The sequence below is a fragment of the Eurosta solidaginis genome, chromosome 2, assembly GCF_040869045.1.
Source record: "Eurosta solidaginis isolate ZX-2024a chromosome 2, ASM4086904v1, whole genome shotgun sequence".
Lineage (NCBI taxonomy): Eukaryota > Metazoa > Arthropoda > Insecta > Diptera > Tephritidae > Eurosta > Eurosta solidaginis.
The window spans coordinates 301,206,468-301,350,646 of NC_090320.1; the positions used below are offsets into that span (position 1 = coordinate 301,206,468).

At 36.0% G+C, this 144,179-nt stretch overlaps 1 protein-coding gene across 1 annotated transcript; it reads right to left on the reverse strand.

The window, feature by feature from the left end:
• Positions 1 to 42,463: 42,463 nt before the first annotated feature.
• Positions 42,464 to 100,571, reverse strand: salr (spalt-related). The gene is made up of 7 exons (XM_067770139.1): positions 100,520 to 100,571; positions 57,347 to 60,569; positions 55,413 to 55,663; positions 44,998 to 45,490; positions 44,471 to 44,841; positions 43,950 to 44,126; positions 42,464 to 43,745 (listed from the first exon to the last, which is right to left on the reverse strand). Exons 2-7 carry the CDS (start codon positions 60,435 to 60,437, stop codon positions 43,368 to 43,370), a joined length of 4,761 nt encoding a protein of 1,586 aa, XP_067626240.1. The 5' UTR covers positions 60,438 to 60,569; positions 100,520 to 100,571; the 3' UTR covers positions 42,464 to 43,367.
• Between the last annotated feature and the right edge of the window lie 43,608 nt (positions 100,572 to 144,179).

Sequence of the window (144,179 nt, forward strand, 5' to 3'; positions counted from 1 at the left end):
ATAAAAAACTAAAAATAAAATATTTTTCCGCCAACTAATTTGCAACTTAGAAAAACGGAACTACGATCGAAATGCAGAATAAGCAAAATCGAACGATTCGAAGTTGGATCGAAAGAGATTGGAACACAGAATACCAAAATTGCCAAATCGAAAAAATTCCAATCCAAGTCGAAATGCAGAATAGGGCTGATGATATCTATATATGGGTCTGATCAAATATACCGACCAATAAAATATAAATGGCAGATTTATTTCTTTTAAATTTTATTCTAAAACAAAAAATTTTGAACCAAAATTCGAGGTATTCGTGTGCTACAGGCAGGAGTGTGTTGGACTTGGAGCAAATTTGTAGATGTAATACGATTCCTTCTCCTACCTTTCTTATCAGGAAAATATACATACATACATCCGTTGTGAGTGCAAAAGCACGACCCCGCTCAGTAAGGCTTTTTATAAGTTTTTGATGTTACTTTTTCCAGACTTGAACATGGACCTACAGTATGGTAGACGGAGCCACCGCAGAATAAATAGATAGATTACTTAAGTCTTAACACATTACATAGTTCAACTACATAAATGCATAATTATATTGCTGCACATGTCGGAATGGACGGGAGTTCAAACATCATAGTAGAAGTTTGTTAATAGGTTAGTGTGCAATCTCGTTGCAATGAAAATTTAGGGTTCTTAATATTTGTTTGGTTGACTCTTTAACTTTATTGGTTAACCATTTATTTTACAAACTCATTATGCAAATCGCTACAAGTTCATTTAGTAGCTCAAACATCTTCCTAGTGCTGGCAGTAATTTTCAATACTTTTTCTTTATTTTTCGTAGTGCTGGTAGTTAGTTTGTTAGTTCGATGCTTCTTCACTTATGGTGTGTTCTCATGCCGGATTGATAAGTTGGGATTATACAGTTAGAAATGATTATGTTTCAATCTATCATCCCTTTCTCGCCGTTAAGAACGCTCTGCATGCAGTCAAAAACATATCATTTTTATTTCAATTATATAAACGTTTTGAATAAAGTCAGAGGAGATTAAGGTTGCAAGCCATGGCAGTTGATACCGCTATACGCGATGAGTCAGATTAGACATTGATACGAACGAAATCAATAAGCTCGCTGAGGAAGCAGCAGACATGTACAATAAGAATGGAGAAGGGTACGATACAGAGAGAGTAAAATAGTCTTCTCAAAGTACAGGAAAGCATTGAGATTTATAAAAATGGAAATTCTGAAGTGCTTCCATCTTTTGCTTCAACTGAACCCATTGCAATTTGCAGGGCATTTTTTAAGAATTTTTCACTAGGTGGCCAAAAGAAAAATATCTCCTCGAACACCCACTACTCTAACGACATACATGCGCGAGTCTGAAAACATTATATGTTGACTCAGAACCTAGTGTAGTGTAAGAGAAACGCGTAGAACGGGAACCAGTTGAAACGAAGGACGAAAAGAGAAAGTCTTCCGGGTCTTTTTATAGGAGATTTTATGAAATTTATACACGTGAACGAGGAAGATTGGTTTGGAGCAAATTAAAGCTCTTATTCTACATATAGTGTTAGTGTAGCAATTTTATGCATTTAATGCAAAAGAATTTTTTTTTTCGTAACGTCGATTTTGAAAAGACGCGTATTTTATTTGATATCTGAATCAATGCGCCTTTTCAACATATGACATGTGCTGCCAACTACTGTACCCTGCTAGACATGACGACCATACCGGTCAGCTTTTGAATATTGCCATTAAGAAAATGATGGTAAATCATGATGTAAATAGCAGCCATGCCAGTCAGTTGATTAATCAATTGACTAGCAGGTGTCTAGCAGGGTATTGTATCGTAATGCTGTGGCAACCGTGGTTGCGACTCACTCATACCAAAACATTTGCAATAAAACAAGTAATCCCAGGAATAGTTATTTTTCATACACAACTTATTATATACTTGCCCAAAAATTTTTTATTATATGCTGACAAAAATCCTCGAGCACGTGCAGAATTTATATATGTCACGGAAGTCGTGAGTACCTATGTTCTTTTCCATATAAATCCTCATTGACAGTATATTTGATGAACTATCATTCATTCGTTGATAAATTTCTTCGATTAGCACCAAAAAACTTCTTTAGAATTAGCAAGTTACATATTTTTTGACATTTTGGGGAAATCTTGTATGTTCAGAAAATTTCTGACATTATTTCAGTTAGGTGTTGTTCACGCATTTTCGAAATTTAGTTGTGGCAAGATTATGATTACTACGTGGCCACAGCGGACTACTACGTGGCCATTTGGCCACGTTCGTATTACTTAAAAAATGCCCTGGCAATTTGTGGGATATCACAATGTTAAAAGTGTCAGTTAAAAGTACTGTGGAGGCGGTGGGGCTGCATAGCAGCGGCCTTAGATCGATTTATATATATAGCTTAAACCTCAGCGCTGTTAGTATAAGTGTGGCTAACAATTGTCTCGCCCTGAATCCGATTAGCAACAGTTCGCTTGGCGTGATTGCCTTCCAGTTTTTCTGTAGGGAAAACTACCTAAGGAATAGATATATAAAAAAATTTACCAAGACACAAAACCCATATTTAAAACAACACCTGTAACGGCCTCTGGTTTTCGATTGGCATTCATTAATATCGCTCGAGCATTAGGCAGGGTGAATAAGTAATCATCTATTGCTGAAGTTTCAGAGTGAACACAATTTTTGTAACGTAATTTAGCCAACATTTCAACGGTTGAGGGGAACATCAGTTCTCCTCATACGCCGGCTCAACAAATTTCAGCAAACTTTTCAAAACCTTCCTATCTCATCATTAATTCCAAATATTTATAAATTTTTCAAAATATTTCAATGTCTGGAATAAAGCTTAATAATCTGATAGAGTTTTGCACCAAAATCAAAAAGATAAAGCCATAGAGTCCTGTAAGAACGCCAATCACGGACGACTTATGGGAGAAATTATTTTAATCTTAAAACGTCAAACTTGCACATGGTCATAAGCTATTTTTCCGAAATGGTCATGAAGTAAAACGGAAATTTCTCAAATGATCTTTATGTAAACATTTAAAATGGCACCAAAGTCAAGTGACCATGTGACTATTTGTAGTGGTCATAACATCAATTGACTTGTCGCCGTTGACCTTATGTCACCCCAACGCAAAAAAATGTGTAATAACTAGCTATAAGTTCTAATTTTCTTCGCTGCCAATTGAAATGATCGTGGATAGCAGTTTACCGCATCCAAGAAAGCCAACAGCTGGTGGATAAAGCCGAGTTCTTCAGTAACCAGGTCGGCTTTTGTTTCCACTCTATGAGCCACCTGCAAATCTTAGTTACGTATTACATATAGGTATGTACATATATCTAAAAAAGAGTTGTCATTTAACGAAGCTTATTAATGAGCTTTATGCAGTCAGTACATTACATTTCTTAACGTTTCATCAGTGATGCACATATGGGTCTCTGCAAGCAACTCGTTTTCTTAAAAAGCACAAATTATTTATGTGCGCTGGGGAACTCTTAACTTTTGTAGCGCAGGTATGATAGCACACAAAAATAAATAAGCTTTCTTTGATACCACCATCGAAGCAGTGCATCACTGATCTATGAATGAGCACACTACTCTATTTATTCCCTGCAAAAATCGTTGGATGATGTGGTCCACTTGTTTCATACTGGAGTACTCCATGGATTACTCTGATGTAATGCTGAGCTGGAGTATATGGCCCAGTCCTAGGACATCACAATGTTAATTGGACCATATTTTGTGTATGAATTGTGGTTAATTTTGGAGCACTCGCTTGGTCCATAGTGAGTACTCCATACATGCATGCATGGCGTACTCGCGATTTTTGCAGGGTTGCTACTAGCGTTTGCAAAATGTCACACAGAGTGCAGTGTAGAGAGTTTGATAAGCGGATGAGCATGTCGCTGGCGTGTGTCATCCTCAACAATAAGCGGACTATGCAGATATGCTTAGGATGCTCGTAAATTGTACAGCAAACCGGCCACCAACGATTAGTCCGCAAGATCAATTTAGTATCTTAAGCTTTATTTTACAATAGCAACAAAACTTTGCGTATATCAGCAACTAATATGGATTGTTAATGCAATTGTAGCAATTGTTGCTAGAGTTAATCAATATGCAAAGTTACTTTCATTTTATCGCACTCGGCAATCCACTGCAGATCAGTCCATGCGTTCATTGAAATAAATAATGCGACCGGCGCGGGCAAACAAATGAATGAATGAATGACAATCAATGATGACATCTCGATAATGATGTTGCCGATGTGATCTGCTATTGTTGCAAACGATGATTGGAAGCAACTTGTTCGCTTCAACATATTCAGTTTAATATTTCTGATTTTGAGGATGAGACACGAAATTTAGTTGAGTTGAATTGATCCAAGAGTCTCAGTAGTTGGTGTTATTGTTTTGCTGTGACAGGTGAAGATCTGGTTATATCTACATAAGTAAATATTTTATGTTTTCAATTCTTATGTATGTACTTTGCATATTATGTGCAGTTTATGAATATAGGAGGCCATTGCAGCTATCTGTATGGATCCTCAAAAATTATGTAAATGTCTCATGGGACTATAATTCGAAGATATTTAATAGGAACGTCGGTTTCCTTAAGGGGGCAAAACCACTGCACAAGAAATTATACGAAATTGGTTCCGAAATGATATCGATATAATTCCAAAATAGTCCTGAAGTGATCCTCAAATGATGCTGCTGATAAATCTTAAAAGATTTCAAAATGTTCCAAAAGTTCGTTTCAAAGGGATAACTAAAATAATCATGAAATGATTATAAAAACACTTTCCAAATTGATTGCCTGATTCGTTGGCGTTTTCATGAACGCAAAGTCTGGAATTACGCTTCACAGTTGCCAAGTAATTACGTTCATTTATTCTTATTCTTAGTACGAACATAAAGTGATGGTGAAATAACCTTTAATAGTTCTAAATGGTTTCGAAATAGTCTCGAAATGGGCCAGAAGCTGTCCCGAAACGATCCCTAAAATTATTCAGAAGTGATCCTGAAATTGTTCGCAATTGATTCCGAGATAGCTCGAAAAATAATCCCAAAGCGATTTTGAAGTGATCCTGTTAGTATCACGTAATCAGTCTGAAGTAGTATAGAAATGATCCAGAAGTTGTTTTGAAAAAATATCTGCAGTGGTCCTGAATTGATCTCGAAATTGTTCTGAATTTATTATGAAATAATTTCGAAATTATTCCAAAAATACTGCCGAAATAGTCTCGCAATGGTTTCGAAAATAATCCAGAAGTGATCCTAAGTTAAGTAAGGTTGAACTTGCCGGTCCACGAACACCTCACATAGACTGAATGCGTCCGTAGTGTTACCAAAAGTTTATTTAACGACCAAACAGAAAAACTCCTTCAAAAACCAGGACCTATCTTATAAAATAAATCCGCCCTCTGGGAAAATACTAGAAGCTTTCTAGGACTTATGACAATTGCTGCTTTTAGACCTGACAGCTGTATCACTCCTAATAGCTGTAATCTTAGCCTGGCAAGCGAAGTGCTCCTAAAATTGTTCCACATTTGTGCCGAAGGAGCCTCGAAGTAATTCCGAAAATAATCTGGAAGTTATATTATTGGCACAAAATTGCATCGAAATAGTTTGGAAAATATCCCCAAAGTAATCTTGAAGTGCTCCTAAAGTCATCCCGATATGCCCATAGAACAGTGCCGAAGTAGTCCCAAAGTGGTTCATGGGGGGAATACAATGTAATTCCATCCCCTTCAAAATTTGACCATAGTCCGTCAAACAGTTGAGCATGGTATTTTACGGTATTATTCACTTTAAACATAAATCCCGTTTTTATTGCTGACCTTTCAAATTTGAAACTGACAAAGGACTTTGTCCACTTCGGAACTCGCTTTGATATCGAAGATATAGTCAGTCCAAAATTTTAACAAAGCATCACTCTAGCTACTATGGACTGAAAGGACAGAGAATGAGTCTGACGACAGTAAGATTTGCCTCTTTAGGTCTCGTATCATTACTGTTGTTGTTCTCACATCACTAAAGCACTCTTCGAAGGTTGAGAATAGTGGTGCGGTTGCCCTTTTTCTGTTCAGAAGCTAATACTAGCATTTTCTGTAACCAGCCAAACTGCCGGGTGAACGATTTTTTAACCCTCCAACTATCTAGTCCGTGAATCAGCCTTAACCCGATGGGACAGTATCATTCCGTCTTGCTATACGCAGAGATATCTTCAAGCCACTATCTTTATTTATTTTCAGAATTCTACCGGGTATTTTAAGGTTTTTGTTTTATTATACCTGCAAGATGATGAAACACAATGCAAATTGTTGATACATATTTATGTAAAGTATAACATAGCATATACGAAGTATCATACATATTTGCGAATATATATCTTAACATACTTACAAAAAAGAGTTAGGCTTTCTTATGTTTTTGCATTGCTACCAAGTTGAAAAAAACTATTTTTAGCCATTTATGGCGGGAGTTGTGTTATACACATTTGCTGTGTCCTGTCTTCCCACCATACTGTTGAAGCTCCCCTCCCTAACAAATCAACTCACTCGCTTAACTACCTGCCACCGAACCTGCCAATATCCGGCGTAATTTATTGGCTTAATTTAATTTGAATTGAATTGAGCTGTGCAGGTTGACTTCGAGACACACGAGTATGATAGAAACTGAGTTCGCATGCGCAGCCGGCCGGCTGGTTGGTTGGTTGGTTAGTTGCTGGGTTGGCTTGTTAGCCATGCGATTGTCTGCATGCGCATGCTCAACAGCCACCACAAATGCGATGACTATGGCGGCAGCGTGTTGCTTATCGGCATATCGATCAGCTCCACATATGTACACATGAACATTTGTGACTTAGTGGCAGTGACGACGATTCCTGCTGTGGTGGACCTGCTCGATACTAGCTGTTGGAATGACCTTGCCAAAACTATAGAAATGAAACAATATAATAGGCATTCAACTATTTGAATATTGATTAGTTAATAACTCAGTGTAGGAAAATATTTGGCTTAACGGTGAGAGGATTGTGCTTATGTTAAAGAAGTGAATGTTTGTATGAGGGAGCAAATGAAATGCCTGTAATTCTTTGATTGTATCAACCGTTCTCACAAGCAAACAAATTACCTTTGTGAGAATTTCTTTTATGGTGCGGAGAAACTGGATAATTTTTAAGCCAATTGCCTGAAATGAAGGTAAGTCTTTCTTCTGCTGGTTTCCATAGCCGTGGGTGCTTTCCTGTACTGTCACTGTCGAATATAGCGATGAGTACTTTATTTTCTGGAGCGTTTTCCACCATTCGTAATATATGGCTTACTTTTTTGAGTGTGTGTTTTGCAAATCATTAAATCTTTTTTGATTATTTATAGTATTCTATATCCATCCTCCACGTCAATATCTACCCTCGCACTTATTTCGATCTTATTTATTTATTTATTTATTTATTGAAGTCTATGAAATACAGGTTTCTTACAGACTAAAAGCTATGTGTATCAAACAACGTAAAAACTTAACAATATATTGCAAAACTGTTTTAAATATTTTAATAAGTTCATACTTAGATATTGAGAAATCAAACGAAACAGAGTTGGAGATTTATTTTTACCCAGACAAGACAGTGCCACAACCTCTCCCCTGAGCTGTGGTGGCCACCTCTGTGGCACTCTCCAGAGACGTATTTATGAACCTTTTCGACCTTAATCAATATAATTTGGTACACTGGGCATATTTCTACCTCAGCACCGAAAATATTTTTGATCATCGGGCCATCGTCTTTCACTGGGAAGATGGAGCCCTTTCTTAGGGCATTAAGATTAATTTGGGTCTACTTTGGTTCAAATTCGGAATTGCTCAAATAATGTGAACTATTTCTACACCTTTTCCAGTTTAAGTTCAGAAATTTACAATTCAAGTTCAGAAAATTGCAATTCAAGTTAAAAAAATAACAATTCAAGTTCAGAATTTCCAATTTAAATTCAGAAATTTCCAATTCAAGTTCAGAAATTTACAATTCAAGTTCAGATTTTCCAATTCAAGTTTAGAAAATTACAGATCAAGTTCAGAAATTCCAATTGAAATTCAGAAAACTACAATTTAAGTTCAGAAAATTACAACTCAAATTCAGAATTTTCATTTCAAGTTCATTCAATTCAAAATCAGAAAATTACAGTTCGAATTCAGAAATTTACAAGTAGGGTGTTAATTTTCAAAAGCTATTTTAATTAATTAATTTTATACTTATATGTTACTTGCGGAAATGTTGATGCTTCGTTGACCATGTTGCCAAAATGGTGGCTTGGGTATAGTGTACCGTAAGCTTTCTTCAAGGTGTGTACATCCCGAACCTTGAAATCAAATGGAGGATAATTATCTCCAACAAGCGCATGATGACGCCACGGCCAAGAAAGTACTTCAGTCGAAACAGCAGTTTGTAAGCAGTGGAAGGGGAGACCTCAACAGAGTTGCGAAGGTGGAGGAAGACTTGACCTCGCATGGTGCTCCCAATCGCCGTCAGTTACCGCGAAACAGGGAAAGCCGGCATGATTTGTTATGAAACTGCCAAAACCGCGATTAAGTGCCAATTCATGATGAATGAAGATGATGGCGGGTAAGTTGAGATATTTTGACATATGGCGCCAAGATCTGCGCATACAGTACCTATACGTTACTTCCGGGAGTGTGGACGCTCCTTTGACTGTTTAAGTGGTCATATCATCGTCATCACTGTTGTCATACTCAGTGCAAATCAATGGTTGTGACGCTAAAAATATAGCTGGATGGCATTGCAATTGCTTCTTATGAGAGAGAGATTTTTTCTTCGCTATCTCGCAAAATTGATTTAAACGAGTTAAGACCAATGCTTCCTTAACACATAGATACCATCTTACATACATTTATTTCCATTGGATGAAAAAAAAAATACTCGAAAATTTTCTGAACTTGAATTGAAAATTCTGAACTTGAGTTGTAATTTTCTGAACTTGAATAGCAATGTTCTGAATTTAAATTGTAATTTTCTTAATTTGAATTGTAAATTTCAGATTTTAAATTGGAATTTCTGAACTTGAATTGTAACTTTCTGAACTTGAATTTAAAATTCTGAACTTGAATTGTAAATTTCTGAATTTAATTGTAAATTTCTGATTTTAAATTGAAATTTCTGAACTTGAATTGTAATTTTCTGAACTTGAATTATAATTTTTTGAACTTAAACTGGAAAAGGTGTAGACCATTTCGAGATTGTGTCTCATTAATTTCGTTGTTGTTTTCAAGATCATTTCATGACAATTTTAGAATAGTAGCGGAAAAATTTCGAAATGGTTTCGAGAAAGCTTTCGGGTACGTTTTATGGTTTAGGCACTGATTTGGACGGTGCTGCGAATCATAAATATTTCAGGGCTGTTTTCGGCATTATGTTGGAACGTTGAACCAATTCGGTACTTTGTTGGGACGCTGAGCCGTTTCGCTATCACTTCTGGACTCGCGATTGTTTATAGAATATTTTAGAGTAAATTTTATATCATTTCGCTTTTGCTTTTAGCATGAAACTAGGAGTGTTTCGAGATCATTTAGTTATTGTTTTCGAGATCAATTCGGGATGTTTTTATAATATTCAGTATAATTTCTGGAATATTTCAGTATATTTCATGATCATTTCGTATTCCTCTCTGGGAGCAATTTTTGCAAATCGTTGTAACTCTGAGTCGACCGAGACCTAAGATTGGGCAACGCATAACCTATAAATACAGTTTAGACTTAATTGGTCCATTGCGACTAAATTTGGCAGAAGCCGTTGCTGAGTTGGAATAAAACATACAGGTCCGCCACAAAATGTATAGTAGTTGGTGGAATAGAAAATTTAATGCACTGTGCCCACCTACGAACTTAGATTTTACAGTTCAACGAAATTTTTTGATGCGGATCTCAAACTACAGTACTTCACCCCCATTGTCTTTCTCCAAATACTTTCCCATACAGGCCAATTTTGTACGCATTGCTGTGATAATAATCCGGTACGTCGCGACATCCTCTGGTACTTTCCCGATTGTCCCGAGAGTGGTTTGTTTGCCCACTCGATCTTTCGCATCATCATATTTCACTTGCGAGTTGAAAGCCCTTAAATTTAACGACGAGATCTTTTAAGAGTCCAAGCTTTCGGTTGCAATCTGTCTAAATAATCGTCAATATCTATCAAAAGGATTAACCCATACCCTAAGATGCCAAGATCAGGCCTGGAAGCTGTCAGCTCATACTGGGAAGACACTGCAAAATAAAACTGGTTTGTGTCTATCAGTGTGCGAAATACATTAGTTTGACATTAAGCAATTACCAACTGTATGCCAAGAAGACGTTTCCCGGCTATTATTCTCCTTGAAGCATAGTCGAACATTGCTTTCGTGGGGATGAAACACATGGTATGTTAAATTTTATTATAGCTAAATAAATAACGCATAAAATCAGTTTCATTATAATATTGATGATGTGAGCGCGTTGGTATTAAAATTATTGCATTTACATTATACCCAGATGTAACTGAAATATGTGTCTATGTTTCACCCTCTACACTAATTCTATGTATTCTATGCGTGTTCACTATTCATCGCAACTGATTCAGCTATATGTTATACATTATGGCCACCAGCGGTTTGTGTCTCCGAGTTTAGGTACACCCTGTTCTGTAGCTAGTTATTTAATCACTGCCGATAGATGGGTCTCCTAAGCATTATCTAAGCGAGGATAAGCGTTATTTTATGCGCAAAGGTAAACGTATAGGTACGCGTGTGAAAAAACACGGCTATTGAAAAGTTTTATGTTTATATGTATGTATGTTGCTTGGTATTTTGGTACCTCCATTCCCTTACCTTGCGATGCTTCATTGGACTTTACCTCATCGGCGTCTTGGCTCCATAAGCTTTACCCTCTTACATACTTCTGTAGTTTATAAGCACTCATATATATTCAGTGGGGCGGTCGTTCGTTGGACCAACGTTCGCTGATTGGAGCATGACAGGAGCAACAACAACAACAACAACAACAAAAATAAATAAAACAACGGTGAAAGCAACAAATGGTGCAACAGAATAAAATAAAATAAAAAGAAACATGAAAAGGCAACATTCAAAATGAGATCATAAAAAAGCGTACATTTTACAAAGAAGCAAACTTACAAACAAACATAAATGCAAAATATTTTACTGCGAAAGAAGCCCCAATATGAACGGAGAAGGAGATGCTGGCCAAGTTAAATATTATTCATCTGCCTTTATGTTTTGTATTTTATTTCATTTAAAATCTTCTTAAATCCAGCTGGTGGAGTGAGTCTGTGTTTGAAGCTCACAAAGATTTTCATAACATTTGTGATTTGCGCAATTTTATTTCAGTTCTGTTTTACGTACCAAACAAAACATGCTTTACTATAAACAGATGTAACTCGAAATTACGATTTTTATAGATTTGATGACCCTGGATACGTTTTCAAAGTAGGCAATATGCACTTGCCAATCACAAAGTCAGGGTGAAAAGCTGTTTTTCATTCTACTGTCGGAAAATATTTCTCCCAGAATTTATCACCTTCCACCGGTAGGAAACTGGTCATCGTCACATTGACCCATGCTTAGTTTTAGTGAAGTAGATTTTTCTCAGGGTCAGAGGTACAAATATCAACTCGGCCCAGTAGATTGTAGCAGCGCATATACGCGTACGAAGACTTTGCGTTCAGAACCGCAAATAAAGTTTGGTTTGTGTAGGACCCTTCGTCGATGGTTTGGGTGGAACTCCGCCAATGTAACTTCCTGTAGGGCGTACTTCCTAACACGATAATTTGATGGCGTTTGGGTCATCAGAAGAACTAATCAAAAATTTGTTAACAATGCCCGAGCTCCCAGTAGAATCGGATAAGAGCGAGGAGAGCGAGAGAGAATGGCGTCTCTAGCCCGGAAAGAAGAAAGCGCAAGAGACGATGATTTGAAAGCAAGATAAACATGGATTCTAAGTGCTAAGCAATGGAGAAAGTTTTGGATGCACTGAGTAGAAAAGAAAAGGTAGGAGAATCTCTCACAATTTCCGACAGCATTTAGAATAGTCCAAAGCTTGGCAGGCGTAGTTAACTCAACTAACAGCGAAAGCGAGCGCGTACCCGTGGTGCTGTGAAAGTACGTCAAAGAGAGTTTTGCTAACAAGGCAGTTGATGCGAGCTGCAAAAAATATAGAGGAGAAAAATAGTTGTAGTATGTCAAGAAGAAATGACGTAGTTGATAAGCTAAGAGGGATAACGAGGAGACTCAAGCTTACCTAGAGATTTTAAAGAAATATAACGCTGCGATTCCGGCTATGCGCCCGAAGATAAGTGTAATGCCGAAACAGTGCGTAAATTTGGCGCTAATAGATCGCAAAACTTCCTATTATTTTTAGAAATGTAGTGACTATGTGTCATAACCAGAATGATGCGAGACATCGCTACCAGCCATTGATTCAAAAGGATTATACAGTGAGAGAGGAGAGTTTGGCTACGCTTCTTAGCTCTTTTCCCAAACTGACGAGCGGAACTCTGTTTCAAATTGAATAAAAACTTTTCTACGGATTCTGATGTTGCTTCACATTGAATTTTATTACACTCATAATAGCCGGACTTCTGTGTAGATATTGGCTATTACAATATACAACCAACCTTGGCGAGTTGAGTGGCCTAACCAAAATCTCTTTCATTTTATATGGTGATATCAGCTTGCACGGCAACTCCCTCTAGTTCCGTAGCCTGCCTCAATGATACTTTTAAATTTTTTGGCGTGTCTCAATCTAACTCTTTGGCACAATGCAATCAGATCAATATGCGATTTCCCAACCCACCTTCTCTCCAACAATTATTTCTTAGGCGAACACTCCGAAAGGAAAATATTATTGTTATTTTATAGATCGAAACCAAAAGTAAACTCTCCTCGCATATGAGGTAACCACAGATATCGCGGAACTCCCTAAAAAGACCGTTCCTACGAACAGGAGAGTGAAACCTGTATAAAGGTTACTCTTGAGCTCCTGCTCGCCGCGACACTAGCTTTCATCGACCATGGGGGCCTTGCAAAACGCTCAGGCGTCACAGCTTGTTGCCTTTTGAGTAATGCACCTTACTCTGTATTGGGTACCACGGAGTTTTAGGACGCATCCGGGGATGTATTATAAGGCCCTAACTCGTTGGGGGAACTAAATCTACAGCTGAATTGCGACTTTCAGTCAATGTTGCCAAAGACATACCCTAACGGTTCTTCGCCTGCCTAGCTATAAGTGCAACATTCATCATTCAAATTGAAAATTTCATTTATCCAGATATTTAAGTTAATTTTCTCGAAGAAGATATATTACAACGCCTATATTTGAAATATTTCGGCGCTTAATTAAGCTGTTGAAATACAAATTTCATATTTACAACAATGTTTAGTTTAAATTTAAAGAAAAACAACAACAACTACATTTAGCACAAGAAAGCATGAATACATTTGAATTGGCTGAAACTATCAACGACCTGCCACTTAATATTATTAATTGAGATCATAACATAAATAGACTCGTCGTCTGCTTACATTGCGAGACGATCAGCGGTGCACATCGCTTTTTAGTGGCATTCAACATGCACAATACACTTGCAGTCAATCCACATACACATGCAAGAGTTCATCATAACACAAACTAAACATTTGGTGGCAACAACCAACAAAGAAACCAGGCCCCTCTAACACAATCATGCCACCTTTGCGTGTGGCATCCAGCACTTGAGTCCAAGTATCACACTCTAATAGACAAACTAAAGTAAGGCTGATATTCCCAACTCTTCACCTCACTGCACCGCACAGAGTTATGACAGACAAATAGTAAAATTTGTTGTATTTAAATGATAAGTTGTCAAAATGGTCTGGAGAGATTAGGTTATGCGCCGTGATGATGAATGCTACGCGATGTAGACAATCGCTCAACAAAACTTTCAACAACAACAACAATAGCAACAAAATCAGTTCTATCCTTTACACGTTAATATGACTTTACCCATTCGCCAACTTCTTGGTGGATCCAATGGATATCTGTAGCACTCACTGACAAAGTGTTGATGGTTGTTTTTGTTGTAGTACTCGGCACTTCAACTACTTTATTTGGCGCTTTGGCTGGTGGTTTTTGGCTGGTGTTGGTTGGATGAGTTGGTATTTGGTATCTGTTTGCCACAAATAATTACCACAAAGATATTTCATGCTTATGCTTGGGAAACATTTAATGAGCTGCTCAGAGCGGCAAGGACTGACAGCGTTGACGTTGCTTGTCATAAATGATGGGCTTGAAGTTTACTAATGGTGGTTTTACACACTATCGGGCTACGTATTTATGTACATACCGTTACACGTGAAAAGAAATTTGTTTTGGATAGTTGTTAGAGTTGAATATATTTATTGGCAAACATTTGCCTCCAACAAGATTGAGAAGACGGACCTTACGCAAAATGGGTTCCTGGACATAGAGAAGAAGAATATTCGACTGTTTACTTGTCGTAGGGTTTATAATGAAGTAGAAAAGGGGCGGAACTGAGTACCAGAAACTAAAGCGGATATTTGGCACATACGTGGAAAGGGAGTCAACATATCTGCGTCTTGTCACTCTTTTCCAGCTATTTGCCAGTTATGATGCCAAATTCTTGAGTATGAAGTTTGGGTGGTAGCATAAACAAATGAGGTAGTAGTGAAAACTTGCGGTAGCCACTTCAAGGAAGTCAACGAAATCCTGCAATGAGCACCGAAGAGACTGAATGAATGTGCTGACCCTTCTGTTCTAAGCGTTAGTCTTACAAAATCAACAACTTGTAGTTACATTTTTTAACGAAAGGAAAAACATAAGAGCCTGTTAATGCCCAAGCTGATCATGGGTAGTGTGGTCGAAAGGCAATATGATTAAACGAGATACAAGTTACCCAAGATACATTTGTTACCGCAACTGGTACTATAAGAGGTATCCAAGGAACTTCCAACCTGCGAATATTTGAGAGAAAAATCAAGGCATTATATCTTCGAAACTATATCGGTCCTTTTCACATTTCCTGACGTTGGTCTTCAACCCAATAGTCACCCTCACCAAGCTAGTCGAATCCTGCCAAATATGAATGTTAGTTCTAGTTGAATTATTGTTTCGGGAGGGTGACGATATAAATCACCTATTTTTAAATCTCAACCACTCGTCGTGAAGGTAATACGACTATTATTAAGGCTTCCAAACATTCAGCGAATAAATGCGTGCAATTACAAATTACGTATAGGGCTGACAGCTATTTTGGACATTTTCTTCGGACGATCGCTTAGGTTCCACCTCTCCTTGACTGAGTGAATATAATAATAAGTTCCTAATGTCCCTGAAGTGATATGAGTGGTGATGACAGCAACTATCGGTAGAAGCCGGTACAGGGTAGGATATCCTGTTAGTGACGAAGTCGATATCGGTTAGAATGCTAGAGTGCCTATGACGCACAAGGTTATTTACCACCTCTCGAAGCTTTATTGTCACACTCCCTGTCCCGTTCATTCGAACGAGTGCCAGTCGCTGCACCACTTCCGTTATCCAGACCGTGGCTGAAATGTCTAGAGCAACACACCAAACAAAGACTCCCTAGAAAAGAATGAGACTGGCCACCATATAGTACATCATTTGGCTGCAGTACAAAGCGACTGAAGCTTTCCAAGTCTGGTCTTTCACATTTATATTCGGTGACAGTTTTCTGCTTTTAATAGAATGGATAGCTTATCCGCATTATTCAGTCATGACAATTCTTTGAGAATTGAGTCGCTGGAACAAACTCTTGGTAACACTGTCAGTCTATGTGAGGTTCACAGAGACCATCCAGTTCAACCTAACCGAACCATATTTATAAATTTCTACCTGAAAAGGATATCGAAGACATCTACATAGGCCATCACTCCTCGCAGCTCCTACCGTCTAAGTCCTGACGCAGGTCGTTTACAATGGTAACTGAAAGCACCCTTCCCTTACCCTTGTCTAAGCCGACACTCTATTCCAATTTGCTGTTGTAATTTAACCACATCAGAACCACCTATACCACCAGTGCCAGCAGTGTAAGTCGAGCCCCTTCAATGGAACATGGTGGAATATTGTTGAAAGTTCCTTCGATATCAAGAAAGCGCAGATAAGAAATATTTTGCTCCCGACTGACATCCTCTTCATTATGACAAGTCAGTGGCGTTTCCAGGGGGGATAGATCCCCCCTTCGTCGCTCAACTTCTTATTTTACTTCGTAATTTATATTAAAATTACCAATTTTCCTTCTGATTTAGCAAAAAAATACAAGAGAAAATCAAAATCTCTATATAAGTACGTAGATGGGAAGGTAATATTAATGTTTAATTTTGTCATGAAGTATAGAGTACTCATGAAATTCCATATCGTTGGTCCCAACGAAGACTGTCTCAGTTCGTTATTTGCGTCGAAGACTGCCTAAGTTCGCTTATTTGCGTCGAAGACTAACTCAGTTCGTTTTGATTTATGATAAACTAACACCTTTCGCTTGTTTTCTAATTGATGTACTGATGTTAATGCCTGGAACTTAAACTAGGTCAGTTTTATAAGCCGTACATTGAAAGTAAAAATATTGTAGCAGAAACCAATGTATAGAGGGCGTTTTTAAAGCGACAAGATCTTTCACCACAAACTGCGCTGGATGCACTTCAAAGCTGCGACAAAACGCCATTTAATAATTTATTTCAATTGCTTAAAATTTTTGCAACACTCCCCGTTTCCACTTCCACATCAGAGCGTACATTTTCAACCATTTAATGATTAAAGACTTAAGGGCCCATTACTGATACTTAAGCATATATGACACTAATTTATTTTGTCTTGGATTCCAAGCTAAAAAACTGATGAAACTTTATCGGAACTTCAAAACACAAAAACAATTTCTATCATGAAAAAGCGAGACCACTATTCCCCCAAAATTAGTGAGCTTGGCATGTTTTTGTTTATGTTTTACAGTGTATTTTTAAACTAACTCTTTTAGCAATGTAAACAATGCAAATAACATGCGAAAATTATTTTGGTCTCTAATGGTTCCCTTTTTCACAAGAAAGTTGATTTTAATTGTGTTTTTATGCGCCCAATTCTCAAACTAAAAACAAAATTTTCATGTGTCAGAAAAAAATAAAGAAAAAACGGCCGAATGTCAAAAAAACCTATCGAAATACAAACAGGGCTCGTTTGTTTTTAATGAACTAGATTGTATTTTCCTTGTATTTCGTTAGTTTTTTGAAATATAGTTTACACACTTACACCAGTACTGAAGCCGTATTAGGAGGGAGTGCGACAAAAAATTGAAGATAAAATACAAGAAAAAATACACGAAAATAAAGTAGTGTCATATAGGTATTAGCATAGACTTGACTTGGCTTGAGAACTGTCACTTACAGTTCTGTTAAATGAACATTGTATGTTACTGATTACTCAAAACTTAGCAACACTTAACTTGACTTAGAGGTCTGTTGAATTTTGATTTTCTATGTAAGTTCTAAGTGACGTTTACATTTTGAGATGCCATTTGTTTGTTTCCATTTCATTTTGACATTTTGTCGTACAAATTGACATTTATATAAAAATAAATTTCAGCGCTGATTATGATACCAGATTGTATGCGCCAAGTGGAGTATAATCGTGGCTAAGTTGCCAAGTTTACGCCAAGTCAAGTCAAGTCTATGCTAAGTATCAGTAATGGGGGCTTTATCTTCGCAATTCTACGGGACAGAATATAGATTAATATCTTAGCTTTTCTTTCATTTCCATGTAAGGAGCGGCTGAATGGTTTGACAATGTTGGCGATTCATCGCAATGTACCAATAACACCGGAAGTAATTATTGAGAGATTGAGTGTTAAGGAGCGAAGACTAAATTTCGCTTTATAACAAACAAAATTAAAGTTTTAAATAAAGCTTCTCAATAAATAAATTAAATAAAGGTTTTCAATTGAAATAAATGAATAATAACGCAATTTAATTGAAACAAAGCAAGTATTTCCCTTGAAGTAAACGATTTGGCATAAGTATATGGAAGTATATATGTATATGATGGTAAGTATTGCTTATTTATAAAGAAATATATACAGATGGTAAACCTAGTTACTGTGTGTCTTAATTTCTATTTAACTTAAAATAAATTATTGCTCACCCTCCCCCCCCCTTGGCAAAATCCTGGATACGCCACTGTGACAAGTGAATGGAGAACCGTTTCTGCTAACTTTCCCTTATAACAAAAGTTTTGAGATACCCCAAACTGCGTTCGAGGAGTTCGGCTTCTCACGGAAAGATAAAAACACGTTCCTTCGTTTTTAAAAGCAGCAAAGACTCGCTGATTGAGTTAAATTTGCCAAAGACGTGAACGCTTTCTCCGCCTGTGAATGAAGGCGAATGCAAGCAAATGCCAAGACTATGAGACATAGCTCCACGTCACGTTATGGGTGTAAGTGAGAGTCAGCCAACTACTGTAGACCGCTAAAGATCTCTTAATTTTTCTTCGAAATTCTGACATCTAGTCCAGAAGACTTGTACGGTTTAAAATAGTTAATGACTCATGTAAGTTGCCTTTTTTTAAGTTGAATGGATGACATTCCTAAGCATTATGGTAACTCTACGTGGAATATATAAAGGTCCAGTCAAGCATTAGATCTACCATCCTTTGAATTACTATCAAACCTCCGTATTGAGTTCTCTAATCAGAGGATCTATTGAGCTGGAGTTTCGTAGTCTTACGTGCTAATTAGTTTGTAGTTATATAGCCAGATGTTTAAACTTTAAATTTGTTGTTTCTGTTATAGTTGTAGTAACGGATAAATACTCCTCGAAGGTTTAGAGGATTGCTACTTACGCGGTCAGCCTTTGACGGACATGGATTCGATACATTTCGTTATTAAAAGCTTCCGGAACTAGTACAACTGCTAAGCAAAGGATTCCTTTGACTTCTTTCTCCTTTGAAGAAAATGTCTTTCTTGCGCAGTAAACGCTCATCCTCCTTTCTCGTTATTTGTATCTATCTAATTTCTATTCTATTCTATCAATTTTCTGAATTGTTTGACGCCTATAAAAATATCCCTTTCGCAAATTACTTGCTTGTCTATTTTTTGATTTTTATTATTAACTTGGGAACAGCTCTGCATGAAATTCAAAGTCCCTTTCATAAAGTTTTATGCATATTCGATTTTCGCCGCGTAATGAAGATGTCAGTACAAGAGATAAAAGTGAAATTATGGGCAGTTACATAAGTGTGAAGATAAGAATATTACATTCACACAGAAGTGAACGGGTATATTTGCCACCCTTTATCGATATGCAAAGCTCAACTTTTCTGCCGGCAAGGATAATTGTTGATTTACCAGCCACAAATGGTCAGCATATTCCACTCAAACATATTTCTACACAACATACGAACAAACACACAATTATACTGCTTGAAAATGTGCAAGCAAAAGGGAAAACTGTCACAGAAAACCGCTACTGCAATTGTTTTCCTTGGCCCAACTTTTATGTGCCCTCTCCTTTTGTATTGCTCTCCTCGTTGTTTTGCTGAATATTGCTAGTCTCTTAATATGAAACAAAAGAATTCAATACAAATTTCGCACACTTTACTAAAAGCACAAAAAATATGATTATTGACCTTTTTCGCACGAACTGAGCATATGAAAGAATATCAATCGTGCAAGTGCCTCCCAAGGGTGCTCCGCTTGCGTAAGAATTTCGGTAGTCGCATACAACCCCAACATATCGCTGCCTGCGAGTACTTCATAGTTGGCTACGTTTTTATGCTGATAAAAATATCAATAGTTATAAAAGTTATGCGGCACATTTCACCTTCCTATAACCAGTGCCGTGCTAGTATTACTTGGTGTACTGGGGTATCTTTTCGTGCTTTTTGGAAAATTGACGAATTGAAGAAGCAGACGAATTGACAGATGTAATAAAAGTCATCAACATAAGCAAAAATGAGGCGAGCTTCGTCTGAGCCTGAGCTATATAATAGTACTAGTAATAAGATCAGATTTAGATAACACTACAATGGGTAACTTAGTAAATATGCTACTCCCTGCTCACGAAATAAAGGCAGACGAAGAAGAGGTAGAGTAGTCTTCAGACTTGTATGTCTGAATAGCCGCTATTTACCACAAAAGAGCTACAACTTAAAACTTGAATGGGTATGACAATAAGGCAGATTACCAGACTGCTTCCCAACAGAAGCAATTAAGGAAATCGTAAAAATGCAATGCATTTACGATTCAGACGTTCTTACTAGCGTAGAAGGAGAATAGAAAGTTAAACCAAAATCAGGCAACCTTCATTGTAAGAAACTCAATCAATTACGCGAGATGGGCGGACATGCGATCGGCCTTATTTAATCTCCTCCACGCTTTCATAAACTATCTTAGAGATAGCACCCTCATACATCAAACCTCAGACGGCTCGCGAACTATACAAGTGATCTGCGTTTCTAAGCAAGTATCATTTCTTGGTCTTGATGGTTGGGACGCCTGCTGCGCTAACTTTTTCAATCTTGACTTGCCCGACGATACATTTTTAGTCGACATCACCGCAGGCTTTACCACCGAAGCGGAGAAGATTTCCTCAGCAAGCTCAATCAGGCCCAGAAACGCACAAAAAAGTGGCTTGACTCTAGTTTGCAGGAGCAAACAATAAAGCTGGTACTAACAAAAGCAAGTGAGGAAAGCTAAGTTCGGGTGCAACGAACATTACATACTCAGCTGAAAGCTTTGGAGACAAAATAAGGGAAAAACACCATGTAGGAAAATGCACCTAGGGTAACCCTGGAATGTGTTTGTATGACATGGGTATCAAATGGAAGGTATTAAAGAGTATTTTAAAAGGGAGGGAGTCTATAGGTGGACGCCATTTCGGGATGTCGCCATAAAGGTGGACCAGGGGTGACTCTTGAATGTATTTGTACGATATGGGTATCAAATGAAAGGGGGTAATGAGTGCTTTAAAAGGGAGTGGGCCTCAGTTCTATAGGTGGACGCCTTTTCCAGATATCGCAATAAAGGTGGACCAGGGGTGACGGTATAATGTGTTTGTACGATATGGGTATCAAATTAAAGGTAACAATGACGGTTTTAAAAGGGAGTAGTGGTAGTTATATATGTGAAGGCGTTTTCGAGATATCGACCAAAATGTGGACCAGGGTGACCCAGAACATCATCTGTCGGATATCGCTAATTTATTTATATATGTAATACCACGATACTGTTCCTGCCAAGATTCCAAGAGCTTTTGATTTCGCCATGCAGAACTTTTTCATTTTCTTCTACTTAATATTGTAGGTGTGAAACCCATTTTACAAAGTTTCTTCCAAAGTTATGTTTTGCGTAAATAAACCAATCCAATTACCATGTTTCATCGCTTTTTCCATATTTGGTATAGAATTATGGCATTTTTTTAATTTTTCGTAATTTTCGATATCGAAAAGGGGGCGTGGTCATAGTCAGATTTCGGTCGTTTCTTATATCAAGTTTGTTCACATAAGTATGTGAACTGAGTTTAGTAGAGATATATCGATTTTTGCGCAAGTTATCGTGTTAAAGGCCGAGCGGAAGGACAGACGGTCGTCTGTGTATAAAAAATGGCGTGGCTGCAACAGATTTCGCCCATTTTCGCAGAAAACAGTTATCGTCATAGAAGCTATGCACCTACCAAATTTCGCATGGATTGGTAAATTTTTGTTCGACTTAAAAGTATTCTGAATAAATTAAATGAAAAAGGGCTGAGCCACGCCCATTTTGAAATTTTCTTTCATTTTTATATTTTGTTGCACCACATCATTACTGGAGTTGAATGGTGACATAATTTACTTATATACTGTAAAGATATTAAATTTTTTGTTAAAATTTGACTTTTAAAAAAAATTTTTTTTTAAGTGGGCGTGTTCGTCATGCGATTTTCTAATTTTTATTTAGCAGACATATAGTAATAGGTGTAACGTTCCTGCCAAATTTCATCATGATATCTTCAACGACTGCTCGCAAAATTTTAAATTACCTTTTTTTAAAAGTGGGTGGTGCCACGCCCATTGTCCAAAATTTTACTAATTTTCTATTTTGCGTCATAACGTCAACCCACCTACCAAGTTTCATCGCTTTGGCCGTCTTTGGTAATGAATTATCGCACTTTCTCGGTTTTTCGAAATTTTCGATATCGAAAAAGTGGGCGTGATTATGGTCCGATTTCGTTCATTTTAAATAGCGATCAAAGAAAATAGTAAACTAATATAACGTTTAAGGTTTTAGATTATACTCCCGGCAAATGTGAAGGCGGCGAGTCGCACGCGCGTCTGAGAAGGCATCTAAACAAATTTAGTCCCTAAGCATTTGTTGGCAGGGGAAAAAAGCAAAAGGAAGCTACTGATGAACAACATCCTTACAACGCGTCTATACTGCTCCAAACTGAGTCAAAAACACCTTAGATGAGGAAACGCTGTAAGCTCCCACCTTCTGTAAAGCGAAGAGCATCTTAGAGACTAGACTCTGCCTATCGCACAGTATCAGGTGCAGACTTACAAGTGAACACCGGAACAAACCCCACTCACCTATTATTGATGGAAAGAAGGTTAAGGCAAAGTAAAAATCAGATCGATCCACTGGGGACTATAAAGGCTGACACCGTTTTTTCAACGCAATTGACAACCTCATTTAAGCGAGATGAATCCTATTTCAAATATGAACGTAACATTCAAAAATGTAGTAACGAGACTCTGGCGACCCCAAGCCTCTGTTGGTTTCAAGTTCCAATGGTGCTACTTTCACAAACGATCACACACGTCAAAACCTTCTATCGCTACAAGAAGTAGAAGAAGAAAACAAGAACACGGATTAGGAACGATTGAAAGTCTTTTAGTCTTTCCGTCACGAAAACGAGAGGAAATATTGTGAAGGGGCGATTGCCCCTTCAGTTTCTATAATAAACGCGGCACTGATATTCGCTACGGCATTTGTACTTACAAAAGTGAAATTGTTTCTTATATTTTTATATTATTTGTTTTTGTACATATTTCGTGCTCACAAATATTGAATATATTGCATATTGCAGCAACAATTTGCTCCCAGCTCTTCATTCCATTTGCTGACCAGCTGGTTTTATGAGCCTTGCTGATTGGAATATGATATGAAATTGGGATTTATGTGAAAGTTTATTGTTTGCTTATTTATAAGTGCAAAAACAAAAAATGAGCAGAAAAAAGAGCCTCTTTGGTATGAATGGCCTTCTAGATTAAACGCTCTCATACAAACACACACATACATGTACGAGTGCATTATTGATCCTTTGGTAAGAAAGTTATGCCCATGCAATAAGTTATTATCCTTTGAGACTTTGAGGCTTAAGGTTATGAATGAAGTTATTTACTGTTATGTTCTTACAGCTTTTGCTGCTCTGAGGTAGCGTTAAGTTGATTGGAAAGTAATTGACCAAAGTTGAGTGGTAGGATAAACGCATGCATACATACACACATACATACATATATATATATATATATATATATATATATATATATATATACATACATTCATATGACCCTTCATACTTATGCATAGGTATTGAAAATTTACTAATTGCATAAGCTTTTGAGTAATCTTATTTTACTTCATTGTGTTTATCAGTTTTTTCTTTATTCATCCTTATTTCACTTTTTAAATCGGTTTCATTAAATTTCTTGTCGGCATTTGATTGCTAAATTAAGCCATTTAAAGAATTTGTTAGTATCCTTATCAGTTCCAGCGCCTATACGCACGTTTTATAGCAAGTGCACTTAGATACAAAATCCTACATTCTAAAATAAAATATACTAAGCTATTGCATCTCTTTTCTGGAAAACTTATTCCTTTTCGTCTTTGTCTTCTAGCCGACCTTCGTGTTGTGGAAATTGTGTTAAAAAAGTAAGCCAGCCACACTTGAACTCAATTTCATATGAACTGAGGTATTTATGTATATTGAACCCATACACTGGTGAAAAATATAATGGCAGTGATGAAATATATAAAATATTTCCACGCAGACGTAGGAGGTGCCTAAAATCCACAGATTTTGCGGCTTGTATTTCAATCGAGCTAATTTACGAAATGTACAATACAAACATCCGGAGCTGTATGATCATCAACTTCGGCGAGTGTCTTTATCGCTACAATAAGAAGAAGCAGAAGCACCCATTCTTATTCTTATTATTTTTATTTTAAAATAAATAACTACAAGTTTGTAAATAAATAAAAATTTGTGACCCAAGCAATTTAAATTGTTGTCAGTTCGCTTTATTAGACTGTCAATCAAAAAAAGCTCGAGTCCTGTTTACTAAATAAATAATTTTATATAAACTTTCAGTTTAAAGTAACTTCACAATGAGTACTCTTACAAAGTTTCATTGTTTGTACGCCGCCTTTTATAGTCTGGTGTCATTCGATGATCGAAATCTTGAAAGTTTGATCTCGGTATCGTCATATCTTTTTTTCAGGTATTTGTTGAGAAAATCTATGCTTAGTAATAAAAAAAAGTTGAGATCTACACCGATGACCTTAGGTTCAATCCCCGGAAACAACAAAGTCAAAATAATGTGAAAAAGTTTTTCATGTGTTAATATCGACGGTTTATCGGTTTGTTATTAGCATTTTATCGACGAGATAAATTATCGATTTTAAACGAGATCGTAAAACCGATTGTTTATAGAAAATTTATCAATATTTTCTAAAAAAAATTTTCCGATTTTACTCAAAAATTTCTCGATGTGTTAAAAGTTATAGATATATTGTCATAAAGTTATTGATTGTTTATAGAAAAGCTATGTTGGAAAAAATTCATCGATTTATTATCCGAGTGTTACCAATTCTATATTAAAAACGACTTGATATCGAAAAGGTATATATTTCTTATCGGAGTGCTACCAATTTGTGATCGGCGTGCTATCTTTCTTATCGACAACAGATTGGTTTTTTATAAAACAGATTCCCATAAAACCATTGGCACATCTCTAACCCTTCAATATCAAACCGACGACTCGACGATAACAAATCGCTATCTATCCGCTTACTGAATATAGAACAATAGGGAGACTCATGTAACCGTATAAATGCCTTACAAAGTGCGTAAACGGGCTGTCAAATTTTGTATGAAAAATCATTTACACAATTTGTATACATTTACGCGCACATTTCATTGTGTAAACGCGGTAAACTCAAAGGAATGCAACCTTTGCAGACATTACAGCAGGCATGTTCATCAGAAATCTCCAACATCAGCAAGTAAAGGCGTTTTAGTTTTGATTTTTAACTTAATCTTGGCATTTTTTAATTTGTATAACAATCAAAAAAAATTTTGTTTGGCAATAATACAGCTGATAAACAATCAAGTTTATCAAGAGTATTACTAGGTGCGTTCATATAACCGCGTGTGTAAATTGATATAATTTTACACCTTATAAGTTTATATGCTTTCATGAGTCCCCCTAATACTTTGTCAGTGGTTCTTTATTTTGGATCGCCACTATGCATGTGCTTTTTTTTGAGTATTTGGATGCATACGGGTTTGTATGAGTGCTAAATGTAAGCTTCTTCTGCGTTGTTTTTGCATTTTGCGTCGGTTTCTGTTCGAAAAACCAAATCTTTAACTTCTGCGAGTTTATCTATTTCCGTGGCCTTGTTGCAGGTTGCAAGTGGCAGCTGAACTTGCGACGTGATGCTCCTAAGAATTCTTGCATTTATGTCGACACTGCTGGCAATTGAGGCAAGGGCTAAAAGAAAATATGCAGTTGAGGTGTTGAACTGAATACTAATAAATATTAAAAAGAGTTTAAGAGCACAATCTTTAAATTATTTCCGATTGCTGAAATATTTTTAGATCTTTCCTATTGGGCAGAGCACTTGAGTAATTTGGAAATAAATACAGACTCAGATGCCGACTTGGAAAACGACAAGCTCTATTTTGAAGTCAGAGTTAGCTTCCCATAAAAAAATGAAGTCATACATTTTGGACAAACTTTAAAATTAACTCTTTTATCAATCTAGTATAAACCCCTTGAAAATTTTTAAGTTTAATTGTATCATGGTTAAAATCGGCTAAAGCAGATTCTTCGAAGAATTTCAAGGCCTACTTATCATAATTTCCCCATCACCCACTTTAAATGCATCTTCCTCACCCGAATCGTAACTTCGATTTCCTGATTATTTGCATAATTTGCAAAATCCTTTCGTTATAAATGTGAATTACTCACAAATTCCATCATCCATTTTTTTCGTCTTCGGCATCAATCTGATATGTTCGTCATTTGCTACAACAGATATAAACAACAAATAATATACGTGCACATTTAACGGTTAACACGAATATTCCATTTTCAGTGCGAAGACGTGTACCGTAGAGATATGCAACTACAAGGAGTAATCTCTTGAAATACAAAAAATATCTACTTGTAAAAGTAATAATACTAAAAAGTAAACAACAAACCTATGTTCATACTAAATGGTAGTGTGTGTAGGTGCTGTTGCTGCAAATAGGTATATCCCAATAAACCACAGTGCGGGGACAACTTCGGAATGAGGTGTACATATGGTTTCCCTTAAAAACAATTTTTATGTGATACCATTAATTTATTTTTTACTATTAAAAATTATTTATATTACTGGAGGATTAATTTTAGTTCAAGCAAAGAATACACTCTGAAATTGACGGTGTCTTCAACACACGGGCACTTCTACGGCAGACTCTATAGCTGAATGGATCGATTCTAATCTCAGTAGTAAGGACGTCCGCGCAACTTTGAGCTAGCTTATTATGTGAAATGGCTGTCAGAGCGTGCCTCAGGGCGACGTTCTATCGCCTATTCTATGGGTACCGGTAGTTAATGGAGTTCTAGTAATCTTATTAATGATTGGCGAGCTCACGGAAACGACAGTTTGTGGTATTTCGCAATGAGCAGGAAAAAACGGGCTGAGGGTAGGTGCAGCGAAAACGGAACGTGTCGCGTTCACAAGAAAAACACAAATTGCGTCTTTTAACTTACTGAGGGTAAAAGGCACGACGATAAACCGCTATTCTGTAACCAAATATCAAGGCATTATTATCGACTCAAAATTAAGCTGGAAAAGAAGCGTTGAGGTGACATATTGCACGGGAGTTTTCGGGAGATACAGGCACTGTCACCGCATATCATCCTAAAATATGGAGATCTTGTCTGATGGAAGGCTCTGGAAAAAAATGGGGAAATGCATAGGTTGGCATGCCTGGAGCTGCCATGCGTAGTGAGCAGCCCACCTCAGGAATGGGCCGACCACGAAAGGTACTCTACGACTAAGAGAATCCATGTGGAAATCAAGCAAATACGGTGACGCGACTATTTTAGATGATATGACAAGGGGACGATGTAACGGGATCAAACTGCCATAACATCTGACTCCATTCATATCACGGCGGTTGTAGACTTCCAGGTCCAGAACATTAGATATCCTTCATGTCAGGGATGAGACGAATGCCTGGGGTGTGGTAGGGGTATCACAATATACATAGACGGGTAGAAAATGGAAAGGGGATATGGGGCTAGGATGAACATAAAGCATATGCAGGTAAATAAATCGTATAATTCATAGAGAGAGCAGTAAGACTGCTGCAGACAATATGGCCCCACACACCATTGTAACGATCCTTGTCGACAGCCAGGTTGCCCTAAAGCTATTACAATCCAACGTGACAAAGTTGGAAATCGTGGTAAGTTGTCGAGCCTCGTTAGCGTCCTTTGGGCATCTCAATATCTCCCTTTGCTGAGTCCCTTCGCACAGACAAGTTGCACAAAAATGAGCAGATGAGATGGCCACGAAAGGATCGGAAATGGACACAAGCAAGGTGCACAGCACCGTCGGACCACAGCTGGGTTATCGCCTGAGAAAAATCGAGGAATATGATATTTGTTGTGGACCAACCGGTATGATTGCGCGGCCCCAAGATCCTTATGATTGCGAAGCCTCAAGATTGGAAAGGAATTAGCTTCCTCCTCAAACTATGTAAACCTGCAGTGAGAGTACTTACGCGTGCTGTCAAAGCTCATTGCGCTATTGCTCCGACGGTGGCTTATACTACCTTCCTCTGCAGAGTCTCTCAGTATGAGGAGAAAGGGGGATCGATTAAATTGCTTTCTCTGCCGATGTCCAAGACTGCAAACAAGACGACTGAGGGCCCCTCTTATCAAAACCTATCCGTTAACTTAAAAAATCGGCTCACTATATACGATGTTTTGCTCGAAGGGAGTTAGGGCTTTTGATGTCATATAAAGTAGAGATAAAAATAAAGATTGGACATTTTCATACAAATGTAGATAGTGTGTTGTTCAATTGAGTTTTGATATAACGTGCTTTTGAACATTAACAAGCGATCTTATACCCAACTTTCAAAATTCAGCGCCACTATTCGTCAATGTATTTACTTAAATTTATTCAACAATCAGGAAATCGTAAAAGGAATTAGCTATTACCTCGATACGAGTTTGTTTGGCGAGTTGGGTTATGCGTATGTGATCATGGCCATAAGACGAGTGAAAAGTGGCAAGTAGCGCCCAACAGGCGTAGACAACACGTGATGTCTAGGACAAAAAAGTAGCACATGTAAACACCTCGTCCTCCATGCAAGTCTACTTGACTTGACCAACTACATAACTGGCTGGCCAAGCGTTTTGAGCGCTAATGTTGTCTGTTGCAAGCTGATTGAAGATTCCAATTGTGAAACAAACGAGCAGAGTAATTGAGGCAAAAATTGAAACGACATGCGGCCGAAGGTGTAGCGCATATAAAAAGATGCTATACAAACACATTTAAGTGCATACATACACGTACATATGTACATACATATAAAAATATACTTTACAAGTAGGTGTGGCTGCAAAGGACCAAAACGGAGTGTGTCGACTCTGCAAAATTGATCGTGGTGATATACAGGTTGCAAGTAGCCACTAGCCGAGAGATGTTGCAATGTTGCATGTAGCATAATATTTTGTTTTTTGTACACTATTTTTCAGCAACATCAGATAGTTGGCACTATAAAGGAGCAACAAAAAAGTACGCCACATGCTACCACTTGCAACTTGCAACAATTAGTGTAAAATTTGTGATATCAATAAAATTTCATTTGTTGCACACTTTTTTTATTTTCTCAAATAGAAAATTTGCAACAGCCCACAACGTGCGTTCACGTGCAACACGTAAAGTGTTTTGGTATTTCCTACATTTGGCGCACAATTATCGGCAAATGTTGCACGCTGCATGCCACAAATGACTTCATTTACTACACATTTTTTTCTATTTATTATGTTCTCTACTTTTTTTCTTTTTTTCTCTCAAAATTTCAAATTGATGCCAAATTAATTGCGTCCAATTACAGACAACTAGGCGCCACCATTCAGCCAATTATGCCACAAACAACAACATCAAAGCACAGCGCATACATCAAATGTGCCAAACGTGGCAGACAGCAGCAGCTTGCAACATTTACCGCGCCATACAAACATCCATATTTTTCATAAGCGCAACGTTTTTTTTTTACAAATGTCTCATAATTTTTCTCAGTCGCCTTCACCCCCCACAGTCGCTGCACTTCTTGCGTCATTTGCTAGTCAACGCATAAATTTGTTAGATTTTTTAATATTTTGTTTTTATTAGGTAACTGCTATGCCTCTTTCTACCATTGCCACCGACCGCCAGCCGCCAGACTGTTAATTAGTCATAAAGATCAAACAAATTGCATGCCACATGTATTAAATGCAACAAATGGTTGCACGCTGCAGCATATTAGAAACTTATATGCACATGGAAAATATGTATGTACGTCAGAAAATATGCCAACAACAAAAAATTATGCATAAATTTCTGCCACCTCAATGTTCCAATCAACAGCGCTGTCTGTCCCGTCTGGTGATCCTCCATACCCTCACTGCTTTTTGCCTGGCTAGGTAATCCAGGGTCGCTTTGTTGCGGCTGTGTAATGTCTGGTGTCACTACGCACCAGGAGGTAGCCCCTAAATACAACGTCTCTCTTCTGATCTACGTCCCTCCCGTTGCTCTTTCAATATCGTAATCGTTTATGTCAACGGCAAGTAGCAATTATGATTGCGTATCACGTCTATGTCTGGGTTGCTTGCAACTTACCACGCCGTTGCCAGGGATTTTGTTTTTTGCATTTACTCGAAATGTTGCGCCTCTTTGCCGTTCTCCATGCTTATGAAATATGACGATGAAATAAATTATTTTTCTCGGGAAAAACGCAACTTGGTGGAAAATCGAAAATTATCATGAGACAGATGTGCCACAACAGCGGCAGCGGCAGCGGTGGGAGACACATGTAATGTGCACATTTGCCACCTTCACTTCTTATAATTTTGAATTTTTATATATTTTTGTGTATGGTTATTTTTGTTGTTGGCGTGAATTTGCAGTAAAACATGTTAAATTTTGCATCGCATTTTGGCTTGTAAATTGTGTTTGGTGTGAACAAACGGGATAATGGCTCTCCTATGAAGTGACTTTAAATTATCGTACCATTTGTATGAAGTGTTTTACTCTGTTTAATTAATAATTTCAGTTACGTTGGATTTTATGAAGTTTTATGCCAAGCTTCTTTGCTAGAATCGTAGCATTATACTCTTGAAGGCATTAACCTCAAAAATGCTGTCGATAGAAATGGGGACAAAAAAGGTCTCAAATGCAGGAGCATCACCTGTAACCAGCGCTCAAAAAGAGAGTTAACCTTGCTCTCACAGCTCTCAATGTGAGAAAACTTTACTTTCAATAAATAAAAATCTGAGAGAAACCCTTTTTTTTAAATAATAAAAAATTTTTTACTGCGGAAATCTTTATTTTGGGAAAATAAAGGTTCCTTCCCGAGATTTATTGAGCAGATTAATTTATTTGTCTCACTCAATGATGTAATCAAGCGGAAAAAAAGATTTTACACCTAGCGAAACAGAAAAAACGGATACATTTATTTGCGGACCGAAATGTATATTTCCATCAGCTATTGTGAGACCTCTTAAGTTGGTAGAGAGTTATCTCGTAGCTCTGGCTACAGCCAAGTGAAGTCTACTTCTCTTGGAAGATAAAATTACTGCTTCTCAATTTGACGGATAGGATTGTGGAGACACCCAATTCCATTAACCGTCAGCCAAACAAAAAAGATACAAAAAAATACTTTGCGTAATGTACATCCGAGGGGATTCAGGCCCCCATTTGATTCCAATTTATGTCGTGCTCCTTTATAATTTTTGCATAATGCATTTTCCCTGGGAAGATATTCATGGCGGAAATACACTCGCAGTTTTTGCCAAAAAAATTTTCTTATCGAAACAACTTTTTTCCAAATTTTAAAATTTCCTTCCTCGGGATTTGAACACAGAATCTTCGGCACGCTGCCACCATACCGGCTTCTCAAGTTATGCCGAGGCTGTCGCGCATAGCATCATGCACTATGATCTTTCGAGCCTAAACATAGACCGCTGTGACAGTGACTTCTTCGTTAAAGAACCTCAGGATTATTGCAGTTAGAGTGTTGGCATTTCGTCCGCACCTTACTGCAGCCTTATCCACAGAACGTTATCAACTACTACAGTGTTAGGTTTCTCAAGGAATGGCCGATTTGTGTGTTCCACTATGTAGCTGAAGAAACATAGCTGAGAAGGTGATTCATAGTTTGAAAGCAAAGATAGGATTCGGCAATGTAACAGCACAGAGAGAGTGGTATTTTACGTCCAGTAAGGCCGCTGGTAAACCAAACTATAATTGGTAGCGGGCGGGTTTTTTATAGTCCAGTTACAATTAGAGCGAAAATACACAACACATTCAAGGCAACTGTCATTCTGAATTGGTTTTCTACGGACACAGTAAAGGTGTTGCTGCCATATCAACAACAGCGAAAGCATCCCTTCTCTCCTTTTCCGCTACAAGGCGCTTCAGCAAAGACATTAAAACTTTACACCAACGGATTGCCGTTTTCATATCCGAAAGCTTTGATATCTAGCTTCCTTATCATAGCCCCTTTTTCTAATTTCTACATTGCTAATTTTCAATTAGTTTATTATAATTAAAAGTAAATTTCAATTAAATATTTTATTTTCTTGTGTATCTAAATATTTATCAAATGCATTTTCACACTTGCATTAAAATTAAATTTCCGACTATGCCATCAGAAACTCAACTCGTAATTCAAATATTTGCCAGCTTTTGTAAAGATTCCAATAACAAAAAACTGCTACATAGTATATGTATACATTGAATATGCATGAACATTAGGGTGGCATAATTTTTGTCTTTGCCACGGTCAGAAATTGTACGAATATTTCACTATTTCGAGTCTGTGTAGCATCGTGGAGCTGTAGGTGCGGAAAAGGAATAGTGTCATCAAATTTAGGTCCAGCTAAGTTTATATACCCTAATTGAGCAAACACGACTGCATTTAACTTCAGATCGTTTCATGTGTTGTTAGTTTTCTGAAAGGGTGGATAAATAAAATACATTTATTGGAACGATTTTTCATCGTTCTTTTCATATTTGGTTTGAAGACAAACCGATTTGGCGTTGTGCCCTCTTCAGTGAAATTTTTCGTTCTTTAAACCAAAGGATGACGGAAAATCGTTTTTAATATACATTAACTTCAGATCGCTTTATCTGGTACAAAGATATGAAAATGGTCAGAGCAGTTGGTAGACAGCATTCGTACTAGGTGAAGTAGAAAGCTGTTTCATCAATCACCAATTTAGATTGATGACTTCAAACAAAGCTTCCTTACGCCCACAAGTCATCAATTACTATACGCTGAGTTCTCTACGAAACGAGTGAATTTTCTATTTTGAGAAGCATTTATGCGCCCAGAGCAACTGGGATAAACAAGATTGAAGAAGAAACCCAAATTAAACTCATCTATATATAACAATCAAATTCTGTGTGTGTGTTACCTGTGGAAACGTATTTCCCACACTTCAATCATCACCAAATTTTGGGTATGGGCTTCTTCGATCAACATGAAGGTTTTGAGGCTAAAAATAATTTCGATATATAAAAGGGGCGTGGCACATCCCACACATATGGAATCTTTGGTACTCCATATCTCTGAAGGTATACATGCCAGAACATTGATATTCAGTAAGGAGTTATATGAGGTCAATCCCTAACACCACCAAGAAAATGTGGGGTGAGGGAGAAGGGAGCGTGGCACCTCCCATACAAATGGAATATATCATACCTTATATATCTAGATGTAGTAATGGTAGGACAATAAAAATTGGTAAGGAGCTATATGACGTTAAGTCCTAACACCTCCAGTAAAATGTGGAATTGGGAAAAAAGGGGCGTGGCACCTCCTCTACAAATGGGATTTTTCAGAACTATGGCTGCCGTACAAACTTAGGTTATTTTAACACCTAAAGTTCGACTGCATTGTTGAGTTTGGCTGTTATTCCTTTTGGACACATCTGCCGCCGTTAAAAAAAATTTGTTCGCTTCAGTCTATCTACATCTCCATATATAAAATCAAATTCTGTGTGTGCGTTCCCTATGGAGACGTTAAACTAAATTATCAACAAACAAATCAGAAGAAATAACGCAACATTCACTCGATCTCGGGCGTTACAACGTACGCCGGGTAAAGCTAGTATTATATAAATCTTAATAAATTGTTTTTAATTTCAAACATGTTTGGTTGAAATTTTTTAAAAGAAACTCCAGTTCAGGGCTAACCCATTAAGTTTAAAACTAAACCTGAACTCAACGTTTTTTTCTTAGAATTTTGTGAAAATTGAGTTTTAAACCAACTTCGTCATACACATACATATGCAGTACAAAAAAAGTTTTAAATTTAGGTTAAAAATTTGATTTTAACAAGCTAAAAGTGAAGCCCGCGAGTTATTTAATTGTGAAGTACTACTACAGTAGGGTTTTAATAAACAACATTTTGCTATACTGAATATTTGAGGTATTTATTCGACAGTTCATCTTCGATAACAGAAGGTGGAAAATAATAAGGGAATTTCTTAAAATTCGTTACAATATTATATATGTATTAAAATATATCTGAGATGAATAGCAACAAAAACGCAAAAATTAGAAACAAATTACAAAGCTTGCAGCGGAACATTCAAATGGCTGAGTGGGTTAAAGGCATCTGTCTTAAAATCAGTATGAAAGCAGGTGTACTCGAGAATCAAAGCTCAGCACTCGAGAAGCTATGTGATAAAGAAGTGAAATTCAGAAACATCTCCGACTAACAATAAATTCCCCCGGGTGCTATCACCTCTGCTGTAGACGCTGGTCATCAACCAACTGCTCAGGCGATTTTGATGAGGGACCCGTAAAACTTACGGCTTACGCGGATGACGTTGCAATTGTCCATAAGTGGAAAGTGCCTTCCAACGATTAGCTCTTTGATGGATAGGGCGCTTCGGGATATTCATACCTGTGCATCAAATGTCGGGTTGAAAGTCAACGCGGATAAGACGGATATGGTCTTGTTTACAAAGAGGTACAAGGTCCCAAATTGGATGAGGTCTAGGTAAGGAGGGGTCCCTACAGGAGAAACCTTGCACAAAGTATCTAGGAATCATCCTAGACAGTAAGCTGTAATGGAAGCTCAACGTGGAGGAGCGGGTGAAGAAGGCTTCAACGGCACTTTATGCATTTAAAATAATGCTGGGGTGTACGTGTGGCTTATCGCCCTCTCTTTCTCATTGGGTTTTTACAGCGATTGTAATCCCTATCCTATACTATGGAGTTCTTGTTTGGTGAAAAGTCTCAAAAAATTAGGGGGGGGGGGGGGGGGGGGGGGGGGGGGTATGCATACTATCGATGCTTAGCATTATGGGAGCCCTGAAAACAACCCCGACAGCTGCACTGTATGTCATTCTGCACATTCCACCTGTAGACCTGGTAGCAAAGAACATAGCGTTAATAACTGCAACCAGGCTCGGTGCCTCGGGGCAACTTGAGCGCCAACCATACGGCCATAGTAGTATAGCGTCATCAATCACAAGACGAACAGACAACCTGATTCCCTATCTGCGCTTCGAGGGCGATCTTAAGGCCACAATAGAAGTGGGCGGTTGGCGCAAGGATGCTCAAATGGCGGACGAGGCGATACATGTGTACACAGATGGTTCCATAGTAGTGGAAGGAGTAGGGTCTGCGGTATACTGTGCTGATCCGGAAATAAACAGATCCTACATGCTTCCGAATTACTGTAGCGTTTTCCAAGCGGAAATAGTAGCCGTAACCAAAGAAGTAGAAACTCTGGAAGAAAATAGCCCAGCTGCAATCGTGTTAACTTTTATATTGACAGTCAAGCAGCAATTAAGGCATTAATCTCGCTTATCACAGCATCTAAATGCGTGTTAGAGGGTAAGCAGTCTCTGGAGAGAATCGGGACAGGGAGAAGCATACATCTATATTGGGTCCCAGGGCATATGGGAATAGTTGGGAATGAACAAGCGGATGAATTAGCTAAAAAGGGCGCTTCCCTTGAAGCTTGTCCGTAGACGTCCCAATTAGACTGGGCGAAATTAAGCGAAGGCGAGAGGTGCACATGATAGACCAAGCAGGAAAGGCGTGGGTTTAAGCGCGGGGCTGTAAAGTGTCGAAGTTTATGTGCAGGTCTTGCAACCTTAGACTAATAAAGTTGGTTATATCATTAAAAAGAGAGGACTGTAGACTCATGACGGGAATTCTGACTGGACACTGCCTTCTGGCGTCACATGCCTTTAAGCTGGGCTTGGTCAGTGATAGCAGATGGAGGAAATGCGGGCTGGAGGAGGAAACGATCGAGCACGTTCTATGCTCTTGCTCTGCGCTTACCAGGCTAAGATTCCAGCTATTAGGAGTGATACGGCTGTCAGATCTAGACGCAGCAAGTAGCTTAAATCCTAGGAAACTTCTAGTATATGCCAAGAGGACTGAGTTATTTTATAACGTAGGTCTTAGTTTTTGATAGGGTTTTTCAATTTGGTCGTTAAAACAAACTTCTGGTAACACTACGGACTTATTCAGTCTATGTGAGGTCCTCATGGACCGGCCAGTTCAACCTAACCTAACAATCAATTATCATTATATTTTTTTTTACAACGTGGAATGCTCAATTCAATCAAGAAACGACATAAAAATCTTCCAAAAAAAATTTCGTCCAAATACTTTGACCCAGTCTATTTCGCATATTCACATATGTAAAAATATACTTAAAATCAAAAACAATAAAAATTAATTTTTTTCATTTTTAATTTGCGCAGACATGAAGATGTCTCGGTCTAGAAATTATAATTTATTCAGTGCGCTCACCCAAAGATCAGCCAGCAGTCAGCGACAGCAGCATTTCTGAACACAAGACAAGAAGCAAGATACCAGCGCCAGGGAAGCCAAAAATAAAATCGTACACACAATTTATTTGCAGAATTTAAAATCAGCAAAAACAAAAAATAAAGTAAAATTGAACAAAATAAGAATTCCGTGGCACTTTGCACATCTGCTATGACGGAGCAGGACACTGCACTGCGGCATAAATCGCGTTTTATGATAAAGTGCCGCCGTACCGCGAGAGCCTTTTATCCAAAGGGAAACCGTTCGACCGGCTGGTACAGTTGAGTGTTGGCGTAAATTTTGGGTGGCAAATGCGTAAAATATTTAACAAATATGCTGAGTGTTACAGCAAAAACATAAAGCATAAACATATGTACTAAGGAAAAGCAAAGCTAAGGAGGGAATACGAACGAGGGGGGAAAGGCATTGTCTTGAGCGAGTGATACTTGTCATTATGAAGTGCATGGAATGCCGCACTCTTAATAGTTGTTGAAGATGATGTATGTGCTGTGATATGCTCATATGCAATATTGTTTATAAAACATTTGTTTGTATGTATGTTTGGCGTTTATGCGACAAATGCAACCAACTGTGGCAACTTGCTACTGAAGAAGTCTTGCATTTTATAGGAAAAAGGGGCGTTTGGGGCGCGTGCTAAAGTGCAGACGAAATTTTTGGAATATTCATTACATTATAAATGGGGCGCAATTGTAATTACATATCTACATATTTATGTGTTTATGTAGATATGCAACTTATAATTGTGTCACAAATGCATATATGTATGTTGTTGTACCATGTGCCTTATACCGCGTATGGCATGCGACACCCAGTGGTATATCGCACATCTCTATAATGTTACATACATACATATACAAGCCTAAATGTACTTACCCATTTTGTGTGTGACACTCATAAATCCATTGAACTGCGTTCGATTGTCAGCTACAAGATTTACGCCTTCAGTTTGTGGCAATTCAAATTACCCCAAACTTTTTTTATTGCATTGTTTTGATTTAATAAATTATAATTTCGTATTTATTCACATTCTTTTCTTTAGCTCTATGCTTTACTATAATTACTCCAGTATCATTGATTTTTTCGGAACTCGAACGGCTAGATTTAAATAAGTATGTATGTCTCTTCCCATTATAGGGAGGTGATATCTGGGTAAGTTTCGTCTTGACTTCGGATAGGCATCCTGCAATACTAAGATATTTATTCACCGAACTCTCACTCTGACCCTGAAAAGACCAAAAGAACCCTGCAATTTGCTTAGCGCCCTACTGTTCAACTTGTCAAAGAATAAACTGTAAATGGACAGCAGAACTCAGTTCGTTTGTTTGAATCGGTTTTAACTCAGCCATAAGCAGGCTTATCATGAGTTTCGTATGATTAAATCAAGAAACGATCTCGATATCGAAAAAGAACAGAAAATTAAAGATATGATATTGAATTTCGTCATTCTTCTTAACCGTAAGATATCAGCTGAGCTAGGTAGGGATAAATCGTCAGTAGATATGACAGACACACCAAAAGAGATGATGCTCGCACTTCGGGATTCAAAGGGTTGTGTAGCTTAATCTTTTCAAGAGGTTGCCAACTCAATCCAATTTTCAGCCCTACATGTAGAGAGGGAGACTTTGGCGACCCCAACTGAACATTCCCGCTTTGATCGGACTAGTTGCGTAATGGTGTTATTTTCCGAAACGTACTGAATATCACTGGTTTACAGCCAAATGCACCAGAGACGCCATTATGAAATTCCTATGTAAAATCACCCCCTGATTTCGAAAATCAAGGTTATTTTTAATTCTATGGTAACGTTTTTGAGATATTTACGAATAACCGTTTTTTTCAAAAAAAAAAAAAAAAAAAAAAAATTGGATCCACTTAATCATATACATATATATATCTCAAGAACGAATTGAGCAATTCCAAAACGGTTTGATGCTTTTTTTTGTAAAAATATAAACAAAATTTGTACTTTGCGAGGAAGAATCTCCTTCCCCTCTAAGCTCTGTTTTATTACAAAAAAAATAAGCTTTAATTTAACAAAATCGATGAACTAATACAAAAGTTATAAGCATTCATGTAAATATTCCCATTTAATACTTAAGTACCCTACTGGTACATATGTGTTAGTATTCATATATCAGTTAGCGAATATTAACACTTATGTACCAGTAAGGAACTTAAGTATTAAATGGATATATTTACTTGAATGCTTATAACTTTTGCATTAGTTCATCGATTTTGTTGAATGAAAGCTTATTTTTTTTGTAATAAATTAGAGCTTAGAGAAAAAAACAAATCTGCAAAAAAATAAAAAGTTTTCGAGATCCTTCCTCGAAAAATACAAATTTTTTTATATTTTCACACAAAAAATGGAAAAAATCCATAATTATTGTTCGTTATCTTTGAATCTGCATGGCCTAGCAAAAAGTGTTGTATGCGCAGTTTATAGGAGATTTCATTACCTTTTAAAGGCTTCAAACCGTTTTGAAATTGCTCAATTCATTCTTCAGATATATATGATTAAATGGACCCAATTTTTATTTTTTTTTTTTGGAAAACCCGTTATTCGTAAATATCTCAAAAACGTTACCATAAAATTATAAATAACCTTGGTTTTCGAAATCAGGGGGTGATTTTACATAGGAGTTTCATAATGGCGTCTCTGGTGCAGACAAAAAATGGAATTCGTGATCCAGTGTATTCGGAGATTGATAAAACTTCCTAAACTCTTCGGGGAGTCTTCTTATCGTTACATTCTTTGGCTCAGAAATAGTATCCAGAAAGGCGTTTCGCATGAGGTGGGCTTCGATTCTGGCATACATTGACTATGTGACGATATTTATTTCTTGAACCTCTCTTTCCGTGATTGAAACTTCTTGTAGGCCTATAGCAAAGTTACCAGTGTAGACTGCTATAGGTTAATGTATTTCACTGTAAGATCTACTTAGAAGCCTTTTTGTATTTCCTGTGTCGTAGCGTAGTCAAATGGTTTTTGACATTGCAAAAGTAGTGGGTCGAGTTTCGGTGCGGTTTGGACTAACGCAAAGAATAAATGCAATTAACGTACACAGTGTACTAAACTTTCTGTTGCTTGATGATATTGTAGCACTTTCAAAGAGCATATCACAACCGTTTAGAACCAAGTCCACCAATGGTTACACCACCGCCTTGTGCATCCATAGTACGTTTTCCGCGTTGACAACTGATTTTCCAAGCAACGGTTTATAATGTTTGTAATATTTCTTGATCTTTCGAATTTTTTTTCGTGTTTGCTGCTATATATAAAAAAGTGTTTAATATGGAAATGTTTACCTGTTTTCGATATTTATCGTCATTCCATGACTCCGCTCATTCCATGTCCACTTTTAAATAATGCTCAAATATAGACTGACAAAGGCTATAGATAATAGTCATTTAAGCTGATTAATAAATTTATTTTATTTTTTTTTTTTATTGGTGTTGTATTTTACGAGCTTTAGTTTTATTAAATATATTACAATTCTTTTATTTTATATAGTAAATTTCATTGCACGCGTTTTTAATTAATATATAATATATTTATGTATGAGTATTAGGGTGGCTTAAAACAATAATGGAATTTCAATGCATGCATGCTTTAGAACTGTTTACTATACTTAAATAAAATAGCGTTGGTTTAACAATATCTGGTACTATTTTTTAAAGTGTCCTGAAGACTTAAAGATTTCCAGTAGAAAAGTAATAATTTTTGGGAACTTTAGACGCTTTTCTGTGTTATATTTATTTGTTTGTGAAAAACTGTCCTCAAGCACATTGAGACTCCAATTTTTTTTAGACCACCCTAATTCGCAAACATACTATATACTTACAGTTACATACAGTTCAGCTTTGCCACAAATCGTAGCCATCAATTGCCATTTTTTGCTTGACTAAATTCATAAATTTTATTCATTTTTTTTATATAATCTAAGTGTTTAATTAAGTTCTATCAATTTCTAACTGTACACTATTTTAATACCACTTAAATGCATTTATGCGCTAAATGTGTATAATTTTATATTTATTTTTATTAATTACATTTTATTTTATTTCAGTGAACTGAATGACTGTGACTTTTACCAAAAACAAAATATGTAATTGTTAATTTGTATTATCAATAGTTTTTTGATCGAATAAATAAGAATCACGTATACGATTAACTTTCAACAAATACACCGTAAGAAATGCAGCTACGAAGTATGTAAAATCAAAAAAATCTGATTTGTTGTTCTTGAATAAACAGTTATTCATTAAAATTGAGAGCACTATGGTTGAGTTAGTTAACAATTTTCTGTAAAAATTACAGATTCTCATTCAATCTACTTGAATATTCTGTTAAAAGAACTGTTTTCATCACTGTTGATGTAAATGCATTAGCTTGTTATATCCACAGCCGCTGTTATATTTTAACAGTTTTCATTGGTACGTGCTGCTCCTACCACACTGTATGCCCTGGGTTTACACCCCGGACAAAGCAGCATCAAAATTTTAGAAATAAGGTTTTTCAATTAGAAGACAAGTTTTTTAAGCGGAGTCGCCCCTCGGCAGTGTTTGGCAAGCGCTCCGGGTGTATTCCTGCCATGAAAAGCTCTCAGTGAAAACTCATCTGCCTTGCAGATGCCGTTCGGAGTCGGCATAAAACATGTAGGTCCCGTCCGGCCAATTTGTAGGGAAAAATCAAGAGGAGCACGACGCAAATTGGAAGAGAAACTCGGCCTTAGATCTCTTCGGAGTTTATCGCGCCTTACATTTATTTTTTATTTTTAGTTAACATATCAGTGCTATGCGGCCACCGTGGTGTGATGGTAGCGTGCTATGCCCACCGCACCGACAATACTACATATAACAAGTTTCTTATTTGTATTTTTTTAATTATTATTGCGATTGATAAAATTGACTGTTGGTATCGGTTGTATTAGCCCGTAATTGGGTTGATTTACCAGCTTTTTCTTCAGTGTAATACGGCAGGTCATGAAAGCTCGCATGCACATCGGGAAGCTTTCAAACTTCAAAAACATATATGAAAAATCGTTTCAGCAACCGCGAAAACACAAAAAAATAAATCAAATTATAAAAATAATAACAATATAATATAAATATTAAATAAAATTAAAGAAAGAATAAGTGAATATGATTTATTTGCAATGAACTCATAAATTCTTAAATATGTGGAGCACATGAGGTATGGATAAGACAAATATAATAAAAAAATATTATATAAATATTTATTTATATAATTAAAAAAAAAAACACACACAAAAACATTAAAATTATAAAATAAAATGAAATTAAATTAAAAAAATAAAATAAAATTGAATAAAATGAAAAAATAATTACAAAAAAAGAAAAAAAAATTGTAATTAAAATTATAAACAAAAATTCGACAAACTGAAAAAAAAAATGAAAAAGAAAGAAAGAAAAATTAATTACTGAATATTAAGCAAATAAAAAAAAATATTTAGTTACAATAAAAACACAATAAATTTGAAATATAAAAAAAATTTCACGAAAACAAAATTTTTTAAATAAAATTTTCATTTACAATATAAAATGAAAAAATAAAATAGATTAAATAACAGATATATATATATATATCTTAGAAAAAATATAATTAAAAAAAATGTATTTCTCAAATTAAAAAAAAAAAAACAGAAACATACATAATATAAAATAAAATGAAAAAATTTTTAAATTTAAATAAGTTCAAACAATATTTAAAAAAATTGACAAAAGATACAAAAAATTAGTAAATATTGGATAAATAAAAAAATATCGAGCTAAAAAAACCCAAAAATATAAAACAAAATTAAACATAAAAAATTACATGGAAAAAAATTTAAAAGAAAAAATTAATTCTTAAAAATTTAAAATATAAATAAATATTAATGCATCAAACCAAATAAAAAAAGGAATACCAAATTAAGTTAAATTAAAAAGTGACAAAATTATTCATGAATGTACACTGTTAAAAGTTTGAGCGTTTTGTTTAGATAACAAGATAAAGCGCGCAAGAATTGAAGTTATAGAAAATAAATAAAATCATAAAAAAACGATTATTTTATAGAGTTAAAGCTAAATTTCTGAAAAAATGTACTGTGAAATGTTCCAAGAAGGTTGGCTTTTTTTCTTGTTGTAATTATAAAATCATAATCATCTTCAGTTCCTCTTTTACTTGTTTTTTTTTTTTTTTTTTTTTTGTTTGTGCCCTAATGCTAACTGAATTCTATTCAATTTTTCTTACTGAAAACACTGATAATTTGAGTTTTATTTGTTGTTAATTACAAATTGCATATGTTGTTGTAGTTTTTATTAATATTTTTTGTTTGTTTTGTAATTTAATATAATTACAACATTCACGTTTGGTCATAATTGACAATACTAATAATTTTAATTATTAAGCATTTACGATTTTACGATATGTACTCCACAAAAACCTTGTTTTCTGTTTAGCTACCCTTAAAAACTATTTCACATTCACAATTTTCTTATTTAACCTAAAATACGAGGGCTGGCGAGAGATTTCGTGGAACTGGTTCCAAAATAATTCTTACTCCTGCACTGTCAGAATAATCAACAACAAAAGAAACGTTTGTTAATAATCACCTACTTTATCATCATTTAACCTCATCGAGCTTTTCTGGCTAAGAAACATAAGCGTATTCAATTTACGCGAACATATGTTGAAAGGCCGTTGGGGCATTCCCAGAACATGTTTCCAGCCTAGTTATTTTTTATTGAAATAAATATACTGACAACAAATTTCTTCGTATTAAAAATTAGTGAACCTTGATTTCCAAGATTTTAAAAATGTAATTTTTCTTTTAATAAAATGAATATTTCGCTTTTCCGAAAATTTCAAGACAGCCCTCGTATTTTTAATTTTTTTTATACCACCTACAATTTTTTTTTCAGCCATTATTATTCTACTAAGCGTTGTGTCTCGTTTCGCATTTCATCCAATTGACTACTAAAATTCGTCGGCGTCGTTGACGTTTCTTCAATTTGATTGTTCTCCGTTTTAATTTTATCTAACATATGCCAAGGCGCTTCAACGGCTGTACTATGCGTTGGACTCTCCAAACGCTTATTTTCGTCTCGCGTTGGTTCTGGCGATTTACTATCTCTTTCTAGGACGCGCTCGCCATGTGAATATGGTGGCATCCCTGCGAAGCTATAAGGCGGTGCAAGAAAAGGCGGTAAGCCCAAGAGTCCAGGGGGATATTTGCCAGCGTTCGCGCCATTTGGGAAATGTGGTGGTGTTAGATTGGGAAAGGCACCTGTGCTTAGATCGCCGGGCTATATAAAAGATATTAAGGAAAATGAAAACAAAGAAAATAGTTAAACAAAACAGACGCAAGGGATTTTTATAGCAAAGCAGACAGTTTTACAACTCAACTTGCAGTTTGAACTGTATGACAAGAAAGGCCCACTTGCACAATGGCAAGTCATTTAATTAGCTCGGTTTAATTAATCTTACACCTTTTTTAAAGAATAACTTACCTTAGGCTGCAATCCGTTAAAAAATGGCGGCAAATACGGGAAAAATAATTCTGGGCGTCTCTGCATAAAATCAGGCTCTGCTGGCATACTGCCGGGTCGATGTAGAGGTAGCTCCAATGACATACGTCTACCACGTCGCGAAGTGGGATTCGTCCACATATGCGTACCCATGTGAACCTGTGAAAGAAAATCGATTTAAAGGTCGAAAAATATCTTTTTCTCAAAATAAGAGTTATGATATCTTTTCGAACAAAATCGAGCATTTCGTGACCTGAAAAACCGAGAGCTCGGTTGCTCGCGAGATTCTCGAAATTTTCGCAAGATTCTCGAAATGTTCGCAAGAGCTTTACGAGTATTTCGATGCGAGAAATTTCTTCTCGAACAATTTCGCAAGCTCTTCTCAAGGGATGTTTATAATTGAGCTAATTTTGCACTACAAAACAAACGACATAATGGTCCCGTCATAGGCCCCACATATTTTCTAACATCAAACACTCTATACTAAATACATGTTCACTTACCTTCAAGTTTCCTTTGGTTGTGAAGGCCTTCTGGCACACATTACACTGGAAAGGCTTATCTCCGGTATGAGTGCGCATATGAATCTGCAGCGCCGAACTCGAACTAAAATTACGCCGACAAACATGACAAAAATGTTTTTGATTTGCTCCGTTGGCAGCGTCCGCATTCAAATTCGGCGGACCGACAGACATCAAAGCCTGTTGAAAGTCCAATGGGTTTGCCGGAAAACGATGTGCGTCTGCGGGCAGCAAAGGTTTATGTAACAGTTGTTGTTGAGTATGAGATGGCAAATGTTGTTGGTTTTGGAGATGTGTTTGGTATTGGGTGTGTCCGTAGTGCAATGGCATTGTGTCATGCGGAAGTGAGGATACTAAACGCGTTAGAACCACCAAGAAGCAATGGAATACGAGTACAATAAAGAAAAATGAATTGTGCATGGAAGCACATTGTTAAGGCTTAAGAGTTGGAAAAGGAGTAATGGAAGGACAACGGAAAAGGTGGGTATGTTTCGAAGATAGATACTTACGTAATTGCATTTGCATAAGCGATTGTTCGGCGTTACTTTGCAGCGGCATTGTTAAATACGCATGAGCAGACAGTTCAAAAGGCGAATGCGTTGTTGTAGGTGCGGATTGTTCTGAGTTAGACGGTTTTGTTAACGTTTGATAGCTTGGTCTTAATGCGGATAACGTTGGTGTTTCTCGTAAGGGCGACGTTGTAGTTGTTGGTGTTGGTGTGCGCGCTGTTATAGAAGCATGAGACGAACGCGAAAGGTCTCCTTTTGAATGTTGCAAATCATGCTCGTGTTCTGTTTCGGGTTCTTGTTTTATTTGCTGTCGCAGTGTCGGAGACACGCTTGCTTGAGGCCTAACTGGACTACTGACTCTAGAAGATTTGCCAGAGTAAATATCTTTTACATTGTTCTGATTATTAGTTTTTGGAGTGCTGTTAGATTTGGTTAGCTCTTCACTCGTATCACCGCTGGTTTGTTTCGGGAACAGATTTGAGCTCACAGTAAGCTGAAAGAGCCGAAATGTATTTAGTTTTATAATTTTTTTTTTTGATTATTCTCAAAAGTTACTTTAAGCATAAACAAATTAGAAAACCGCAAACTCTCTCTTCACAGTCATTTCAAATTCCCTATGGCCTTACCACCAACATGAAAGTTGATATTAAAAAAATTAACAAACTACATACTGCGAATATTGGTAGTTGTTCAGAATCATCAACACTTCATCAGATAGTTATTCCTGTACTGGGATGCGCCGTTACCCAAACAGTTCGATAGAATGCGCCTAAAGGTATTCACTTTGTGTTTCACGTATTCACGTATAAAGTATTTGAGCCAAAGGAGTGATAAAATAGAAAAGTAGCATAGGGCAGCTAGAGCAGAATTATACAATAAAAAACGGGAGAGTAAAATATGATATGAAATTGAATGAAACTTTGCAACCCAGCACTTGAAAAGCTGGCTGATGAAGGATTGCTAACTCAGAAACATGTCCTTGTCTACTTGTTCCTGCGAAAGTATTTTTCCCCAGGTAAATGTTCATTATTACACAGTTAGCCTATATTTTAAAACATTTATCGGTTTAATAAAATTTTTAAACATTTTTGTACTAAAGCAGACACTTTTCAATACACTACTGCGATTTTTTGAATTGTATTCCGCTTAAATTTTGAGCTTAACGAAACAATAAGTCCAAAATCTTGTTTTAAAACATAACTAAAAAGTTTAAGGAATATAAAAGTGGAAACATATGTATAGACAGCTGTGGGCTTAAAACTAAACCCGAAAATTTAAAAATAAAATTTTGTAGGCCCTTCTAGTTTTAAAGCGAAACCAAAAGTTTAAAACTAACTTCGTGGCCTTTGAAGAAAAAAGTTTCAATTTTAGACTCAACCTTTTTACCGAGTATATTTTGAATAAATTTAAATGTATGTAATTTTTAAAATTACTTAAATTTTTTATTAAAATTTTCGTTATTTGGTGTGATATATTTATAGCTATATATTTTTTTATATTTCTCTCAGTATTGCTGGGTCGAGGTCAAAATTTTAGTTCTGCAAAAAACAATAAAACGCTAACGCATAGTTTTAACACATAATTGCATACCAAGTATGCAATATGTAAAATATTAAAATATGCAAAAAGAAGGCATTTGGGAAAAACTTTACAACAACTAAGGCATGACGTAGCTGAATGCGTTTATAGCCATTTCAACTATCGTAGGAGTGCGGGTTCGACTCCTACTCCCGGGAGAAAAGGCTTTGATGAGATTTACAAGGTATAATCGAAACAGCTGTCGCCTTGTCCGTCCTGATGTCACGTTGTTTAAATTTTTCCCAAATTATTAAATAAACTAATGTTTTAGTTTTGCCAAAATATTTCAATTACTTAAGCTCCTAAAATTTTGACCTCGAGCCAGCAATACTGAGAGGTATTTTTTGTTATTTTATATTTTTTTTTATATTATATTCGGGAGCTGATTATGGAACTCGAAATCTCCAATATTCATAGTTATACTAGTGTAAAGATGCCTTTATCCACTCAGAAATATGAATGTTCCGCTGCTCGCTTTGCAATTGGCCTCTAAGTGTAGCCTTTTTTGTTGCTATTCCTTTATACACTATTTAGGTACATACTAATTCTATTTGCTTTTTAATCCTAATTTTGTGGAAGAATTCTTTTTCTTTAATATTTTTTCCCCCAAAATGATCCCGGAATGACCCCTAATTAACCCCGGGAGGACCCCGAGGGAGTCCCCAAACCCATCCCGGAAGGACCCCCAAATGACCCCGAGCGAGGTACCAAAAAGATCACAGAACGACCCCCAAGTGACCCCGGCAGGACCCGAGAGCACACCGAAACCATCCCAGAATGACCCCCAAATGAACCCGAGGGTGTCTCCAAAAACATCCCGGAATGACACCTAAATGACCTCAAGGGAGTCTCCGAAAAATATCTAGGAACGAACCCCAAATGACCCCGAGGGAGGTTACAACAAACATCCCGGAACGGAATCCAAATGACCCCGTGGGAGGTCCCAAAAAGATCACAGAACGACCTCCAAAACACCCCGGGATGACCCCGAGAGAGTCTCAAAAACCATCATGAAATGATCTCCAAAAACCCAGGAGGTTCGCGAGGAAGCCCCTGGAATGACCCCCAAAAGACCCCGGGAGGCCCCTGAGAGAGTCCCCGAAATGACCCAAAAATTTACGCCAAAAGACTCCGGGAGGATCCCCAGGGTGTCCCAGAAATTACCCTCAAATTACCCCCAAAAACACCGCGAATACTCCCCAAAATTATCTCAATATTACCCTCAGAAGCTTCTTAACTACATGAGAACTGGTTACGCATGTGTATATATTTTGAGGGCATCTCGAGGGCTTGTTTTTTTATTTTTGAATAACTGATTACAAATTTAAATTTTATTGTTATTCCATATTTTTTAAATAATGAATAATAACTCAACTCTTTACTCAAAATTTACAAAAATAAGATTGAGCGGTTATCATCAATCAGAATATTTTGAATAACGATAAATTGTTCTTCATTATTCAAGAAATGCTTGAATAAAAAATACCTTGTGATGAATACTCAAGTTTTCTTAAATAATTAATAAAAATTTATTTTTTCGTCAATCGTTATTCAAATTAGTTAATAACACCCATTCCTGATCCTATTTAATATTATACATTATAACTTATAATATATATATATATATTTTTTTTTAAATTTTTAAAATATTTTTGTAATAAAATTTTTTAATAATTGTTTTTGTTGTATCGGCGTATTGATAAAGGATTCAAGATTTGCTTCGAGTTCGGGGCCAGAATAATAACTTTTATAAATAAAAACTAATTTTTTAATTATAGAAAATTTAAAAAAAGCAATAATTATTATAAAAAGTATTGTTTAGGCCTTGAGCTCGAATCTAACCTTGAATAATTTTTTTAATAATTTATTTTGATTTTGATTTTTATTTTTTTGATTTTTCAGTAGTTCTATCTCTGACTATAAAAGCACATACGTGTCTGTTCGTTCCTCTCCCCTCATTTGCTTCATATATGTACTTCTATCATCTGTTGTGAAATTGTCATTTTTATTTTAAGAATTTATGAGTTAATGGCAAATAAATCACTTTCACTCGTTCCTGCCACATTATACAATTTTCGTGTTCTGCTGCTGCCGCTACCCTGTTGTTGTTGCTGTTGTCTCCAAATTGTATCCATCTACTTTGGTGTAAGAAATTGCTCAAATGTACTTCTTACAAGTGTTGTTGCATTAATGTGGCGTCTCGCCATTAAAATACGCATTGTTTTCCATTTAGAATGCAATTAAAACTTTTCATTTTTGCAACAAGTTTTACACGCTTTTGTATGTAAGATATAAATGGTGTTGTTACATTAAATGATTATAAATATGTAATTTTTCTTAGGCAGATATTAAAATAAGACTTCTGTTAAGAAGCGGAAGAGCCTTGGACGTTATGCCACCCCACCATATATATGCGCAGTTTTTATACTCAGTTGAGCAGAGCTCACAGAATATATTAACTTTGATTGGATAACGGTTGGTTGTACAGGTATAAAGGAATCGAGATAGATATAGACTTCCATATATCAAAATCATCAGTATCGAAAAAAAATTTGATTGAGCCATGTCCGTCCGTCCGTCGGTCCGTTTGTCCGTTAAAACGATAACTTGAGTAAATTTTGAGATATCTTGATGAAATTTGGTATGTAGGTTCCTGGGCACTCATCTCAGATCGCTATTTAAACTGAACGATATCGGACTATAACCACGCCCAGTTTTTCGATATCGAAAATTTCGAAAAACCGAAAAAGTGCGATAATTCAATACCAAAGACGGAGAAAGCGATGAAACTTGGTACGTGACTTGAAATTATGACGCAGAATAGAAAATTAGTAAAATTTCGGACAATGGGCGTGGCACCGCCCACTTTTAAAAGAATGTAATTTAAAAGTTTTGCAAGCTGTAATTTGGCAGTCCTTGAAGATATCATGACGAAATTTTGGGATAAACGTTACGCCTATTACTATATGTATGCCTAATAAAAATTAGCAAAATCGGAGAATGACCACGCCAACTTAAAAAAAAATGTTTTAAAGTCAAATTTTAATAAAAAATTTAATTTCTTTACAGTATATAAGTAAATTATGTCAACATTCAACTCCAGTAATGATATGGAGCAAAAAAATGCAAAAATAAAAGAAAATTTCAAAATGGGCGTGGCTCCGCAATGTTTCATTTAATTTGTCTAGAATACTTTGAATGCCATAAGTGGAACAAAAATTTACCAATTCTTGTGAAATTTAGTAACGGCATAGCTTCTATGGCGATAACTGTTTTCTGTGAAAATGGGGAAATCGGTTGAAGCGACGCCCAGTTTTTATACAAAGTCGACCGTCTGTTCTGCCGCTCGGCAGTTAACACGATAACTTGAGCAAAAATTGATATATCTTTCCTAAGCTCAGTTCACGTACTTATCTGAACTCACTTGGTATTGGTGTAAAAAATGGCCGAAATCCGACTATGACCACGCCCACTTTTTCGATATCTAAAATTACGAAAACTGAAAAAAATGCCATAATTCTATACCAAATATGAAAAAAGGGATGAAACATGGTAATTGGATTGCTTTATTGAAGCAAAATATAACTTTAGAAAAAACTTTGTAAAATGGGTGTGACACCTACCATATTAAGTAGAAGAAAATGAAAAAGTTCTGCAGGGCGAAATCAAAAAAATTTGGAATCTTGGCAAGAATACTGTTCGTGGTATTACATATATAAACAAATTAGCGGTACGCGACAGATGATGTTCTGGGTCACACTGGTCCACATTTTGGTCGATATCTCGAAAACGCCTTCACATATACAACTACCATCACCCCTGGTCCACCTTTTTGGCGATATCTTGAAAAGGCGTCCACCTATAGAACTAAGGCCACTCCCTTTTAAAATACTCATTAACACCTTTCGTTTGATACCCATACTGTACAATCGCATTCTAGAGTCAACCCTGTAGTGGAATTCACTATCTTATAACGATGCGATTTGGTGAGATTTTAATTAACGATTTTGTCGCTTGCCTTGTCGATTGTACTATTCACTAACTTAGTTTTAACGACTCGAAATATATGACATTTAAATTTCGTTTTAATAGTAGAAATGTGGTAGCACAGCTTAACGAAACCTAAAAAATGCGAAAAGCACAAAAGTAGTGCTAAAAATAAATAAATTCCGCATACTGACTGCTTTTAAAAGTTTTTACATATTTTAACAAAAGGTAAGTAAATGCGGTATTAATTTTTTTTTTCTCTGTTGATATCGCAGTTATTCTTGTACCCCTTAATTGACCATCAAGTTGAGAAATAATATCATGAACCAAGTCCAGGGTTAGTCGGTAAAGCTTTAGAAACTCCGTTGCATTCAAGTGGAATGGGTCATCTACTTCTCTATGGACCACTGGCGATGGACTTAGTAATTCTTCATTTTGTGATAAAACGTACGCCAAGTACTCAAATGCCATTTGATTTATAAATAAAGCAGCTTTTCGTGTTTGAAAGTATTTAATTAAAGTTCCGATTTTCTTTCTTAACTAAAATTGCCAGAAATATAATATCGTGATTTTTAACGCACCCAATTTACTTGCCGTTTATTTAACGACACAGCTGATCGTCGATAAACGAATATCGATACGAAATAGTTACTGAATAACGAAATCGTTATAGTTATCGATTCGCAAATAAAGCGATTGCAAATGTCGTTAAAAAAGTTAGTGAATTCCACTACTGATCTTCCTTTATAACGATATCTCGAAAAAGCGTCTACCTATAAAACTAAGGCCCACTCCCTTTTAAAATACTCATTACCACCTTTCATTTGATACCCATATCGTACAAACACATTCTAGAGTCACCCCTGGTCCATCTTTATGGCGATATCTCGAAAAAGCGTCCACCTATGGAACTAAGGCCCCTCCCTATTAAAACACTCATTAACACCTTTCATTTGATACCCATATCGTACAAACACATTCTAGAGTCAGCCCTGGTCCTCCTTTAGAACTATGGCCCACTCCCTTTTAAAATACTCTTTAATACCTTCCATTTGATACACATGTCATACAAACACATTCAAGGGTTACCCTAGGTTCATTTTCCTACATGGTGATATTCCCTTATTTTGTCTGCATAGCCCTCAGCTGAGTATTTAATGTTCGGTTACACCCGAACTTAGCTTTCCTTACTACAGAAAACAGTTATCGTCATAGAATCTATGCCCCTACCAAATTTCACAAGGATTGGTAAATTTTTGTTCGACTTATGGCATTAAAAGTATCCTAAACAAATTAAATGAAAAAGGGCGGAGCCACGCCCATTTTGAAATTTTCTTTTATTTTTATATTTTGTTGCACCATATCATTAATGGAGCCGAATGTTGACATAATTTACTTTTATACTGTAAAGATATTAATTTTTTTGTTAAAATTTGACTTAAAAAAATTAGCACACATATAGTAATAGGAGTAACGTGGCTACCAATTTTCATCATGATATCTTCAACGACTGCCTAATTACAGCTTGCAAAACTTTTAAATTACTTTCTTTTAAAAGTGGGCGGTCTCACGCCCGTTGTCCAAAATTTTTCTAATTTTCTATTTTGCGTCATAAGGTCAACGCACCCACAAAATTGCATCGCTTTATCCGTCTTTGGTAATGAATTGTCGCACTTTTTCGGTTTTTCGAAATTTTGGATATCGAAAAAGTGGGCGTGGTTGTAGTCCGATTTCGTTCATTTTAAATACCGATCTGATCAATTTCATCACGATACCTCAAAACTGACTCAAGTTATCGTGTTTTCAGACGGACGGACGGACATGGCTAAATGAATTTCTTTTTTTACCCAGATCATTTTGATATATAGAAGTCTATATATATCTCGATTAGTTTATGCCGTTACGGATTACCGTTATGCGAACAAAGTTAATATACTCTGTGAGCTCTGCTCAGCTGAGTATAAAAAGCAATTTCGTGACATTACCTGGCCTGGGAATAGAATACCAGGTAGGTAAGGCATGGGTATGTATGTAGGCTTTGAAGTATACTTTTTTCTTGATCCTACAAGCATTCAAGCAACAGATTGCTTTACCTGAATTTAATTCAATTTTTGCTCTGAATAGTTTTATGAAAGAGGTACATTTCAAAGGCATGGCGTCCCAGGAGCGTCCCAGCTTAATAATATTTTGGTGTTCCAACTCAGGACCGAATTACATGCTTAAACTTATTTGAATAAAAAAACATTTCCACAAAGTTACACCCCCTAATGAAAATTTGTTTCTTAATGTAGTTGCTCTAACATTTATTCTTTATAACAATCTAGTAGAACAATTTAATTAATAATGCTTTTAGAAGTTTATTAAATGGCAAAATAACTACAAAAACACAATTTTGTTTCAGGTAGTATATCGTATTCACATGAGTGACAACAACGTTAAAATATCATTAACGAAAGGAATCACATTTGCTGGGCGAATAATGACGTTAGGCCGGCTTGATGTCAGCTGTCATTTGTTAATATTCACATGAAATATATACGAATACAATTGAACTGAAATGAGCATTAGCTTACGTAGACTAATAGATTACTAGATGCTTTCATATAAGTTTATATGGAGTATTAAGTTGTGCATATGTAGAGTATGAGAGTGGGTCATATTTTGTTATATTTTATGTTAACTTCTTAAGCGGCGACGGAAATTATGATTCGGAATGGAATACTCCAAGAAAATATTTTGCCAAAGAGAACTGCACCAGTCGCAATTTACAGCGCCATCTAGTGTTACAAATATATATATATATATATATATATATATATATATTTTCACGGTTTACTTATTATATATTTTCAGATAACACGCTTCCGAACTGATACGATTTCACTGTATTACAAATTTACGATAATACACTGATACGTGTTCCCAAAGTAATGGCTATTATGTTAGTTGCTCCTACGCGAATACGCGAGTACGCTTTACCGCTATCACGCTTGTATGCTTATATGTATGCTTGTATGTTACAACGCTGATACGCTTTCACATTTGTACGCTGTTACGATTATGCTAAAGGCAGCCCCTCTTATATAAATTTACCCTTAAGTCTTCGATCACGACAATTATATATAATTTAAGTTGATTTTAAACATTTATGACTAAGGTCATAGACAACTGGAGCAGATAAAACGTGTTTCTTTTGAAAACTGTCACAATTGTCGTTAATTTGAAAATAAAAAATAATGAAGAAAGCACAAAAAATACAGCTGAAAGCGGTAGTCGAAGGAACATACTTGAAAACAATTTACATATTGCTCCCACCCCTGCTCCCCACATATGTATCTCTAATACCTATTTTAAATACAACAAATATAAAACTTAAGTAAAAACAAGTAAGGAGACTTCATACCTTTCATGTATGGGGCTGAACAATAATCCTATACCGTCCGTAATCTCCAAATAATCGGTTGTATAAGATAAGAAATATATAGTGAACAGATGTACATACCTAAACGATTTTTAAGATAAATATAAAATAAAAAATGGCTAAAACCCCCTTATCTGAACGATCGGTTGTATGGGATATATATTATATTTAGCTCCGATCGAAATGATTTTTTCATGAAATCTTCTATGATATATTAGAATAAATATCACCAAGTTTAACGTTTTTATATTGGAAATTAAGGGAGAAATTGCCAAAAATCTTTCTATCTGAACGATCGGTTGTATGGGATATATACTATATATAGCTCCGATCAAAGTGATATTTTCAGAAAAGCGTCTATGATATATTAAAATATATATCATGTTTATACTTTCTAAATTAGGGGAGAAATGGCCAAAAATCTTTCTATCTGAACGATCGGTTGTATAGGATATAACTATATATAGCTCCGATCAAAGTGATTTTTTCAGGATATCTTCTATGATATATTAGAATATATATAACCGAGTTTCACGTTTATGCTTTCTAAATTGCGGCAGGAATGACCAAAATCGTCTTATCTGAACGATCGGTTGTATGGGAGATATATGTTATAGTGGTCCGATCCTACCGGATCCGACAAATGTCTAATATAATACAAAATACATCCTTGTGCCAAATTTCATTGAGACATCTCAAAATTTGAGGGACTAGTTTGCGTTCAAACAGACAGACGAACGGACAGACGGACATGGCTATATCAACTCAGTTCGTCGCCCTGATCAATTCGGTATACTTTATGGTGAGTCTATCTTCTATATTTCTCAACGTTATAAACATCGGACCAAAGTTAATATATCATTTCATGTTCATGAAAGGTATAATAAGAGTACCAAATGTTATTCAATTCAGTTTAGCCGTTCTCTAGACAAAAATGGGTATATAAAGGAATAGTTATATTAAGGTCAGGTGGTAACCCAGTGCAAAGTGAAACAGCTCTTGTTTAATATCCACATTGGAAAGTGTCGAATATTTATTTAAAAAAATTTTAATAAGTCGTAAAGGCACCTTTCATATCACTGTGTCATTTTTCAATCTCCCAGAAATAAGTGCATAAAATTAAATAATAACAAACTTAGGTGAGAAATAAGATTATAATTTACAAGGCGCGGACATTACACAACATCGGTCAACAAAAACGTGTTAAAAAAGTGTGAACATCCTAATGTATATATATTTAAATGTTAATACAGTAATTAGTTTGAAATATTGCGCAATTTATGAGTTACATTAGTTGGAGCGCACTTGCACGCGCACAGCACTTAATAATCCTCTTCATATACATACACATACACACACACACACACACTTTTTTATTCTTTTCCATATCCAAGTCGTATTCACATCTCCATCTCACCAAAATACTCACCTTTGCATTCAATGGTGATGTCCTATCCGCCCTGCCCGTACCAGAATTACTTGTTGTTGTTGCGTTGTTGCTACTGCTTGTAGTTGTTGTTGTGGTTGTTGATGTCATTATAGCTGTTATTGTTGTCTTTGTTGTTGTTAAATTATTAGCAACATCTTTGGTATGTTCAGTTTGTATGTGATGCTCCAATGTTATCGGATTTGGAAATATCTTGAAACACAAATTACACAAATTCGTTTGGGGATGTAAACCTAAAGGGAAGAGTTGGAGAAAAAAAGGAGTATAGAGCGGCATAAGTGATGTTTTACATAGACATGAGCAAGCAAAAGTTGTTTTGTTATTTAGAGCAACTATTTTTGCTGTGGCACTAAGAATCCTGTAATTCCCTGGATATGAATATTTGAAAGCTTTTGGTGGAAAAAGTCCTAAAAATTACTAAGTACAGGTATTTTTTCCTTTAGAAAATGATTTGTGTGCAAGAGCTGCATGAAAAGTTTGTCGTCGATGACCAACTCAACAAACTGACAGCTGATGATTACCCCACTCGGCTTTCGTACCTGCTTACTGAAGGCAATCTTGGACCTGACGATGTAGCTGAACAGTGGGAACATATTTATGGCTCATACCGAGAAGATTCTGTAAACAATATAGGCCTCGAGAGAGCCCGGAAAAACACCTGCTACAATTACGAATAACGCTCCGCCTCGGAAAAGGTGATCGCTGCCTATATGGGCACGCTGTGTACAGGAAAACAAATTTGCCGTGCGAGAGAGCGCGCTATCGCGAAGAGAAGAGGGAAAAAATGTCTAGTTGGAATTCAGAACCAAGAGCTCGAATGGCATGAGAGCAAGAAGCTTTAGATTCTGGCTGATAACAAAAATTCTATCAGGAAGCCGTGGGTGCAATACAGAATGGTCCTTTGAAAACCTGTGGGTCGCAAAGCTTTGACAATAGTGAATACCGAAATTATTTTGAGGTAATTACGACCAAAAATGTGGAGCCTCTTCTGAAAGCTTTTAGGAATGTAATATTCAACGGAATCTGACAAGAGTTTTACTTAGCTGATTCGTCGCCTAACAAATCCCTGCCTTTCAACGGCTTTGGAAAAAAGTGCAAATCTGGCGTCACATGGATGCATACCTCGGACGGCGGATATTTCGGGTATAATCATTTTCATTAAAAATTATTTATATTTAGTCAGGCTCAAACTACATTGATATGACTAAATCGGAAAACAGTTTGTTCTAATTCTAAAGAATGAACTGAAGCGTTTCTATGGATTTTGCCACAAACGTAGGTATGAAAGTATAAAATCAATGTGAGTGAATCACAAACCCCCCTTAACTACAACATCACTTTTTGTATTTGTATTTTCAAAATATAATAAAGCGATCACCCATTCACCCATCAAAGGCATTTACGCGCCTATAAATTGAATAATAAAACAAAGCCAACCAAAACTCTGCGCTAGCGCGGTCAAAGGGCACAGACGGAAAGTCTTTGTCATTTTCGCGCATTTGTGACATGAGCTAAGATGACAAAATGACAAGATATACGAGCTACCAACATAAACTGACAGCGCCAGCCAAACGGAAAACTGCGAAGACAAAAAAATGCGTTCGAAAAATATTCACCATATGAAGGCGCCAAAGAGAAGCTAAGGACGCATGAAGAATTAAGTGCGTGCGATTTAATTAACAACGCTGCTTTTATGTTTACCACGACAGCTGGAGTTCAGCGCGCAGTGACCTGCCGATTTTGCGATGGAGTGGCACAAAAATGGCCATGGCAATCACATTAATGGAACGGATTAAATATTGCTCCCGATTTCCGCTTAAGAAACTGCGCATTTCGCGTGGCGTGATTCTTAATGTTTTCTCACAACCTTTTTTGCGAATATTCCATTTTTTATAGCAAATTAATTATGTACTCACCCATAAATCCCAACGGTCCAAACGGCAGTACCGGAAACTTTCCTTGCGCCCCCAACATTTGCATTTCTTCGCGCGCAGCCGCCATCAGCAGAAAATTCGGTGACATGCCCAACATGGGCAGATGCTCGAAAGCTTTTTGCGAAATGCCATTAGCGGGAAAACCACGCGCTGTTAAATCCATAGCAGCTGCTGCAACCATTGCTGTCATCGGCTGCGTTAGCTCATCACTTTCAGCACGTTCTGTCGCTTCGCCGGCTCTCTCTTCGTTATAGTCATCGTGCAGACGACGATCGAAAGGTGTTAACGAGCTCGTATTCTCGCGTGAATCATCGGTACTATCCATTGTCATAAAATCATCGAAATCACCTTGCGACGACTCCGAACGCTGACCTGAGTAATCAGATGTTGTTGAAAAGTCAAAATTATCTGAAGCACCCATCGACTTATTCGAGTTCTGATCCTCAATAGCGGCATCCATATGCGCCTTCATGCGTGCATTATGTTCCGCCACCGCCTCGGCAGCGGCTGGTGTACCGGGCAGCGTGCCCAAAGGTAGCGAAAAAGCGCCAAATACGCCACCATTTAACGCAACACCGGGAAACCCATTCACCGCGCCACTGCCATCGTCTATTGTATGTATACGTATGTGTTGCTGCAGTATTATGCCATTCGAGAACTTCTGATGACAAACGGGACATTTGAATTGGCTACGCATTGGCGGCTTGATCTTGTGTATGCTCATGTGCGCTTTCAAATTACCCTTCGTAGCAAAGGCACGCCCACATATTTTGCAGCGAAACGGTCGCTCTCCCGTATGCGTACGTATGTGCATCTGTAGTGAGCTGCGGCAGGACATAACTTTGTGACAGAAAATGCATTGATTTGGATCCGTTAGCTTGTTCTCTATATTATCGACAAGCTGTTGTAATTTCGACGTCTCCGAAGTTGTGTCGATCTCGATTAAGTCTTCCCACGATTTATCAATAATACGCTCCATTTGTGCAAGCGAATATTCAGAAGAAATATGTGGCTCGAGACCGCTATTGCTGGAGTTACGACTAATCGAACAACGACGTTGCGATGCCGTCGACTTCGGTGGAAAATCACAGACGTCGCCTAAGCGCTCACGATCTCGCTCAACTTCGCGCTCCTCGTGCGCATGCGACTTGCGTGACTCGCTCGTTGCCGAGTGTGGTGTGTTAGCGCGAGAGCTACGTTTACGCGCACTACTACTTCGTTTCGACTGATGATGCGCATGTGGTGGGTGTTGGTGATGGTGGGTACTTGCAGTTTCTGGTTTTTCAAGTTTAGTTTGCAGATTCGTTACAGGTTTCATCATTGGTGACTTAGGTGCTTCTACTGTGGCTTCGCTTTCCTCGTGTAACACAGGTGAAAGATGTGGCTTTCTCAGGTCTTGAGGAATTTCACTGAGCGTTTGCGCCTCATCAACCTGTGTTGGTACAGGGCGAGGCTGCTGCGATAGTTCTTCGTGTTTTTCCTTTGGCGGAGCATCTAAAATCGGTTCATCCATATCCATTGCTTTCGCCTCACTTGACACTGGAAATCTGATAGGCACATCATTTGGCATCAGCGCTGCGCCACCCACGGGCGCGCCGTATGGCGGAAATGGCTCAACCACGCTGCTACCCGGCCCATGCGCCATCAACATTGGCGGAAAGATTTGTGTATGCCGCTGGTAATGAACTTTCAGATTACCTTTTGTGGTAAATTTACTGCCACAAACATTACAGTGAAATGGACGCTCGCCAGTGTGCGAACGCAGGTGTATCTGCAGTGCCGAAAACGATCCGAAAATCTTGCCACAATACTTACAGCGATGTTTAAATATTTCGCCGCGGCCTTGTGCATCCTTCTGTGTATACTCATACTCATCCTGCAGGTGTGAGGCGTGCAAACTTTGAGAAGCGGAGTCTAGAACTTCTTCGGTGCGACGTTGCAGCATTTCCAAGCAGTTGGGTTCGTTGGGCGCAGGCGGTGGATCATGATTCGTGATTATGCTGGAGGCAAGCGTAGAGCTAATGTCACACAGCAAAGGTTGGTAGTTATTGTTGTTATTGTTATTGATCGCTGGTAGCGGCGTTGAAGTGGTTGCGCTCAAGTTTGTGCTCTTCATTTTCAATTTCTCGATGTGATCCACATTTTCACACACATCCAAGTCTATACTTGCGATTACTTTTTTTGATTCTTCAGTCTTTGTATTCTCTTCATTTCTCGCTGATGGCTTCAAGGATTCAATGCCTTCTGTTTCCTGCTTTGAACTTGCACTGGCCGTGCGCTCTACTTTAATCGCAAACTCAGCCGGTTTATCTTCAACATCTTGCTCTACGGGCTGCAGTAGTCGCTTCTTTGGCTCAGAGTGTGACTCGTCGCTCAACTCACCCGTTTGCTGTTCATCCAAATGTTCTTCATCTGTTGTAGCATCACCGGCGCGCTTCAGTTGACTTTGTAGATGTTGTATGAGTTGCAGTTGCATAAGATGTTGCCGCTGCACATTCAGTATCGTCGATTGCACCATCGCTAACTCACTCATGGCTTCGCCGTAATTTTGCGCGCCGCCTAATGCTGACGCGGCGAACTGCGCCACTGCCACTTTAGTGTGCTGCAAAGCCTCCAATGCCACATGGCCGCTTGCTGGCATTTGATTACCCGGCAACACGGATAAATCCAATGCTTCATTGCTATCGCTCACCGCCAGCTCTGATTCCTCTTCAACTTCACCATCCTCCTCGCACACTTCACTAACGCGTTCTATCAATTCGCCGCTAGATGCACCCATTTCACATTGCCTATCGTTGTCCTTGTCAGCAGCACATTCTGGTGTCGAAGCTTTACTCTTCACCGGTAATTCCTTTTCAGCTTTGCAGTCATCCTGACATTTTGTTTCTTCATCTTCTACTTCTTGTACGACGTCCCGTTCATTATTGCTCAAAGCACCGCCGCTATTGTTATTGCCATCGGCGTCGAAATCTTTGGTTAAGCCATTATTAAGGCTGGCGCTACTATTACTGCTGCCATTCGAGTTGCTACGCAAGCCACGATAGTTTATGCGATTATGAAATATTGAACACATTCTCCGGTGCGGTTGAGAATTCGCAAGTAGCTTCGTTTAGCGAACTACTCTCGTCGGCATTGAAGGCGCAAAAGCGCTCAATATCTAAGCTATAATATCGGCAATCTCGAATACCGATTGTGATTTTTTTGTCTGCAAGTAAATTGTAATATAAACAAAGAATATTAAAACAAATCAATTCATTTATTAGGCTAAACATATACGAGAATATTTGTCAACAATCCACAAATTTATTGAATTTATTTTAACATTTCAGCATTTATGCACATCAATAATATGCCAATTTTTTGAATGTTTTAGCTCAAATGATTTTTTATATACGTGTATGAGTTTATTCGATTATACCCCCAATCCACCACTGTAACACTAGGGTGGTCTTTATTTAATATCTGTCATCATAACATAACATCTGTCATTTATATATATATATATATATATATATATATATATGTAGGCGCGATAACCTCCGAAGAGATCTAAGGCCAAGCTTCTCTTCCAATTTGCGTCGTGCTCCTCTTGATTTTCCCTACAAATTGGCCGGACGGGACCTACATGTTTTATGCCGACTCCGAACGGCATCTGCAAGGCAGATGAGTTTTCACTGACAGCTTTCCATGGCAGAAATACACCCGGAGCGCTTGCCAAACACTGCCGAGGGGCGACCCCGCTTAGAAAAATTTTCTTCTAATTGAAAAACCTTATTTCTAAAATTTTGATGTTGCTTTGCCCGGCGTGCGAACCCAGGGCATACGGTGTAATAGGCGGAGCACGCTACCATCACACCACGGTGGCCGACGTTTTATCAGCTTGTTACCGAGATATCATCGATAAAAACTATAAGCGAAGAGTATCGATTTAATATCGGCAAACTATCAATTTGACGAATTTTTATCGAAAAAACATCGATTTGCTCGAAATGTATTCAAAAATGTATCAACATTTTTTTTTTTTGAGAGTTATCGGTATGTTATCAGAAAACATCGGCTGGGTCTGAAAATCAAAAATATTTTTTTGAAAGGCTATCAATTTGTAATCGAAAAATTGCCAATCTCCTATCGAAAAAGTATCATTTCATAATGATGCCCTCAATCTCCACAACTGTAACATTAGTGTGGTCTTTATTTAATAGTTGCCATTTATGAATACGAAAATTTATCGGGCTGTTATTATTATCCTCTTGTTAGTGGCACACCATTAGTCGGTTTTTTATCGACGTTTTATCAGCTTGTTATCGACATATCATCGATAAAAACTATAAGCGAAGAGTATCGGTATAATATCGGCGAACTATCAATTTGACGAATTTTTATCGAAAAAACATCGATTTGCTCGAAATGTATTCAAAATTGTATCAACAATTTTTTTTTTTTTTTTTTGAGAGTTATCGGTATGTTATCAGAAATCATCGGCTGGGTCTGAAAATCAAAAATATTTTTTTGAAAGGCTTTCAATTTGTAATCGAAAAATTGTCAATTTCCTATCGAAAAAGTACCATTTCATCATGATGCCCTCAATCCACCACTGTAACATTAGTGTGGTCTTTATTTAATAGCTGTCATTTATGAAAACTAAAATTTATCGGGCTGTTATTTTATTATCGCCCTGTTAGTGGCATGTTAATGGGTTGTTATCCACGTTTTATCAGCTTTTTATCGGCATATCATTGATAAAAACTATAAGCGAAGAGTTACGGGTTTAATATAGGCCACAACTATCGACTTGCTTTCGAAAATTCTTTCTCGAAAAAACATCGATCTGCTGGAAATGTAATCAAAAATGTATCAACTATTTCTTTGTCGAAGACTTATCGATATGTTATCAAAAAGCATCGGTTGTGGTCTGTAAATTATCGATATGTTTTTGAAAAGCTATCAATTTGTTATTGAAAAATTTTCAGTCGCCTTTCTAAAAAGTATCCACAATTTTTAAAAAACCTATCGATATTTTTTTGAAAACAAATCGATGACTACGATAACACTTCAAAAGTTTCGATTCTACGTAAAATTACTAAAAATAAATAGTTTTCGGTACATTTTCTCAGAGTTTTTATTCAGCTGTATGGCTATTCTTTGACATTTAAAAGTGTTGGTTATGAATACGATTTTTCCTATTAATATTATAACATAATATGAAAAATAATTTAAGAAGCCCCTTTGCTTATTATTTCATTTTGAAGTTGGCCCAAGACATCGTTCATAAAACAAAATTTCTTTTGGGCGGAAGGTGTCCAGCTTTACCAGCTGATTTAAATGTATTTACAAACTTTAAGTTCACATTTACTTGCCAATTTGTAAAAATTTTAATTCACAGTAAACAATTGTGAGATGGGATCAAAATACATAAGAAGCCAATATAAATTCGAGTTAGCGATTTGAACGATTGTTTTATCGAGCCTTACCTTTGCTCGGCACAAGTTTTAGTTTTCTTCCAATCAACTTCATCTGTTTGATATTCTTGCTAAGACTGGCTACTGACGCGTTTTTCTAAGTGTTGGCAACATGTTACCAATGCCAAGGTCGGTGTTAGCTCAGTGAATAGGCGCAATTGCAAAAAGCGGATCTGCAAAAAATGGTGTGGTGACATAAGGTCAACTGCCAAGAGGCCAATTGAAGTTATGATTACTTCAAATGGCCATCAGGTGGTTTATGACCACTTCGTAGATCAATTGACTTTATAACATTTCTTGATTTGACTTTTGGCCTTTTAGGAAATTTCTGTTTGATCTTATCATCATTACGGGAAAAGGGTCATAACAATTTCTGAACTATAGCAAATTATGACAGTTACAAAAACTAAAAATGTTCTCATATCGAAGCAGTCCCAGCCGGCCCATCTTTTAAACCGGTTTCTCACTGTAATTAAATGAAAAGAAATGGAAAAGAGCCATAACCAAAATGTTTAAATTGAAAACAAAAATTTCTCTTCATTCGCCTGAACAAAAATTTTACTAAAATAATAAAACATACATGTAGTTTGACAGTTATTAAAATTTCAATACGTGGAGGTGCAAAACATTATAATTGAGACCTATGGTCACTTGAAGAAAAAACAGTTGACTTTATGACCATTTCGGAAAAGCTGGTTGGACTTAATTTTAGTATAGTTTGACGTTGTGATCATTTCATATGGTCACATCTTCATTTGACTTTGTGGCCATTTGAAGTGGTCATAAGGTCAACTCAGACTATGGCCGATGACTTTATGTCACCCTTCCCACAAAACACACATACAATTTTGACGACTACAGCAAAAAACAAGAAAAGGTAACTATAGGGACACCCTATTGTATATACTTCGAGCTTCCAAAATTCACTCCGCCTATTGACGTAACTGAGACATGGAATTAATTCGAAATAATACGTTGATACGCAATAAATCGATGGCAAAATAACAGTGGACTTTATGATAAGTTTTTATTCCATTTAAACTGAATATATGAATAGTGTGCGTATGAATTGAATAAATGGACATATTGCATATTATAAGGCGACCACAAGTTTAAGTTATTATTCTCTCCCGTCATAGCTTTTCTGATATTTTTGATGTAAACTTTTTGATAAGGAGGAGAGGAAGAAGCGAAAGAAGAGGGAGAAGGAGAGGAGGAGTTAGAGTGAGATTAATTGTGAGAATTAGAGGAAGAAGGAAAGATAGAGGTAAAGGGAAGTAAAGTTTACGAGTTTCCTTCTTGCATCAACCTTTGCAACTTTTCCTTCGCTTGTTAATATAATGATCTCCCGGTTTTTATTGCCGTTCTAAGTATTTTAGTTATATCGCCTATAAACATTCGTACTCTTCCGGGTGCAATAGATGGACGTTTTATAATTCTCGTTTAAATATCAATTTGATAAGCATTTTAATGTTTCTTATAAAGTTTTTTGTTTTTCGTATATACATATTTCTTGCTTACAATCTCGACAGCAATTGCTGTAAATGTTGATGGCGGTAATTTATTGATATATTACGGGGAATAACTCAGCGATATCTATGCTGTTACCACCGGTAACTTCGAATAATTGTCGTGGATTTTCGTCGCTGCCATATCAGTGAATATATAATGAGAGGCATTTATTTTTACACACATACACATATGTATGTACTCGCGTACAATAGGTGTTCTTACATATGTGTGAGGTAATTTAGGCGGCAGATGTATTGGAATGGAACAGCAATCGATACACCAAAAGTGCATACCAACAAACATACGTGCATATGTATGTGTTATGTGTATTTGTAACACTCTCACATTATTCGTGTTATTGTGCATTGTGGCGATTGTTTTGCTGCCACCCACACTACAGCATTGCATTTTTGTAGTTGTAAACCATTGGTGGCAGTCATAAATTGCCAGGACAAAACCAGACTTTCGACGGTTGCACCATTGACGGCAGCAGCGGAGTTGGCAGCTTATAAAGCTCTACTTGTGCTATTTCATATTAGAATAAATGCATAAATGTTTAATGCATATTTGAGGGTAATACAAAAGTTGTGCTTATTTTCTGCGTTTTTATACTCAGTTGAGCAGAGCTCACAGAGTATATTAAGTTTGATTGGATAACGGTTGGTTGTACATATATAAAGGAATCGAGATAGATATAGACTTCCATATATCAAAATAATCAGGATCGAAAAAAAATTTGATTGAGCCATGTCCGTCCGTCCGTCCGTCCGTCCGTCCGTCCACCCGTCCGTCCGCCCGTTAACACGATAACTTGAGTAAATTTTGAGTTATCTTGATGAAATTTGGTATGTAGGTTCCTGAGCACTCATCTCAGATCGCTATTTAAAATGAACGATATCGGACTATAACCACGCCCACTTTTTCGATATCGAAAATTTCGAAAAACCGAAAAAGTGCGATAATTCATTACAAAAGACCGATAAAGCGACGACACTTGATAGATGAGTTGAACTTATGACGCAAAATAGAAAATTAGTAAAATTTTGGACAATGGGCGTGGCACCGCCCACTTTTAAAAGAATGTAATTTAAAACTTTTGCAAGCTGTAATTTGGCAGTCGTTGAAGATATCATGATGAAATTTAGCAGGAACGTTACTCCTATTACTATATGTACGCTTAATTAAAATTAGCAAAATCGGAGAACGACCACGCCCACTTTTAAAAAAAAAATTTTTTTTAAGTAAAATTTTAACAAAAAAGTTAATATCTTTACAGTATATAAGTAAATTATGTCAAGATTCAACTCCAGTAATGATATGGTGCAACAAAATACAAAAATAAAAGAAAATTTAAAAATGGGCGTGGCTCCGCCCTTTTTCATTTAATTTGTCTATGATACTTTTAACGCCATAAGTCGAACAAAAATTAACCAATCCTTTTGAAATTTGGTAGGGGCATAGATTTTATGGCGTTAACTGTTTTCTGTGAAAATGGGCGAAATCGGTTGATGCCACGCCCAGTTTTTATACACAGTCGTCCGTCTGTCCTTCCGGATGGCCGTTAACACGATAACTTGAGCAAAAATCGATATATCTTTACTAAACTCAGTTCACGTACTTACCTGAACCCACTTTATCTTGGTATGAAAAATGAACGAAATCCGACTATAACCACGCCCACTTTTTCGATATCGAAAATTGCGAAAAATGAAAAAAATGCCATAATTCTATACCAAATACGAAAAAAGGGATGAAACATGGTAAGGTAAGGATTGTTTTATTGACGCGAAATATAACTTTAGAAAAAACTTTATAAAATGGTTGTGACACCTACCATATTAAGTAGAAGAAAATGAAAAAGTTCTGCAGTGCGAAATAAAAAACCCTTAAAATCTTGGCAGGTATTACATATATAAATAAATTAGCGGTATCCAACAGATGATGTTCTGGGTCACCCTGATCCACATTTTGGTCGATATCTGGAAAACGCCTTCACATATACAACTACCACCACTCCCTTTTAAAACTCTCATTAATACCTTTAATTTGATACCCATATCGTACAAACTCATTCTAGAGTCACCCGTGGTCCACCTTTATGGCGATATTTCGAAAAGGCGAACACCTATAGAACGAAGGCCCACTCCCTTTTAAAAATACTCATTAACACCTTTCATTTGATACCCATATCGTACAAACAAAGTCTAGAGTCACCCCTGGTCCAGAAAGGCCCACTCCCTCTTACAATGCTCATTAACTCCTTTCATTTGATACCCATATTGCACAAACGAATTCTAGAGTCACCCCTGGCCCACCTTTATGGCGATATCTCGAAACGGCGTCCACCTATGGAACTAAGGATTACTCCCTTTTAAAATACTCATTAACACCTTTCATTTGATACCCATATCGTACAAACGCATTCTAGAGTCACACCTGGTCCATCTTTATGGCGATATCTCGAAAAGGCGTCCACCTATAGAACTTAGTCCCACTCCCTCTTAAAATACTCATTAACTCCTTTCGTTTGATGCCCATATTGCACAAACGAATTCTAGAGTCACCCCTGGTCCACCTTTATGGCGATATCTCGAAAAGGGGTCCACCTATAGAACTAAGCCCCACGCCCTTTTAAAATAATCATTAACACCTTTCATTTGATATCCATATCATACAAACAAATTCTAAAGTCACCCCTGGTCCACCTTTATGGCGATATCTCGAAAAGGCGAACACCTATAAAACGAAGGCCCACTCCCTTTTAAAAATACTCATTAACACCTTTCATTTGATACCCATATCGTACAAACAAAGTCTAGAGTCACCCCTGGTCCACCTTTATTGCGATACCTCGAAAATGCGTCCACCTATAGAACTAAGGCCCACTCCCTCTTAAAATTCTCATTAACTCCTTTCGTTTGATGCCCATATTGTGCAAACAAATTCTAGGGTCACCCCTGGGCCACCTTTATGGCGATATCTCGAAACGGCGTCCACCTATCGAACTAAGGATTACTCCCTTTTAAAATGCTCATTAACACCTTTCATTTGATACCCATATCGTACAAACGCATTCTAGAGTCAACCCTGATCCACCTTTATGGCTATATCCCTAAATGGCGTCCACCTATAGAACTATGGCCCACTCCCTCATAAAATACTCTTTAATGCCTTTCATTTGATACACATGTCATACAAACACATTCCAGGGTTTCCCTCGGTTCATTTTCCTACATGGTTATTTTCCCTTGTGTTGTCACCTTAGCTCTCAACTGAGTATGTAATGTTCGGTTACACCCGAACTTAACCTTCCTTACTTGTTGGTTTCTAGTTTTTGTTTAAATTACAAAATTTATTGCGACTAATAGAGTGTAGTAAATATTATGTGATCGAATACTTTGATTATATGTGGAACATTACTGTTTTAATTCCAATATAATCGAGCTTATAAAGTTCAAAAGGACAAAAGAGTTTAGTGACTCTGCAGGCATTGAGTTTGTATTTGACATACAATTTTTTTGTTATTTATGTTATTTTATCGTCGAAGCGTCTAAGCATTGCTGCAATACCAAAAAGTTATGAGCTGACACCCTTCAGCTCTCTCACTAAAGATTTGTTTAGTTTGCGAAAGAATCCGCTTCTATTCAAACATGGTCAGTTGATCCATTTTATGTTAGTTTCGCTAACAACATTGTGAAGCCCTACCCTTCTCTGGGTTTTCGTATCTTATTAACTTATATCAGAATGCTTTTTGGGCAACTCAATGGCAATAAAGATCGATGTTGGCACTAGAACTGTTGTATTTTAAATCACCTTAAGTGCGCATCTGTAGCTACAGTTTAGGGGCGACAATCTCGGAATCCCCAGATCCTAATATTTTTTTAAGGATAATTGGCCTTTAATTCCGGGGTTGTTGCAAGCAACATTTTAATATCCATTTAATTAATTTCAGACTTGATCCACAAATATCACCCTTTTAAGTGCAAAACAAGATTTTCACTGGAGAGTAAAAAAAATAAAAATTAAAAATAAAAAGATGATAAAAAATTTTAAGGACTACCTTTATATAAATGGACTAAAAAACAGGAGACAATTTTTCCTTTAATACAAACATAGCCTTGTTGAATTTTGACTAAAAAACTTTAGCAATAGCTCATGTAAAAGAATTTTGGGATTTAAGACTATAACGGTGGAGCGCAATCTTTCAATTTGATGCAAACCATCTACTTGGGATTAACTAATTAATTATTTAAAATTTAAAGACGCGCTCTACCTTTATAATTTTAAATCCCAAAATTCTTTTACAAGAGCTATTGCTAAAGTTTTTTAGTCAAAATTCAACAAGACTATATCTGTATTAAAGGAAAAATAGCCTTCTATTTTTTGGTCCATTTATATAAAGGTAGTCCTTAAAATTTTTTTATCATCTTTTTATTTTCAATTTTTAGTACTGCCTACAAAAAGGCAATTGCAACTTTGATTAGCAATTTAAGTAATTCCTAAGTGAAAATTCTTATCTTTATTTATTTGTTGAAAATAGCAAGATTTAAGAGAATTAGTGGAATTTTCGGTGACAAGACTGGCGACAACCTCGCATCATAACAAGAGAATTCCATCTCGTTTTTCAGCTACTTAATTTGCACAGCTGAAAATCGTGGTGAAATGAAAGTCAAAAAGAATCGTGGTGAAAGTCGCGTACGCCTAAAAATATGCAAGGACGTGCATTGTGTTGGGCCTTCAACGAGGTGGAATTCTACAACGCCTGTAACACTCAGGAGGCTAGCCATGAAGGTATGGCCTAATCTTCTAAATAGTTCGACTTGTGCGGTACCTAGCTCAAATTTTTTGATCAAACATTGCTCTGTCACCGAGTTTTAAACTATATTTCAGGTTTCAAGTCTCTAGATATCCAGGAAGTTAGTAAAAAATCGATCGAAAGATTCCTAATTTAAAACTAGTTTTCTCAATAACTCGATCCATGCGCCACCTAGCGGAATTTTTTTGATAAAATATTTCATTTTCACTCGGGGCCTAACCTAAGCTAACCCCCCGTTTTTAAAGGATTTGCAATTATCTTGACTAGCGTGCCACCTAGCGGAACTTTGTTTTCTATAAGTTGTATAGTCAGCAGGCCTCTAATTAAGTGCCAAGTTTCAAATCTCTAGGTAACCGGGAAGTTAGTTAAAAATGGATTGAAAGATCCCCAAATTAAAATTTGCTTTTTTACTGACTCGATCCGCGTGCCACCTAGCGACGTTTTTTTGATAAAATTTTGCATTGTCAACGGGTTCTGACCCATGGCCCAAGTTTCAAGTCTCCAGCTCAGCACGAAGCTACTTAAAAATCGATCGCAGGTTCCCTGCGTTTTTTTCAGGGATTTGTAGTTAACTTAATTAGCGCGCCACCCAGAGGAATTTTGTTTTCTGTAAAGTATTGTCACCGGGTCTCGAACTATGTGCTAAGTTACGAGTCTCTAGGTAACCGAGATATTAGTTAAAAATGGATTGAATTCCAATCCGTTTAAAGATTCCCAAATTAAAATTAATTTTCTTAATATCTCGATCCATGCGCCACCTAGCGAAATTTTTTTGATCAAATATTGCATTGTCACCGGGTTCTGACTCACGGCCCAAGTTTCAAGTCTCCAGCTCAGCGGGAAGATACTTAAAAATCGATCGCAGATTCCCTGCGTTTTTTCAGGGATCTTCGTTTATCTCGATTCGTCTTCCACCTGGCGGCATTTTGTTTTCCACGGATTGTAGTGCCATCGACTCGCAACCTATGTGCTAAGTTTCAAGTCTCTGGATCACCGAGAAGTTAGTTAAAAGTCAATGGCAAAATTTCCATTTTAAAATTAATTTTCTGTATATCTCGAACCGTGCGCTCCCTAGCGGATTTTTTTTTCATTTGAGTTGTAGTGTCTCCCAGGTCTGAACTATATTCCAAGTATCAAGTGTCTAGTTCAAAGGGAAGTTACCAAAAACGACTTTTCCGTGGGTCAAAAATTCGTATGGAAATGAGGGACAAACATGAAAGGGACTTAATATAAAGGTAATAAAATAAAAACTGTCGTTTACTCAAAGTGTATTCAACAAAGTGTGATTGACAGTTGCATAAGAATCTTATATAAGGGAATGCGTATCAAAAATTGTAAACAAACAGAATAAACCCATTGTGGTGCAAATAATACTCATGTATAAGATCTAACTTTCATGAAAATTATATGGTGAATAAAGTTGTCATGGATATCAAAATTGTAGATCCTTAAAGGAGAGTTCTCGATAGTGCCAAAGACCTCTTGAAGGGCACTTTCAAGCGATTTTGTTTCCTGGCTCTTAAGCGTGTGTTAAAAAACCTCTCCAGTGTTTTTAGATAGAGAAAGAGAGATTTATTGGTCTGTAGTGTTTGGGTTCTGAGTGGTTCAATTTGCCTGATTAAGGAAAGCTTCTATATTATTTTGGTACGTACCTATCTCCTAGTCATCTTCAAATTATGCTTGGTGTATCGGTTGTCAAACTGTCAACAGGTGTTTCCATTATGGCACGTTTAACTTCATGCGATTCTATCGTTTACATAGGCTGGACTGATTTGATAACGCATAATATCTTACTCTGTATCAGCGGAAGTGACAGGTGGTGATCAGATGGGGCCCCAACGGGTTTTGAAGGGGTTGCCAGCGCAATATATAGCTTCTCCAACCCAATTATCAACCTCACCTACCCGTTGTGAATCTTGTTTCATCAACAACCGAGGCTCTGGCGACCCCGAACTCCTGATGAATCTAGGTGGTGGGAGGGCGGTATGGCCTAGAACAGGGATGGGCCTATTTTCGGCTCCTAAATCAGTTTCAGTGCCAGCGAGTGCTTGGTGTGACGTTTGTGTGTTTTGGGGTGTTAGGGGAGTGAAAAAATACATTGGAAATATCGTACGCTCTGTCTCAAACGATATTCATTGCAAGAAGCATAGATGAATGGATTTGCAACTCTTTGCTTCAAGAGAGCGCTGTCAATATGCACATTTTTGTCAATGATGCCACATCAAACAAAAATGAATAGATTTGGATATGGGGATTTTTGACATACATTTCGGCGATTATAATTTCAATCATTAAATAAAATGAAAGTCTAAAATATTCATTTCTTTAAACTTATTTTAAAATAATACGACTAGCTAGAGTCAAATATAAACAAATCTAAGTAAAATTTACATTTTGATTAAATTAAATAGTCAAATATTGTAACGCATTTAACTCACAGTTAAAACCATATATTCATTTGAAATTTCAGTAAATCCGACCTATGATATAATAGTTAACATCATTTAATGGATAGGGATTATCCTACATGTCTGACGTTCCAGGTTCTGGGATCAAAATGGACTGGTTGCATCGGGACTTCATATTTACAAAGCCTATTTTTAGTGATAACTTTAGAATGGGAAACAATATTTACCCTCCGCCTTCGAACTAATAATATTTACACTAAAACAAGTATTTTTATCTTTTTTCCAATAATTTTTGAACGCATTTCTACAGTTGTTATTCAAATTAAAGTTTACCGAAATTTTTGGCCCGTTTTTGGTTTTAGCTGGCATATTTTTTGTTCTGGTACCCGCTTCAGCTGGCGCGGGGGATTAATCTGTGATTGTTGCCAGCTCAAATTTGAGATAAATCCCTTGTGAGAGAGCGCAAAAAATGAGAGAGTTTCGTATCAAGTCATCTTTGGCAAGAAGGTTGCGGAAACACTAAAAAACTGAAATGAAAATATTCTCTCTCAATCTCGAAAACCAATTCCCAAACTGTGTTGCAATAGTACGAAAACAAAAACATAAATTTTTTGCCAAGAAATACGAAAAACGGAATAACCGTATACTGGAGTCGACTTTATGTTAAGCAGCGTATTATTGACACTCATTTCGCCTTCACATATATTTAATTATATGCAAGACGATTCATTTTGCAATATATACATAAAAGTATTTAAACAAGTATTTTTAAAGTAATCGCATTAGAGGAAGTAGTAGTAGAAAACCGTACTAATGCACGTTTCGTATACTATCGTGGGAAAACGAAACCCTTTTCTGACTTGTTGGCAGTGTTGCCGTGAGCCTAGAAAGAAATGTATCAGTTTACAAATAAAAGGCCTTCGGGGAGTGTTCTTATCGCTACAACAACAACAACAGATGGTGGTACGTGAGGAATATGCTTCTAACCAAAACGGAAGGCAATTGCAAGCTTTGATTTGTGTTGCACCACAAAAAAAAATTATCTGCTAATCGGAGAACCTATATCTGATTTTCGGCATACCAATATACATAGACGGCGGCCACCGTGGTGTGATGGAGCGTGCTCCGCCTACTACACCGTATGCAGATGCTGTTCGGAGTCGGCATAAAACATGTAGGTCCCGTCCGGCCAATTTGTAGGGAAAATAAAGAGGAGCACGACGCAAATTGGAAGAGAAGCTCGGCCTTAGATCTCTTCGGAGGTTATCGCGCCTTACATTTATTTTTTATTTTAATATACACAGACGATAATGCTCACTTCATTCCATACAAACAAAGACGCTTGTCCTATTAACACCAAAATACGATAATGCAAAAGTATTTTCCCAATAGAAATTTCTTGCCACCAGGTGGTCTTCCTTCTTATCAACTCGCACGCCAATTCACTTTTCCCCTGAAGGAAACATTAACAATTTTTAACCATAAATACTTCTAGAGGCACTTAAGCTTACTCGAAACCTAATTATCTTCAATACTTTCCATTTATCAGATAATATTTTTAACACACATTTCGTGGACTGTGACGGCACAATTAAGTTCCGTTGGGCATTTCTTACACACTCGTGAATATTTGTAAAAAACCAAAACATAAATCAATCATATGTACGACTGATAAATTTTGGATATTTTATGGCGCATCCTAGAACTAAAATAAAATTGAAAATGACTTTAATCACCACCGCGAGCGCTAAGTGTGCCAATAACTGATGCTTTAGCCCTACTTAAGAGCCAAAGGCGTCAAAAGCTGTGTATGTATGTGTGTAGATTGATCGAAATACTTCTACACATATGTATAGTACGTACTAGAGGTTTACGCCGATCACTTTATCGGCGGCGGCGTATGCCGGTGTTCTTAATTTAAAAAGCTTGATTTTTCTATTTAAAAAAATAATATTAAGGAAAGGTTTTGTTTGTATATATTTAAGGAAATCAACGTCTTGGCCATTTCGGAAAGATCCGGGGTTTTGCCTCAAAATCTCGCAGATCGTTCAAAAATGTTCAGGAGTAACTCCTTGCGGATGGATTGTCCCTAGTTCACTTACTCCAGAAAGGCTTCGAACCTAACCCCGGTCTTTGGAATTGGTACTAGTGTGTCTGCTGAAAACAGACTGAGATACATAAAATGGTCATACTTTTGTCTGTATATCTCGTGCAAAACGTAGTTTCACCTGTGGTTAACTCCTAATAATCGTCGCGCACGCACAATTTCTTTAAATCATTTATGGCTTCTTGGCGGTCAAGTGCGACTTACGGTTGCTATTAATGGTCTTTAATATTCATGACTCTCGTGGCACAGGGCGCATCCAGTTTTTTCGAGCTACAGTTCCCGATGTGCGAACAGTAGCAATCCCGACCACCAGTCGTTAACACGCCTCCTGATCCTCACACCATATGCCAGGACAGAAGCTATAGGACTGCGACTTCGAACTCATACCTCCGTCGACGTCACTGTCTTAGAAGCTCTAGGTGTAGCTCCGAAGACTTTCTAACGGATGTTTTTGTCGCGCCGAGCTAGAGAGTGACTATTCAGCCAAGGATGGCGCCCTCGAAATCATAAGCAGTCTAAGTGGATATCATTGCGTAACTCATGGGTGAAAATCGTATAATCCTCGGCGCATCTACATGATTAAAATTTTACAAGGACCCTGGATAAAATTTTTAAAATGTAGACCAAAGTTTGCAGACGTTTGTGTTTACAACATTGATTTCAATAGTCTTCCTTAAATCAAAACGATATTTTAGAATGAAAGTAGACCGATTTTAAGTTGAAAGATGTTAACTGCTGTTTTCCGGTTTTATGATATAAGGCTTCATTTTTCAGACTAGTTCGACTGTCCACTACGTTAGGGTAGTAGCACACACGGTCATTAGTTAGACTGTCTTAGGAAAGCTTTTGCTTCACCACTTTGAGTGTTCTTGCGAAAAACAAAGCCTCACCTGGTAAATGTATGATCCTACGTATTCACATTTGTAAAAGGAGCCGTAACGTGTAGGTGATATTTAAACTTGGTTAATAGGCTATAATCAATGTGATTCACTCCAAGGGACTAGTTTTGGATAGGGCCGCCAACTTTAGGAAATGTCAAACCGGGAGACTTGGGTGTTGAAGGATGAAGTGTGAAAATCAAAATTGACAATACAGTCGCTATTGTATAGCTTCGCAAATAAACAGCAGATGTTTGAATGTAAGACCAAGTTATTTTTCAAACCCTTCTCATACGTACATATATCCTCAATTTAAGTATGAGGTAAGACACATTCCAAAGCAGTGGCTATGCGCCTAGATCCTACTAAAGGATTTTGCATCACTGATTTCGCAAATTCTTTCAGCCAATCGCAATATAAAAGCCTTTAAAAAGTCGGCAGCTTTTTGTGTTATTTGCTTTTTTTAACAACTTGAGAACAATTTGAAAACATGTTCGCTTGTGTCATTTTATTTGAATTCATTGTTCATTATTAATTTTTTGGAAGAAATATGCAAAGTGAGCATATAAATTTATTATATAACTTTTCTTTAAGTGTTTCGTTTTAATAACTTGGTGAATTGGGTGATGCAAAGTCCGTGTTAAACTGACATCGAAAGCGCCTGTTTTTATACTCAGTTGAGCAGAGCTCACAGAGTATATTAAGTTTGATTGGATAACGGTTGGTTGTACATATATAAAGGAATCGAGATAGATATAGACTTCCATATATCAAAATAATCAGGATCCAAAAAAAATTTGATTGAGCCATGTCCGTCCGTCCGTTAACACGATAACTTGAGTAAATTTTGAGGTATCTTGATGAAAATTGGTATGTAGGTTCCTGAGCACTCATCTCAGATCGCTATTTAAAATGAACGATATCGGACTATAACCACGCCCACTTTTTCGATATCGAAAATTTCGAAAAACCGAAAAAATGCGATAATTCATTGCCAAAGACGGCTAAAGCGATGAAACTTGGTAGATGGGTTGACGTTATGACGCCAAATAGAAAATTAGTAAGATTTTGGACAATGGGCGTGGCACCGCCCACTTTTACAAGAAGGTAATTTAAAAGTTTTGCAAGCTGTAATTTGGCAGTCGTTGAAGATATCATGATGAAATTTGGCAGGAACGTTACTACTATTACTATATATGTGCTAAATAAAAATTAGCAAAATTGGATGAAGAACACGCCCACTTTTTAAAAAAAATTTTTTTTAAATTCAAATTTTAACAAAAAATTTAATATCTTTACTGTATATAAGTAAATTAAGTCAAAATTCAACTCCAGTAATGATATGATGCAACAAAATACAAAAATAAAAGAAAATTTCAAAATGGGCGTGGCTCCGCCCATTTTCATTTAGTTTGTCTAGAATACTTTTAATGCCATAAGTCGAACAAAAATTTACCAATCCTTTTGACATTTGGTAGCAGCATAGACTCTATGACGGTAACTGTTCTCTGTGAAAATGGGCAAAATCGGTGGAAGCCACGCCCAGTTTTTATACACAGTCCACCGTCTGTCCTTCCGCTCGGCCGTTAACACAATAACTTGAGCAAAAACCGATATATCTTTACTAAACTTAGCCCACGTACTTATCTGAACTCACTTTATCTTGGTATAAAAAATGGCCGAAATCCGACCATAACCACGCCCACTTTATCGATATCGAAAATTACGCAAAATGAAAAAAATGCCATAATTCTATACCAAATACGAAAAAAGGGATGAAACATGGTAACTGGATTGGTTTATTGACGCAAAATAAAAATTTGGAAAAAACTTTGTAAAATGGGTGTGACACCTACCATATTAAGTAGAAGAAAATGAAAAAGTCCTACAAGGCGTAATCAACAGCCCTTGGAATCTTGGCAGGAATACTGTTAGTGGTATTGAATATATAAATAAATTAGCAGTACCCGACAGATGAGTTTCTGGATCACCTGGTCCACATTTGGTCGATATCGCGAGAACGCCTTCACATATACATCTAAGGGCCACTCGCTTTTAAAACCCTCATTAATGCCTTTAATTTGATATCCATATCGTACAAACACATTCTAGAGTCACCCCTGGCCCACACTAATGGCGATATCTCGAAAAGGCGTGCACCTATAGACATAATGCCTACTCCCTCTTAAAATGCTCAGTAACACCTTTCGTTTGATACCCATATCGTACAAACATTCTAGAGTCACCCCTGGCCCCCCTAATGGCGATATCTCGAAAAGGCGTCCACCTATAGACCTAATGCCCACTCCCTCTTAAAATGCTCAGTAACACCTTTCGTTTGCTACCCATATCGTACAAACATTCTAGAGTCACCCCTGGCCCACCCTAATGGCGATATCCCGAAAAGGCGTCCACCTATAGACCTAATGCCCACTCCCTCTTAAAATGCTCAGTAACACCTTTCGTTTGATACCCATATCGTACAAACATTCTAGAGTAACCCCTGGCCCACCCTAATGGCGATATCTCGAAAAGGCGTCCACCTATAGACCTAATGCCCACTCCCTCTTAAAATGCTCAGTAACACCTTTCGTTTGATACCCATATCGTAAAAACATTCTAGAGTCACCCCTGGCTCACCCTAATGGCGATATCTCGAAAAGGCGTCCACCTATAGACCTAATGTCCACTCCCTCTTAAAATGCTCAGTAACACCTTTCGTTTGATACCCATATCGTACAAACATTCTAGAGTCACCCCTGGCCCACCCTAATGGCGATATCTCGAAAAGGCGTCCACCTATAGACCTAATGCCCACTCCCTCTTAAAATGCTCAGTAACACCTTTCGTTTCCTACCCATATCGTACAAACATTCTAGAGTCACCCCTGGCCCACCCTAATGGCGATATCTCGAAAAGGCGTCCACCTATAGACCTAATGCCCACTCCCTCTTAAAATGCTCAGTAACACCTTTCGTTTGATACCCATATCGTACAAACACATTCTAGAGTCACCCCTGGCCCACCCTAATGACGATATCTCGAAAAGGCGTCCACCTATAGACCTAATGCCCACTCCCTCTTAAAATGCTCAGTAACACCATTCGTTTGATACCCATATCGTACAACCATTCTAGAGTCACCCTTGGTCCACCTTTATGGCGATATCTCGAAAAGGCGTCCACCTATAGAACTAAGGATTACTCCCTTTTAAAATACTCATTACCATCTTTCTTTTGATACCCATATCATACAAACACATTCTAGAGTCACCCCTGGCCCACCCTAATGGCGACATTTCGAAAAGGCGTCCACCTATAGACCTAATTCCCACTCCCTCCTAAAATGCTCAGTAACACATTTCATTTGATTCCCATATCGTACAACTAGAGACACCCCTGGTCCACCTTTATGGCGATATCTCGAAACGGCGTCCACCTAGGGAACTAAGGATCACTCCTTTTCAAAATACTCATTAACAGCTTTCATTTGATACCCATATCGTACAAACATATTCTAGAGTCACCCCTGGTCCACCTTTATGGGGATTTCTCGAAAAGGCGTTCACCTATAGAACTAAAGACCATTCCCTTTTAAAATACTCATTATCACCTTTCATTTGATACCCATATCGTACAAACACATTCTAGAGTCAGCCCTGGTCCACCTTTATGGCGATATCCCTAAATGGCGTCCATCCATAGAACTATGGCCTACTCTCTCTTAAAATACTCTTTAATACCTTTCATTTGATACACATGTCATACAACCACATTCCAGGGTTACCCTAGGTTCATTTTCCTACATGGTGATTTTCCTTATTTTGTCTCCATAGCTCTCAACTGAGTATGTAGTGTTCGGTTACACCCGAACTTAGCCTTCCTTACTTGTTTTAAATATCCTTTGAACAGTTAGAAAGAGTTAAATTCCCAACTAGATTCTTATAACTGACAGTGATGCGCATCCGTTGATATCACTTTCGACCATATGCGACCAATTTTCGACATGAACAATAAATGGCCTAAACTAAAGACCATTCCCTTTTAAAATACTCATTATCACCTTTCATTTGATACCCATATCGTACAAACACATTCTAGAGTCAGCCCTGGTCCACCTTTATGGCGATATCCCTAAATGGCGTCCATCCATAGAACTATGGCCTACTCTCTCTTAAAATACTCTTTAATACCTTCCATTTGATACACATGTCATACAACCACATTCCAGGGTTACCCTAGGTTCATTTTCCTACATGGTGATTTTCCTTATTTTGTCTCCATAGCTCTCAACTGAGTATGTAGTGTTCGGTTACACCCGAACTTAGCCTTCCTTACTTGTTTTAAATATCCTTTGAACAGTTAGAAAGAGCTAAATTCCCAACTAGATTCTTATAACTGACAGTGATGCACATCCGTTGATATCACTTTCGACCATATGCGACCAATTTTCGACATGAACAATAAATGGCCTAAACAGTCTTAAACGATTATAAAATATAGTAACGCGCCGGACGCCGCCGCCGCCGCGCCGATATTTTTTTATTCGGCGGCGGCGTGCGAAAAACGACAAAAACCGGCGGCGGCGTCGTTTATCGGCGGCGTATATCTCTAGTACGTACATATGTACGTTGAATCAGCAGAATAATCGAAATAATTGATTGCTGATTTATTGAAATGCGGATACACAAATATTCCTTATATTTCTCATATATGTAAGTATGTTTACACATATATAGATTTGTATTAAAAAATGAAAATAAATTGGCAAACAAATATCAAAGTAACGCCATATCTACCAATACAACCACTAACCTAGTAGGAAATATTTCGTAGTAAAACAATTTACTTCCTACCTTCCTCTCATTATCCTTCTCTCTATACCTTCTACTCCCTAATCCAATTCATATGCCTGCTATTCATCCTCTCCTCCACACATTTGCCTTCTTCATTTTCTCCTCTCTCTTTTCCATACCACTCGTATTTCCACTCTCTCACTACCACTATCACTATCACCTCCACTACCACTATCACTGTCACGTTCACCCCCACTACCACTCGCATTTCCACTCTCTCACTACCACTATCACCTCCACTACCACGAGCACTATCACTATCACCTCCACTACCACTACCACTATCATTATCGCAACCACTACCACTATCACTATAACTACCACTACAACTACAACCACCACTACCACTGCCACAACCACTATCACTAACACAACCACTATCACTATATCACTATCACAACCACTACCACTACCACCACCACTAACACTAACACCAATACTACCATTACAACTACCACTTCCACTACCACTAACACTGCCATTACACGTGAAAGAAATACACCCGTTTCAAAAAAAAAAATTTCAAAAGCATTTTACATTATCTTACAGCCTAAATTGGCTTTCGACCACACGTGACGAATTATTCGTAAATTTTTCCTACATATCCAAAAAATTTTAACACATTTTTGTCTATTGCGGATATTGATCAAAATTCTATACAGTTATATTGATTGAGTGATGGCTATGTTTTGTTTCCCAATTAATCTTGTAGCAAGAGGTGCAGACCAATCAATATTAGACAAACGCATAAAAGACTCCTCGCCACCGGCTGCCCCCAAAGTTCAATGAGGAGTACATAAATTTGTTTGTCTGTATATTTGGCCATTGGATTACGTCAGTTGCATGAATTGGCATTTTAACGTAAATTAATTCTTTGTTTTATGAAAGCAATGATCGTTTGGTTATCCAATTCGTGTTTGCCAGCAGCCAATTCACACTTCCGTATTTTTTAATATTTTTACCGTTGAACTCGAGAAGATGTCTAAAAAAAGATCGGCCACCTGTCTATTGTTGTGTGGCCACGCTTTTCATACAATCCTACACTTGATTTTCATTTTGTATTTTATTCAAGATTTATTGCATTTTAAAACGCCTATTTATGTAAGTGCATTAGATGGTATAAAGAATTTTAAAAGTCACTTTAGAACGTCTCTAGTATTTTAAATAGAACAATTCGTGCCGAAGGTTTTTTTTAAGAATTTTCGACTAAGCACTCCTCCTTCGAAGTTAATTAACTTACAGCGTTTTTTTCGTCGAAATATTTTGTTTGGTTCCTTTTTTGTGATGCCGATTCATTAATTTTTTCATACACGATCTAATGTGCTTAAATATATTGACAGCATTTTGTTCCAAAATCTTTTTTTTAATATTGTTGCATTATTTGTTTATTGCCGAAAGTCATTAATAAAATGTGGCAGTATTGCTCCAAATGTTTTTGATATACATTAGTGTGGTCCTTGTCCAATGAATTCACAATTTTTAAATATCACTTACAAATTTTGGTTCAGATTAAAGACAGTTAGGGTATCGCACTGGGGTCTAAGTTCTAATTTCTCTGGAAAGATGAAAAAAATTTAATATTTTTTCTTACATTCAAAATCGGAATTTGGAAAAATCTGAAATTTTACCACAGTGCGGAACTACTTAACCCGTTCTGATCAGGACAAACATTAATATCGTACACTAAAGTGTTATCGATTTTGGGTATTAGAAAAAAATAATAATTTTAATTTTTTGAGTCTCCATAGAGAAATCTTAACTTTGAGTCCTGTGCAATATCCCTTAATCATCTCCAATAGAGCCCACAGTTTGTGTGTGATACATTTATCGTTGATATTACCGTTTGGAGGGATGAGACCGGAAACAATAGGTAGATTGATTTATAAGGACCACCCTAATGTATATCAAAATGTTCCTAAATACGCACATAAGATGCGCTTAACAGATTTGAATAATATTTCCCAACATTTTACAGCTTGACTCAGTGCGCGATTATAAGAAACAATTTTTTTTACTCTTGGGGCCAGATGACGCCGTGACAATTTTCGTCGCCGTCACTGGCTCCTTCACCACTATATAATACCAAAAATTTCGCAAAGGCAATCAGGTTTACTTTCACTCACTGAGTTGAATGAATGCTCTTATATCTTACAAATCAGAACTACCATTGTCCTAAAAAAATAAAAAAGAATGTAAGGCGAGATGACCTTCGAAAAGGTTTTTGGCCTAACTTCTCTTCCAATTTGCGGCATGCTCCTTTTAATTTCTCCTACAAATTGGCAGGACGGCACCTACTTGTTTTTATGCCGACTCCGAACGGCATCTGCAAGGCAGATGAGTTTTCACTAAGAGCTTTTCATGGCAGAAATACATTCGAAGTGCTTGCCAAACACTGCCGAAGGACGATCCCGCTTAGAAAAATGTTCTTCTAATTGAAAACACTTGTTTCTAAAATTTTGATGTTGCTTTTCCCGGGGCGTGAGCCCAGGACATTCGGCTTGGATGGTGGAGCAAGCTACCATCACACCACGGCGGCCGCCGGCAATTTTTGTCCTCGATTCAAGTCGCCTGACCCATAGTGAAGTGGAGAAGGAACATCAACTGGCGTGTATTACAAACTTGACAACACTAATTTTTGACACACGCATAAACAATGCATGTGTCCGAAAAATAGCAAAAATACAACAACGATATTCCACAGCTATTAAAAGTTTGTTTGCGTGCAAAATGTGAAAGATACACGCGAGCTGCCAGCATTGAAAAACTGAAATTTTGTGGCCACATGTGCAGCTAAGAAAATAAGCAAATGAACGCAGAACAACAACAAAGCCAAATTATGGTAACAAGTTTGTCGGAAAGGAGGGTAAAACACAAAAGATGACAGGTGTCAAAGTGCTTTCAGAAATATATATATTTAAAATATCTATTCAAATCTACAACCATAATTGGTGGAGTCACGGACTTGAATATATCAAAATTGTTTTGTAGGATTCTCTCACACAAGTTTGCAGCCGTGAGCAAAATCTGTGTATATGTTCTTTAAAATTATTATCTCTTCGCAACTTAAGGTCATGTCGTTTATTAATTTAAAGTGCAATTAATGTTGCTCATACGCACTGTGGTATCAACAGCAACTACTGACATACAAATAGTAAATTCTTCTGGAAACGTGCTCTGCCCACCACTCCGAAGAGCTTGCGTCCACGCCTCGGGAAAAGCAACATCAAACATTTAAAAACAAATTTTTCAATTAGAAGAAGTTTTTCCAAGGGAGGTCGCCCGTCGGCAGTGATTTGGCAAGCACTCCGAGTTTATTTCTGCCATGAAAAGCTTTTCAGTGAAAACTAATCTGCCTTGCAGATTCCGTTCGGAGTCGGCGTAAAATATGCAGGTCCCGTTCCGCCAAATTGTAGGAAAAATTAAAAGGACCACGACGCGAATTGGAAGAGAAGCTTTGCCTAAAATCTCTTCGGAGGTCATCGCGCCTTGCATTTATTTATTTAATTTTTACGGTAACTATAATTACCATTATTGGTAAGCATGATTGCGATCAAGACGGAAAGGACTCTTGGAAAGGACTATTCTGTTGTGAGAAACATTGTGATTGTGATTACTGGTAAGCGTGATTGTGAACTGTGATTTATCTCATATTGGTCTACTATCACTGTTCTGTCAAAGTCACGGATAAAAATCGCTGCGGATGAGAAGAAATTTTCAAAGATCAATACGCTCCATTAACAATTAGGAAATATGCCAACATTAGTATGCTATCGCATTAGGTTGGAACGAAACAGACTAAAAAAATTGTTTGGGAATTTTTAAAGTATTGTGACGAATATTAGCAACACTAGTATCCCTTATCATCTCTAAGCCAACACTAAGCAGTGACTTGTATGCACATCAATAAATCAATCATTATGTCTATACATATGTCCATACCAGCAGCGGAGGGCAACTCACACACACATGCATATATCTGGGATATTCCCAAAACCAGGCAATAATTTGTGCAAGTATCACTCACATATACACGCGCATATGAGAAGCTATAAACGTAATTATAGCTGATAATTTTATAGCTGTAACTAACTAGTAAATTCTAAAAATAGAAGCGGCTAGAAATATGTCAAAGAGGAAACCACACAGTAAAAAATCAGCAACAGTTGAGGCACGAAAAATGAGTTTGATTTAAGCACGCTATCTGTCGAGAAGTAGTAGTGTTTTTGTGAAGTACTTGAATAAAGGCCATTTTACATTATTGAATAGTGGAGTTATTTATTCAACAGTTTAGTGATTCGAACGTTAGTAGAAGGTTGCAAATAAGAGGAATTTCCATAAATTCGTTACAGTATTGTTTTTTAAATGTGATTTGATAGAAAACATGGATATATCGATTTCTTCAACAATGAATTTTTCAGGCTTTTTCGTAATTCTAAAGTGCAGAAATGCAAGGAGTCGGTGATTTAAATTGCACTACTATTCGTAATTAATCAGCTGAAATTGCACTTTGATTTAAAAATTTACTTCATTTTTGCGTATTTTGTTGTATGCTATTACTTATTTATGTTAAAAGAAAAAAATAAATTCAAATATCGAAATACTAGCATCTGTGTTCGAAAAGTAAGCAATAACAATGATGTATCCATGGTTCAACTATATGGTTGGCTCATCTGTACAATAACCAAATATGTCTGTTCAAATTGTCAAAATCTGTGTATTGGTGTTGGTGCGAATGGTATGGAATGGAAATATAAAACTTATCAGTTTTTGTATGTGTAAGAAAATATCGCCAATGTGTTGGTTTCATTTTGACAGTCCCATCGACTTTTGACAATCCCATCGACCATGCAATGAAATAAATAAAATCAGCTGATGAGATGAGCCAACCATATAATTGAGCCATGGACATATCTATGCTACTTGCTCACATTCCTATTTAATTTTTTTTTTCTTGGCTAGGATTCAGAAAAATTCTCGAATAGTCATTTCTTCAAAATAAATATGTATTTGTACATAATTTTTAAGCAGATTAAGAAAATTTATTCTACGCCAGAAGTCAGTGTGCTGAGCTGAACCTTCAACGCGGATGCTCCAACAAAACCATCAGCATACTAAGCGACAGTTAAGCCATACTAACGGCAATTCAGGCGATCGAAATAATGGAGAGTAATGAACGGGCCGAGTGAGGCAGGGACGACATGATCGTATTGGGCTTTATCAGGCAGTCGACTTACATGAGGTGCTGTGAAGGATATGACTGCATAATAAACCAATGGTCGCAGTGCAATCCTCAACAATTATCTCTCTATCATAGGCTGCTTCGTAAGCTTCTTAATCTCGACATGAGGAAGTGTATTTATAAATTTTGTTACCTCTCTGAAAACTAAACTCAAAATTTCAGAAATATCAATCTCTCCACCTATCTCATCCTACCTCATCATCTTTCCAATTTAGATATCTTAACCGACGTACAACCTTGCATTCGCCCACCTCCCTCCATTTCTCTTTTCTCCCAATACGCTTAAAAAAAATTCTTCAAAATTAGGAAAATAGCTATTAAATTAAGGAAAAATGGTATGTGACATATCGGTATAGAAACCCCTCCCTCAAGTAATTTTCTTAAAAATTAAAACATTTTTTGTTCTTTCTTGAATATAGGAATAATCTTCTTGAAAATGGTGAAAATCATATAAAAAAAAATTTTAAAATTAAATTGTGTTAATGTCACGGCAGTGGATATTTAGTCGAGAGTTCTTATTCAAGGAGCTAACTCGTAAATATTGAAATAAATATACAATCAAGTATTCTTGACTCAAAAAATTTAAGAAAAATTTTCCATCAAATTGATATTAGAGAAAAATTGTAAGTTTACAAACGGCGATGGTTACTAGGACATGTTTCTGAATTTCACTTCTTCATCAGCTAGCTTTTCGGGAGCTGAGCGTTGAACTCGAGTCTCCAACATTCACATCAGTGCAAGCCTTTTTAGCTGCTACGCCATATGAATGTTCCGTTGTTCGCTGTACAATTCCCTCAAATAATAAAATGTTTTATACAAAAGTAAGCAGCTCTTACTCATTGAATTGAAATTTTCCTCAATTTAAAAAAAAAAATTATTGAAAATGTTTTCCTCGCTTTAGGTAAGTGTTTTTTTCTGAATGTAATCCTGCAAATCTTCCTATTTTTCTTGTTACTCCTCTTGCACTCACTCTTACTCTTTTCTCTATTTTTCTTAATTTTTTTCTTACTCTTACTCTAGGAGGTTAATTCCTTTTCTTCCTCAAGCACTCTCACTCTCCTTCTTTCGCTTGTACTCTTGTTGCTCAAGAGATATTTAGCACCAATAAGGTTTAATCATTAAACAAATATATTTTTTCTTTAACAACTTTTTTAGCGAGATATTCATGCCTGTTCTGAATTCAGACTCGTTTTGAAAATTAAAACGAGGCTGATTCTGAGTCGATTTCTTTTTGGTGTTCTCAATTCCGATTGTAACAAATCGATTTGGAGTCGATTTCGAATCGTTTCATTTCGAGTCGATAATCAAGCGAAACAGCTGTTTTTATTTATTTTGGTTTTAGTTAAATTAAAATTGTGCAAAAATTTAAAAAAAATGCTAGCACCAATGGTTTTCGGAAATGCAGAGGTAAGAAGACGTGCAACTGTGCATAAAACTCGCAAAAATCGATCGATCGAAAATGAGAACACGTCGGTTTCCTTTCGACCACAATAGCTTTGTTTAGCTTGGAAAATTTTTGATAGGAATTTTCAAATTAAGATTTGTTATACTAAATAAACAAATAGTCCAGCAAAAACTTGTTATGAATCTTCCAAATAAAATGAATAATTTAATAAAACTTATTTGTAGGATAAATAATGTAATTATCGGTGCTTAATGGGCTAATTACTTACGATTCCGACTGCTCAGAGGCAAAACTTTTCAAATCGACCAAGTCTGGTCGCAATCGATATTCAGAACATCAATCCATTTCGATTCCGAATAAATTGGTCGGAATCGAAATCCAGATACATTTTTAAGATCTCGAGCCTACTAGTACCGTAACTAGTACCTAAAGCGATATTTATACCCAAGCGCACAGCAGGGTGGCGCCTAATCAAATATATTTTTATGAAATATGTAATTATTTCTTATTTTATTTTCTATAAACCGTCTTAAATTTTAGAAAAGTCCACACACATGTACATATATATGTATGTAAGCTTGTGCATATGTAAAATATTAAAAATATGCAGCCTGCGTAGTGCGCCATAAAAATATTTGTGTAAATATTTTGACAGATGAACAAAGTGGCAACATTCATAAGCTTTTCCGAATAGCTTTATACATACTTAAATATATTCATACATTATTACTTAAATACATAAGTACTTATGCCTATGAACAATATGCATGCTAGGTTTGTATGTTTGCATCAGCCACAGCATAAAGTAAAGATGTTCGGCCCATATTGTACACATTGTTGTCATAGCTGAATTGAATTTTTTTAGAAAAAATAATTTTCATTTTTATTAAACAATACTTGCTTTATAGTGGTTTGTAGTAAGAATTTGTGTGCTATAAAAAAATAAATACAAAAGCAAACAAAAAAAATTTTAATTTCTTCTGCATTCAATAAAGTAAATAAATATTCAGTAAAATGCTAGATTAACTCAAATAATGTGGGAATTTGTTGAATATTGTTTATGGCCGCGTAAATTTGACACAATTTGTGGCAATCACTGGTGGATTGAGACTGCAATGCACCAAAATAAGAGGTAAGGGGAAAAGAAAAGTAAGTGTGACATATTGAAACGAGGCAGAAAAGGGGCACACACCTATACGAGTATGTAATGCTGCATACTTATGCGTGTATGTGTGTGTGTGTGAATGTATGCAGACAGCGGCAATGTTTCAAATGAGGCAAGTAACTGATTCCACATGCGTCAAATGAACACTCTGGCCCACATCTGTAGTTTGAGTAAGTTTGAGTAGAACAAAAGTTCTCAGTTTATGTTGTGCGGATCAAGCAACAAACGGTCGACGATCAGTTGTAACAGCATCTTACAAGCATAGCCCAGAGTAAAATTTTGTATTGTTACAATTGCTATGTAATTGTATCTAGCAGCAACAATTGCTTGTCTAAGTCGGCGTTCACTTTTTTCATTGCCGCAGCAACATCGCACCATCATCAACAATCATTGCTCGCCTGTCATTGGCACCAACTACAGCAATTCAAATCGAATAAAAAAATACATGGCGCGAAACTCTACGAAGATATTTTAGGCCAAGCACCTCTTCCAGTTTGCGTCGTGCTCTATTTAACTTTTCCTACAAATTGGCGGGACGATGAGTTGAGATGAGTTTTTGCTGATGATCTTTCCATAGCAGAAATACACTCAGAGTGTTTGCCAAATCACTGCCTAGGGGCGACTCCGCTTATAAAGACTTTTTTTAAATTGACAAAACGTATTTCTAAATTTTTGATGTTGCTTTGGCCGCGGCTTGAACCCAGTATCTTGGGTGTGGTGCGCGGAACACGCTACCATCATACCACGCCGTCCTCAGCAATTCAGAGCGCCAACAATAATCAACCGACAACTCAACTTTCTGTCTGTCAATCTGTCCGTCTGTTCTTCCACTTATCTATTTGTATTTGTTGTCCATTTATTAGCTTGTCGTTCACTTGCTGCTGACTGAAAGTCGTTCAATGCGTTTGGATGTTGAACTGATTCGCGCGCTCATAAATTAATTGAAACAAAATGTGATCGGTGAATTTTTGGTTTATGTGTGTTTGTGCCAGTGCCAGTGTGTGATGACGCAGCGGTAGATGTTGTATAAGGGTTGTAGAAATGGAAATGTTTATTTGTTTTCATTTTCTTATCGACGTTGGTTAGTGACGTGGCCATATTCTTGATGGAGAATTGCATAAAGCAGTTTCGTACGTTCCTGAGATGTATATACCCTGGGAATGCAAACCAGCTCCGCAGAGACCAAAACTATGCTAACCTAAGTTACCAGAATCTACCAGGTGTATTCCCGTACAACTAATGATTTTAAGTTTCTTGAAGCTCGCCCAGGAGTTTAAGTTAACCACAACAGATTCAACTTTACCGGAAACAAATAATTTCTGTAACAAACGATACCGAGAAGTTATTGTTTTATTATCGGCTTAGTGGTTGGCCTATTGCTTGTTATAGCCGAGTTACGGATGTATCATCGATTTTTTAGTGTTAAAAAAAAGTTAATTTTTCAATATAAAATTGATTACTTTTTGATAACAAATCGATGGCTCATTGATAACAAGTCGAAAATTTTTCAATTGATAACTTTTCAAAAACATATCGATAACAAATAAACAAAACTCTAAAGAAAAAAACAATAGCTTTTAGATATCAAACCGATAACTTTTTTATAACTTATCGATAAATTTTTGATAAATAATCGATAGCTTTTTGGTAGCACATCGATACTCTTTGTGATAGTGAATGGATAACTTAGCTGTCCGGCTCTGCATCCGATTAGCACCAGTTCCGAAGAAGTCATCAAATCTGTAGTACAAAACTATCACTTTGTGTGACTGTCACCCACTTTCTCTGCTTGCCCAGATCAAAATCGATCTGTGTCATCAATGGCTTTCTCTCAAAAGACTGCTAAAACTAAGCTCGACAAAAGCCAAAAGTTGCTTTGTCTGGGGATGGTAACTGGAGAACCAGAGAAGAAGGCCGAAAATATTCTATGTAGCAACAATATTATACTATCGCCACGAACTTAATTAATATCTACCACCTCAGCGAAATGTGAACATTTTATTAGTCAATCATTGCTATTATTCACTTATAGTATATACATATGTACTTATATGTGTATATGTAAATCTTCATTAAAGTGTGCTTCATTTGAAACTTCACTTATCCAGCGATCATAAATCTGCTTTTAAAAAAAAAAACTGTCATTGTGACAATCACCCAAGTTTTATACTCAACTACAACTAAATATGTAGTTAAGGTCCGCCATATTCAAGTAGCCGGAAAGATAAGAAAGCAAAACTAAACATAATAGGATATGAAAAAAAATTGATGAAGTAAGAAAATACGGTCGACGTGCTGCAAAATGACGGCAAACAATTTATGAAGCGACGTGTTGGCAACACGAAAGTCTCCCAAGAAAATAAGAAAATTGTTATGAGTAGATTTTGTATAATTTTCATATAATTTTTGCAAAACACAATAAACAAAACCCCAGAGGCGATCAAGAAATGCAGGCAAAGATAAGACAGAGTACAAAACAAAAACCTTTAAAGGGTTACTGGACTCAGCTTATGATATGGGCTTTACTTACGTACCTACATACATATGTATGTGTGTTTGTGTTCGTCTTTTTGCATAAGCAACGGGAGAATGAATGGGAACAATGCAATGGAAGGAGGCGCCACAGAAATCGACAATGTGGACTGACATATAATGGACTGAGATGCCGCCCGCCATTATGCATTTTAATAAAAATATACTTATGTAAATAGCCTTACATATTGATATTTATATATCCATAAGTAAACTATATGTATGCGCATTAGGGTGTTTCACTTTCAAAAAATTTTTTCCAACGTATAGCTTGACAATCTAATTCAGCGGTGCACTCATGAATTAGGAAAACTATTCGGCGTTCACTTACGTGTCTTTTGAGCGCAGTAACAGAGATTCCGTAAAGCAAGCAGTCAATCAGTTCTAGCTCGTGCTTAGGGACACCATACCGAAAGCAAAGTATCGATACAGTAATCACATTAAGTATCGTTCTACAAGAGCGGTTACCCGATAGTGACGCATTAAAAAGACTCGATACTCAAAGTATCGGTGCTTAATTGACAAGACATTGAGCACACTTAATAATGCTACTTGGAATGAAATTTCAATATATCTTTGGATGTGCAAAATATATGTTGGAACAAGGCTGGATTCACAAAGAGCGCTCTTTCAAAACGTTTTGCTGCGTTTTACGCTCTACAAACTTTATGTAGCAAGACTTAATCCTAACAATAAACAGATAAGCTAATGTCAAAGCGAAGCGTTGAGCAAAGCGTTATCTGTGATTCCGTATTTACATAGAACGCCTTGTTGCATTGCTTCGCTTGACAGATAAGTTTAATGGATGACGGCACGTGTATCTTGCTATTCAAAGCTCGTGAAATGGCGCTGTCAAAGCGTCAAGCCGAAGCAACACGGCAAGAGTTCTATGTAAATTCGGTACAGGGAAAATACATATTTTCAAAACAAACAAATAAACAACTTCAACTTTGGCTTAGACCTATATGATACTACTTTATTTTGTCTTGGATTCCAAGCTAGAAAAACTGGCGAAACTTTATCGGAACTTCAAAATATAAAAACAATTTCTACCATGAGAAAGCTAGACCATTATTCCCCCAAAATTTGTGAGTTTGACATGGTTTTGTTTATGTTTTAAATTTTATATATTATATTAACATTTTTAACAATAAAAACAATGCAAATAAAACGGGAAAATTATTACGGTCGCTGATAGTGCACTCTTTATACAAAGAAGGTTGATTTTAATTGAAATTTGAAACTAAAGACAAAATTTTCTTTTGTCAGAAAAAATAAAGAAAAACAGAGAAAATAAAGTAGTGTCATATAAGTATTAAAAAGAAGCACAAGAACTTATGAAACAGGAGCTTTTGGGGTCCTTATCCCGGAGGGCATATTCGAAATTCCAGGCATGCAGATTTTGTTCACTCGACTAGACCTAAAACTTGAGGAAGGTCTGACAAAGAATATGTATTTAATGTCATATAGCGTTATTCGTTAAGCAAAAATTTTCGCGTCCATTATATCGGGTCCGTAACCAAAGTTTAGCTCGTATCCAGTGTTTTAAAAAGATATTGCAGATTCCGTAAATCTGCGGTATCCAAAATTTTTATGGATTGAAGAATTCTGAAGGTGCTGACCAAACATTTTAATATCCGCTCAATCCGCTGCTCATGTTCCCTTTTATGCAAGTTGAAATGCGTGCGAATGTCGCGTCCGTTACCCATGACTTGCCCATATAGACTACGTCCACACAAAAACACGTAAATGAACTATGTAAATTTATTTATCGCACTCATGTAATTTTACTTTAATATATGAAAGAAGTAATCTAAATTGCAATTTTTACCCCCCACTGCCCATCGCTTTGTTGTTCCGAGTTGCTTTTGCTTTTTTGCTCTTTTTGCATTTTGTGCACCATTGTTTTTGCCAATACAAGACTTTTTTGTATTATGATGGTGTGGTTGAATATGTTTGTGTTAGAGCTGCAAAAGTATCGATATTCGGCTTACTCGATATTTTCGTTATTTAAGAGGGAGGGTATCGATATAAAAAAAAAAAATCGATATATCGCGGTATATATCGAATTTTTTTATAGTGAAAAGCGCTTACTGAATTTAAAAGCAATATCAGGTATATATCAGACATTTATGTAAACACAATATGTACATATACATATATATATATATGTAATATTTTCTTCATAACTTCGAAACGATCATAAAACACATTCTGCAAAGTTGTCCCCGATGGTAGCTTATACAGCGAAACGAGGGTATTTACAAGTTACAACACACTTTGTCATCCACTGTGGGAAAAGGTCGAACGTTTGCGGTGACTAATCCCTAGTAGGGTGCTGTCAAAAGCCTTTCTACGTGATGCTGGATCTTCATATGTTTTTTTCATATAAAAATCAATCTTATTTGGCGAGCTATGTGAATCTAAATTTGCATTTGTATGCGTTCGTTCTAGATGCTTAAACAAATTGGACGTATAACATTTTTTGCAATAGTGGCATATTGCAAAAATATTACTGATTTTGTCAAAATTGATCCAAATGCTTGACTTTGTACTTCGTAGCTTTTTGGCAGCACAATTTTCGTCTTTCAACTCAATGATGTCTTCTGCTGCGTATATATCTACATATATGAATACATGTATACATATATGTGTATATAATATTGTAACGAATTTACTTGCAAATCCTCTTATTTGCAATCCTCTGCCAAGTTCGAATCACTAAACTGTTGAATAAATAACTCCAATTTGTAATAATGCAAAATGGCCTTTATTAAAGTACTTCACAATAACACTCAAACTGTGCAACGAATAGCTTGCTTAATAACCAAACTGATTGATAGCTCAAATGAAACTCTATTATTCAAAATAATATTGCTCTTGCTCGCTAGATAGCGTCTTAGTCGAAACTGCTTAACAACTCAAATCAAACTGAATTCCAGCGCCTCTACAATTGCCGCCTTTTATACTCTTTGATTTCAACCTTCACATCTTCTAGGCGCTTCCAGAATCTACTAGTCCAGCAGCTGTCAAACTTCTCAGCTGTAACTACAATTGCACAAATTTTATAGTTTTTCTCATTGCATACTTATAGGAGTATCTCAGATATATGCATGTGTTTGTGCATTGACTCTCCGCTGCTCGTATACGTACATGGTACATATGTGTAGACGCAGTTATTGTTTCGTTTATGTAGATACATAATGATTGATCTATGGATGTGAATTCACGTCACTGCTTAGCATTGGCTTAGAGACGATAGCATCACCCCTTAGTTTTGCTAATATTCGTAACAATATGAAAAAAATAAGGAACCTTTCAGATTGAACCCTTGTAAGAATTTTCCAATATTCAAAGCCCCCAACTTGTTAGGTATTCATCTAAAATAAACACAAATAATAATAATGTAGGTAATTTTATTTATTCATGTTTTATTTTTCTTACCAAAGTTTTAGACGCTGGTAATTCTGCCGCTAGAAAAAGGAATAAGAAATGGGAATACATTACTCGATATTTAGAAAAAAACACCGATAATCGCACCATGAACCTAGTACTCGATGTATCGATGTTTATATCGATACTTTTGCAGCTCTAGTTTGTGTTACTCCCGCAAAATATTTTGTTAGCTGCTTGGTGGCTATTGCAAACAATTAAAATCATATCAATTGTATATAAATTATTCATATCTCAATCTTTACTGGACAATCTATGCAAAATATCTATGTTAAAAGTAAGTGTATGCACATAGGCGTTTAGATAAGTGCATACATATTATTTGCATTAGACCGCCCACATAACGTATGGAATTTGCAAATGTTTCAAATTTTGTCACTTCACCAACAATTTCTGACAGATTAGGTATAAAAACCCACATCCGTAAAATAAACTGGGCATCTGTAGTGAAAAAATTCCATGCAGAATTAACCTAATAATATGATCAAACAGAAAAATAAATTGAGGCAATTTCGATTTAAATTGAGTGGTGTTCGTACAACTCAATTTAGTTTATACAATAGTAATTTGATAGCTGGCTGGCTCGTCTCTACAGCAACAACATACATTTGTTCAGACTGTCAAAATGTGTGTGTTGGTATTAGGCGAATGGAATGGAATGAAAACATAAAACTTTGAAATTTTTGTGTGTTGTAAGAAAATGTGTGGTTTCATTTTGAGTTTGCCATCTTCTTTTGACAATCCCTACTCCAGTAGTGAAATGAAAAAAATAAAATCAGCTGATGAGATGAGCCAACCATATAGTTGAGCCATGCGAAACTGACATTTAAATCTACTCAATAAACACACTTTACAAGGTTGCATTTGCAGTTTGACAAATTTAGTACGCTTTTTTTTAAATTGGCAATTTATTGTCACAATTTGCTATATGATAAATTGCGTAATAAATTACCCAAATGGTATAAATTGCCAATTTGGTGTGTGTTTGTACATAGTTTAAGGACTGAAAATGCACAAAAAAATGGTCTATGGCTTTTATGGCTAATATCTCCTAATCAAGTGATCTAGGAACAAATGGCGATATAAAGACTTTTATGTAGAATGCAATCAGGAATAATTCCTTCATATACATTTTGTACCTGCAAAAGGATATTGAAGGAATGTTAGTAAGATGAAGAGCATTTTTCTAATTTTTTCATTTTTCTAATTTTGTCTTTTATCGGCCTCTAAAACTAATTGCAATATAATGAATTACATTAGCTTTGGTTCATTTCGTGGAGAATTTAACACAAGCAAAAAAATTTTTGCATAAGTAGGATGATCGCAAACTGAAAAAACATCTGTTTTTATTATTTTTTTTTTTCTGTTGTGCTGGAGCAACTTTAATGGTGACGAGCTTGCACCTCCGATTTTGTTTTTGAACGCGATTAGGGAATGCTTCCCAACTCCATTCCGATAACTCATAAAATCGAACAGTCGGCACTATTTTTTCAAATGCATTTTCCCCCAAAGTGCACCTCCTCGTCATTCGATACACCAAAAAAACTTTCCAACTAATGTTGTTTTTGCTCCTATTGACGTATAGTGCTTCCATTACTTAGGTACATTTGTCGCTAAGAACGAAAAAATTTGCAAAGTTTTAAATTGTTTAATCATATTTTAGACATTAATAAACCTGCGTTGTAAACGTTATGCAACTATTTCGAAAATAAATGTCTCGTTGTATATTTTTTACGCTAAGCACGAATTCCTTTTTCTATGATACCCCCTTTCCATAAAATGGGGTCGAAATACCCAAAATTGGTATAATTTAACAATACCCTTTGAGCTTAGGGTGCACTTTTAAAACTTGGTTTCCAACTCTCTTAATTAAATTATTAATTTATATAATTTTTCCAAATAGGCCAAAATCAGAAAATTTTGGGTTCTCTCATTTTTGAAAAATAATGTAAATCATAGGGGCATCTTAAAATAGCCGTTTATATATTGCCTGGAAATTTTTTCTATAAGAAAGCTGGCAACGAAGTTATAAAGATGCACCTTAAGATCACCGGTCAATTTATACCCACTTTTGGGACTTCGGCCCCATTTGAAACAATAGGAGGCACCGTGGAAAATTTTTTACCAGGAATTCGTTCTCAGCGTTCGCATAAAGTTTACAGGGCATGGGCGTGTGTAAAATATGATTAAATAATTTTTTATAATTATAGCTTTGTAAATTTTTTGAAAAACACCTTTATTAGCGACTTATGCCAGGGATAGAATAAAATCTGAAATAGGTCGTTTCTCAAAAGCTTTCTGAGATAAGGCATTTACAAAACGGCAGCCAAAAAAGGATGATATACTCAGCAGTCCACATACGTACACTAATAACACAATATTTTTGGTTGCTGAAAAAGTAAGGTTCAAAATCTGTCGATCTCATAAGACAAAAACTTGTTTCTTTTGATTCGAAAAAATTAGTTCCATATGATTTTTAAAAATGTCTTTATTCCGTATACAAAAAAAAAAAAAAACAAAAATGCTCTTCGTAAGTACGAAATAGTATGTAAACCATCCCTTGGGGCAAAAGTTGTCAAAACTCAGCAAAGTTTGAAAGCCTTAAAATGTGTGCTTTGATAGAGCAAAATTTATTGGGCTACAGACTCGAAAAAAAATTTTAAATAAAATTAATATACTCAATGGCCCGTAATCATAGTGGCTGACTAAAATACCCTTTAGTTAAAATCTTGCCTAAATTAAAAATGGGATTTAAAATTTTGGTCTGTCATAGACATATTAAACACAGTTTTCAGCTAAAATGAGCATGGACAGGGTATCCGCATGAAAAAAAAGGTATCGATTGGCGCTATGAAGAAATTTTTTAGAAATTTTATAAGTTCACCCTGCTCCTTACAACCGTGGTTACTTGACTCCACGTATAAAAAAATGGTAATTTCTTACTTGACAAAAACTCTTACAATAGCACAAAAATTGTCAAAGGAGTACTTGAAAACGCGTTTTGATCATAATCCGGTGGCGGATAATTATCATTCCAATCTATTTAAAAGTCATTAGCAAACGTTTTGTAAAAATTCGCTGTTTTTTATCAGCCGTCAATTTAGTATAGTTTTCCAAAGGAAAGAAGTGATCTAGAATGTTGAGCCATTGTACATGGACCTGCAAAGTGCAAGTCCCTTTTACATTAGAAAATCACTGAACTCAAGTCAATCATGACATAGACTAAGAGGGTGATAAAGGGGGAAGTAGTTCAGCAGCACTCGTACAAAGCAGTTCTAAAATTGTTGTTGCTAATTCTTGTTGTATTCCGTGTTTTAATTCACGCTTTCTTTTAAGAGGAATTGGTAAAGCTAAAGGGGAATAGAAGACACAAAAGGAAATGCCAGCAGAATTGAATTCAAGAATTCTGTAATGTAATTCAATAATTAGAAGTCGGAAATAAGCAATTGTTCTTTTATTAATAGATATTCACAAAAAACCGAATAATTACCCCCAAACGGCTGCGAAACTGGTGAAAATTGTATCAGCGCAAAACGCCTTTTTAGTTAATTCTTTTCAGTGCACAACAATATCACCAAAATTACATCAACCACATGAAAGTCTCAAACTTTTTTTTTGCAAAAATATCTTTAGTACAAGTATTACTTTGCCGCCTTCGGATTAATGCTTCCGAAATTAAAACGCGTCATTTGACACCTCTCCCGAAGGTTTTTGGCATGTATTAAAAATCGATGCCTGTAAAAAATTCCTTCCATTGATTATTTCTTTCTAAATTTATGCCAAAATTAGTATAGGATGCTACTTTTTCCTCAAAAGATACTAAAATATCAAAACTCACAAATATCTTTTAATGCGGAATAGTCTTAATGTGGAGCCAAGTAACACCATCGCACATTTTAAGATTGTGTAATTTTCGTCACAAACATATTAATACGCGTTCTAGGTATAATAAATTAGCTCCTGATGTATATTTGTTTGTCTGGGAAGCCTTTTTTCACTTCCATTTACGTTCATCGCGTTTAAATAGCAAATTGTTTAATTTCTTGCTACTTTTGACAGCAGACCACCAACTTAAAACCTGTTTTAAAAATTAAAATCGGGCTCATGTCATTTTAAATTTAAAATACTTTTTTAGAGATAAAATAGTATTTAAGTGGACTATAACAGATTTAAAATGATATTTAATTTAGAACCATGTTTAAACCAATAAAACTCAATTTTATTTCGACTATGATTACGGGCCAATATTTTTATCTAATATATAAAATTCTTCGGTCACGGTGTTAGAGGCTTAACTCCTCCGAAACGGCTGAACCGATTCTCATGAAATTTTGTGAGCATATTGGGTAGGTCTGAGAATCGGCCAACGTCTACCTTTTTTTCGCTACGTGCCTAGGGTCTTGAGATGAAAACGTGGACCCGGGTACCCCTAGAATGTGTTTATACAATATGGATATCAAACGAAAGCTGTTGACGATTGCTATAGTACAGGATAATTTTCATACAACTGGGAGATTAGGGTCTCGATATATAGGCCAAAACGTGGACCCGGGTACCCCTAGAATGTGTTTATACAATATGGATATCAAATGAAAGCTGTTGATGAGTGCTATAGTACAGGTTAATTTTCATACAACTGGGAGGTTAGGGTCTCGATATATAGCCCAAAACATGGACCCGGGTACCCCTAGAATGTGTTTATACAAGGTTGATATCAAATGAAAGCTGTTGCTGAGTGCTATAGTACAGGATAATTTTCATACAACTGGGAGGTTAGGGTCTCAAGATATAGGCCAAAACGTGGACCCGGGTACCCCTAGTATGTGTTTATACAATATGGATATCAAATGAAAGCTGTTGATGAGTGCTATAGTACAGGATAATTTTCATACAACTGGAAGGCTAGGGTCTTGGGATATAGCCCAAAACGTGGACCCGGGTACCCCTAGTATGTGTTTATACAATATGGATATCAAATGAAAGCTGTTGATGAGTGCTATAGTACAGGATAATTTTCATACAACTGGAAGGCTAGGGTCTTGAGATATAGCCCAAAACGTGGACCCGGCTACCCCTAGAATGTGTTTATACAATATGGATATTAAATGAAAGATGTTGCTGAGTGCTATAGTACAGGATAATTTTCATACAACTGGGAGGTTAGGGTCTCAAGATATAGGCCAAAACGTGGACCCGGGTACCCCTAGTATGTGTTTATACAATATGGATATCAAATGAAAGCTGTTGATGAGTGCTATAGTACAGGATAATTTTCATACAACTGGAAGGCTAGGGCCTTGAGATATAGCCCAAAACGTGGACCCGGCTACCCCTAGAATGTGTTTATACAATATGGATATTAAATGAAAGATGTTGATGAGTGCTATAGTACAGGATAATTTTCATACAACTGGAAGGCTAGGGTCTTGGGATATAGCCCAAAACGTGGACCCGGCTACCCCTAGAATGTGTTTATACAATATGGATATTAAATGAAAGCTGTTGATGAGTGCTATAGTACAGGATAATTTTCATACAACTGGGAGGTTAGGGTCTCGAGATATAGGCCAAAACGTGGACCCGGGTATCCCTAGTATGTGTTTATACAATATGGATATCAAATGAAAGCTGTTGATGAGTGCTATAGTACAGGATAATTTTCATACAACTGGAAGGCTAGGGTCTTGAGATATATCCCAAAACGTGGACCCGGCTACCCCTAGAATGTGTTTATACAATATGGATATGAAATGAAAGATGTTGATGAGTGCTATAGTACAGGATAACTTTCATACAACTGGGAGATTAGGGTCTCGAGATATAGCCAAAACGTGGACCCGGGTACCCCTAGAATGTGTTTATACAATATGGATATCAAACGAAAGCTGTTGACGATTTCTATAGTACAGGATAATTTTCATACAACTGGGAGATTAGGGTCTCGATATATAGGCCAAAACGTGGACCCGGGTACCCCTAGAATGTGTTTATACAATATGGATACCAAATGAAAGCTGTTGATGAGTGCTATAGTACAGGATAATTTTCATACAACTGGGAGATTAGAGTCTCGAGATATAGGCCAAAACGTGGACCCGGGTACCCCTAGAATGTGTTTATACAATATGTATATCAAATGACAGCTGTTGCTGAGAGCTCTAAAGTTCATTGTGATATTCCATTTAGTCGCATCAACCTGGCAAAACTGATAAATATGCAAGCCGAAATAAAGACAAGAATTAATAATACCAACATACCTATTTATATACGTCCTATTCCATTTGCCTGAAATTTTGTATATAAATTTGCCTATATTAGTATTTACGATGCTTTTTTCCGAGAAGTATACCAGAGACGGGCTGGGACTGGGATTAGGACTAGAACTGGGACTGAGACTGAGACTCGGAGTGGGACTGGAACAAAATACATACCACCCTCTGGGACTGGCAATAAGAGATGAAGAAGAAGGACAAAAATTTGAGAGAAGAGAAAAGAGAGAAGGAGGCTGAGAAAGAGATAGAATGAGACGAAGATGGAGATGAAGCGAAAAGGACGGAGGGAAAAAGCTTATTAAAATGTATGCAGATAGGCCAAATTTAGGGCAGAACAACGTCTTCCGGTTCTGCTAGTCTATTTATATTTTTCAACGCTTAAAATTTCTGAATTTTTTCGAAAACTATTTTAAAATTCACATTGGTTTGTATTGTGTTTATTACAGAAGTATTTAAAGTTTTTTTCTTATTTAACGAAAATAAATAAAAATGTTTGTAAATTGTGTTTGTATTTGAAAATAAATAAAAGTAAAAAAATAAATGATAAAATCTGTTAATTTTCACTGCTATTTTCATGTACGCAGCTGCATAGCGCTAAACCTCAAATTTTACTCAAAATGTTATTATATGCAATATAATATACTAATGGAGAGCTTCAAAATTGGTAAAAATTTCGTAATATTTGAATCATAAATCGCCACCCTAATGTCAACAGTTTGTTAATAAAGTCATCTGAGTAACTACATACATACATAAATACATATACGAATACTTTCGTATCTTTAATTAAATAAATTTACAAAATTCAATTTGCAAATTTAATGACCGCGCAATGTTGCTCATATCGCATCGAATTTGTTGTTGACAACATTTTAGTGACGCTTTTCAATTGAAATTCTTAGACTTGTTAGTGGCAATCAAGTGCGTGTGCAGCCAGTTATTGTTGTTGTTGCCACACGCACCTGTTATAATACCAATATCGCTTAATATATACACACAACACGTAATATACATACATACATACATATAAACATTACATTTCATCAACACTCACCTCAATTACAGTTAATCAGAGCAGAATTTGAAAAAAATCTGGAATGTCCCCGTAGCAGCGAGGCTTTACGCTTTCAGCGGATGTGTTGCATAGCCGACGGCATTGTGGCATGTGTGCTGGTGTTTGCAACAAAATGTTGCTGCTATTGATTACTGTTAACGGTTTCATCACATCCATATGTACATATTTATATGTTTATGCGCTTAATTGCAATTATTTAGTTTATTTGTAAGGCGACAAGAATTTTGATTTGATTTTCTTTAATTTTTTCATAAAAATGTGTAGCATTCCTTTTTATAATTTCTTTGTTTTGTTGCATTAATTTTTTGCTTTTTTGTTGTTTTTACGTATAATTAGGTAAACAAAATTTTAACTGACGCCAGCTGTTGAAGGAGAGTTATATTTATTCTGACATCTGTATGTATGTTTATATACTTAGATGTGTACACAGTCAAATAAACATAAATAAATAGAATATGTAAACAATTGCTCAAAAAAATCATTAAAAACACTTTAGGTTTAGTATATCGATTTTTGTTTTTAAATGAAGATCTTTAATTTTTTTGTTATTGCTTTTATTGATTTCACTCATTTATGTTTTTTTCTGCTGCTGGAACTGGCTCGACAAATGTTTAATATTGATAGTGATTGGTAGGATTCTATGCAGCAAAGATTAAGAATAAAAGTTGAGTACAGCTAAAAAATTTACATTAGGGGGTCCTTATAAATCAAATTTGCAATTTTTTCCTGTCTAAACCATTCAAATGGTAATGCCAAGGTAAAAAATATTACCTATAAATAAATGTTGCTTCTGATTGGAAATGGTTCAGCCGACTCGCATATGTTAGCCGATCCAATATGTTAAAGTATGAACTTTGATCACTGTGTGGTAGCCTTTATTCGCTTCCAAGAAGGACCAACATTTAGATGTAATATCGCCAATTAAACTTTTATCATTTTTTATTTAATAATTTGGGAAATATTTAAACAACGTGACATCAGGACGGACAAGGCGACAGCTGTTTCGATTATACCTTGTAAATCTCTTCAAAGCCTTTTCTGCCCTTTATCGTTTATTAGAAAACAAAACATTTAATATTAAATCTTTGAGTCTCCAAAGAAAGACCGCAATTTTGATCTCTAGGCGACACCCGTAAGCCGTCTCAAATCGGTATCAAAACTTAAATGTGATTTTCTTCAACTTGGTGTGAGACCGTTTGAAGGTGTGAGACTGGAAAAAATCCAAGATTTTTTTTTAATAGGACCACCCTAATATGCATATGTACATGATAATATATTACGAAATCACACGCTTCGTAAGAGTGTGTAAACAATATTTGTAATTGAAAGCAAGAAATTCCAGATGATGATTTATTTGTGTTTTTTTTATATTTTTATTGCTTGCTGCTACGATTGTTGTTGTTTTGCTATTGTACCATTTTTTAACTGCCTCATTAGGCGCACTCACTATCTCACACACTCGTACATACATACATACAAACATATATACGCACAGGAGCATTTTGCAGTTGCAACAACAAGGCATATTACATAAATAAGTACATACATACATACATATGTACCCGTATATACTATGGGCTTATGCCAGAAATGAGCAGCAAAAAGCAGAGTGCAAGCAGGCAAGGATGCCCATTGTAGGACAGACAGAATATTAGACGGTGCAGCATTGGAAAGCAGAATGAAGTAAGAGGTTTAAGCGAGCAACTGAAGCAATCTTAAGAGCCAGTTAATGGTAACTTAACCATAACCACACAAAACAGCTGATCCAACCAACTTCATAGAAATCAATGTAATCGGTTAACAGTCCTATGCCATAACGCTAAAGCCATAACCATACCATAGCCAACCAATTGGTTTTTGGTTTTTCGCCATATCCATGACCTAGAAATATTTGAGTTGGAGAATTTATTAACTTTCTGTAGATTTTATTTATTGTTTTCGATACGTTTTGACTAAGACACTTATTTTTTGTGGTATGTTTGTAATTTTTTGAGTTTTCTTAATTTTTATGAAATTTTCACGATTTTTAGGTTAAGGCACCAATAACTGATACCAATTTGATATGGATAAGTAAAAATATGGTTATGACTATGTTTAGCTCGGGCTTAAGTCCAACAGCCAGATTCTAAACAACGCTAACGGTAAATCTCCATCGCCTCAACAGCATTTTAGCGCTTTTTGTGATGCAGTAAAAGAAAATCTCCTAAAATTTTCACATTGGATTCATTCTTTTGTCACATTTAACGATGTACGAAGGACGAATGAGCAAATGAATTAGATAACGTAATCAGCTGTTGTTGACACAGCATTCTGCGATTCTGAAGCACTTGCCTATATTAGCTAAAAGTCTTAAAAAACTGGCGACGAAATAAAGTTGTTGTTGAACAAAAATATTCCAAATTCATAGTTTTTGTTGTAGATAACTTAAATATTTCAACATTTGGCTATTAAAAGGCCCATCTAGTTTCTGTGGAGTATAAATGAATAAAATTAGGAGATTAGGAAAACCTTTTTTATATGTGCGATTTTCTCAACATTTGGTTCAGAAGTACCTCCTCGGCTAGGTTAATGTTTTAGAAGCTTTTGTTTACGGAAAGTGGACCGTGTCCTATTCTAATAAATTTCATTTATGGTGCGATTTGTTTAAAATTTGATACGTAGGAGCCTACCTTCAAATAGGTAGATATTTGGGGTACTTTTGTGCCGGAAAGTGGAACAGAAACCGACCTATTCTAAAAAAAGTTAAGAGGAAAATAAAAAGAGGAAAGGGTGAGATGAAGGGCGAAAAGATCGATAGAATAAAGTGAGAAAAATCTAATAGTTTTCACATTATGATTATTTTCTCATTCTTTTGTGAGAATATATTTTACGAGGGGTTGAATGCTAAAACATGTCTAAATATGTCGAAATGTACCAAAAGGCGCACACCTTGACTAGAGATACACGACCGAGGCAGTTACATAATTAAATTTTTTTTCTACAATTTTTTCCATTTTTTTAAGAAAATTGTTCCAATAATCAAGAAAAATATAGTTTTAATTTTTAAGAAAACTACTTGTCCATAATTCGGGAAGGATTTCCATAGCGAAATATCATATACCATTTTCCTATTTTAGTAGCTATTTACGTAATTTTCTGGATTTTTTTTGGAGTGTAGTGTGAGCATAGAAAAAAATAAATGTCTTGGCCCGATATACCTTAGACTGCATTGGTCCTGATACGAGATAAAAAAGTTTCAAAAGTTCGTCGTTCGTAAAAAATTGTATTTACATTATTTTTATTACGGTGAACTGCTTTTGCAGACAAAATTTTAAGAAAATGATTTCATAGTTGGCAAGGATATTAGAGGGAATTATAGAGATTTTCTAAACAAAAATTGTGACACATCCAATTAAAAAATCAGATGTCAAATAAACAAGTTACAAAAAAAAAAAAAACCAATTCAGTTGCAAAAACAATTTTTTTTTTAATTTGTTGAGACCATCACAAAATAGCCTTAAAATTTATAGGAAGCTTTAGAATATTACAGAATACAGATTATTATATATATGAAAATACAAAGAAGTTAACAGAATTAGTAGATTAAGTTTTAGGACACAAATATATTCAGAATTGTTTTGTTGTTGAAGTCGTAATGGATGCGATTCCGGGCAGCATTGTAGAAGTTTGTTTAAGTTTTTCCAAAAAAAAAAAATGATAAAATTAGAATAAATTCAAAAATCAGCAAGTTGGTTTTACAACTGTTTTTAACGGTAACTACAATTACTTTTTAAAAACTTGGTCCATTTGAGAAAACCAGGTCCAGAAATGTGTTATACGATAACATAAAGAAAACCATTTTCATTCAAACCATTCAACTATTTTGAAAAGTGATAACAAATTGTGTATATTATGTGTGCGCATTATTCCTAGCTCAAATAAGATGCAATTCTGATTCACCATTTCAGAGCTATATATTTGTATTCAAAAAGTTGATTTCGATCACGGTCCTATAACATTATCCGGACCCAGTACAGCTTTTCAAATTTCGATAGAATGAACTAAGCTTTATAAATATAGTGCTTATATAAAAGAAATACAGTGCTTTTATAAAAAAAACTTTACATCGACAGCTTTGGAGAAGACCAACATTGCCTATTTGAAACCGGACTCGTTCAATTGAAAAACGTTTTGTTTTAGTATATTTTTCAAAAATGCGCTATCTCAACTAAGGAAGGAAATTTCAAATCAAAGAAATTCTAAGACAGCGTGTTTTCACACCGGCTTATGATATAGGGGTACCGTCCACTTACTCGAATTTATGTTTCCTGTAAGGGAATTTCTACATAACTTTATATTAGCGCTATACACAAAAATATAAATAATTTTTGTTGTTATATCGGCCTACTGATTTGTAAGTTCGCGGGCTCGAATCGAGCTCAAGGCCTAGCAATAATTATTTTACCATTATTATTGTTATGATAAATTTTTTCTTAATTGAAATAATTATTAAATTAGAATAGAAGAAAGAAAAAATTTAGACAACTGCCAAAGCTCGTTGTATAGATCCATTTCGGGAACTGCTAAATTCCTTCATCGGCAACGTTTAGGCGCCGCTGCTATAACCATTCAGCCATCACAGCGGTTTTTGTTTGTCTTCATTATTCCTACTTCTATTCTGGTTCTTGCCAATTGATATTCACAACACTGCGACATCTGTTGCAGAATGAATGTGAAAATGAGGAAATGTTAATGAATAAGGAAAAAAAATAAAAATTTATCATAACAATAATAATGATAAGATAATTATTGTTAGGCTTTGAGCTCGATTCGAATCCACGATCCTACAAAAATATAAATATTATTAAGGCATTCGGCAGTTTATTTTCAAATCACGTGGTGCCAATCAACCACGAGCTACGTCACACAACAAATTAAAACTGTAAAAGCTTGCATCAGTTTTGATTGCAATCCTAAATTACAACAACAGTGATTCGACTTTAATCATAAGTAATTTTATTTTTTAACAGATATTGGGATTCAGTAGTAACAATTTTGCGATTTTGCTAGTTAAATCGCATTAAATGCACAAAAGAAATCATATTGGGAGATTGCAATCAAAGTAATTGATTACGTCACTATATTCATAGCAATCACACACAAGCAAGGCAATCGTTGTTTTTTAATCAAAATGTTTAATAATTTTTACAACAGATTGCTTTATGACATATTTAGCAGTTTGAAATTTCTTTGTAACGAAATAAATCTGTTGCGTTTTATTAAAGTAACCTAACTCGATCTCTGACAAAAAAGATTATAATATGCTTTATAATACAAACTTGGTTAGATACGGATCGTCCCAATTTATTTCATTTATTACAGGATATATTTACATTTAGTTGATTCTCTTAACAAATCGTCTAGCATTTTTTAATTTTAAGAACTCAAGTAAGGAAATTATTTCCAAACTTGCATCCTGTTAAAAAGTTCTTTGTCACGGATTCGTATTCAGAACTAAAAACTGTTTATCAAAACTTGATTTGAAGCTGATTTGGTTCAGGTTGGCCAGAATTGATTTCATTAAATATGCTTTATCTCAGCATATTTCTCAAAACCACCCTATTTTAGAATTTGGTTGAAGAACGCCATGCCCTATCTAATCAAAAATTCTGCACCCGTTCGCGTTAAATCTTGGAGTGTTTTTGAAATAATTCTTATAGAGGGCGTTTCTGAACCAAATTCTGAGAAAGAGAGTTTCGAGACAGGGTTATATTCCACTCTGTCGACGATTATTGCATGCGACTTATTGTAAAATAAAATTTATATATCTTTATACGCAGACAAAACACTCGTGCGTCTTTTGTGATGATATGAGCCAATGGTAAATCACAGCTGGGTATATAACATTTGATTTCACGTGAGCTCCAACCTTCTATTTCTCACATAAGCTTGCGTATAGTTAAAATAAATTTTCCAAACACTTTATTTAGTTCACATAAGTTAATGATTTATGTATAATTAGTTAATTTTAATTGAATTTGTTAATTTTTTTTTCACGTTGTTAATTCTGTGTTAATTTTTGTTAACGCAGCTTACGTAACTTTGAAATTTAGCACGTTTAGTCGAACATAACTGTATTATTTGTTAGCAGCACTTAATTTATGTTTGCTTAAGGATTTTTATTAACTGATTTGCTGAGTCTTTGTTATTTTTTTATTTAATAATTTTTGTTTTTCATAAAAAGCCACATATACTAACGTGCATTTAAGCATATATTTGTATGTATTTGCGTGCATATGTGTTGACATAGCATTTCGCTTACGACTTAATTTATTTAAAATAATCAACTAAATTAATTCAATATTCGATTATTTTCATAATATTTCCAATCAATCAGCCACATTAAATAAATTTTTGCCATTTTTTGTTTATACAAACAATTTCCATCTAATTTTCGTCGAGTCATTACAATGAATCACACATTATACTCGATACATGTTTTTTTTTTTTTTGGTTCTTCATAACGTTTTCAGCATTTCAAATTTGCGCTATTAAAGTCTCACCTTTTTATGACGCGACGTAGCGTTGCGTCGGCGTTTATAGCATTTTTATTTCGCGTCGCTTACTTATGTCCTGGCTGTGTCACGCTCGCACACAGGTCCTTCATTGTGCAAACCGGATTGGAATTTTTTTAGTGCCTCTTAAAAAAGCAAATACGCAACTAGGGTTTAGTGGTTGGGCTGCCAGTTAAAGTATGCCCGAAAAAATTTTCCAATCGCCCAAAAACCAAAATACAGTTCGGTTCGTCGACGTTTAGTATACAACCAAAACACTTCTTTCTCTTAGAAATCACAGGATGTCCTGGCATAACGAAACGAACGTCAAGATTCAAACTAGAGCATATAAAATGGAGCGCAACATAAACAGCAGCAATAGCAGAAGTAAGCAGCAGGCTGACACACAAGCAACGGTCAATCAGCAGCAGCGGCAAGCAACAGCAAAAGTTGCTGCTGTAACGGCAACATGCGAAATTTTTGCGATGGCACCGTTGCGCTGTCACTGCCACTGCTAGTGCTGCTGCCAACAGCAACAGTGCGTGCAAATAAATGTTACACGGCGGGGCGCTTTCAGTTACCAACTCTCGTTGTTGCTAAAACGGTGACCGAAGTAATGGCAGGCAGCAGCAGTGGAGAGAAAAAAGTTTATGCTTTGCGAGCATATTCGCTATTATAGCGAAACTGTTTTTGCTTTTTTGGTGTTCATCAACATAAATAAAAGCCAACTGCTGTTACATAGTTGCGCCTTGAGAGAGAGTCTGCATGGGCAGAGATTAATTTTAACTGCCACAAGCTCTGAGCAAAAACAGCCGCTTATTACTTACGCGGCTCCCCAAAAAAAAAAACGATAAAATGCGAACAGCACTAAACACTCTTTTGTTGCACCACTACATAAATTTTCACACACACACACACACTGCAGTGCTCCCTCAATTACACTCAACACATACAAATCGTCTGTGGAGCACTGGAGTCGCTTTCTACTGCGTATGCGCTGAGATGCTTTGCGAGAGCTCGCCACTATGCAATTACTTTGTTGGCATAATAAATGCACAGCATGAACCGCCGCAAAAAAAGTTCGTACTTCGAAAATGAACGCGCCGCTGATGTTATGTGTGTGCATATGCTTTTTGTTGCAGATGAAGACGATCGCTCATGCAGAGTACAACGGCGACAATAACGACCATGACGATGGCACACCTCGCATGTGCTTTAAACACGCGTGCTATTGCAGCAGCATAAGACGACGATGATGACTGGCTCGATAGCTGTCACAACATTTGCAACATTGTATAATGTCGTCATCGTCGTTGCCGTCTTATCGCGGAGAGCCACGCAATTTCAAGAAATTGGCAAAACCGTAGAAGCACAAAAGAGCAATGACAGCAGGAGCAGCACCTGCTAAATATACAAACAAAACAGCGCAGCAATTTATATGTATGTGAGTAACATGGCCAATATTTATCTTAGAAGAAACACTTAACAGTAGTGCATAACAGAATGTAGCCCATGCTTGCTTCTGTAGCAGATAGATACAAGTACTGTGCTGATAACACCTGTGCATAGGCGATATATACATGTTTATTACTATGTAGATGATTCCTGATAAAAAGGGCAAGGACTCTACTCCAAAAAAAAATTTTAAGTTAGCATTGGTCATCCTTTCCCCGCCAGCACATCGTCCTAAGGCATATATTGTTTTAGCACTAGGCCTACTATTTCTTTTGACCCCGAATAAGGCTCCTAGAAAAAATAGGCGTAATCGGCCTGTTACTATTCTTCGATATTTCAATATCTCATTGAGCTATTATGTTCGTGGAATGTATGTAGGTTGTAGAACTAAAGTAATTTACATAAAATTTAGAAAAAATATGGGCGTGGCGACGCCTACTTATTAAAAGAGTTTGTCATAAGCTTTCAGTAGCGACATCTTCATCAGGACTTAAGGCCCAGCAACTAAATTTGGTGTTCATATTCCGCATTAAAGAATATACTACTCCAGGAAAAATACAGGTACATAACCACGCCCACTTCATATCTAAAAATACAATAGCATGTGATGCTTTCTAAAGTCTTATCTTTATTAACGAAATGTATGATCTTCTCCTTTAAGGTAGGTATGTTTGGCAAAGGCAACGTCCTCACATTGACGCATTGCTCCGGTGACCTTTTCGTTTAATGATTGAAGGTTGGTCAAGTGTCCCTTGCCTATAAAAATTGTTGCCAATTTGTTATCGAATGACTTTGAAGTCTTACAGTCGTGGGGTCTTTACCAATATATATCCTTTGGCTCCATCGTTTTGAATGTCTATTGCCAAAATTTCAAAATCGAAATTTATACAGCTATGGTATCGTAACACACGATCACGGATCGAAAACTATTTTTACTCAAGCGATAAAAATTAGGCTATCCAAAAATTAAAAAAAAAAAACAATTATATATTTAGGATCTAGTAAGTACGCGTTGTCCCTAGTTCACATATTTCATGAATGCGATACACCATTTCGGAGCTATTGTGATTTTGAAAACTGCATTCGATCACGGATCGTATGTTACGATTCGGCCCCAGGCTATCTTCTTTTAAATTTGTTTAGTTTATTAAATTTTTGTCAGCGTTGGTCCCTTTAAAGAAGGAAGTCTTTAAAGGTATCGATAACATCCTCTTAGAATCCCTGTAACATATTTGTCTTATCGAAATTACGCTATACTGGCCACCTGATATACGAGCTGGCACCCTGATATCTTCCGCGTGCTTATTCAGAAGTTATTTACGGCTTATGCTATCCTTATTCTTATCATCCACCTTAACATTCGCGCTTTACCTTCTGCAAGGAGTCAGCGTATTTGCATCTCACCTACGATGTCAACTTTGGAAGCTTCATATATAAAACTGTGGTGGACTTTGTTCGGCCAGGAAAGTAAAGTCCTGTCTTAAGGAAAAAAAAAGAAACGGAGCGGAGGACTATGACGTTATAAAAAGATATGTGCCTTGACATATTCTCGAGAAATTTTCTTTGAATAATCTACGAATGGGCAACGTCTACAATTGAGGGCGATCTAATAATGTGCTGTAGGTTCAAGCTTTGATCGGACGTTGACATATGTTGGTCTGACCGAATAAGTTTCGCCATCAAAAATATTCCCATCAAAAACAACACGTTGCGGTAGAGAAAGGGTAGCACTTATGTCGTTACGCGACTAGCATCTATCTCAAGAACGATTTGATATGACCTCATCAAACCTTCCATCTCATCCAACCTACAAACTTCCCCCGCACCCTACAGATCATTCCCATCTCTTTCTTTTGTACATGACCTTCGAAAGAGATTTTTGAGCCACACTAGAGTTCAAAGGATGGCGGAAGGCAGAATATAATATACAACTGTATGCCGATGGTTCGAAGGAAGGAATCGCATCTGCTGTTTGCTATTTCGATCTAGAGATAAATAGATCCTACAAGCTGCCGGATCACTACAGTGTCTTTCAGGCGAAAATTGTAACTATGAGTAAAGCAGCATAAATTCTATAGGAAGCGTGCTTAAACTGCAGTCACGTCAGTAAATACATTGATAGTTAGGCGTCCATTAAGGCAATAATCTCACACATAATTTCATAAAGAAGATCGGGCCGGGCTATACATCTATACTGGGTTCCCGGTCGTAAAGGAATAGAAGATAAGGAAAAGGCCGCTGAGTTGCTAAAAGAGTGTGCAGGCAACTCAAAACGAGACAGCAGTTACATACATATGTATGAACCATCAAGCAGGAAAAATGTGGACAGAAGCACGTGGCTGCAAAATGAGAGAATTTTTAAGGTTCACGTTGAGCATACTAACTGGACACTGCCTTCTGGCAATACATGCTTATTAGAGATATACGCCGCCGATAAATGCCACCGCCACCGCCGATTAGGGTCGTTTTTCGCACGCCGCCGTCGAATGTCAAAAATATCGGCGCGGTGGCGACGGCGTCCGGCGCTTTACTATATTTTCTACTCTTTTAAGACTGTTTAAGCCATTTATTGTTCATGTCGAAATTTGTCGGATATGGTCGAAAGTGGTATCAACGGATGCGCATCATTGCCAGTTATAAGAAACTAATTGCGAAATTATCTTTCTAACTGTTCAAAAGTTATTTAAAACAAGTAAGGAAGGCTAAGTTCGGGTGTAACCGAACATTACATGCTCAGCTGAAAGCTTTGAAGACAAAATAAGGGGAAATAACCATGTAGGAAAATGAACCTAGAGTAACCCTGGAATGTGTTTGCACGATATGGGTATCAAATCAAAGGTGTTAATGAGTATTTTAAAAGGGAGTAGCCCTAAGTTGTATATGTGGAAGCATTTTCAAGATATCGACCAAAATGTGGACCAGGGTGACCAAGAACATCATTTGTCGGGTACCGCTAATTTATTTACGAACAACATTCCTGCCATGATTCCAAGGGCTTTTGACTTTTTCATTTTCTTCTACTTAATATGGTAGGTGTCACACCCATTCTACAAAGTTTTTTCTAAAGTTATATTTTGCGTCAATAAACCAACCATGTTTCATCCCTTTTTTCGTATTTGGTATAGAATTATGACATTTTTTAATTTTTCGTAATTTTCGAAATCGAAAAAGTGGGCGTGGTCATAGTCGGATTCGGCCATTTTTTATACCAATACAAAGTGAGTTCAGATAAGTACGTGAACGGAGTTTAGTAAAGATATATCGATTTTTGTTCAAGTTATCGTGTTAAAGGCCATGCGGAAGGACAGACGGACGACTGTGTATAAAAACGGGGCATGGCTTCAACCGATTTAGCCCATTTTCACAGAAGACAGTTATCGTCATAGAAGCTATGCCGTTACCAAATTTCACAACGATTGGTAAATTTTTATTCCACTTATGGCATTCAAAGTATCCTAGACAAATTAAATGAAAAATTGCGGAGCCACGCCCATTTTGAAATTTTCTTTTATTTTTTGTATTTCGTTGCACCATATCAATACTGGAGTTGAATGTTGATGTAATTGACCTATATACTGTAAAGATATTAAATTTTTTGTTAAAATTTGACTTAAAAAAAATTTTTTTTTTAAAGTGGGCGTGGTCATTCTCCGATTTTGTTAATTTTTATTAAGCATACATATAGTAATAGGAGTAACATTCCTGCAAAATTTCATCATGATATCGTCAACGACTGCCAAATTACAGCTTGCAAAACTTTTAAATTACCTTCTTTTAAAAGTGGGCGGTACCACGCCCATTGTCCAAAATTTTACTAATTTTCTATTCTGCGTCATAAGGTCAACCTACCTACCTAGTTTCAGCGCTTTATCCGTCTTTGGTAATGAATTATCGCACTTTATCGGTTTTTCGAAATTTTCGATATCGAAAAAGTGGGCGTGGTATAGTCCGATTTCGTTCATTTTAAATAACAATCTGAGATGAGTGTCCAGGAACGTACATACCAAATTTCATTAAGATACCTCAAAATTTACTCAAGTTATCGTGTTCACGGACAGACAGGCGGACGGACATGGCTAAATGAATTTCTTTTTTTGCCCAGATCATTTTGATATATAGAAGTCTATATCTATCTCGATTGGTTTATGCCGTTACTGGGTACCGTTATACGAACAAAATTAATATACTCCGTGAGCTCTGCTCAGGTGAGTATAAAAATGTCCATGAAAGTTGACATTGCTTTGCATAGATTTATTAACTGGCCTTTATCATAGACTACGCTAAATAAAAAAAATAAATTATTAATCTGAGAGTAAACAAAGCATACATAGATATTATTTCAAGGGATTATGACATTGCACTGTTAAAATCCTTTTGAGCTCTAAAATAGCATTCTAATTTCGAATGAACATTGTTAAGTTTACGGCACTATGGGCATTTCTTTTCGACTGCTGGTATATGCCCCTAACAGAAAACGTTTACATAGGTTTTGAAAACAAATTCTCTGCTGCTACTCTAGCATTGCTGTTCAAACGACATTGAGCTTGGGGAAGTTAGCTTCCCATTTAAAATGTAAACATTAACAGCTTTATAAAACTGTTAAAATCAATGTTCAATACACGTATGCCCCAAATTGGCTTAACATTAGCTTTAACAGCAAACAGCATAGCAAATGAAATAAACAAGATAGCTTTGCCGCTCGCACTTGCAGCGTTAAAAATCCAAAGATGGACGGGGTTGTTAGTGATTATAACTCACAGGCGGCATTAATAACTTTGGCGTTAATAAATAACAATAAAAAGGCAAATACGATAAAGCGTGTGCAAGTGTGTATCTCGATGAGCGAGTCTGTTGCACCTTGTATATGTGTATCCGAGGTGAGCGCGAGAGGGATTCACCCTGCTTTCGCTTCCAATTCAACAAGCTTTGTGAAAGTGTTGGTTTGAGTGATTTTCAAATGCTAAACAGCGCTGCTAGAGCTGCGTCGGCGCACAGAGCTGACGGCAAAGAGCGCCACGACAAAAGATTTGTTAGTGTTGGTAATAAGCAAAATAATAAAAAAGAATTTATATCTACAATAAAAGCAACATTAACATAAATAATGATAAAAAGCAGAGCGAAATCCAGAAATAACAATAATAGCAACAACAACATGAGCAGCGCAACAGCAAATTATGACAACGTTAGGCGGAGCGAAAAAATTTTCTTCACAATCAAATTATTCAATGGAGTTGGATTTTTTTTAGTGCTCCGTTTTCGGTTTTGTTGTTGCATTTATAATATTTTCTACAATTTTGTTTGTTTTTTTTTCTGCTGTTCGTTATGAAACCTTAGCGTACGCGTTATAGCGACGGCAAATCGCATGATTGGTGTGTAGGTATATGGAGGAAGGCTCAAGATTTTTATAACGAATCAAATGAGCGACGGCAGTTGGCTGTTTGTTGTTTTGACTGTAGATAGATAAACACGAATACTTATGTATGTGTGCATGTATGTATCAATGTGGATTCGTATTGACTTTGTACGAGTATATTTCCACTCACCCACTGTTGGTTGGTTGCGACGCTTTTGTTTGGGTGTTGGGTGTTGAATGTCGAGTGTCGGGCGTCGGGCGTTGGGTGTCGTCTATCGATTGCTTTACCGTCGCTGCTTTTCTGCTTTCACTGGCATCATCAGTAATATAATCACGATTTTGCTGCAGAAATTCATACTTTATGAAAATGTTACTTGTTGGTGTAGTGAATTTTTGGCAGTATTTTTTCATTATACCTCGTTTCGTTTATTACTTTTGGTTGTTTGTGCAATTTTGTTTGTCTAAGAATTTATTTAGATATTTGAAGTAGCGTAGTTTTTCGTATCCACACTTTTCTATAAAATTTCGTTTTTAGGTAGGATGACTTTAAATTTGTCACTGTTTCTTATTTTAAAGACGAGCACCTTTCGAGAGGCAATGTTCGGCTTATTTCATATACATATATATGTATGTACATATGTACATATTAGGCTATGTCAAGTTTGTTTACCGTACCAAAATCATAGCAATATTAAAAGCCCTACATTTGATTGCTAAACCAGCTAAATTTTAGTGTTCTTACAAAATAAAGCATGTTTGAGTGGGTGCAAGGATTTCGAGATTCTGGCTATCAGCCAGACAAACCTGGGTTATGACGTTCAAGGGCGTTACCCCATCATGGGGCGGGCTCAGAGAACCATTTTTTCTATAGTCATTATCGGGTTCTCTGTGTACACAGATAGTTCCAAAGTAGTGGAAGGAGTATGGGTTTGCGGTATACAGTGCTGATCCGGAAATAAACAGATCCTACAAGCTGCCAGAATACTGTAGCGTTTTCTGAGCAGAAATATTAGCTGTAACCAAATCAGTAGAAACAGTGAAAGGAAATAGCTTAAGCTACAACAGTGTTAACTTTTATATTGACAGTCAAGCAGCAATTAAGGCAATAATCTCGCATAGCACAGCATCTAAATGCGTGTTAGAGTGTAAGCAGTCTCTGGAGAGATTCGGGACGGGGAGAAGCATACATCTCTATTGGGACCCAGGGAATATGGGAATATATAGATGGGAATGAAAAAGCAGATGAACTAGCTCAAAAGGGCGCATCCCTTGAAGCTTGCTCCGTAGACGTCCCAATTAGACTGGGCGAGATTAAGCGGAGGCGAGAAATGCACATGATCGACAAAGCGGGAAAGGCATGAGTTCAAGCGCGGGGCTGTGAAGTGTAGAAGGTTATGTGTAGGTCTTACAACCTTAGACTAACGAAGTTGCTTCTATCATTAAAAAGAGAGGACTGTATACTCATGACTGGTATTCTCACTGGACACTGCCTTCTGGCGTCACATGCCTTTAAATTAGACTTGGTCAGTGATAGCATATGTAGGAAGTACGGGTTGCAGGAGGAAACGATCGAGCACGTTTTGTGCTAGTGCCCTGCGCCTGTCAGTGTTACAGTTGTCAGATCTAGAAGCAGCAAGTGGCTTAAGTCCTACACTCAGAGAAAAACGCCGTTCTAAAATCCAGCACCATCGGACTTAATTCAAGCTTTTCATGTTCTTACTTTTTTGTTCTTGAAAAACGAACGACCTGTTCTCAAAACAACAACCTTGTTCTTGAACTGACAACCATTTTCTTGAAAAGAGAACGGCTGGTCTTAAAATATCAAAAAAATGTTCTATTAATGAGAACAATGTTCTTAAATTAAGAACAAAGTTCTTAAATTAGGTTCAAGTGATAAGAAACGGTATAATTCGTCTGCACTACAATGCTAAATACAACATTTGGCACCAGCTATCAAGCAGTTGTAGTGGCCCAGCGGCTATGATGCTGCGCTTGCGATCGTGTTGCGCGAGTTCGATCACCGCCAAACTCTGAATTTTTTAAAACAATTTTTTTTGTTCTATTTTTTTAACTCTTATTTTTCGTTCAGTTCCATTCACATATGCGCAGGTAATTCTCAAACTTGTTATGAAATGTTTTAAGTATATATGCAGATTACATCTTCAAAGAAGAGTAATTTCTCAATAAGAGAATTGTATGAGAAAATGCTTATTATGCATTTTTTCTTAAACTTTTGAATTTTAATAACAATGTTTTTGTTTTAAATATTTTTAATTTATAACAAAAAAATTATTATTAATAAATAAATATATTTAAAAAAATACTTTCTCCTCCCAAGGTCAAACACGCACCGTTCTTAAATTGAGACCGAAAAATGTTAAATCGACCCCAACTCGTTCTCGAAGCGTGAGAACGAAAAATCTTAAATCAAGCCCAAGTAGTGCTTGAAATGAGCACAGAAGTTTCACACATCAATACCAAACTGGTCATAAAATACGAACGGTGTGCTTGGAAAAACTGTTCTTAAAACAAGCCCATCGGTCACGAGTTAAGAAAAAACGTACTTAACAGACTTTTGTCAACGAATGTTCTTAAATTTGAACTTGTTTCGTTCGTTTTAGAACGATTTTTTTTCTGAGTGTAGAAAGCTTCTAGTATTTACCAAGAGGACGGAGATATTTTATAACATAGGTCCTGGTCTTTGATAGGGTTTTTCAGTTTGGTCGTTAAAACAAACTTCTGGTAACACTACGGACTCAATCAGTCTATGTGAGGTCCTCATTGACCGTCCAGTTCAACCTAACCTAACTATCGATTTGATATGAGTGAACCGAAAACAATGTATGTTAGCATTACTCATCCATTCGTTGGTCCATCCGTCAGCCTATTTCTCCGAGAGATAGAGGGGTAATGATATGTTTTTTTGTAATAAACTTTGTAATGAAATTCAATATACATACCTACCACTTCTTATGACCGCGACTAATTTTAATAGGTATCTTATCACGCCCACTTTTTATAGATCAAATATCACATCAAAATGAAATATAATTCTGTGATAGTTCAATGTTTAACGGGACAAAAACCGTATTTAACTTTTTAGAAAAAAATGGGAGTGCAACGTCTACTAAGGCCGCTCCAAACTTTTGAAAATCTTTGCATCGACTTCAAGAACGGCTGAAGATGTGTTTCGTTTTCAAAATGGAATTGCCCTATCAAAAATCACAAAATCTGTTGAGAACAACGCCCTTCCTCCATTTAAAAATAAAAAATACGTATACAGGATATACATAAAAATTCGAGATCTGTAGCATCTACCGCTTTTTCCCATGTATTTGGTGACGAAGAAATGTATATATATATATATATTGTTCATAAAAATACATTAACTCAGCAATTTCAGATATTATTTAATGCAGTGAGGACGATCGACTTCGCTATAGCCCGAAATGTCATGTCTGGCTCAAAACATAAACATTAAGAGATCCATAAAGCTACCTGGTTGTCACCCGATCAGAAAGATTTCAAGTCCGGTTCAAATTACTGCCAGAACGAAACTGGCGACCTGATAACAAATATTCAGAGAATGTTTAGATTTTAGAGGGACGCCTTCTATGTCTTCTTAAACAGATACAGCAATGAAACGTCCAGCGAAGGTAATAAGGGTTTCACGCGCTCTTGACAATAATTGCTACTGGGGTATATCTAATCGAGATAGATACAGACTTCTATATATCAAAATGATCTGGGCGAGAAAAGAAATTTATTTAGCCATATCCGTCCGTCCGTCTGTCTATGAACACGATAACTTGAGTAACTTTTGAGGTATCTTAATGAAATTTGGCATGTAAATTCCTCAGATTCCTATTTTAAATGAACGAAATCGGATTATAACCACGTCCACTTTTTCGATATCGAAAATTTCGAAAAACCGAAAAAGTGCGATAATTCATTATCAAAGACGGATAAAGCGATGAAACTTGGTAGGTGGGTTGACCTTATGACGCAGAATAGAAAACAATAAAATTTTGGACAATGGACGTGACACCGCCCACTTTTTTTTCAGTTTTTCAAGCTGTAATTTGGCAGTCGTTGAAGTTATCATGATGAAATTTGGCAGGAACGTTACTCCTACTACTATATGTGTTCTAAATAAAAATTAGCAACATTGGATGACGAACACGCCCACTTAAAAAAAATTTAAAAGTCAAATTTTAACAAAAACTTTAATATCTTTGCAGTATATAAGTAAATTTTGTCAACATTCAACTCCAACGTTTGTCTCCAAAGCTCTCAGCTGAGTATGTAACGTTCGGTTACACCCGAACTTAGTCTTCCTTACTTGTTTTTCTTAAGCTGATACTAATTTTAAATCCTTTTTCTTCGGAACACTGAAGTGTGATATATTTGATGGCATTGAGGAGATCAATTTGAAAACCCACGAAAATTTAGGATTTTGGAATGCTCGTACCATATACTTTGTCATTGAACTTCTAAGCCGCAAATAAGCAAATTACGTCGAAGCACTCGCGGTGGTGGCTGCCAATGTGAAAAGTGTGAAATAAAAATAGAAAAAAAATTTCTTCAGAAGATAAATATTTTAGGGATTTTTCGCAAAGAAAATTTGTATGAATTTTTATAATAATGAAGAAAACTCTCATGCATATTAGATATGTAGGTTTTTGATTTATTTTTAGAAATATTTTATGATTTCAACACAGAAATACCTATGGCGAGAAAGCATTGATATCTGCGTCACAGATTTAAGGAGTTTCTATGACTTTGAAACACAGAGCAAACTCCACTAGATTTTTTGTTCCAATAGGCATTGAATAAAGCCATAAGGAAATAATCAAGAATTCGTATTATGTATAATAGATTGAGTTCACTAAGGGCTTCAATATAGAAAACTTGTCTAACTGTTTAGTTGGCGGACTTTGATGTTAGTTTTGACGATTGGAAACATGCTGAGGTATCATCCACATTTTTTAAGTTCGTTTTTAAATATATATATTTTTTGTTGTCATTTAAGAAGTTTGGGTTTTGGTTAAGTTAACATAAGATATGTTTATCGAACTCAAAGTAAGTGCAGAGAAGGTCAGAACAGAGCACAGTATAGCCGCTGTCAAAAACAACCCACAGCAAATACCTCATATAACACCTTTATCACCGAAATCAAAACAACCGATGCTAAAGACATGGTTAGCTTAGGCTAAAATTGCACTAAATTGCTAAATAACTGCCTTTAATAAACGGTTTACTTTGAAAATTTTATAATAGTAGATAAGTTATAAGACAGTGTATAATCGTGGAGCTCGAAATTGTACTAATTTACCTTTGAATAAGTAGCTTATGTGTACTTAAGAGTAATTGTAAACATTTGTTTGTTTTGCATAATACGTCGATCTCGAGATAAGCGATTATTGCAAAAAAGGCAGACTTACAAAGGGGAGTGATAGCTAGAATTAGGTTTATATTGCAAATTCGTAATGCCGTGAGTGAAGTGCAACAATAGCTTAAGTCGATGTTAGATCTTTATATACGGCATTTGTCAGCTAATTAGAAATATTTTCTTTTGAAAAGGCTTAATGAGTTTATTATTAAAATTGTTAAATTTACATTTTTTTTCATCTTAATTTGCTCTTATTACTCTATTTACGTAACGTAGGACCTGCATTAATAACTAGGCTTTTGGCAAGATTTTAAGGAACGTCGTTGTGTAATGTGGATTCAATTTGAGGAAATATCCACAAACTAGAATCAAATTTATTTCTCTCGTTCTCCAAGGGTGAGGAGAGCACAAAGGTATTTCATTCGGTTTGCTGTGCAATCCCTTTAATGTAGTAACTATTTTCCTCCTGAACCTGAGTATTTTGATAGCCAAAGGCCCATTCATCCTCATTATTGCTCGAATCGTGTAATTTCATATTTGCGAAAAATTTATGTTTTTTCGTAGCTTTTTGGCTACTTATTTTATTCATTTATCTACACTCAAAAAAAAAATTCTTCTAACGAACGAAACAAGTTCAAAATTAAGAACATTCGTTGACAAAAGTCTTTTAAGTACATTTTTCTTAACTCGTGACCGATGGACTTTGTTTAAGAACAGTTTTTCCAAGCACACCATTCGTATTTTATGACCAATTTGGTATTGATGTGTGAACCTTCTGTGCTCATTTCAAGCAATACTTGGGCTTGATTTAAAATTTTTCGTTCTCACGCTTCGAGAACGATTTGTGGTCGATTTAACATTTTTCGGTCTCAATTCAAGAACAGTTTTTGCTTGATCATTGGTGGGAGTGGGAAGCTACCATTTATTTATTTTTGTTATTAATAAATAATTTTTTTGTCATTAATAAAAAATAATAACAACAAAAAAAATGATTATCAAAATTCCAAAAGGTTTGAAAAAAATGCATAATGTGCATTTTTTCATATATTTCTCTTATTCAGAAATCCTTGTTATTTGGTGATGCAATCTGAATATATATTTAAAACATTGCATAACAAGATTGAGAATTACCTGTGCATATGTGAATGGAACTCAACGAAAAATAAGAGTTAAAAAAATAGACCAAAAAATTTGTTTTAAAAAATTCAGAGTTTGGCGGTGATCGAACTCGCGCTACGCGACCGCAACCGCAACATCGTAACCGCTGGCCACTACAACTGCTTGATAGCTTGTGCCAAATGTTGTATTTAACATTGTAGTCACACCAATTTTACCGTTTCTTTTTTCTTGTACTTAATTTAAGAACATTGTTCTCATTAATAGAACATTCGTTCATATTTTAAGACCAGCCGTTCTCTTATCAAGAAAATGGTTGTCAGTTCAAGAAAAAGGTTGTTGTTTTGAGAACAGGTCGTTCGTTTTTCAAGAACAAAAAGTAAGAACATGAAAAGCTTGAATTGAGTACGGTGGTACTGGATTTTAGAACGGCGTTTTTCTCCTAGTGTAAATGCAAATAGCAAATTATTATGTGAGTAGTAAGGTGAGATATCTAGAAATCAGTATTTGAATCATTTTTTATCATTAGCCATCAAAAGATGGAAAAATGTTCTAAAAAAAAAATACAAAGTGATTTCTGCTCTATACCGTTGTAACATTGCAAAAACCGGAAAAGCTAACATATACATCTTTCAAGATATCTTCATTTCGAGCGCCAATCCAATTAGTCAGTTACTAATCTTATTTTAAAAATTACAGAAAAAAAACCCCTATATTCTAATGTTCAATCATCACGTTAAACACTTTCACACCAATGTCTATCCATATACATACATACATATAAAATTTCCTAAGCAGACATGTGATGCACAATGCCATAATCCAATGATAAAACTTCGGCATCAACATTACGAAATAAATGCAAATGAATAAGCCATTGACAAAGAATTATTTAACATTTTGAATTTTCAGCTGAAATAAGACCTCATATAACATACTTCCATATATGTACATATGTATGTGTTTAAGTGTTTGCATCCGTATATGAAACAATAAATACGAATGTAATACCTACGTATACCTAAGAACATTACATTTTTAATGAAAAACAAGTAAGGAAGTCTAAGTTCGGGTGTAACCGAACATTATATACTCAGCGTGAGCTTCAATTGTACATTTCATTTCAGATAAATTACTTTTCTACATAACACCTGGCACCGCCCGTTTAAAAAAAGAAAATGTCTCCCATTTCCTCTTACAATAAAACTTGATAAGTGAAATATCATTAATTCAAAACTATTTTTTGCTAAGTTAGAGCTTATTATTCTAGTCTACGACCCCTTTAAACTTGTTTTATATCTAAGTTGCTGTGGTCTTTAACCGATCCCGTCCATTTTTACTAGAAATATTTTCTACTATAGGGAAAATTTTATTACGATCCGTTAATTTTTCTTCGAGTTATGGCTCCCGAAACATAGAAAATTGCTTAGTCATAAAAGGTGCGGTGCCACACCCATTTTCGAAAATTTTAGTATTTTCCTACTTAATGTTATAATTCAATTTAGAAAGTAAAACTCTATTGATACAAAGCTTTTTTTCGGTAAGATATAGCTTATTTTATTCGTCCACGACCCTTTAAAAAATCTTTTATATAAAAGTGGGCCTGGTTTTTAACTGAGTTCTTTTTTTTCTTCAAAGAATTCCTTATAGTAAAGGCAACCTCTCTGCCGAATTTTGTTACTATAGGTATAACGATTTTTGATTAATAATATTTGTAAAATTGATTTTACACCAGTGGGCGGTGCCACGCCCATTTTAAACAATTTTTTCAAATTTTTGTCAAGAGCCAAATTTCAACATTCTAGGTGTATTATTAAATGATGAGGTTTTCTGTTTTTTCCAAAATGTTATATATATGTATATTATCATATGTTATCATCAGATTTCGCTCATTTTCAATACTAATCTATTTTTGCTCCAGATAAGCTCGCGTACCAATTTTGCTGAAGATATCTCAATATTTACTCAAGTTATCGTGTTAACCGGAGGACGGACGGACGGACGGACATGGCTCAATGAATTTTTTTTCGATACTGATGATTTTGATATATGGAAGCCTATATCTATGTATCTCGATTCCTTTATACACACAGAGAAAAAATCGTTCTAAAATGAACGAAACAAGTTCAAAATTAAGAACATTCGTTGACAAAAGTCTGTTAAGTACGTTTTTTCTTAACTTGTGACCGATGGGCTTGTTTTAAGAACAGTTTTTCCAAGCACACCGTTCGTATTTTATGACCACTTTGGTATTGATGTGTGAACCTTCTGTGCTCATTTCAAGCACTACTTGGGCTTGATTTAGGATTTTTCGTTCTCACGCTTCGAGAACGATTTAAGGTTTTTCGGTCTCAATTTAAGAACGGTTCGTGTTTGATCTTTGGTGGGAGGGAAAGTATTTTTTTAAATATATTTATTTAATTTTTATTAATAATAATATTCTTGTCATAAATAAAGAATATTTACAACAAAAAAATTGTTATTAAAATTCAAAAGTTTAAGAAAAAATGCATACTAAGCATTTTCTCATACATTTCTCTTATTGAGAAATTATTCTTATTTAAAAATGTAATCTGCATATTTACTTAAAACATTTCATAACAAGTTTGAGAATTAGCCGTGGATATGTGAATGTAACTGAACGAAAAATAAGAGTTAAAAAATAGAACAAAAAAAATTGTTTTAATAAATTCAGGGTTTGGCGGTGATCGAACTCGCGCAACACGATCGCAAGCGCAACATCATAGCCGCTGGGCCACTACAACTGTTTGATAGATGGTGCCAAATGTTGTATTTAACATTGTAGTGCACACGAATTGTACCGTTTTTTTTTTTTTTTCTTGGGCTTGATTTAAGAACATCGTTCTCATTAATAGAACATTTGTTCATATTTTAAGACCGGCCGTTCGTTTTTCAAGAAAATGGTGTCAGTTCAAGAACAAGGTTGTTGTTTTAAGAACAAGTAGTTCGTTTTTCAAGAACAAAAAAGTAAGAACATGAAAAGCTTGAATTTAGTCCGGTGGTGCTGGATTTTAGAACGGCGTTTTTCTCTGAGTGTACCTGTACAACCAACCGTTATCCAATCAAAGTTAATATACTCTGTGTGCAATGCACGCTGAGTATAAAAATAAAACAAAAGAAAAACATATGCAAATTGTTACAAATTTTTCAAATAACCGGCTACCGGTTGCTGAACAGATTACATACAGATGTATGTATTTACATGTGTACATATGTATATAACACGAGATAGCAATATGTAAATGCCTACAACAGATATATATGTATGTATGTAGATATCTAATCAAATGTGCATACCAAAACTATGTTTGTAGATAAAAACAGATTGTAGTAATATTGTATCACACCCAAAGTGAGGTTTAGTCAGCCAGTTGATGGATCGGGGGCCCACACGGTATTGAGGGCACATTGCTAACGGGGGCTCTTTAGTTCGATAAAAAATTATATTGGTTAACATAAATACAATACGATCAGATTTAAATACAAAGAACACGGCGTCGTTTATAGAGCCATATTGATCGTAGTTCAAAACCATGTAGAATGTTGTACAGAAGTTGTACATCTTTACGGTATAATACAGGAACTTTACAATAAACACAGTTCCTAGAGATGCGTCTTAAACGGAGGTATGTTTTTATAGATAATGAAAAGGCTTTCGCAGCTCACAATTTTCGAAGGGAATCAAACTTTCAACCTTTTAGCTAAGACACAAGAATATATGTGTACTCTATTTAACTCCATTTCACCAAAGACGTGAAAGCAATAATTCATTGAAATCCAAAAACAAAAAACTGCGTTCTCAGTTATGTTTATTTTTCAATATTTTTGGTATTTCTCAGTAATCAAAATAAATTTTTATATTCCAATGTTTTCTCACCATCACATTGATTGCTTCGTATAATTTATTGCTTAAAGCTTTTTTAAAACTGTTATTTTGCGACCGAAATAGGTTTCGGGAATGCCAAATCTCTCTTCTGCTCTGTTAGAATCAACAAAATGTTAACTCAACATTAGGCAATATAAGAGTCTGCAAATATTTGTTATGCCTCAAAATTTAAGTCTGAAAAGCCGTAGGTCATTTTTGAATTGTTCGTGGATAATTTTGGGATCACTTCGAATTTTTTTGCGTACAATTTCCCGAGTTTATTAGCGAACATTTCATGACTATTTCGTGATAATTTTGGCACTTACTTTTGGATCGTTATTGAATCATCTTGTGATCATAGCAGGGATCGGAAAGTTCATTTAAGAATACAACAAATTATTATTAGCGGATCATTATAGGCATATTATTAGTTTGTTATCGACGAGCTATGGGTTTTTTATCGATTACAATTGTTCTGGAAGAGCTGTCGGATTATCATCGGTTAATTATCTACATGTTATATTTATTATCGAAAAGCTATCTATCTATTATCGACAAAATAGCGCTTTGTTAGGAAAGTTCTCGGTTTGTTGTCTTGCCGACTTGCTTTCGCAAAAATAACAAATCGACAACTTTTCGATAAAATATCAATAACTAATCGATTACTTTTCGATAACAAACCGAGCAACGACTAAACGAATGTCGAGAAGCTCGCGAGATTCTCGTATAACGAAATACTCTCAAAATTCTCGCTTGTGTTAAAGAAAAAATCATAAGCTTTAATTAGTATCTAAACATTTCATTTCTAAATTGAAAATAAATAAATAAATTGTAATAATAAATTGCCAATTTACGAAAAAATTGCGTAATAAATTGTTTCAAACTGCAAATGCTACCATTTAACGTGTGTTTATTGAGTAGATTTAAACGTCAATTTTAAGAAAAAACCCAAATGTCAAAGTAACAAAACGTTAAATAAAAATAAAATAAATCAATATTTTGTTAAAAATTACGGCGAACAACGTAAGTGATGAGCAAATTTGAAATTTAAAAGCCAACCTTGAATCCAAACTTGATTATATGGCTTTAAATAACATAAAATTTTCCATATATAAAATTTTTTTTTTTTTTTCACAAATAAATTTTAAATTCAAAATAGCACCAGCTGTTAAATTACTATTGTGGAAGCTATTGAATTGTATGAACACCACTCAATTTAAATCGAAATTGCCAATTTATTTTTCTGTTTGAACATGTATACAACAATATTTGTCTACATTATTAGCGCAGCACTAAAATTTTTAGTTTCGTAACTGAAAAATGGGGTTGCAGTTCTTGGGTAAATTAGAATGAATAGTGAAATCCATATAAAAATGTATTAAATATATGTTACCTAAACAAAGTTCTATGTACACTTAACAAGGATGCACATTAGGCCGGGTCGATTTGGGGGAGGCAAAAAAATCGCCCATTGCTCTGTGAATATCATATTCTAGGGATCAAAATAAGAAACTTTGCCCAAGGAACAATACCTCTAAAACGAATTCTGATGCCCCCCCCCCCCCTTTGGGTCGTAGGGGCAAATTTTGAAAAATCCCACTTTGAAATGCCTATGTTTTTTCTTTTTGGAGTTTATTTTTCTCTTCAGAGATTTATTTAGTCAGAACATATGTAAATGAAAAAATGAATTTAACTTAGTAATAGAAAAGAAATTAAAAAAAAAATTATTAGAAATTAGCGTTTTTACAACCCCCTTTTAAAACCAAGGAATCACTGTGATGCATTTGCATGTCGTAAACATAGTTGTGTGGGTTTTTTATTCAACCGTTTTAAAAAATGAAGGTATCACTGTGACACAATTGCAGATCGTAAAATTGCTTGTGTTGTTTTTTTTAAGCCACCACAAGACACAGCAGGTAAAATTTAAATTGCCCCTACCCAAAAGTTCGACCCAAAGAGGGGGGGGGGGGGACATCACAATTCGTTTTAGAGGCATGGTTCCTTCGGCAAAGTTTCTTACTTTGATCCCTAGAATACGATTTTCATAGAGCAATAAGCGATTTTTAAATCGACCCGTCCTAATGCACATGCCATTTCTCTTAAGTGTACCCAATTTGTCTGAGAATGCTTTGAAATGCGTTAACTGCTATATGAAACACGCTTAAAGCAAACGAAACAACAATCGATCGACGTTCATGCTAATACAAAGTGACACCCTCACAATGACAGTGGAATTACCAACTCATACAAATAGACTAAACTGGCTATGGTCCCATATTCCTTTGCTACTCATTCTGGATTCATCCTAGAATAATCGCAGTTTTTGCAGAACGTATACTGCATGTGGCGGGCCCAACTTAGGCTCACCTCTTGACGCCCCTGAATAATCTAAGAGCTTTTATTTGTGTGTGTAAGTGCAGCTTACCATCATTTTATTCTAGCCAACCGCTTTAGCATATTTAATTTTTCATGCCTTCAACTGAATACTAATTTCTTTCAAACTTTTTTTTTTTACATCACTGAATGTGCTATAATTGAAGCGTGAAACATTGTCATACTCGTACATTAATAGTAGCATATAACATACATATGTACGTTTGTATGTACATAGATATAAATATACATAAGTAGATATAAACCCATCTACAATATGAATCGTGCGTTAAAGGGTAGAAAATGCCGTTTAACTGTATGCCAGTCGGTCGTATAATTCATATCAGATCAGCGCATTGCTTTTTTTTGTTGTATTTGTATTCTTTGGTAACCATTTTGAATTTTGAAAGCATTTGCGAGATATGATTCTATAAATGTGATGGGCATATGCGCACACACCCAAACGCGAATAACTCAAATATGTTTGCTGCTCAACATTTGATGAATCAACTTTTTTTATTTGATTATTTCATTTTAATACAATGAAAGGCGTAAATAAAGCGTTTGGTTTGATTATTTGGTTGCTTGTTGTTGTTGTTGTTGATGTTGCTGATGATTCTCTTGATTACAGTTGATGGTTGTTGAATGAATGAGTAAATGAATGATGGCTGGATGGTGTTGTCGATTTTGATGTGACATTGTTTTTGTTCATGTTGTTGTTGATGGAAATGATGATTATGATGGTGGCAGTAGTGGTGGCGGTACGTATTTATTATTTTCCAACGCACAAAAGGTTTGCTTGCATTTGTGCTGGTGGTGTCTGATCTGCCCCTTCAAGCTGTGCAATTCTGATGAGTTCAGATGAGCTGAGATGAGCAGATGTCTTGCATCAGTAATGACAGTTTGCGTATGTTAAGCGACATTTTTAATATGTACCAAAATGTATATAAAATTTGTTTTTGTACATGTATGTATGTATTTGTGCATTGCATACATTTACGCTGGAATGAAATTGAATAGGCAAATGCATAAAATAATTTAATTTAACTTAAGAATAGTCAAATAACGCCCATACATACATACATTCATATTTATTATGCCAGTACGTTTACATAAATACATGCAGTCGATTTTCTGGCCAACTCTTTCGGTATGATCTAGAAAGTTCAACATTTACTTCAATGATGGTATTTATTGGAACGTTTCGGATCCATATGCCGAAAAAACCATCGACATCGATACACTTCGCGAAACCGTTGGAGAGTGCTATTTTCGTTACAACAATAACAGTTTTTAGGTAAATCCGTTATTTTTTCATCAATATTGCAATTATGGAATCCAAGTGTTCTTTGTCCAATCCACAAGAAACGATCCTGCAAACCGCGCAAACTATCGGCGAATCAGACTTTTGTGCAAAAGATTGAAGCCAGTCGTGAATCGGCTGATTGGACGTTATCAGTGCGGCTTCATTGATACACATCACCTCTTCGTCGATTTTAAAGCCGCCTTTGACAGCACGAAGAGGAGTTGCCTATATGCAGCTCAGTCAAATTTGGAAAGGACCTCTCCGATCAACCTCTGTTGGCAGCCATAATTTTGAAGTAATAAAAGACTTCGTTTATTTGGGAATCAGCATTAACACGAACAACAACATCAGCTCTGAAATCCAGCTAAGAATCACTCTTGCCCATAAATACTACTTTGGACGAGGTAGGACATTGAAAAGTAAAGTCCGCTCTCGGCAAACGAAAATCATGCTGCCCAAGTCACTTATCGCATCCTCCGGCAATATGGTGCAGAAGCATGGACCATGACAACATCAAATGAAGCGGCTCTGGAAGTTTTGAGATGAAAGTTCTTCGAAGGATTTAAGGATCTCTACGCGTTGGCGACGGCGAGTACCGAAAAAGATTTACTGACGCGCTGTATGAGCTTTACGCAGACATCAACATAGTCCAACAAATTAAATTGCAGCGGCTACGCTGGTTAGGCCATTTTATGCGAATGGAAGATGAAACTCCGGCGAAGAAAGTATTTTCATCGGAACCCGCCTATGGAAGCAGAGGAAGAAATTTTTTTTATTAAGTAAGCTTGACCAATATTAAAACGATTCCGCTATTTGACTTTTTCACCGAAAATATTCTCTTATGCAAAATAACAGTATGATTGATATTTCGCTTTGAGTGTTTAAACAAAGTTTAAGAAGAACGCAGACAGCTCAACACTAGCTTAACTTTTGGGGCCCTTTGATGTCTTGAAATGTTACAAGGTTAAAAATTTGAGCTTAAATTGGGTTACGCAATTTTTAAAAACTCTTGGTGCTAAATTGGAAACCCCTGGCTTTTTAGCCAGCTCTGCGTTTGAAACAATACCAAAAACTTCCAAAAACCAAATATTTAAACTTCCATTTTTTTTTTAGCATCCAATATATTTTGCCAACTGTATACATAGAATAAATCTAACAAATTTTTGGTTTTTTAAAAGTAATTCATAATTAATTAAACTTAATAAACTTGATGGGCATGGATGGATTGCTCTTGTACTGCAACCATTTTTTTTTTTAAGAATTCATCAGTGTTGAAGATCTGTGATTGACTTTCTTTTCATGCGCGTGAAATTCGTTGGTCTTGCTGACAGGGCTAGAATGAATGGGTTGGGTGAGTTAGAAGCCTCGTTTTGTATGAAATAGCATACTTTTTGATTTCTTCAGCTATTGTTGGAACCTTTAGATCCCGGTGTAGCTGGTTGTTAGTCACATAATAGGGTGCGTTTACAATCATTCTAAGGGCTTTCGATTGGAATCTTTGGAGAATTTCTATGTTTGAGTTTGCTGCAGTTCCCCACAGTTGTATTCCATATGTCCAAATTTATGATGGCTGAGTAAAGCAGGACTTTGTTGTAACTGATTATTGTGAATTTCGGTTCATAAGCCAGTACAGATTTCTTAGTTTGATACCAAGGGCTTTTCTTTTGTTGAATATGTGGGTCCTCCAAGATAATTTTTAATTTTCTGTCGAGGTGCATACCAAGGTACTTTGTTTCGTCGCTTGTGGTATATTAATATCGTTGAGTTTAACGGGTGGGCAAGTGTTACGTATTTGGAAACTTCTATAAACGCTTTAAAAGAAAACCTCAAGAGTTTAAACTTGGTGCTGAAAATATACATATAAATAGACATTTAAATTTGTGAAAAGTGCTGCAAGTCATAAAATTGTTTTCGAAATATTTTGTTATACAGATAATGTGCAGTACGAGCTTAAACTTAGGGTTAAGTTGACTATAGTTAAAACTTGCCTCTTCGGTCGATAACATACAATTTCAGTGCTATCCAAGCTTAAGCCGCCAAAGTGGCAAAGTCAACTTTAATTGAGGTTTAAACTTGCACTGAAAAACCGAGCTAAAAAGAACTTTATTGACTCGAGACCAGACAATATGGCAATTTATACACTCAAAAAAAAAAGTAACACTATTAATTTAATACACGATGTGGAAAAATGAAATTATAAACGGTATCATTTTCGTGGTATCAATGCAACGATAAATATTATAAAAAGTATAATTAAAAGTATCAATTTTGTATCTTGACTATTGATTTGCCCATGGAAAATATTTCTTTCGTCCTTAAAATGTATCAAAATGATACCTGTATAAATTTCCTAGTTTCATTATGATAATATTTAATACTAGATCGATTATAAAACGCATTACATTTGTATGCAGTCTATTAACTTGACAAATACAAGTATCAAACTAATGTTTCGAAAATGTCAATAACATAAGATCATTGATGACGAAAAAAAGATAAGCAAAAATTGCACATTGATGCCTAGATGGCATCGCCTTGATGATAAATTTTTTTTGAGTGTAGAGGAAGACAATCACTTGGGTTGAAAAAGCTATTAAATATATTTGTGGATATCTACAACCCAGAAGTTGTTAAGTGAGTTTAGGAAGTTGCACATTTTTGTGTGTGATGATCTTCCAAACTGTTCAGCATAACGCGAATTTAGCACAACTTTTTCACATTGAACATTAAAATATATCATTAAAGTAACTCATGAAATCCTTGAATTAATATGCAATAATTTTTCAAGGAGTAAGGTTAGTGTTTTTTTCTGTCTATTCCTCTTTTGTGAGAAGATGAAGTGGAAAAAAATTTCCATACATACATTTTTGTTTGAAATTTTTTTTTTATTTTACTGCATGGCTCAATTATATGTTTGGCTCATCTCATCAGCTGATTTTATTTCGTTCATTTCTCTGGTATAGGGATTGTCAAAAGTAGTTGGCAAACGCAAAATGTAACCGAAACATTGACAATTATTTACTGCCGTGGTGGTAAATTTAAAAAAAAAAAAATAGTTTCACATTTTTTAGCGCATAATTTTTTCACAGCACACAAGAATTGCATAGTTTTATGTGTCCTCTCCATTTAATTCGCTTAACACCAACACGCAGATTTTGATAATCTGAACAAAGCTATGTTGTTGCTATAGAGATGAGCCAGCCATATAGTTGAACCATGTTTTACTGTTTCACAGAACTACATAGAATACTCAAGAAAGTCAACATTTAATTCAACGAAAGCGCGAGGTTGCCAGATCTGCTCAAGCATTGCCGAAAAACGTGATGTTTTTTCATAACAGGTAATACTGTTTCCACACAGACGGCTTATCTACATTAAGACGCTTATTGAGCTCAATCTCCCCTACAAAATTCGAATCTATAATTATTTCATTAGTAGCTAATCGAATGCCTAATGAAGTCAAAAGCACAATGCAACTCTGTTGGCCGCGTTCCGCTTCTTAGTTTTTGGTGTGTTCAGTGTTTAAAAATGTCATTTGTCAAAGTAAATGTCATTGTCTGCATGGCGGAACGATACAAGGTGGCCGCATCGAACAGCTGATTATAACCTTTTTTATTTGATTTCATACATCAACTACCGGCGCAGTACGATTTTGACATTTGTCCATCGAATTTACAAGTACATGGAATTTTGTTTGTTTGTAGGTTTGTCACCATGCTGCCACCTTGTATCGTTCCGCCATGATTGTCTGTCATATAGCATTGTCATTTTATTCGTTTGACATTTCATCCTTCATATTAATCGAGCAGTTACTTCTGTGTGAAAGCAAAAATTTACGATTTCATTAGAAGGTGAAATGAGATCATTAAGTTTCTGTGTGAAAACAGTATAACACTGCTGCAACAACTGCAGCTCGATAATTAATTCCAATAGCCAAAGAAAAAATTAGTTTTAATTTTTAAGAAAATTACTTGTCCAGATTTAGGGAAGAGTTTCTATGGTGAAATATCATATACCATTTCATTTTTGAGTTCACTGTATAGGTTTGGGGCTTACATTCAGAGTTGAAATCATTCCACCTTCTGAGACTGAACTTGACTTTTCTTGGGCGTGGTAATATACCTCTAATTTAATTCTTAAAACTTTGTTATCTTTAATTTTTTTTAATGTTCCAATTGATTACTAAAAATCAGCAATAAATCAAAAATACTTCCTAAAATATTAACTGCATTTGTTTTCATATTCGAGCTACTACATGTACTGTGTCTATATTCATGTCTGTATGAGTAAGTATGAACGTAGAAAACAAAGTTCAATATATTGTGGTGATATGCATTAATTTATTTTTATTTTCAGTCTGGTTCATTCACCTCATTCGAAATGCCTAAATCAACCTTGTGTAATTGCTACTGTTTAAAGTTTTGCTTTGCTTGAATATCCTTACACGTCACTGGCCATGCACCACAACAATTAGTTCTCCTGAATTTGTAAGTAATTTTTATCCGGTGAAACTTTAAATGGCGAAATAGCCAAAAACAGAGAAGTCTTTCAGCCGATGCGGGATAATAAACACACTTGTGTATAATATATGTATGTATGTATGTATATACATATGTACATGTACTTATGTACATATAAATATATGTTTGTTCCACAAGGGTTCCAGGGATTAGTCGAGACAGTCGATTGGCGATTTGCTTTTTTTGACTTTTATACACAGATACATAAACATATAATTTATTTACCTCTGCATATAGCTGTGTATCTATGTTTATAACTTTGATTTCAAAACAGTTGAATTCAGCAAACGATTGTTTAATTTACGTTGCACTTATTTGTCATACAAATGTCTATGTTTATGTACAGTACATACATCTGAAATACATATACATATATGTTCATGCCCCTGCACTGTCATATGTATGTACATATATAAAATATCTATATAAATATGTATGTACATACATACACACGTATCTATACTAGTGCCTGCACTTAAATAAATAGTGCGCCAATTTAAGCAAATGTCGAATTCCGCCGCAGACGCGGGCGTCAACCCTAACGATATTTTCTTTCTTATTTTCATTTTTTTTTCTATTTTTCTGAAACTGAAATTCAAGTGTCTACACAAACTTATATGGTATCGTTATATGTGTGTATATATAGAAATACTTATGTACGCATGCATGTATCAAATAAACAAGTGACTTCGTATGTATCTGCATGTCCTTTTCGTTAGTTCCTTACATTTCGTTAGCTTAGTTGCCGACGGCAAGACCAAAATAGGACTTTAGCAGCGCCCAGCCAACAGCTTCGTTTTCCTACGCTGTTGTAACTTTTTTGACTCGTTTGGCTGTTTGGTGGCTGACTGTCTGATAGTCAGCTTCGGCTTTGGGGCATCCGTAAGTCTACTTGCTCTGTTTCTATATGTACAATACATCCTGGCCTAGACGCAATTGACAGCGTTTGTTGTCATTTATATGTATTTACATATATATTCTACTGTTTTTTGTGCCTTTTTGCGTGTGTGTGTGTATTGCCAGCGACAGCCGTAAATAAATGGGCTGTTGACATTGGTTTCAAGTTTACAAAGAAATCGATTAAATTTAATCGAAACATTTGCCGGAGAATACTCAACTACTCACTACTTATTTACTTGCGTAACTCTCGGCACTCAGCTGCTGATTCTACTTATGTACATATGTATGTATGTATGTATGTTTGTATGAATGTAGTTTATATAGCCATGTGCTAATAGATTTAAATGGAAGGCTGTATGCTCCATATATGAAAGTGTTTAGTTACATATGTAAAGTGTGTGTGTTTTGAATTGGTAATTGTCCTTGGCACATGCAAGGTCAGCCAAGAATAGCAAATTTAAATTCGAAACTTAATTGTTGCTCTTAAAGTTTTCTACATCATTCTCGCACAACATGTTGCAGATTAAATTGAAATAGTTTCTTGCAATATTTCAATAGCAAAGCAGAAGAATTTAAGAAATGTAAATATTCTTTGTTTTATTAAAAGTACTAAGAGTTAGGTTGCCGTCCTTAGTTGCTCCTTTCCCCTTGCATACATAAAAATCTGTGAGAAAATTTTAACTTAACAACAAATATACGACTTTGTGATGTGTAAACATCTTTGCATACCATATAGAGGAGTGCTTAATGTAAGCGTAAGGTATAAGCGTAAGAGCATCTAAGTGTAGTCTTTGCAGATATGTATGTGCTATTGGTATATACCAATACAATTGTATTGTATGTAGTACTAGAGAATGTGTAAGCGTAAGCGTAGTGTGTGGTATCGGTATGCTGTATGGAATATATAGATTGAAAGAGTAATGATCACTACACCGTAGCGTAATCGGAAAACAATATACATACGTAGTAGAGTTCATATGAGCGAAATCACACAGCAACCCAACGCAAATACGCCACCTACATATAAAGTAAATTCTCTTACCACTACACAATTTTAACGCATGAAAGTGCAAGAGATGTACACAATGCTATTTAGTTGGAAATAAAAAACCGGAGAGTGTGTGTAAAAACAAAGAACGTGGTTAGGTATTAAGGTGTAAGTTATAAGTTGTAGTTTGGGTGTTGGATTCGTGGTGGGAGCGAGACTTCGTCGCCAAGTACTGTAATTCATGCATGTGGACGAACATCTTGTCGCTATCTGCATAAAAGCAAACATTTGTAACATCTTATTCATCTGCGCCCATGCATCGATAGTGGAGAAGATTGATGAGGTGAAAGATGTATTCTACGAGCGCCTAGAACGCATATAAGGGCGCTGCCCTCGCTATGATATAAAAGTCGTGCTTGGCGAATTTATGACGCACAGTCGGAAAGTTCAGCCTCTACGAATGCACTGCGGCTGATTGACTTCGTCAATGGGCGAAACATGGTCCATAGCCTGCACCATGTTTAAGCATTAAAAATTTACATCAAAATATATGGCTGTCCCCTGAACGAAACACGTGTAACTAGATCGACCACGTTGTGGTAGATGGAAGGCATATCTCCTGTGTGCAGTATCGTGTCGCACAGGGAAAGCTAGCCGTGGAAAGACTGCAATCGCAAGAGACTGCCAATGATTTTGCAACTCCACTCTCACTCCTGTTCTCACAGAGCTGACGGAATGGAGGGGCAGTGGGAGCATAGGAGACAAGACGACATGTGTTCCCAATTAATTTTCAGGAGATTTGAATTTGGAAGTTTACCTGTAGATAAAAGTGGTTTTAAGCTAAAATTGTATGGTTATCGAAATTCACTTTAAAAGCCGCATATAATATTTTTGTTTCATTATGAATTAAAACTGGCCTTAATTAATGCATTATAAAGTTCAAACTGTTCGATTTTAATTGCTTTCATAACGAAGCTCGCCCTAGCAGCTTTATAGTTACTTTTATCATATAAATAGCCCATTCGATTAAAATAAAATAAATAAAAACAAAATTTTATTTGCACATAAATCAATTGTGTAGTGTCAGTCTAAAGACTGTAAACTAAAGTTTTTTCCCCAATGCGCGCCCAAGTGTAGGAGACACAAAAAAAATTGTTTAAAAACAATGTGCCGCCCTTTTTTCTGTGGTTTTGGTTTTTGTGGTGTTTTTAAAACATTATATATTTTTTTCTATCTCTGATTTTGATTAATAACTATTCCACTCGTCAACTTTGATACAATTCATTTTATAGTTATTATGTTGAAACATAAAAAAAAATTACGGAACAAAAAAAAATACATATATGGAGTTTAAGTTATGTATCTAAATAACCAATGTTAAAACTTTATGCGTTTAGTTAAGTAAATTACAAGATGATATAATAGAGGGAAAAATTTAGGCCAACAAATCCCGAATATCTTAGAACATTAAAGAAGTTTGAAGTGATGTTCAAAGCATAATTGGATTTTTCCCAAAGGAAAATGAGGAAAGTAATATTGTTCTTCCCAAATGCTTCATGCCAGAGAAAACTCTTAATTTTAACGTTACCGTTACTGAAAACGTAGCCGTACTTGTAAACGTAACCGTTTCTGAAAACTTTATCTGTGAATGTCACTGTCATCTCATTGGAATGATATCGAGGAGTTCTATGAGAGTTGGCAGCACTCAACTCATTTTTACTCATAAAAATGTGCCTCTTATTTACAAACTTTCCCCGAATACACTCGGAGCGCTTGCCAAACACTGCCAAGGGGCGACCCCGCTTAGAAAAATTTTCTTCTAATTGAAAAAACCTTATTTCTAAAATTTTGATGTTGTTTTGCCCGGAGTGCGAACCCAGGCCATACGGTGTGGTAGGCGGAGCACGCTACCATCACACCACGGTGGCCGCCATCCGTATCTCCGTATTTGCTACCAAGCAAAGAGAATAAGCTGTCAAAGTGGATTCGAAATTGATCCAGATAAATATCAGAGTCACTACGTTGTTGGAACTCAGCCAATTTCTTCTATTCATAATTATTACCGAAGGAACATCGTCCATATTATCGTAACTTTTCATCTATCTTCCTATTCGTATTTGATGTGATTTTTTTCCTTTTCATATCAGTTTTCCTATATTTATTTTCCTTTTATTTTTTTCTCTTTTTGTTTTTCCGTTTCTTTTTCTTTTCAAATCTTTATTGGATTAATTTTTCTTTTTCTCTTTATTTTACCACTTATTTTCTTTTTCCTCTTCTTTTTTTTAACTTTTGCTTTTTCTTTGTTCCTTTCTTTTCCTTTCCTTCTTTATTTTTCTTTTGTTTTTCTTAAGATTTCTTTATTCTACTTTTTCCTTTTCATTTGCTCTTACTTCCCTTTTACTTTGCTTTTTCTTATTCTTCTTTTTTTCATTCTCTATTCTTGTTTATATTTCTTTGTATATCTTGTTCTTTTTTTATTTTCCTTTTGATTTTCTTTTTGATTTTATTTTTCCTTTAGGTTCTTTTGCTTGTATTTGTTTGTCCTTCTCTTTTAATTTATTTTTTTTCTTTCTTTTGTAGTTCTTTTTTATATTTATTTTTCATAATGTTTTTCTTCTTTTAATAGTCTTCTGTTTTCTTTTTTACTTTATCTCTTCTTCCTCCTCTTCTTTTTCTCTTCTTCTAACTTAAATTATTTTCTTTTCTTTTTTTCTTTATTTTTTTTTTTTAAATTATTATTTCCTTTACTTGTGCCTGTTTAAGTGACTTAAATTTTTTTCGTTTGTTCCATTAGCCATTGAGTGCGTTTGTAATTCTGAGATGGTTAGTGAAATATTCTGAAGACATAATTTAAATTTTTTATCTCAAAGCTGGGGGTTTTCAAAGCAAAAAACTGGCTCAACCCGCAGCCAATACCTTAGAGCCCTCAGTGCTCGCCCCCAATAAATTTACATATACAAGGTGGAACAGGTGCTCATATGAATGTGACCATGCAACTAATTTTCTGAGCCCTCAGGTACGTTGTATTTTTATTGAATACTCGTTGCACATTTCCGTTTATACTTCAATGATTTGTGGAAAGTGTTTCAGACACACTTTTAAGAGTTCCTCTACGGATAAATCCATATCTTCTTACAATGGCTTTTGTGTTTGGAAAGCAAGGGTTCTTCTTTTGCATCAATTTTGAAATTCTTATTCAAAAATAGAACACAAATTTTCAATTATATTGAGCTAAGCTTATTTTTGGGCGAATACGAGCTCCATATGAACGTGTTTTTATAAATGTTTGAAGAAAGCTTTCCCCTCGTCTCTTCTAGTCTTGTAATCGAACAAAAACTGTCAAGAGCTTTGTTTGAAAAGATGGTAGATAAAATCTGCAAATATCACATTTTTAAATTTCCAATTCTGTCCTATAAACTGAAATATTCATACAATATGAGGACTTAAGAATATTCCTAACATTGACTTTTCTTTATTCATCAAACCCGAATAAGACCACGTTTACGCATGCATTAATCCACAATAAAACCACAATAGATAATCTACCCATTATATATGTATGTTCCATCCCTAGGAACTATATTTTTACCTGTCAAATTTTCCCGTTACTATTTCATTTCGTGATTCTACTTGGAGGTTGCACGCTAGAGGTGATCTTTTTTCTAATAATTACCGATTATCGAAGGGAAAAATTTATATGGGAAATCTAGTTATTTAATTAAACTGGTCTAACGCTCTAAAGTAGCTTCGAGAACATCAGACAATGGTTTCAAAATATACTTTAGCACACTTTGAGAAATTTCGGGATTCCCTCACCAATGCTCTGGTAAACATTAACTTAAATCAATTTTAATGCATTAAATCAACTCTGCGCTCCATATCATGAAAATCTATCAAATTTTATTCATCATGCAACTCAACTAATTTGGACGTGCCTTTGCTATTTTACGACTGCACTCGATGAAATTAAAGAAATAATGAAGAAGAACCGCTTTTTAATTTACACGAATACTTTTTCATTACTTTTTTTTATTTTACTATGCCATACTTTAAACATTTTCTAAAAAGGGGTAAACATAAAAGTAAGCGAAGCAAAAAAAAAAAAATAGTTGAAAAAGAAAAAAAGAATTACAAAACCTAAACGTATAAATATAAATCAGGCAAGAGCCTAAAACGGCTGTCAGAGCCAAAGGAACGTATTAAATACTCATTTGAATGACTGACCTTTCCAATATTAAATGATAATTGTAAATAGTTAGATGTGACATGATTAGCATTTGTTGTTGCTTTTTTGTTCTTCTTGATATTGCAACGAATCACGTTTTGTTATCTGATATTAAAAAGCGTGCACACAGAAAAAAAATTCTGAATTTCTACATAGATATGTATGTATGTATGCTTGTATATAAGGTAACAAATAGTGGCCACGACGGCTAGCACAACTGTGCCATTGACACTGACACGGTAATGTTACCGCCAACAACAATAACAACTCTTATAACAAAATGTCATCATTTCCCATATTATAAAATCTTTTTCAAGTTCACGCACACATTCTGCTTCGGTTTGGAAAATCACTTTGGTTTTAAAATAATTTAGATATGTATATATGCATGTACTAGGGTATACCATAAAACACTTCTTCTAAAATGTGAAGACATCTCTAAATATCGACTGCTCAATGGAATATTATCATAATCGGATGCCATTTCGAAAATGCCCTGACTTAGCAAACTCTTGAAAAACGAACTAATTCAGAATTTGTGGAAGAACGTACTACCTCAGAATTTAATTTAAAACCTCCAAATCTCACAAATCGTTCCACACATATCTATCGTCCGATGTGAGCATCAATGCAATACATTTTCACGTTAGATAGGGTGTTTATGAAAAAATAAATAAAACAAGTAAGGAAGGGTAAGTTCGGGTGTAACCGAACATTACATACTCAGCTGAGAGCTATGGAGACAAAATAAGGGAAAATCACCATGTAGGAAAATGAACCTAGGTTAACCCTGGAATGTGTTTGTATAACATTCGTATCAAATGGAAGGTATTAAATAGTATTTTAAGAGGGAGTGGGCCATAGTTCTATAGGTGGATGCCATTTAGGGATATCGCCATAAAGGTGGACCCGGGCTGACTCTAGAATTTGTTTGTACGATATGGGTATTAAATGAAAGGTGTTAATGAGTATTTTAAAAGGGCGTGGGCCTTAGTTCTATATGTGGACGCCTTTTCGGGATATCTCCATAAAGGTGGACCAGGGGTGACTATAGAATTTGTTTGTACGATATGTGTATCAAATGAAAGGTGTTAATGAGTATTTTAAAAGGGAGTGGGCCTTAGTTCTATAGGTGGACGCCTTTTCGAGATATCGCCATAAAGGTGGACCAGGGGTGACTCTAAAATGTGTTTGTCGATATGGGTATCAAATAAAGGTATTAATGAGGGTTTTAAAATGTAGTGGTGGTAGTTGTATATGTGAAGGCGTTTTCGAGATATTGACCAAAATGTGGACCAGTTTGACCCAGAACATCATCTGTCGGGTACCGCTAATTTATTTATATATGTCATACCACGAACAGTATTCCTGCCAAGATTCCAAGGGGTTTTGATTTCGTCTTGTAGAACTTTTTCATTTTCTTCTACTTAATATGGTAGGTGTCACACATTTTTACAAAGTTTTTTTCGAAAGTTATATTTTGCGTCAATAAACCAAACCAATTACCATGTTTCATCCCTTTTTTCGTATTTGGTATAGAATTTTGGCATTTTTTAATTTTTCGTAATTTTCGAAATCGAAAAAGTGGGCGTAGTCATAGTCGGATTTCGGCCATTTTTTATACCAATTCAAAGTGAGTTCAGATAAGTACTTGAACTAAGCTTAGTAAAGATATATAGATTTTTGCTCAAGTTATCGTATTAGGGGCCGAGCGGAAGGACAGACGGTCGACTGTGTATAAAAACTGGGCGTGGCTTCAAACCAATTTCGCCCCTTTTCACAGAAAACAGTTATCGTCCTAGAATCTAAGCCCCTACCAAATTTCACAAGGATTGGTAAATGTTTGTTCGACTTATGGTATTAAAAGTATCCTAGACAAATTAAATGAAAAAGGGCGGAGCCAAGCCCATTTTGAAATTTTCTTTTATTTTTGTATTTCGTTGCACCATATCAATACTGGAGTTGAATGTTGATATAATTGACTTATATACTGTAAAGATATTAAATTTTTTGTTAAAATTTGACTTAAAAAAATTTGTTTTTTAAAAGTGGGCGTGGTCGTTCTCCGATTTTGCTAATTTTTATTAAGCATACATATAGTAATAGGAGTAACGTTCCTGCCAACTTTCATCATGATATCTTCAACGACTGCCAAATTACAGCTTGCAAAACTTTTAAATTACCTTATTTTAAAAGTGTGCGGTGCCACGCCCATTGTCCAAAGTTTTAGTAATTTGTCATAATTTCAACTCACCTACCAAGCTTTATCGCTGTATCCGTCTTTGGTAATGAATTATCGCACTTTTTCGGTTTTTCGAAATTTTCGATATCGAAAAAGTGGGCGTGGTTATAGTCCGATATCGTTCATTTTAAATAGCGATCTTCGATGAGTGCCCATGAACCTACATACCAAATTTCATCAAGATACCTCAAAATTTACTCAAGTTATCGTGTTAACGGACAGGCGGACGGACGGACGGACGGACATGGCTCAATCAAATTTTTTTTCGATGCTGATGATTTTGATATATGGAAGTCTATATCTATCTCGATTCCTTTATACCTGTACAACAAACCGTTATCCAATCAAAGTTAATATACTCTGTGAGCTCTGCTCAACTGAGTATAAAAATGGGGTATAGGTATAATTGGTGCATATTTGAAAAATGTTTTGAGATAGAGCGTATTCGAACTGTCAGCCAAGATTGGGTTATAGTCCATTCAACCCTCGATATCTAGAGTGCCCAAACTTGTCTATAACTGCCATCAGAACATGTTACTGCGAAATACTTATCCACAGAAATAGAATCGTAGTGGAATTCGAGGTGGAGTTGTCTTGCAACCGGATGCCATTGTCCATAAATTGGAGGGAGCTTGATAGACTCCTATCAGACCAAGGTAAGAACTTGTAATTGAAACGTCCCGATTACAAGCTAATTGGTACCAATGAACCGGCTAAGAAGTGTTGAGGGAGGGCAACATGGAGCCGATAATTTGTGCCATTGATTATGCAAGTAGATCCGTGGCTGACACCGTGGGGTGGAGTCATTAATTGACAGGTACTCACATTAGCACATATCGCAATAACTGTCAACTTGAAAATGATGTAGAGAGATGTATTTCGTAGCTCAGAAATGTTTTGCAAACTTTGTTGTTATCTAATATTATTTATTTTAAGAACCTCCCTTTTATCTTCGCGCATTATTATAGCATTTGACTGTATTATTTATTCTAAAAGTCCTAATCATGTCCATAAAAAAAAATGAAAAACCATTGAACTGTCGGTAGAAACCAGAAGGCAAAGAAAGGGTTCAATGAATATAAAATATGCGTACTTTAAAATGAAGAACTGAAATTTTGTTTTTTAAATTACTGAATACTGAATGGAATTATGAGTATCCAATCAAATGGACATTCATATTAAAATACACGTACATATACATACATATGTACATATCAATCTGAGCATGGGCTCAGTCATTGGATTCAGCCATTTGATGCGAGTATTTTGTTCATAGATGAGGACTCGTTAATGATCAATAATAACAAAATAAATTACATATGAACGTTTGTAGTTACATAATAAAATGCCGGTTAGATAAAGTGACATGGGAGACAAATCGACGTCATCAAATGGAAAGTGATTTCCCTAATTTGTATACCCTTCATGAAAATTAAATTATATATCAAATTTGTCACGAATCCCTAAATTGCAGGTCCTTTAAGAAAGAGATGGACCCGCCAATAAGTCTACCGAAATGATCAGGATGAAGATTTCAGCTAATTTAGCCATGTTCGTCTGTCCGTCTGTCAGATATCTTGACGAAATTTTGTGAGCGGGTATATTTTGGTGTCCGATTAAACATTTGTCGGAACGGACCGCATCGGACTACTTTAGCATGTATCCCCCATGCAACCGATTTTGTCAGAAATGAAGTTTTTTGTCATATCTTCCTAAATTACTCAGATATCTGAGTTAAGTTAGAAGAAGCTTAGAATTTCCCCACATGCTTTCGTATATGACACTGTTGTAAAAAAAAAATCCTCCCGATGATGTTGTTGTCTTGTAGAAATAAGGGCACTATCCGAATGTTTTGGGGAGTGTTATCGAAGTTGATGGTCCTTTACGGTTTAATATGACGACATTGAACCTTCTTAGAGGTCAGTCGCATATAAAGCATATATCTCATACAGCCGATTTTTCAGATCAGAAGCTTTTCGAAACTTCTGCATCATTTCAAAAGCTACAAACCTCAAATTTCACAAAATGCTTACTTACCTTTTGGTGCTTAACTGTTTAAACGGTTACGGCCTTCCAACAGGGCGCCCAGTCTCTTTTTCGTTGGTTTAACTGGCGCCAATTGGTCACACCAAAGGAATATTAATCGTTTTCCACCTTATCCTTTCAGTGGAGTTAGGGCTGCTGTCTTCCTCTGCTTCCAGAGACATGCTCCTATTAAAATACTTTCTTAGCCGAAGCATAATCTTTAATTCGCATAACATGGCCTAGCCAGCGTAGCCGCTGCGTTTTAATTCGCTAGAGCATGCTTATGTCTGCATACATAAAGTTCGCCCTGCTCGTCATTATATCTGCTTCGGCACTTACCGTCGCCAAAGCGTAGAGGTCTGTAATTCTTTCGAAGAACATTTCTCTCGAACACTCTTAGAGCAGCTTTATCTGAAGTTGTCATGCTCCATGCTTGTGCCCCATATAGCAGATAAGTTATTTGAAGAGCATGATTCTCGTTTGCCGAGAGAGGACTTTACTTTTTAATTGTCCACCTAGTCCAAAGTAGCAGTTATTGGCTGGATTTCGAAGCTGGTGTTGTTATTTGTGTTAATTCTGGTTCACAAATAAACGAAGGCTTTTACTATTTCGAAATTATGGCTGCCAACGGTTTCGTGGTACCACGGCGCAAATGCGCTGACCCTTTGTTTGATGACAGCAGTTACATCAACTCGTTTGTTCTCATTCACCATCCAACCTATCTTTTCCGTTTCTTTTTCCAATTTGGAGTAAGCAGAAATTACGGCGCTGATGATATCAATGTCGTCAGCATTCAATTTTTATAAAAGTAGTGCTAAAATTTAAGGTCTTAATAGTTCGCTTTTAATTTTTAAAGCTATTTATTACATCACCTGAGACGAAACATTGAGCGCTCTTGAATTTCCACAAAAAACATATTTAAAAAATATTCTACCCCATCTATCCTTCCAGCTGGTAAAATTTATAGACTAAAATAAAAGTTAGTACTTCAAGCGATTTGCCTCCGAGGAGATCTAGGCCGAGCTCCTCTTCCTAATTCCCTCGTGCTTCCTTTTAATTTTTCCTACAAATTGGTGGGATGGGACCCACATATTTCATGCCAAGTCCGAACGACTGTTGCAAGTCAGATTGATTTTAAGTGAGAAGCTTTTCGTAGCAGAATTACACGCAAAGTGTTTGCAAAACCACCGCTGAGGAGCGATTCCGACTAGAATAACTTCCCAGCCAGAATTTTTTTAAAATTTTTTATCAAAAAATATTCAAATATAATACCCCAAGATGATTAAAAACGTTCAAATTTAAAAGCATTTTCTGTTCAAAAATTA

What these genes read in the sequence shown, in the direction of transcription:
- salr (XM_067770139.1), bottom strand. Translation starts at nt 60,437, where the DNA reads ATGTGTTCAATATTTCATAATCGCATAAACTATCGTGGCTTGCGTAGC. An exon ending in TGGACCGTTGGGATTTATGG is followed by an intron (nt 55,664 to 57,346) that starts GTGAGTACATAA and finishes TCTTCCCTTTAG; the next exon opens with GTTTACATCCCCAAACGAAT. An exon ending in CAACCAAAGGAAACTTGAAG is followed by an intron (nt 44,127 to 44,470) that starts GTAAGTGAACAT and finishes TTTCTTTCACAG; the next exon opens with GTTCACATGGGTACGCATAT.